Raw genomic sequence first — 144,179 nt, forward strand, 5'->3', positions numbered from 1 at the left:
CAAATGAGGATCTTAATGAGAGGCAGTGTTCGTGGGTCAAGGAACAGCCTAATCATGCTAAGTCAATTGCATCTCTTCTCTTTGTGTGTGTGTGCGCGTGTGTGTGTGTGTGTCTGTGTGAGGCAGTGAGCAGATGAACCAACATTTGTCTGACTGAAGAGGAGTGCCAGTCCTCATATTTCTTCATTTTCCTCTCTCACCCTGTACTCCAAATCTGGCTGGACAGTTAAGTACATTAGCCACACAATATGGAGTTGTCTTGTCTCAGCAGCAAAACAGATGTCAAACACGCGTCTTTGTTCATTTTTCCTTGCCTTTCCCTTGTTTGCATCCAGTTCTGAAAGCTTTCAATATGGATTCAAGATTCAGAATTGATTGTGCATAATGTCTCTGGCCTTATGACAGATCATTAAAAACATATAAAACAAGGAAAATATCAACAGGAGTAGGATATACTGTAAGTGTGTATATTAAAAGAGAAACAACATGTGTACATAAACTAAAATACAAAGATCAATTTTATATCTCAACATAATATCTCTTTACTGTCTTTCATGTGGCTTTTGAGCTTTGATATAACTACACAGATTTAAAGCCTTGTAAAACAGCACTTACAGACACAGGGGAACCTTCATTCTATGTATTCTGTGTGTGTGTGTGTGTGTGTGTGTGTGTGTGTCTGTATAATAGTTTTACAACACATCTCCCTACCATTGATATGTTGCCATTTTCTATGAATGTTACTGTCATTTTGTGATATTTCTTTGGTGATTTGTGTGACATTTTATTCTTTCACCTTTTATTTTCATTTACACGACTATTTTAAGCTCCATATAAAAAATGTGAAAAAATAGATGTAGTCGTACATAAGACCATGTCATATTTTTGAAAAGTACTGTGTGTTCTTGAAAACAGATCATTAAATATCAACTCTTATTAATGTGACAGCATTGTGTGGTTATATTCTGTCCTCTCTCTTCCAGTGTTTGTTACCCAGCACATGCAAAGCTTTTGAGGCTTAAATTTTATCGATAAAGTTATTAAAATGTTATTATCAACAGTTTTTGCATTTTATCACCCTTTGAAATACAGATGCAGCTTTTATTCCAATTAGATGAAAAACAATACATCAAAACCTCACAGTATTAATTTTTAAATGTGGTACAGAATAATAAACAAATACAATATTAACAATTTGCATTGATTATTTTGTTACATTATCTTTTTATGTAGATCTTAGCCAGTATTTACAGTAGAACTTGGAGAGGACTGATGCCTTTTTCTCTCAGTACTTACTGTAAGCCAGGAAAGAGTAACAGCGAGCCAACATGCACAATATCAGAACCCTGAAACTGAAGCAGCTAAATGTAAGCAGCTAAATCATTCATTTTATTATTTATACTTGTGCTTTTTCTACTGTAACATGTTGAAATGTTTTCTCTGAAAATTGCACATGATATCCAATTTTGCATACAATAGATGAATACTACTTTCTTTTTTCTGCTTTTTGTGTCCTCCCACTCTGCAAAAACAGTTCTGCTCATTGCATGCTAGAATAAGTCTGAATCTGATTAAGTGGGCAGAGAAAACAAATGAATAATCACACATACTGTAGAATATTACCCATCCATCACATTAGATGATTAGGAATTCTTTCACATTAAGTCATGTATAATTTAAACCAATAGAGTTGAACTATGGTGGTCTGGACGTGGTAGTCGTTGCTCAGAGTTGGTCTTGGTCTGAGTTCATAGTCAGCTAAAATGTGCTTTTGAAGAGAGCCCAGTGGGAGAGATGAGCTGATTCAAGAAGTCACCACCAGGGCAATTCAGCAGGGTTGCCAACTAATATGGATATAAGGTACAGCTTCAAGTCCTCTGGATCAGAGGCCTGAAATTGCAGGGATGCTGGAAATGAATGAATGAAGTGGTGTCTGAAAACAAATCATTCATGTGTGCATAAATTATTTTATTTGTCCGTGGTTCCTCAAGTCAAGTCAATTTTATCTGTATAGCCCAATATCAAAAATCACAAATTTGCCTCAGGGGGCTTTACAATCTGTACAGTAATACAACATCTTCTGTCCTTAGACCCTCGATTCGAATAAGGAAAAACTCCCTACAAGAAAACCTTTAACGGGGTAAAAAATGGAAGAAACCTCAGGAAGAGCAACAGAGGAGGGATCCCTCTTCCAGGACGGACAGAAGTGCAATAGAAAGACAAATTACAGAAATACATCATGGAACATAATAACAAAATTATAATGGATTTGTAATATATATTAATGAATATTATCAAAAAGATGCCAAGCAACTCCAGGTGCTGCCAAAACAGAATAGGACCTGTTCCTGTTGTGATAAACAAGTTCAACAGATCTTTTGTAGAAAAAAAAGGTGACCCTGACTATACTTTGTCAGGGTCTTAAAATACAGCCTAGTGTGGGGCATTTACTGTAGCCTATTCTTAATCATGGAAATATTACATTTACTGTGAGGTTTGATTAGTGGTCCCTAAACTTTTTAATTACAAGGACTCATAGATTATAACACACCACTCTTTTAAACAACTTTAAGGCTATACATGTGACCAACTGTAAACACGGTTTTATCAACTTATTGTGTAATAAAGTGAAAACAAATGGGGTGTGAATAGTTTTATCAAAGGTGTCACTCTTCTCCTTGATTATAGAAAACCTTATTTTGTTTAGGATTACTTGAAACGCCCATAAGGAGTCCTTGGAAAAAATTACATATATACTGTGAAACAAACAGGAGTCATGTAAGGAAATATGGGATATCTTAGTATGGTTTCTTTAAAGGGAAGAAACAGGTGTTACATCTGTAGAAATGGATCACTCTGATCCATAAGAAGGAAAATTAATGTATGGAGATGTAAGTAGCCCCCCTAACCCTTTGTCTTCTTGTCCTTTGTCCTTCTTTTCTTATCTTGTGTGTCTATGTTATTTGATTACTTTCTGGTATGAATTCTCAGTGTGAATTGTTAATATACTATGAATTCTTACGACATGTTATCGGTAGTTTATTGTTTTGCATTGTGTGGATAGGGTTAAGGGGATAATATGATATAGTTTGGGCTGTATGATATTTGTTTTACTTTTATAATTCTTTTTTTTCTTTGCCCTATGTCTATTTATGTTTACAAAATGATTAAAAGAAAAAAACAAAAAAGTAAAAGAAAGTAAAAGAAAGAAAAAAGAGTCCTTGTACCCAAATCCAGCTTTGAGAACCACTTCATCTTTGGATCATCATAATGCCGTAAGTCAACTGCAACCGTCGTGAAATGACTGGACGACTGTAACACGGCGGGCGGGAGCAACAGAAACCGGAAAACAGCGGGCTTGTTTGAAAGGAGGAAAGCGTCTCCGTAGTTACTGACAACCGTGTTATTCACTGAGAAAGGTTGTTTTGGTTGCACAGAAAAAGCTGTAATGCACACTTTTTCATGGGATAATTAAAAGCGCTGCCGTTAGAGCGTGTTGTGACGTTGCTCGGTGCACTGACTTCACGCGGAAGACGGTTGTCAACAGCAGAAAAGAAACATTATGACTGTTTGTTAGGCGGCTAAGTTAGCAACGGCAGCGCTATCTTAGTATTAACTCAGAGTTGTAAAGCTGCTGTTTAGTAAGTTGTCTAAACAGGTAAGAGACAAACTGTGTTCAGTTTTCCCGAAGAGCGTCTAGTGAGCTTGTTTGTCTTTTCCTGTGAGTTTTATATCTGTGCTAAAAGACATGCAGCTAACGTCAGATGAATGGAAACAAATCGAGCTTCTGTCAACTGTTCCGAAATTAGCAGTTAAACTGCTGATGAAATACGAACGGGCTTCAGTGCCAAATAGCCTACTGTATATATCCAAAGCATTTTACTACTAACGCTACAAGTGTCCTTTTATTTGATCAAACTTAGGGCAATTGTTTATATTTTGCTTTCTTTTCAGCCTCACAATGTCCTCCAAAGACAACTCTCGCATCCTTGTGTTGGAGGAGCAAGTGACGAGTTTATCAGAAGAGTTGATGCAATGCCAGGTATGGATTAATGTGTGCATCTAAGATGGATGTGCAGCACACGCTGCTGCATTGTGCTATCTGCTATCTGTGAAAATGATTGAAAATGATTATATTATAATACTGCAAGCAACACAAATGGCTAAGACTTAAACTGATGATTTTGGTTGCTTAAAAATAGTAAAGTCCACAGAAGGAAGAACCAGCAAATGCAGAGTCACGTGCTCATTAATTAGTGAATTGAACACTTGTCATGTTAACTTTTGTTCAGTTCACTATTTAAGGCTTTATGGTTTTTAAATTTTAAGATGTTCAAGTGTACCAGCATCATTATATTTCAGTGAGGTAAAATGTAAATATAAGACTGTGCACTAAGAATATGCAGCGCTAATGATGAATATTGTCATTTGTCTCTTATAAGTACAGTACATGGACTGTTGTTTTCATGTATTTATGCCTTTGGTCAGTTGTACCTTTTCATGAACCTGATGAAGCGCTCTTATCACCACCTATGTAAAAAAAAAAGAAAAAAAAAAGATCCTCAATCATTTATTATCAAGGACTGAATGTGTGGTCACTATCACAAATTTATTTTCTGACTACATGTTGTTTTTGCTGTTGCCAGCACCTCTTGCTCTGCAGTACATGCTGTGTGCAAAGTTTTTCCTCTTTTTTACTATTTGTCATTTCTGTCAGACAGTATATAATTACCCACTTTATTAAATTAACCATCTATTCCTTATGACCATTATTTTCATTTGTGATCAGACTAAGACCTATGACTTATAATATGTCTCCATCCTGCAATGTCATTGAAAATTTTCAATATAAAAGATTTCTAAAGGAGATAACAATGCATGCTGAAAGGTACTGTACATTAGTCAGCTTGTTCAGCTTTCAAAAGACATTCATTTGTGTTTACCGTCTCAATTTTTATGACTAGAAGTTGTCAGTTGAAGTTGAAATGCACAAGAATTTCCAGTGAGTTAGTTATGATTTAGTTAAGTTGATTGTACTGAACTGCACAAAGAGCATTTTAATTATCAGTACTGTTTTGCTGCTTAAATCTGTAAATAACCTTTCCACCCTTTATTTGAATGCTCAGCAAAGCCAGTGATTAGTCTGCAACAAATATCTGCCCCCACAGAACATTTGAATAAATTTAGCCCCCATTTTTCTACTTGTTCAAATAAATACAAACATACAGCCACAAAGTGCTCATAAGCACATTGGAGAACATTTCATCCTCACTTTGTGAGTCAGTGATTGAGGGAGGATGTCCTTGCATACTCACCACCAGGTGGTGCCTAATAACATGTGAACTGAACCCAGCATTTCTCACTTTGCATATCCACACAGTACCTTGATACACAGGTAGGTAGACAGCTGTGGGGCTCAGCAGATGATGTGTTACTTTTGGGTTTTTATTAGACTATTAGATACCATCTAACACATGGGGCAAGAACATTTGTTGTGGTGCTGTCGGTGGTAACCACATGTGTGCCTGTTACCTTATTTATCATGTGTATAAAGTTTAGTTTAACTTTTGATGTTAACTTTTTAGACTTTACTCAGGAAAAGAAGTTGTGCAACATCATTTCATAATTTGTAAAATCCACAAGGCATCTGTACAAACTTGTATAAGGAAGCAAAGCCATGTAAACACCTACAGTATGTAATTTAACAACCAAAAACCTAATTGATTTGACAGATAAAATTCACTAGACTTCATGAAACAACACATTTTTAAAATAGGCTGTAGATCACTGTTTTATTTCTATCTAATACTGTGATGTACGTTCTAATCAAGGCTATAAAAGTGGCCTGTATATGTTTTTACACTCCTTTTCAGCACTCCTTTATTACTTGCAGTTACGAAAACAAATGCTACAAACTATTTATAATAAAGAGAATGATTTGTTAAATCTTACCTAATTTGTTTCCAGCGTTTGGACAGTGTATGATTAGGGGGGGTTACCCAACTAAGAAAACAAAAAAGTGCAACTGCAGAGCGTCACTTTGTCACCCCTAAAATTTGCACATCACTCTAGATCTTGATGAAAATATTCCCAGAATACAGAAAATTCCCCCAAACATTACATTTTATGACAGTGCTATTTATTAATAGTATACCAGACATTTTGACATGAAAATAGGAGTACTTTACACTGTGAGACCCACATTTAAATGTCTCTTTCATTAATGCTTTACATTATACTGCTACTAGTTTGCCAGTGACACTTTGTTCACTTGAGACTATTCCTGCTGCCTTACATTCAACTAACATGGAAACCATCCTTGGTGGTCTTGTCTAGAGTAGAACATCAGAGATTCTGTCTATCTAATAGGGACCTTTAGTTGTGTAGTGTACCATTTAAATAGTGGCATTTGAATACTATTGATGTCTTAAGTCTCTGGCAAGATGTACTTCAGGACAGCCATTAACTACAAAGAGGCTCATCTGTCGGCCAGCAAATGTTCCTACTAGACCCTACTAATTTTATTAATACGTGGCTGAATTCCAGTGGCTCTCTTTGGTATGTTTAGCCCATGGTGTTTCAGTGTCTAGATTTAAAATGAATAATTCAGCAATCATCAAACACACATTCAGTGCATCTTTAAGTACATATACTGCAGAGGAGAGCTCTTGATGAGGGTCCTCACTGAACACTTGTCTGTATAACGGCTAATGGCAGCCAAAGGCCAGGCAGAGGGAGACCACCTGTTTCAAGTCAACCACGCTGCTTAATTTCGTCGTTAGCTGCATTGCAGGGCTGATTTGGTGAGATCTCTATCCCCCTTCACCCGGCTCCCACTCTGTATACACACACACTCTTACACACAGATGCATACAGAGACACAAATCTACAGTCCTTCCACTTTATATGTTCAGTTCATGGTCTTATCAAGGTCTGCTTCTGCCATTTTAGTAAATAATTGATTAGACACTTTTGAAAAGGGGGTTAAAATTCATGTACTAATTGGAGACCAGTAGATTCCAGGGGGAGGGATGACTTTTATCTTATGATGATGTGAACATAATTTATCAGATAATTTTATATTAAGTCGATTTGGTATAATTCTGTCTTTTAATGTCAGAAAATGTAGTTTTTAGATGTCCCTCATTAAATGTAATGTAGCTTAAAAATGTTTGAAAAACCAGCGAGACAATTTGAATTGGAAATGTGTCAGGGGCAGGCTGGGTTTTTCTACTTGAAGATGACTCTCTCTGTCATCAGTTTTGAGTTTCTTTGGGGCTAGTTACTTTGGAGCTGTAGTGGAAAACATATCTGGAGAGCAATTGATTAATAAAGAAAATGCAAGCTTGACTGCTGTGTTTTGATTTGGATCCCAGCTCTCCCCAGTCATAAATAGTGCATAATGACAAGTGTCAATGCTTGCTCCCCTTGAGTCGAAGGTCACATCTCAGTGATGGAGATTCCTGTTAAGAGAGGCTCATGATTGAGGCAGGCCAGATCAAAAACTATTTTGTACAAGATGTTTAAATTATTGATTGACTACCCCTTCTCTCGTATGCTAATGGAATCCTGCCTAATTTTTTGTTTTTGAGTGAGAAAAGCTGACATGTGTTGCCGCTGTCCTAGTAGGCCTCATTGCATATTGAGACACATTTATCAAAAACTATTTATCTCAATTAAGAATAACAGCTGTTGACTGAATCCTGTATTTTCACAGGCAGACAAGGAGTTTGTTTGGTCCCTATGGAAACGCCTGCAAGTGGCAAATCCAGACTTGACCCAGGCTGTCAGTTTGGTGGTTGAGCGGTGAGTAGATTCATCTTTCAAATTGCTACCTGAGAAGCTCAACAGCTGAAAATTCCTTTATCTCACAAGTGAAGAGAAATATGTGTGAAAGTCGTTCAAGGGGTGTTTAAGGCACCTTGGCCATTCTTCTGGGGTTACGACGGAATCTGGTGCAGATGCTGATTTAAGCCTTCTTATCCCCGGTTTAGCAGTTCAACCATGGAAACCCTTTTAATGAAAACACTCTCCCTCCACCGATCCCATTCTGGACAGTTGAAACACTCCTGCCAAATACTTGTCTTTATCGGATAAATTGTGAGATTGAATATGACCTCTTTTGCAGGGTGGCTAAGCTACACCAAAAACAGTGGCATGGGAAATTTCAGAAAAGAACAGAGGTTCAGATTTTTTCCTGACGACGCATAGTTGGATAAATTAAATACATTCCTCCTTAATAGGAAAAAAAATATTTGACTTTAAATTGTCTTTGATGCCAGCATCACTGCAGTTTGAACACAGATTGTCTTTTACTACTTGCATATGATTCAGCTGCTATTGTAATGCATGTAAAGCCTTATTCAATACTGTAGTTTTTTACACTACATTTATATTTTTTCTTAGGGGATACTGTACAGAATTATGTTCTGCCTACCAAGTGTGCATATCACATACTTTTTTATGTCTGTCAGTTGTTAGCAGACCCTTAATAGGGGTAAAATACAGTGCAGCAGCATGCAGAGTGTTCCTCAGTACCTGTGCCTCTCATTCCTTCTACATACCCTCTTCAGTTCCTTTATAGCCCCATAGGAAACCCATCAAAGTATGTTGGTCCGCTGAGACTGGTGGGGGAACATGCACCCAGAGAGTGTATGTGTATTGTATCACCTGATGCGCAGGAGGATATTGACATGGTAATTGTGTCGACTCCAGTCAAGCGCTGGTGCCCACTGGGAACTACCATTCACCCCACCCTCCCCTTCCTGTGAGGATCTTGTAGAGTGATTGGTTGGTTGCTCAGGACATGGTGAACACAGCCCAATATACAAGGAGATGTAGCTAGGCCAGCCTGCGTTCCAGCTCCTCCAGGGACACCAGATACTTATTTCAGTGTCTATCAGGGGATAGGGCTGATCAGAAGAGGCAAAGAGACGAGAGAAAAGGCCTTGAAGATGGGAGGTGTAGAAGGAGCAAGTGATGAGTAGAGGGAATGGGTGGCCCCTGGTGGCTTGAAGCAGTTGAAACAAACAGGTCCCCAATTGCTTTTGTTTTTGTCTCCCTAAAAGTTCATATGATAAAAGAGGTGCTAGTGGGCTGGAAAGAAAAAAAGAGTTTCGTCCTGCAGCAGATTAGTACAGCAGCTGTGCTTTCATAATAGAGTGTGCATTTTCTGTTTTCATTTATATATACTTTTTTGTCACATTATAGTCTTCATGATAATAATAATAATTATAATAATAATAATTAAAATAACTTTATTTATATAGCACATTTTTAAAAAAGAGTGCTTTGACAGACAAACAGAAGGAAATATACCAACAGAAAGCCAAACAGTGAGGCCAAACAAAAGAAAGACAAAATTAAGATAAAGTTAAGATAAAAAAAGAAGTTAAAACAAGAAGACAAAAGATGCAGAAACACAGCAGAGAGAAGACAGAAGGATGACGAAAGATAAAGACGGTAAAAGAGATAAAAGACAAAAAAAAACATTTAAAAAAGTAAATATAAATACAAATAAAAAGAATAAAAGCAATAAAAAGACAACATCACGTAAAAGCAAATCTGTAAAAATGTGTTTTAAGGAGTGTTTTAAAAGAAGTTACTGATTCTATGAGCCTTATCTCCTCAGGCAGGTTGTTCCAAAGCCAAGGGGCCCTGATGGCAAAAGCACAGTCACCTTTAGATTTAAGCCTCTACTTTGGAATGGCCAGAAGGGCCCCACCTGAGAATCTCAAGGTTGCGAACTGGCTCATAGCTACATAACATTTCTGTTATGTAGCTTGGGGCCAGACCCAGAAAAGTGATCAGTAAAATCTTAAAATCAATTCTAAATGAAACAGAGAGCCAATGGGGAGAAGCAAGGATTGGGGTGATGTGATGTTGTTTGTTAAAACCAGTAAGAAGCCGAGTTGCTGCATTCTGAACTAGATCGAGGCGAGAGAGTGACTTTTGGTTTATGCCAGAAAGGAGGGAGTTACAGTAGTCAAGTCTAGGGAAAATAAGTTGGACAACTTTTTTGATCTGTGGTTCAAAGCTTAAGTCTGAATCAAATAGTACCCCCAAATTTCTGGCAGCAGGCTTTACGTTTGCAGACTAGGGACCAAGGCCACTCTCAATGAGAACGATAGGGTTTGGAAGACTGAACAATATGTTTCTGATTTTGAGTTATTGAATTGAAGAAAATTTGGTGCCATCCGACAGATGACGTCACTGAGACAATCTACAGCAGCTAGGCTTTTTGGGTCACCAGGTCTCAGGGGAAGGTATATCTGTATATTATCTGCGTTTGGATGATTTGGCCAAGTGGAAGCATGTAGATAGAAAACAAAATTGGACCTAAAATTGAACCTTGTGGTACTCCACAGGTAATGTGAGTTGTAGAAAATGAGTAATTACCTAACTTGACTGAGTAGGTTCTTTCTGAAAGGTAAGAATAAAACCAACTGAGTGCAGTGTCCTTGATGCCATGACTGCGGTGTTCTATTTGACTTTTTGTCTTTGTAGGGGGTGACAGAGTCCAAGACAGTCTGACAGGTGTGATTAAAAAGGGAGACCAGCTCCTTTGTGTTAGAATGTGGATCAAAGGCAGTTAAAGAAGCAGCAGTAAAAAGCTCAGAAAAAACTTGCAAGCAGGCATAGAGTTAATAACACGGCAGCAGACAGGTGTATTGTGATTAATAGGTGGTTGGGATGAAACCACACTGAATAAAACTGCTTTGTGATCAGATACACAGATATCCTTAGTCTCAAAGTTGTCAGGGCTGAGACCACTGTACAGAACTAAATCAAAGGTGTGGCCCTTCGAATGTGTAGGTTCTTGTATTGCCGAAATGAGGTTAAAAGATTCCAAAGTATCCATAAAATTGGTGACAGAAGTCTGAGAAGGGCAGTAGATGTGTATGTTAAAATCACTCAAAATAAGAATTTTGTCATACTTTGATATGGGATAATGGGATAATAACTCAGAAAACTCTTGGATAAAAACATTGTTTGGCCTGGGCAGTTTAAAAACCAAGATGTTCAGATGATGTCAAACTACTATGTAAAAATAAAATTTTCTGTAAATAATAGCAACCATAGACATAGTATGAAAATGGTAAGAAGAACATTAATTGGCTGTATGTTAAGGGATCTCCTTTTGTATTTGTTATGAATTTTCCTTTTAAGATTTCTCTGTCAGCTGTCAGAATTACTGTTGCTTTTGTTTGTGAAGTACAGCAGGTGCACAAACAATTATAATTACTGCAGGTATAATTGATAATTATATGACATCACACTGCAATATTTTTGGAGCTACTGCCTAATGTCTCTTTATTTACTGTACATCCACTGTGATTCAAAAAATATTAAAGTCCAATGCAATGAGAGTACACTTTATAAACATGATATCTGCATTTTTAAGGATACATACGTTCTTTCTTACTTTCCTGTTCTTTACTCTTTCTTCTAGTGAGAAGCACAAAGCGGAGATTAAGGATAGGAAAGTGTTGGAGATCCTCCAGTCCAAAGATTACAAGATACAGGAGCTGGAACAGGTACAGTATGGTTTGGTCAAATATTCTAAAACATTCTGTGTTTAGCGAATGTCTGTTAGATCTCAGACACATTAATGGAGGAAGGCCATTCAGCCCAGTCTGGAAAATTTACTTGACAAAGGCTGCTACTTGTAAGCAGTAGAAAGTTTTAGAAAAGCAAGATGAAATTTATAATTAGATTGTTTTCATTAATAATTCTGCCCCTCAAATTGGTTATGTTTACAAATCTGACAAATCTACAAATCGTCTGATGTTGGCCAATGATCAGCTGCAGTGAAGCATCTGAGAGTTAAATGTCCTCCTCAACACTTTGATGATGGGTCCAGCAGGAGGTCATTTCTCATTCACTTTCCCCAACCACATTCACCACATTTCCAGGGTGAATTTTTTTAACTTCAAGGCAAAATTCTTGGATTATATTTTTGCAGTTTTATGTTATTTTTTCTCCCCCTGAAACCATTTGTGTTAAGGTATTTAAATTTGCAGTTCATACTTATAGATAAGCCTTTATTCTTGGTTTGCCTCCTTGATTTAAAAAAATAATTGCCAGCAAATTCTTTGTGTATTTTTAACTACAACCTCTTTCTCTGTGTTACCTGCTTTCTTTGCATCGCCCCCTGAGTAATATTTCTTGATGGTATGATGGCTAACGATAATGACATCACTAATGAAATTTACTCCAAATCATCATCCCTTCACTGGAGCATCTGTCAGTCTCCTTCATTAGCGTCCCTCATCCAGAATTGTGTTCATTCCTAATGAGACTGGCTGTAATGGAGTCATCAGCTTGGCAGTGTTTTTTTTTTATATATTTTTTTGCATCACTCTCCTCAGCCATCTTAACCATGATCTACACAACACAGTAGTTTTAGTGGTAGCTCATAGTTAGGATATACAGTATATGTGTGTACAAGTTAACCTTCACTTTATTTCAATGCAAGATTTGGGCCTTTAGTTTGAGATGCAGTTAAGTTTTTAGATCTACAGGTTTGATACAGATGCTTAGAAAATATCCCAAAAGGGATATATTCCATATCATAGCTGTGGGTGTGGGCCTCTTGATGTGGGTGTATATTACAATGAATATTTTTGCGTCAATCAGTGTTTAAATCTGACTGATGCATAGGCATCCATGACAGCATACTCACAAGCAAACTTAATTGGTTTAACCTTTGGATGGGGCTGCGTTGACAATGCAACAAAGGCTTGGAAAAAAGGCTGCTATACCATATGAGAGGAAAATACCAACAAGGTTTAATAGGACAAAAAAATAATTAAGTTTGAACCACTCAGTAGAAATTCATTACTGAATGTGTTATTATAGCAACATTTTTACTGTAACTACTGTGTTTTAGTTACATTGAGGTCACTGTAAATTTATAATACATGACCTTTTCAACCACCATAGCAATATTATGCTGGGCATAAATGTAAAAAGTATGTGTGGCCTTTATTTTGTTCTATAAAAAAGTTGATTCAGGCCTGCTGTTGCACTATTCACGTGGAAATGTGTTATACTCTATATTCCAAAAAGATTAAACACAATAAAAGAGATTGCTTGAAAATGTAGCAGAGGATTTTCCTTTTTATTTTGTTATCAGATCTAGATTTTCCAGATTGGGAAGTTCCACTCAAAAATGCTAAATGTGATTTAGTCTGAGTGAAGGCAGCCTGATTTCAATAAGGTTATTATGAATTAAAAATGTAATTAATCTGAAATATTAGTTGTTATTAGTAGCTTAAACCAATGGCTGGTAGACAGATAACATATCAGATAACATATCACAGCTAATAAGATAAGTAGCCACACATTTTTAACAACAACTTTGCCAATTGTGCTAGAGTGTCCTAGACTTGCGAACCAACCTTCTGAAATATTAATAAGCATTAAAGTGCTCTGCTGCCCGGCTAAAGGCCATAGTGTGCTTACAATGCAAGCTTAGCTAAGCCTCAGGATGAAGTAGAGTAAAGTAGTAGAAGTAAGGTCTTTCTTACTTAAAATACTCTATTTTTATGTGAATCAAAAGTGATCTCCTCTTTAAACTGTTGGTAATAAAACTGTTCGTTATTATCAGCACCATCTCAAGAAAACTATTTCTGGTCCACATAACAGCTCTGACATTCAACAGGCAACAGGTTGCCTTGTGAAAAAAAGGGGATACCCACTGTCTTCAGACTCATGAAACAGGCTGTTTGAGAATCTCCTTATTAGCACTGCTCTCTGTGCTGTGTCATCCTGGCCTTCTGACAGTCATCATCTCATCCAGTCTCGAGCCATATATACCCAAATAGTGATTAATTGGCTTTTCCTCTTTTTTTGGAGATGTGATGGTTCGCTGATTCCACACAGGATCTTACACTTCTCTTAATGTCTCAGCTCTCCAACTTTGATGTTTTTTTTTCCTCCTCGTCTTCTTTTTTTATCCTACCTCTTTAACTTTCCCTCACTACTCCTTTCCATTTTTGTAACATAATTAGCTTTCATTTTTGAACTGTACTGGGAATTTTCAAATGCTAATCTTTCTGTCCTAGACCTCTTAACTTGGCGGAACCCCCCTTTTTCTCTTCTATCAATTGAGCACTACTGGGGTTCAAATTGTTCTTGCCTACCTCATTATCAACGTTTGAATTTATTTTCTGCTCCCCAGTATAAATCTCTATTAAAGCCCCTCTGTTCTTAGCACGGCGAGCTAGGAGTAGCGAGGAACGCTAAATCCACTATCTGGATATATCTGAGCGATTTCCCCCAACATGGCAATTAATTGCATCCCAGAGCACAGTGTTATTTGAGAGGAGGGTGTACCCACAGAAGGTTGTGGATTACCAGCCAATGCCAAACCCCAGCTGATGTAGTGTTAAGAGGCCAGCCACAAAGGCTGCCAAAAAACATGAAGTGAACATATACCAGCATCAGAAGTGGGTGGTCATTAAATTCATTGTATCATTTCTGCTGGCCTTCAGTTTAGTGAACCTTGAAAATCATTAAATTGATCATCATGGAGCTTTAGGATGTTTTGTGACTCACTAGATTTAAAATGAGTACCAGTTAGATCTCAATAGTTGAGTGTGTGTGGTTGCTGTCTTTTGCTACATAATTGTGCCATGGGTAAAAAGATAATCACAGTTCTTTTTTACATTTAACACCTTTTCCATTTAGTATTTATGAATATAGTTGTTGGCAGTTAGATTTTAATGCCTGGTAAATTTAAACTTGTGGGTTTTATGTTATTCAGTCCCTATTCAGGACACAATCCAGACCCTGTTTTTGATTTTGATCAGTTTAAGAATTAGAATCTTCAGGATCAGAATCAGGTTTATTGCCAAGTAGGTTTGCACATACAAGGAATTTGCCTTTGTGTTATGGTGCATAACAGTCAAAAATATATACAAAATTAAGTAATCCTAAATAATATAAAATAGAAAGAATTTACATTAAAAAATATGTAAATTATATTCTAAGTGAGAAGAGCTGCTACAGGTTTAAATTTTAAATTGAAGAGAATGAAATGAATTGTATAAAATATTGACCAGGAGTCAACAGTTTATGCAGTGTATAAGTAATAATATAATAATAATAATAATAATAATAATAATAATACAAGTTGCGTTAATGTAACGCGCCATGTTAGATGAAAGATCACAGATGTGCAAATTTAAGATTATGGGGAGTTTATGTTAATATAATGTGTAATGCCCATAGCTGCTATAGAGTCCGTGTCAGTGGGGGTCCCGTGCCTTGTTGATGAGGCCGGCTGCAGACGGGAAGAAACTGTTCTTGTGGTGTGAGGTTTTGGTCTTGACAGACCTCAGCCTCTTGCCTGAGAGGAGCATTTCAAAAAGTTTATGTCTGGGTCCAGGGTGGGAGGGGTTAGCCATAATCTGTCCTGCTCGCCTCATAATGTGTGCATAATGTGACCTGTGGCCCTCTTTTTATGCATTTTTCTTTCTCTCTATCTGTGTGACTCTATTTTTTGCTGTCTCGATGTCTGCCACAGAAAGTGACAGGGCAGCAGCAGGAGATTAACAGCGTTGTACAGAGGAGGACAACAGTGGATGAGGAGAGTGCCTTAATGAAGAGGGAGCTGACAGCTCTGCGTGAACAACTGGTCAATAACAGTCAGGAACTTAAGGTTGGTGGCACAAATTTTCTGTGGCATTCTAGGCCTCAGATTCAAAAAGTCTCTTTTTTTGTGTGGCACCAAACATGACAAGTCCCCCGTGGCTATAGCCACAGGCCTTGAATCATTTAGAAGAGAAAGAAGATTGCTCTGCCTTCTTGAACACAATCTCTGTGTCTTTGTGTCTTTTCCTCTCGCTTTTCACCCTCGCTCTTTTGGCTTTTAGCTTTCTTTCTTGGTACTGACAACAGAGAATACTTAACAGCTGGAAAGAGAGAGTGTGTGTGTGTGTGTGAGAGAGAGAGAGAGAGAAAGGAAAGCAGGTTGTTAACTTGCAGATAAATACTTAATGACTGCTTCAGTGGGGGAAAGTGAAAAGTGTGCTTGTGATGGTGTGGCTTCCCCCTAATTATGCTTAGATGGGACCTGGCTATGATTAATTGATAAAGGAATGGTCCTTACACAGTCTTGGTGAGGTCTCATGGCGAGAAATCGTGGGGGACAGCATCAAAGGAGACCTAGGTTGAGTCTAATGGGTCTTGCAGCAAGCACCATTCTCATTAGGAGCTTGCCATTAAAGCTGACAGACTGGCCCCTTTACCTGCATGAGCCCAGCTCTTGCCACACGGCTCGGCCCACACCAGCAAACATCTGGCCGCACGGACCAGTCTTACAGCGCAGGTGACCTTGGCCAATCAGCGGCCCATGCAGGCACCTCCCGCAGCAAAGCCAGTCCACTGTTTACATATTCATTTCTGCCTCAACCCCATGGGTTGATTCTCTTTTTGTATCTCTGTGTCTTTCTTTTTTCATTTTCGCAGTTTGAATAGCTTCTTTTTCTTCTCTCCTTTCGTCACCGTTGTTTATTTGGCCCTCATGACCCCCTACTCTCCTCCTTACAACACACACCTCTCTTATCCAGGAAATGAAGACGGAGTGTAGGAGGAAAGAGGAGGAGGAGCGGCAGGTGGTGCGGGCTCTAGAGGAGGAGAAAGAGGGATTAACTTCCCGCTGCGTCGCCCTGCGAGCTGACCTGGAGGAGAAAGAGAGGCAGGCCAACAGCCAACGAGACCAGAGGGATGCTGCTCAGGCCAGAGTCAAGGTATGAACACGAGGACAATTCCATGCAGACACACACACACACACACACACACACCCACACACAAAGTCGTACAGGATGGGCCCTGTCCTCTAGCTTTTCCTTTTCTTCTGCACACCTTGAAATCTCTGATTCTCTTACCCTTTCCTCCACAGCATGTGAATATAAAAAAATCTCTGTGGCAAAGTGCAGTTTAAATATGCAGGGACTATATTCAAAGGAAAGAAAAAATACATTTTAACATAGGGGCGACAGATCTTCCTTGTTTGGAATAAAAAATGAATTGAGCTGATTGTCAAGAAGCCTCTTGCCCCCTTCAACCCAAATGAGGACTCAGAACTTTGTGTGAAGTCATTTGCATGTATGCATGCACAAGTGAGGGGTAGTTCTGTGTTTTCTTTATTTATTCCTCTCATATGCTTGTCGGGGCGGCTGTGGCTCAGGAGGTAGAGTGGGTCGTCTACTTATCGGAAGATCGGCAGTTCAATCTCCGGCTCCTCCAGTCTGCATGTCGAAGTGTTCTTGGCCAAGATACTGAACCCCAAATTGCTCCGGAAGGCTGTGCCATCGGTGTGTGAGTGTGTGTGCGAATGGGTGAATGTTGGCATGTAGTGTAAAGTGCTTTGAGTGGTCGGAAGACTAGAAAGGTGCTATTTACCATATGCAAGCATGTATTTTGAATAATCTGCACCTTGCTCCAGAATTTATCATTATAGATCCATTCTTCCCACATATGTGGACATGAGAAAACAGTTATTAGACAGTGACAGCAGTCAAACCACAATCACAGTACTTAAAGAGTTTTACCACCACCTGTTGCCATTCCCTTACAGAAATCAACTGCATGCCAATACTAGAGTCTGAGGACATAGGAGCAGCAGAAGAACCTCACATTCTTCTTTTCCCTTATGAACTAATCGTTATGAAACATATTGCTACCCTTGTCAAATGGAGACGGACAGAAAGTCTTGAATAAGTCAGGGCTGCAGAGTAATTATACTTGGACGGGATGGAGCCCAGCAACTACTCTATGCACATCCATCACAGCCTAAGACATTCCACATGTTCCTCATTTTCTGTATGATGATTTGAAAGATGGAGATGAAGAGTATGGGGTGTGTAGTGGATACATCATGCCAATTCGTTTGACATTGTTAAGATTTGCCCAGGAATTTTTCATTTAATCCAGTGCATAGTAGATAAGGTACGCTGCTGTATAGTTATTATATGTCCGTAAACTACACTGAGGGTGTGTGAAAGAAAAACTTGACAATTAATTCTGGTCCCGTGAAACACAGTTTTTAATTACGTTTGAACTGTATAGGTTTGGTCACCTTAGTGTGCTTGATGCCATGCAATCTACCCTGCTCTAATCGTTTGTTCTTATCAAAGAAAAGTTTTCATTAACACCTTGTCTACACCTGCTGCATAGCGAAACCAGCACAATAGCAGCAGCTGCAGTCCCCTGTCAGTGTCTTCACTGAATCTGTTCAGCTACAGTACTGCTGTGTATTCCGAAGTGCTAAGACAGTGCTCACAGCCCAAAACAATGTAGTTACATAGTAAGTTGAAAGAAAATGGCCCGTGTTGACTGCTGTATCGATTAAAACTGAATGTTTTATCATATGGATGTGAGACAGACAACTGAAAAACATGGCTGAAATGTGTCCGGTGTAGACACCCAGACTGCTAGGGGTTTATACGATGTCAACCTACACTTTGTCACATTGCCAAATGAAATATCTCTGATTCCACTGCAGATTATGTAAACTTAATCACAATAGTCTGCAGTGGATTGTGGACTAGTCCATGAAAATGCATTGCAAATAATAGTGGAGAAATTGACATAAAACAATCAAAAGGCTGAGGTAAAAAGGCTAATAAGAAATATTTCTTAATATAAGATTGAAGTGCACAAAGTGACCGAAAGTGCAAAACCACATGAAATTCACCTTCTTTGGTCATTATCAGAGTCATTACTTCTTTTTAATATTTTCTGTTGGAATGTATTGTGAAAATCCCCTTTACATGTTACATTATTCCTTTTAGATTTCTGAAAGCACTTCAAAATTGTTATTATTCTGCTGTACCAGGATCTGGAGGAAGAGTTGCACAATGCCTGGCAGGAGTTGTCCAGATTGCAGAGCCACAGTAGCAGTCTGGCAGCCCAGCTCTCCACCAAGGAAAAGGAGGTGGCATCAAAAGAGAGTCAACTCAGTCAACTTTGGTGAGCCCTACCAACTGAAATATTACCTGATAAATACACCTCAGTGTAACAACCAGAACTTAATATGTGATATTTTGGGTTAATCTTATTGTTTTAAGGAATTGTGTGTATGTCCTGTGTGGGCACATGCATACACATCACCTCACACAGGTTAGTGTGTGGAGCAGTAAGTATATTGCTCTCTATGCCGTGAGGCTTGGGGGTGACACAGATCTCTTCCACTCTGGCTCACCTAAAGCCACTTGATAAGCCCTGCATAGTGGATGTGCTTTAAAAGAGGGAGAAAAGGGAAACTGAGCAGGCTTTGCCTAAGCTTTAGTCGATATGATAAAAACTGTGAGAACCGTAGGAGCCTTAGTGGTAATCTCAACCTTTTTTAACTACTTTTCTGTTTTAATGCCAGAGGCACTCTGACATGTCAGTCACACCGGAGCTAGAGACCATTCTTAAGGTTTTAGCTAGGTGATTAAAGATGTCCTTATAAGTTAGAAGAGCACTTTGTGGTAATTCCATGGGACACAAATGATTGACTATAATATTGTCATATGTTACAAGTATTACAGTACTAGTCAAAAGTCTGGACACATGTTCCCATTCACTTGAATGAGAAAGTGTGTCCAAACTTTTGACTAGTACTGTATATATGTAATAGAAATGAAAAGTGCACTTTACTAAAATTTGGTATTATTAGTATAACAGGAATAATAGTATCGGCATTATTTATATAAATTACATTTTAAATTTGTTTACATATTTTTGCACCTTCAATTCATTGTTATAGAATTCAGAATAAATATAATAGATTACAGAAAAAAAAAGAATTAGTAACCTGAATTAATACAAGTTGTCTACCTTACACCCTCTTGATTTTAAATGATTTCTTTCTACATTATTACAGAGTCTTTGTATTTATATTCATTAAATCCGAAAACCTGAACATGTAACTTCAGTGTTTTAAATGAAAAGAAAAGCAGTGCTGCTCTATTGTGTATTGAACTATAATATTTTCTGGCTTTTATATAACATGTTGCATGTGTGTGTGTGTGTGTGTCTCTGCAGTCGTGAGTTTGCAGAAGTGCAGACCCTGTACAGACAGAGTACACAGCATGCAGCAGAGCAGAGTCATCTGATCAAGCAACTGGAAGGACTCAACCTAGACACACAGAAAGTCCTGAGGAACCAAGAAGAGGCACATACTGCTGACACCACCTCCTATCAGAGGGTACACACACGCATGCACACATGCCAAACCTCAAACTCATCATTACTATAACCACCTTGTTGCACTCCACTCAGGCCTCACCCGCTGTGGTAATTTATTTCCAAGCTTGCTGTAACCTACAATTATTTGACTTGCCAAAGAGAAGGACTCCTCTTCCCGTATCCTGTTACTGTGAATGAGTTCTGAACCCACCACCCCTCTGTCTGATGACTTTACTGCTGTGCCATACACATCACTGCACTGGGAGAGGGAGAAACTTTGGGCAAATATTTGTCATAAAACATAAACATTACGTAACATTTTTTGACCCACTTCATATTATCTTCTTCTTTGTCCTCTTTTTATTCTTTTATTTTTTTCTTTTCCTGCATATTGACGGCTTGATTGCACCGGGCGTGGCTGCGTTGCGTTCTAGCTGTGAAGTGGCCGCTGGAGCTGATTGCGGCCACTCTAGACAATGCTTGTGATCCCACCGGACGCGCTACAGTGCATTTCAGATGTGTCCCAGAAGTGGCCCTCTCCGCTCTGCTCTGCTAAAAATATGCACCTAGTCTATTTTTTATGGATACCGCGTCAAACTGCACAGATAGAGCCGGGTAGGAAGTCAGACACAGGAACGGCAGAGAGCATGCAGTCAGTTTTCAAAATAAAACACCCTGTGCAGACTCCCGATCGTATATCATATCATTACATCAACATTACTTCATAACCGGTTGATATGAAATAATTATGATGATGAATGTATTTTTAACAACTAAAACACAGCCACAAATCTTTGATCCATGTCATTCATGACTCAACTTTTAACTGTATTAACTTTGTCTGTAAGTTACAGCACGACAAAGTAATAACAACAATAAAGACAATTAAAACAGATAAAAAGGGAACTATTTAGCTAAGTAGCCTACTTACCCATGGTAGAAGCACAAAAATCAGGGAAAAATGACCAAATTAACAAAATCTGAGCAGGTCAACAAAATCTGGCAGGCAAAATGCTCCACTTATGAAACACTCCCGGTGGGATATGAAGTCGCGTGGAGGATGGAACAAAACTGCGTCGCACACGCAACGTCATAGAGCCGCGCTCAGTGGAATCCCGGCGTTAGACAATATTAGCATATATCTAACCTATTACTATGGAAAGAAGAAAATATCTCCACATGAAAACATATCAGTCTCCATGTCACCTAGTCTACTGAGTGATTTTGTCTCATCTTGACTTGACATGGCTTGACTTGACCCATTCCCTTGCCTCTTCACCTCCCCAGTTGTCCTTCTCCTGCTTTCCCAATCTTTCTGTCTTATTTGTGTTTGTTGACAGCTGTACAAGGAGTTGAGTCAGTGCTACCAGGCCCTCGTGTCAAGCGAGGCCAAGCTCCGTGAGAGTCACCAGGAGCTCAGCAGCCAGCTAGCTCAGAAAGACCAGCAAGTCCTGCAACTCCAGACCCAGCTACAACAGCAGCAGCAGGAGCAAATACAACTGCAGCAGCAGGCTCAGCACACAGTCCTGTACCCCTCACCCAACCGACAAACCAACTTTAAAGTAAGCACCCTTCTCATTGTTGACCCTCTCTCCCTCAAAGACCCTCTGTTATTCTGGTTTAATAAGTACACTGTAACTCCAGGTTTAGAAGTGGTTTGCTGTGATGTCTATTCTGCTGCAGAAGTTGTTGAACTTTGAAATGCATTTGTGTGGGTATGTACAACAAAATACGTATTTTTTTTGATGCTGTCTATATATATCTATAGGCATAATATATATATATTTTTTCTAAATAAATACATTACAGTATATTACTCTCCTGTCAATCACTTGCCTGAGGCTTGTGTCTAATTGTCCTGAGGTATAGAGACAGCAGTATGTAGATGGATTAGTAGGCACAGTAATAACTGACAAGCTCCAGCATGGCCTGTGGTGTTGGTCCTTAAATGAGAATCACTCTCTTGATTTCGTTCTAGTTCACCCTTGATCTGTCCATCTCTCTTAGCACCACTGTCTTTCATGTCAGCTATCTGATCTTCTCTCGTGCTCAGTCCTGGGCAAACACGTGCCCTTTGACTTACTTACTTTATCTTTCTGTCCTTCCACCCAAGTACCTGGAAGTCCTTTTTAAAACACCCCAGTCAGATAGCAAAGACAGATAAGAGGTGGAGAGACAAGTTTAATTGGAGCTCAGTAATGTCTTGAAGTCTTGGAAGATGATGTAGGAGTTACAGTTTTACATCTACTAGTCAGCAGGGGTTTGACTTAGCTCGCTACCTTTGAACTGTCTCCCCAAGGAGATAGAGGGCCTAGTGTAAAATGAACGGTACAGCCACATTTTAAGTGGCCTTTAACAACTCCTAATGATTTGGTGATAGGTGTTTTTTGGACCACACAGTGTCAAAGACTTTGTCGGGAATAGTAACAGGTATCTACAAGTTGTACTCTTGAGCCACATCAATCAATTCCATCAACGTTGTAGGGCTCTGCACTTGTTGTTACAGTCTCTTAATCTGCTGTAGACTTTCACTTCAGTTAAAACTACTTCCACTAGGCCTTTTGCAGATAAAACAACTCTGAAGCTGATGCTGGGGAAGATAATATTTTTGCAGCACTTGAGTAATTTTTTTGCCTCTGCAGACTGTAATTGTTTAATTTGATTGGTTGATATTTTCTGACAGTGCTGCCCCTAGACTGTGGAAGTTAAAAGATATCAGCTCAAATGTTAAGTGAGTTACAATCGCCCTGTCTCACTTAACCCTGTTAATTTAACCAGCGTTGAAGTATAAATGGATCATTTAGTCAGTAATTAAATACAGTACTGCAGTGTTCCCTCAGTAATTAATACTAAATTTAGAGGAGATGCAGTTAGTGGTGTGTGTGTGTGTGCGTGTGCGTGTGCGTGTGGTGTGGGCGTGCATGCATGCATGCATACTTGCATTTACTATATGTATGTGAGTATGTATGTATGTGTGTATAACATATAAATATATAAAAATAAATAAATGAAATATATATATACATACATACATACATACATATACACTCACCAGCTACTTTCTTAGGGAACACCTGTGAAATCTAATGCAATCCAATACAACAGCTCTGCCATAAATTCTAAATGTTCCTCATATGGTGTTCCTAATATTTTGTCCACTCCATTAACATACATGAGGATGGCAAAATATTAGGAGCATTTTTCAATATAATGCACTCCAGTACACCACCACCACCTACTATGACCTCAATAATAAACATAAAGTAGAATTATCACCTTTCTGACAATGTCAACAAAAGCTGAAAATGTATAAGCTTCATAAATGTAGAATTTATGGCAGAGCTGTTTTATTGGATTGCATTAGATTGCACGGGTATTCCTAATAAAGTGGCTGGTGAGTGTGTATATATAATATGTGTGTGTGTGTGTGTGTGTGTGTGTGTGTTGTTTGTATATATATGTATATATTATATGTGTATGTGTATATACATATATATAGTATAGTATAGTATATAGTGTGTATTTGTTTTATCACACTGATTATGCACTCAACCCCATGTCTCTTCCCCACCCAGGTCAGACAAATTGCACATTTTCAGGACTGAGATATAATTACAAAAATATTGTGTATATAACCTATGCAAAGAATTAATAATTACTTTTGTTTACTGAACACATGTAGCTGCTGCCTGGCTGATTTGTTTCTTTAACTGTCTTACCTACTGACATCAAAGTGAACAGATCAGGTATCCCAAGGTATAGCACTCAGTCAGGAGGGCTTTCTGTTTCCCACTCTGTAATTTCACTGACAGGTTGTGCATATGTGTGTGCGTGCGTATCTGCGTGAAGCGTGTTGGACTAAAGGTGTGTGTATTCGAGCACATAATCGCAAATTCTGTAACAACTTCCTCCCGAACACCTGTTAAATTCTAATGCTCAGGTTGTTAAGGCAGATTTGATTTTAATTTTAAATGTTTTGGTGGAAGTTACCATTGGAGGTGATCAAAGTGCTGATCGCAACGGGAGCACAGAGGGGAGACGCAGTGCTTATTTGAATATGGACCAGAGCTACGGCTTTGAACACCCCTCCCGCAGTGGTTTTGGGGGGGGAGTAGGGATAAAGGAGGAGGGTGAGTGAGAGGAATAACACCCATTGTGTGTTATACTTCCATGTTATGCACCAAGATTGACTGTCTGTTCTCTCCTGTCTTATGCCAAGTTAACTCTTTATAGGAAGCTTTACAGAGGTTTAAATATGAACAATGTCTAGTGTAACCAAACAGTTCTGCCTTGCTGTCAGTTAATGGCAATCATGCCCCGTTTCTTGTTACTTGATACTTGTCACCTACTATATCACTTTATTGACTAGGTCAGCATTAGATTAATGTTGCTTTTTGTCTTTTGTTTCAGCTCCACATAGAAAAAACAATATGTTCTTATGTAGGGTTGTAACTAACAATTATATTTATTATTTGTTATACTGTTTATTATTTTTACAATTATTTTTTAGTGTATAAAATGTCAGAAAATACAAACAGTCCAAAAGTATTACTTTTAGAATAATTTAAAATAGAGAAAAGACACTGGAAGTGAGTGTGTTAAGGGTTTGCTTCATAAATGACATAAGCAGTTAATTGCTCATCAATATTGTCAGTCAACAAATTGACAAGTTGTTTCAGCACTACTTGCTCTGTATTTTCATGAGTGTGCTGTATTTTGTGTGTGTGCCTCTCTGCACTGAAAACAGTGATATATCTACATAATGTCATGCTGGAGATGTCCTCATGCACTGATCTACTAGCTGTAAGGCCTGGCCGATCACCAGGCACCTAAGTGGCCCCCACACACATTGAGATATGTACAGTCAGAACAAACAGCCAGATTGAGGAGGATTGGGTTGCCAGGTTGGGTGGTCACCATCACAATCTAGAGGCAGGGAAGATCCCTCATTAGTGGCCAGAAAAGTAGCTAGAGTGAACATTTAATCATTTACAACCATCTCCCTAACTGCATCATTGTATTTATAGTAGTTTAGTGTTTGGCTACTGTCAGAGCTGTGCTGTGATTAAAGACCAACATTAGAATCCATAGCAGACCTCAGGCTTTCTGGAACCTTCACCACAGTAAATGAGTGGTAAGTTGTTAATTGTGTGGGCAGTCGTTCAAAGCAATGGTTATTCTCTCATCAGCATTGGAAAGGGGAGATTGGGCATGTTCATTCACTCCAGTAAAGTATCATCTAAATGTAAGAAGGAGCAGCCTTGTTGTCTTTAAAATGTTAACTGAACCTTTTTTTAATGTACACTATTCACACTGTTAAATAAACACATATTCAAATACACATTTATTACGGCCAAGTCACCCCATTCAGAAACCTGGGATTTCCTGTAAGAAGGGAAGAGTGCACCTGTGCATTCTTCCACTTCCAAAACAGTGCTACATTCACATTTGCATGCAGTTTTAGCACATGATACACAAAATATTGGTAGTCCCTGAACTTTGAAGCACGTAAGCAACATTTTCCCATGGTGACCAGGCTCTTTTTTTTCCTTTTTTTAAAAATAATTTGAAAGTAGCCCACATGGTGCTTCTCCCTCAGCTTGTTGAGAAGGTTTTTAACATCTGCTTCTGGCTTGTTATTTATGTTAGCCAATCTAAACGCTTTTAGATGTATAATTAAAGTGCTAGTTACACACACATGCGTGCACAAATACACCCACAGTTTTGCTGGATTATGTTTGACTTAGGTGAGGCACTTCTTTTGATCATCATCATCATTAATAGCAACCATCAAGTGAAAAATGCTGAAACCATAATGCTACAAAGAAACATGGAAATTAATTTTTCAACCAAGAGCTCAACAAACAGAATCGAATAAGCCAGAGGGTTCTCTTGTGTATTTTTATGTACTGTATAAAACTCGAGTTTTTAGTGCCTACGACCTTTCAGTTCACCTTAGAACAGTATACTGTAAATATAGAGGAAATTGCAGTAGTAAATAAGGAGCATGGGTTTCAGCTTATGTATGATTTTTACCTCAATTAAACATCAGAGTTCTTTTAGTTTTCTCTACTGAAGACCAGGATAATGTGATGAAAGGCTGCAAGTCTTGTCTTGTTTTGACTCCCTTCAGTTTTTTCCCATCAGGAGTACAACTCCTTCATCTCAAGTCAGAATCTCCCTAAGAATATTTTAAAATTTTTGTGCAATCTGCTGCTTTTATTTACAGATGCATCTTCTCTTCAGATACATCATTGTGTAAAAGTTATGAATTCAAAATAATTCCTGAAAATTATAGTCTGATAAATATATTATGACTTATGCTATTTTGTGTATGCTGTGCGTTATCAGTAAATACTGTTGTCAACATGAGTTTGTGTATGAGTGTGTGTTTGGAGCTGAGCCATGTCCACGGCCAGAGACATACTAATGACATGGACTCCAGTGGTGTGTTTTACCAGCTCAACTGCTCTCATTAGATGAGAACCTCTGTGTAGCACAGCTCGCCTCATTAATGAAGCACAGCCATGTGCTGCTGCAGATACATGCACTTGTTCAAGCACATACACACCCGGGTCAAACAGACTGTGTGGGAGGACTCAGGGCTGTGTACACACACACACACACACACACACACACACACACACAAAAACATACACACACCCTACATCCTACTCACTGTGCGCTGTCCTTCTATAAAGTCCCTCTCCACTGCGTTACCAGTTAATGCACACATTCATACATACATTATATGCACACACACATTCTTTGAAGATTCACCAACTTGAATACAAAGTGCACCTGGCCTAGTGGGGGGCATGCACCCTTACTTCTGAAGTCTATCCATTCACTTTTAAAAATCCTGTCGCTCCACAGATGTGTGTGAATGTGATTGTGTGAATATGTATTCGTGTATGCATGTAGCCGTTTGTGTATGTGTGGCGGGGGCCCCTCCTGATTATAGCTGTTCCATAATTAACAGTGATCAGATTTGTTTTGTGGCATAAATGGTGCATGTGTAGAACATTAGGCCTGGCAAGTCTCATTTCACATTCAGCTCAAGGGCTCGGCAGCAGACGGGTCACGAGCTTCAGGGAGCACAATCACAAGCCTCCCTCCATATGGTCCTGCCTGCCGCATCCTCACCAGCGAGGGCCGCCAGTGCCAGACAAGTTCCCCCAAGAACCTAATCGTGTTCAGTAATTACCAAGACCGGCTTTTTCTCTTTTTTTCCCCTCCCTCCCTCAGCCTCCCCTCAATCTCTTGCTCTCTTTTTCTCACTGCACCTGCATGCTCTCTTCTCCTCTTTAAGTCTCATGCTCTTTCCATCCATTGCTTTCACTAAGCTGCTCAGTACATGTTTATTTTTTCTCTTTCACATCTTTGCTCCTTTACCGTCTTACTGTTTCCCTGTTTTTCTGTTTTTTACTAGATGAAAATCAGTATGGGGATGCAAGAGATTGTGAGAGGAGAAAAAACTCAGACACTCCCACATCAGTTAATTTCTAAATTGCTTTATGTGGCTGATGCCGAAAAACCCAGTCCGTCCTCCTGACTGCCTGGAAATTATAAATAATTGTAACAGATGCGCCAATATGGCCGGCCTCCAATAAACGAGGCCCCAGATAATTTGACCAACCCCCTTTGACAGGCCAATTTAATAAAACATGAACAAAATCTTCCTCACTAATAATTTATCATCCCCTCTCCTCCCCTTTGGTTAAAGTTGATTACCCTGGCAGTTAACAAGGTCACGCCCAGATGCCAGGTTTCTGATAATGCAATCAGGACTCGTTGGAAAAAAGGTGATGACATCCTGTGCAGTTTTCTTCACTACCTAGCCTCCCAGTAAAACACAGTTGTGAAGGCCTCTGTTTGTCAGAAGGCTTGGATTTGATGTGTTAAAGGTATAGTATGCAGGATTTGTCAGTAGGTGTTTATAAACACAGCATTCAAAGTTGGCCCCTCCTCCCCGGCTTGACCAGAGCGGAAAGAGGGAGCGAAGCAGTGGTCGAGCGAGCTAGAGAGCGAATGAAGAGAGCGAGCAGCACTGGTGATAACAAAGTCGTCAACCAGATAAACAAAATGTTATTTTCTGTTTGTTTCACGGTAGTTATGTTCTAAAGCACAAATAAACATGCCCACACCTCCGCACAACCCTGCGGGAAGGTGCCGCATTGCCGGATTTTATGTGAATGCGGAGCTTCATCCTGTCCGCTGTGGCCTCTCTGCTCTGCGTGTGTGTAGCTCAGCCCCGCCCTCGGTCAAGCAGACACACAGACCTGCAGCTCTTTATACATCCATGACGGAAAGCAGAGTGGAGCAGAGGAGAGAGATGGAGACAGCGATGTAACCTGGTCACTATGCTACCAGTCCCGACCTCACACCCTGCCTGCTGTTATTGGCTGGGGGCTACACACCCACTGCCAAAGGTTGATGCCCAGAAACGTTCCGAACACAGCAAAATAATCAGAAAATAAGAAAATACAGGCAGCACACACAACCACACACTTCTAGCGGGTTATAAGTGATGATTGAGAGGGGTTATTTTTGTATGAGTACACATTGTTTTTTAGGAAAATCTTGCATAGTGTATCTTTAAGTAGAAGTGTTGTTGACAGCAGCAGGTGTGGCTGTTTTTTTTTCTCTTTGACACCTTTTTCATGAAGGATTTAAGAAAAGAAAGGTGTGAATATATGCAGTAAGGTTGTAGAGTCAAGTGGTATGTGGGTGATTGGTAATGTCAAGAGTAACGACCCGGACATCAATTAAGCTTATACAAAGTTTATATACATGCCCTTTAACTGTAGTTTCTGTGTGTGTATGTCTCAAACTCAGTGTGTCCTGTTCTTAAAGCCTTTCTTTACACACATACCACCACCAAGGCTCGCATAAGCTATTCATAACAGCAGTAGCAAAAGTGTGAAGATAGAATGGTGACATGGACATTATAAAATCAATACTTGCACAGTTGCATTATAGGAATGTAGATGTGTGAGTGCATGCATTTGTTGGTGTGTGTGTGTGTGCATCACAACCTGCTCCTCTGTGGGTGGGCCCTCTGCTTTATCCTTGTCCCCTTCAGTTTGTTTTGGTGGTCCCCGCTGTTTGTTTTGGTAGTGCTGAGGTGTGCAGATGCTGTTAGACACTTACTAGTAGACACTGATAAATAGATGGTCCCTGATAACACACGCCACAAAGCTGGAGCTTGAAGATGGCTGTCCCACTGCCACATAAGACATCCGGTTGTTGACTGCAGCTTATGAAAATGTAATGTTGACGTTCATAGTACAATTTTGTTCAACTCAGTGGGTACACTTACACTGTAGATTGTCAGTAACGGGCAAAATTGCTATTATTGTTGTGTTGCAGGAAAGCTGTCATTTGCCATCAGTATGCTTTATTTGAAACTTTTCAGAATGTGATTTCTTACGTTTCCCAGTGTTCGACAATTGTCAGTGATTCTGCTGGATTACCCACAAGTTTGTGAAAACTTGCGTATATATATGTGATCTTATGAAGAGCCCATTTCTTATGCAAAACACCACACGCTTATAGTAGCATTATAAGATGGTCCACTGAGATGACAGTCAGTGGGGAAATTATTCTCTCTGCTTTTCCCATGATTAAGACCAAAATAAAAAAGTATACAAAGAAGTTTCCTTGCTCTTCAGTACAATGGTTTGACACCACAACCTGATGTTTGTTGATGATATTTTAGATATCTTAAAAAATTCTAAAAGATTTTGACATCTTTGTTCTGGATCATATCCACATGTTGTATTAGAACTTGCTTTAACAGTCAGTTTATTTTGAAAGGTAGGTAATATTAATAATTACTTGATTTGCCGTTATAACATGTGTCACCCCCCAATTGCAACACTTATGAATGACTTAAAGGCTGTTTGGTATAATTTAAAATACTCTTGTTTGTTTTATGTCTTTGTTTTCTTAACAATGGCCAACAGCAATAGAGTGTTGTACAGTCAGTATTAGGAAGGAAACAGTCAGGGCAATATTAATTCCTTTGTTTATACGCAGTTTGTTTTGATAAGGCTCAGACTCAAGCTCAATTCTGCAAATTTGAAAAAGAATTTCAATATGTCATGACCTGTCAGAGATTATGGATTATGAAATACTTGTCCCTGCATACAAGAGAATAGCGTCCAGTTGAATCTGAAACATGTTGAACCCATTTATACTTTTCCAAGTGTCAAAATACAGTTTACAAACACATGCAAAGCTGGAGCATATAGGCAGCTGGACTAGTTTTCTCGTATGTGCATACGAGAAAATAACGGCTTCCAAGCAAACCAAGCCCATTTGATTTTTGATCCATAATTTTTCTTGTCTCCCTACGTACATGCCTGTCTCACATTTTCACACACATACACTGTCTCTCTTTCCTTACATGCGGTGGTGTCTGAGCAGGCGGATGCCCCAGCTCAGAGGTCTAGCTCTAACTCTGACCAGGCCTCAGATCCCAGGCCAGAGGAAATGTCCCCTCAACGCAGATCCACCAGTTCCGTCAGAAGACAGCAGGTAGGTTAGCATCCAAAACCTACAACCAACATTGTACTAATGCCAATTATGTCAAAGACGGCACATGGGTGAGGAGATAACTTGCCCACACTTATCCATCACTACTTTGCTCAGATTAGATCAAAGCCATAGAGAAGGGATATGAAGGAAATGGTCTGTTGAGAATCATGTGATTTATCAGACCCTGCCTCTGCCAACCTTTGTCCTGAATGCCCCAACACACACACACACACACACACACACACACACACACATACACACACACATACACACACACGCCCCTCCTACTGTGACCAGGCTGGCGTGTGCTGCTGGTTTCACGCATGCCTTGGGTTCAGGCACTGGCTAATTTACCGCTTCAGCAGTACATTATGAACAAGAAAAAAGCTTTTGATCTTCTCAGTATTCCACTCATAAGTTTGGCAGGACATGTTTCTAGATGGCCTCACTGCCTCTAAATCTGGCCTGAAGACACATTGTTTGATTTATACCGCTGTCCTCATTATAGCTTCAATAGTAGTGCCTCTGTTCTGGCAGTTTATACATGTAATGTCATTATTTTGTGCAAAATAGATAAATAGTATTGACATTATTTGATGTGCTTCCCTTTTCTGGAGGCTTTTCTGTGTTTGCCCGAGGACACACACACATAATCTGTCTGTTGTTAAGAAATGTACCAAATTTGATCCTGCTGCCTATACGTAAAATTAGAATGGGACTACAATGCATTTTTGACAATAAATTTTTGATCCCTTATTAAACTGAATAAAAACGTGAATCATAATTTGATTTATAAAAGTGTAAATAACTGTGTATTAACTGTGTCTTTTGCTTCTCTATAGAAGCCAAACTTGACTTAAATTAATCTCTCAAAAATGTCTGTAAATTAAGATCAGAAAAGGTTACTTTTTTTTTTTAGAATTCACCATTTTGAACCTTTTCACTTTTTTGTATTGGTTCGTGGTCATACAGTGAGTACTGATGGCAAGAATCTGGATTGATAAGATACTTAGCTATTCTCTCTTCTACTACTTAAGCTCATGAATGCGATGTGACACATGCTATTTCATAGATGACATAAAGATGACATAAGTAAGAGTGTCCCTGTCTCACCCTGACAGGCACAAACTTCACCTGACCACACACACATAGACATACACACACATACATACATTTGCAAATGAAATTCTCATGCTGGTGCATCATATAACAGCTGCTTGGCCAACATTGGCCACTGGAAAGAGATTAGAGTCCACAGAGATTGGATCAGAATTGCAAATTTGAATATGTCCTGGAACCATCAAACTAAAAAATGGATTTGATAAATATTTGTTGAAATCAATATATTTTTAAAATTGTATTCAGTAGTACAATCTGTGTGACATTGTTCCAAATAAAAAATGGAATAGGATTGACAATGGAATAGCTTGAAATTGAATGAGGTTATAATTGAATGTATGAAAGTTAAAGATATAATTTTAGATTCAGTTTTCACAATTCAGTTTCAAGTGCAGAAGTGCTGGGGCCATGCTGTAGAAAAGCAGTGGGAACAATATGCTGGTGGAATATAAATATGAGAGGATAGGAGGCACTTTGGACTTTTATTCCCTGGGTGAAGGCTGCAAGGACTGGACTAACATTCTGCAGTCAGCCATCCACCAGACATGTGGCACAGAGTCGTTAAACCTACTGTAAGGTCATTAGTTTTATGTAAGTATATATTATATCAACTTCATAAATCATGCTAAAATGAACTGTTTTTAAAAACACGTGAATATCTCTGGTAGTTCTGACTGCTTTATACCCATATGATGATGCTCCAAAGAAACCATAAAGCTGTTATGCTTCATTACACTCCATTTAAACAATAATATCTGACTACAAGGTCAAAACCTGATGAAATGAGCCTTCTGTGCAGCCCGCTGCTACCACCTAGGACACAATTTGCAGCTCTTTCAGTAAGTGCTTAAAGTGAAATGTGATTATTGGCTGAGGCGACGAGCAGTGTACAGTGCTACATGACTCACAGTTTGCAACATACAGTAAGTGTTAAACTGATGTTGGCCATTTTGGAGAAGACAGCTGCTTTGCCTTTTGTCTCCAAAGGAAATATAACCAAAGAGTGTGTCTCAGGATTTGAATGAAGCAAATGTACTTTGAATTTGGAAAACCTGATTTGAAAGAATGAATAAAAGTGAATTAACTTATCAATGATAAATAAAATGTAACTTATTAATATGTAATCAATTTGAAACTTGAAAGTTTTGAATTTAACAAATTGTAGAAGTATGAGCATTATAGTTCAATTTTAAATTGAACCTATGCTGTTTTCAGAAAGTTTACATAGTGTCACTTTCACTCAGGCCTTGTGTTTGTGAATTTACTCCCTTACAAAAGTTCCACCACACCTCGTTGTTAACCTGCATCTTTCAGTTTTCAGGTTATCGGCTCGTACATTAGTCAGTTGTTTGGCTGTGTCCCTTGGTCTTCAGTTTTTGTGCTCCTTGAATAGATTTTATTTTGTGATGGTGTACATTTCTGTTGTGTGTGTATATTATATTTGTAAACCCATGTGTTTACACGTCGATGTATGTCTATGTACTGTATGTGTCTTGTCCTGTGCCTGTGTGCATGTGTACAACATTCCTATTCATCCGGGAACCTGAACAAGTTCTGCTTTGAGAGCTCCAGACGCACACATGACACGCTGCTGCAATCATAAAGAAGCCCATTGATGACAGTGACCCCTCTCTCTGGGAGATGCAGAGAGAGAGGGTGGAGGCAGTCGATGAAATGTTTCTTCTTTGCCCCACAGCCAGTGACACTGACCCCTCAGTAAATAAGAGTTCTACTCTTGTTTGCGTACAGACTCTGTTTTGATATGGGCCTCTCTCCTCATTTCCCTCTTTCTATATGCCATTCTCCCCTCCATCTGTATTGCGCTCTCATGTTTACAGAGCCATTACAGGGTGCAATGCGCAGGTCAGGTCATGGCCGCCAACCAGCTGCCGAGCTGAGGTAGACAGTGGGCACATCTTTCTTTGCCTCGTGTTCTCTGCTTTTTATCTCTCAGGCCTGTCTTGTGGAACATTAACATCAATGTCACAACATAGAGCTTCCCACACAAACAGAAGGCATTCATGTGTCTTCTTGACCTGCGTCAGACAGGCGTCCAACTGGACCAGAGAGAACATCTGCAGCAAATCTCAGTCATTTGTCAGTGTCGCCATGACATCTTCCTCTGTACGCCTTCAGACAAAACACATTGCAATTTATCTCCTATCGTTCTTACATACAGAGGAACAATAATGATGGCATATTCAGCTCATTGTTAAATAAATCCTCATCAAAATGTATTTCTACCTAAAAATGTACAGAGGATTTATTCTCATTAAGTTTTACTTTATAGTTGGTCATCTTTACTTTTAATCTTAGGCCTTCTAGTTGATTTAAATTCCCCTTTTGGCCTCTCTGTTTCCCCCAAGTACATACAGGCTAAGCCAGTTGGCGTGCCACTCTTCGGGAATATGCAGATCAATCTGCTAATTAGTTGCATAGAGTCATTAAGGCTGAGTTAGAACACATGGTTGGCACCCATGCAGGCATGATAGCAGAACCGGGCACACCAGGTCACTGGAGTCAACTGTAGCCTTAGGGCACATTACCAAACACACTTACATACATAGAAATTTTTGTCACAGGCAAACCAATGTACACACTGCAGTGATAAAATTAGAAGAAAAAAAAAAACATGTCTCTAGACAAGTTACCTAAATGTGTAAAGGTATTATCCCTAAAGTTTTCATTATATCAAATCCCTTTTTTGACACTATGGACAGCCTTTTTGAGCAGTTGCCATTCATTGTACAATATTTGCATTCTGTAATTGACTCTTTATGTAGTGAAACCACAAAAGCTGTTGTATCCATGCCTTTTATGTAATGCGGAAGACAATATTCAACCATGAGTTCAGTATTATCATTTCAGACATTCATTATTAAAACAATGTGACGCAATGAATCCTTTCAGCCCATACTTTGTTTGGATAAGCTGTAAATCTTTAGTTTTATAACTTTAATAGACAACACAGCTTACAACAGCCATCAGAACACATTTTTGGAGGGTGGGGCATTATTGATCCACCATCCTATTATAAACCTCCTCCTCCTCCTCCTGCACTCCACATCCACTCCAGCCCAAGGACTGTTGTGCGTTTAGTCGCATTGCATATTTTAGCCTGCCATCTGGTCAGCCCTCCCTGGCACCACAGGGGACCTCCTATCCTCTCATATTCATATTCCACCAGCATATTGTTCCCACTGCTTTTCTACAGCATGGCCCCAGCACTTCTCCACTTCTTTATTTATTTCTACAGAAGAGGCTGGCTAGCAAACTACAACCCCCTCCTAATCGGCGGCTCTTCCAGTTGTCCTATCAAGTGTAACCTGGAGGCCCCTAGTAGAGCAATTAGAGCAGCCTCCCTGCCCACCTCTTGTAATGAAGCCCAGCACATTCTGGAATCTATAGCCCCTTTAGTCTCCCCTAATGGGACATCATTATTGTCAAAGAAACAATGTAAATTGAAATGAACATACTCATTAGCCAGTCGCAGAGAGAAACCTTTGCCGCTCTCAGCTTGCAACTCTCGCTTCCAAACACACACATACACACACACACACACACACACACACACAAAACTGAACCTCCTCCCTTCAGCTTCTGTGGACTGCTGCTCCAGCTTGCCTTTATTCCTCTGGTACCGTGTTTGTTTGTGTGTGCATATGTGTACACCAAAAGAAGACAATGTGCATGTTTTACTCAAGGTGAGAGGAGAATGAAATGAACATGGATAATTCCATTATTGGCATTCACTCAGTGTGTCTACAGATGTTAATTGTTGCATGGGTTTGTGCCTGGCGGTGTAAGTGAAGTGTGCTCAAGTTCTTACCCCAGTGCTTCTTTGCTTACCTGTCCCAGGGTACACCTGTGCACCGGTCCAGGTCTCTGTCCCCAGCCAGCAGTGTGGAGTTGGGTTGTGGGAGGAGAAAGGGAGCAGAACAGAGGATTCAAGACCTTGAGGAGCTGCTGCAATTGAAGGTAACTAGCTAGCATAGATGAATACACATGATATACTCTCATTGCCCTCTTCTCACATTAATCTATTCATCCCCTTCCCTTTTTTAGTATTTGTTCTCACTGTATGTCATGCAGCCCTTATCTTCTGTCTCAGTTTTCTCCCCACATGCCAGTGGCTATTGACTGTTGGTGACTTTGAACTACTTAAAGTTCAATGGCATAGAGATGTACAGCTGATGGTGTGGAGCACTAGACAGGCCTAATAGAGCTGCTTGTTGCTGTGGCCGCAATCTCACATATGATTGCTGCTATCAGCTGCTGGGCTGTAGGAAGGCCTGCAGCACTGTAACAGTCACAGTCTCCAAAGGGTTCAATTGCACTACTGCTGCCACTGCATCCTCCATGACCTTTCTTAACAATGTGTTGTACACACGTATACACATATGTATTTGTGTGCGCACACAAACAGAGCGTGCGTAGGCAGTGAAGCAGCAGGAGAGGAGCTGCTGTGGTGAAAGTGGATGCAGCAGGGTTTTCTCCCTTAAACGAATCAGCTTTATTGGTCTTTTAACCTTCACATGCTCTATGACGTCTTTCTCCCACTATTCTCCATTCCTCTTTTCTCTCTCTCTCACAAATTCTCTGCAAGAAAGAATATAGTTTTGTCTGTGTTTCTTTTGTCAAGGTATCCATGGATCCTTAAAAACTTTTAAAAGGTCTTAAATTAGATATTTAAAAATTTAAGGCCATAAAATGTCTTAAAAGATCTTATTTTTAATAATGAAAAAATTTTGAGATGATGCCCAGCTGCAGAAAACTAAATGAGTTTTACTTAATGGTCATGATGATCAACTTAATATTTTGCCATGATGTGCCCTTATTTTCTGACCTTGGTGTATAATGCGATGTTGGCAATTTAAGAGCAAATTTTCAAAGTCCTCTGTGTGCATGAGATACAGTTGGGTTGTTTGGATGTAATTTTTTGAGATCATGCTTTTTGTGTGTATGTGTTAGGTTAGCTAAGGTGATCAGTGAATCAGCAGAAGTGGTGGTATAATTAAACACTCTCTATTGCTTCAGTTTGATACATAATAAATAACATAACATGATATGTATATGTCATATATATCATATTCAGCTCTGAAATGACTGTATGAATGAATAGTAATTTTTTTTTGGCCTTGGTCATGACTCAGTCTCATGGTTATTTGGACTCTTGACTTGGACTTGTCTATGTTTGGGGTGGTTTGACAGTGCTTTTAGTATTTATGTGCATTAGGGCTGGGTAATAAAATTGTATTGCATGTTACTTTATTTTTTTTTACTTTTTGGTCTCCAAATTAAGGATTTCAAACAAGTTGTAATTAAAGTTTTTGTTATATGTAATACATAATATTGGAATATAGTTAAATTATTCACAGTAAGCATTTTTATTTTTATATTTCGGATATTTCATATGTGATTCTGCTTACATTTGTTATATGGAGATACATATCAATAATGAAAAAATATCCATATTAGGGATGTCAGTTTCAGTTAATTTTGCTTTTAACAGACAGACACCCATTAATTGATAACTAACCAACTAACTAAATTTTTAAGAAAAGTTGTGATATAGCTTTTGTTTGTGAGAGCTCTCCTGCAGTCGGTGGTCAGAGCTAGCTTGACTTTTAGCTCATCCTTCTTCTCAAAGTGTTTTTCAGTGCATTTAGTAACAGGTTCTCTCAAAGGCTTAATATACTCAGGCTCGAGGTACGAATATAAATAATAAAAATATAAGGCGACCCTGATTATAAAACGACCCCCCCCCACCCCTTTCCCAACAGCTGTTTTTAGAAAATTAACATTACTTTTGGAATATAATTTACATCATAGTATAGTTACATACTCACACACTCTCCTGCCACTCTCTTGGAAGCGGTCAAAAAATTATTTTCTCAGACAATTAGAATTTATAAGACTGCCTGTCTGTCTTTTTGAGTTCCTTATCATCTGTGACAGTGGTATCTGGCAGCTTGACATATTCCGTCTCTACGGTAGAGACTTTGGACTCGTTTTCACTCATTCCATTTCCGTGGCAGAAAAACATATTACATGAACCTTCATAAACTCCTGCAGGTTAAACTGGACTAACGAAACACTTTTAGTGCTGACTCCCACACACTCACTGACACTCACTATAAACAGACTTTTAGACACTCGCTAGCCTAGCAAGTAATTACAATTACAACAATTAATGCTACAAACAACTCACAATGCAACACTCCATATAGAAGTTGGTTTTACAGCGGTACTTCATCCACTCGAAAAGAATATCTGATGTTGTGAACACATAATTGTCTAGCCGTTAGCGGAGTGTTAACGCAAATGAATCTATTGTCTGACTTGTGTAACCAGTTAAAAATATTCTCAATGGATGACCGATTAACGGTTAACTGTTGACATCCCTAATCCATATTAATACTGTGATATCACCCAGCTGTAATGTGCATTCCTTCTGTTGTGGAAAAGGTCCATTTTCTTTGTTGAGGTAATAAAAAGCATTACATTTGATTTAAAGAAATGTGCTGATACTGTGTACAAGGTCTCAGATTTAGACTTTTTCAGTTTTATTTTGTATCAGCAGAGTGTATTTTCCACTGCCATCGTCTTTTTTATTTTATTTGGACTTTCCCCTAAAACTGTTCTCCTCGTTGCCTTTCTTTATCCTTTCCATTTTTCAGGCTGACCAGTGATTGAGTGATTATGCAGAAGTCATCTCCCTTTGAACACAATCCCAGAAACACATTAGGCATCATTTTCTTGTCAGATCTGAAGTGTCTGAATTACATCACTGGCAGACACCTAGTCAGACCGTAATGCTCAACATAGATTCAGACGACACGCATGACTGTCTTAGTTAATGGTGCCATTTACGTGTCTGCCAGTTGAGGAGCATTTAGCAAAGGAATGCACAGAAAAAAATATGACTGGCAACTCACGTCTGTGACCACATTTAGTGAGGGCATTAGTGCAAAGGCATGATTTAGTGGTTATGTCCTTTGCCTAGATCTTAAGCAATATGCCCTCCATCAGTCGCAGCTGAGACCTCACCTCCAGCATCTTACAGTACAGTTCTTCACTCTATTCGGTGGGTTGTTCTCCAGTTGATCCTATCCAGTTCTTTCCAATAGAATGCCTTTCAAATTGGGAACGGCAGCCTGTACCATTGACATGTTGACCTTAGCAGCTAACAGCAGCAGACAAACAAACAATTCTCATAATAATGGCCTCTTTTTTTTCTTCCACACACTTTCAAGTAAACAGTAGCTGTTGCTGTGTAATTATTTTTCAGCTTGAGAACGTCCACAGATGTGTATGCTGGCTGAGTAGGGGGGTGTATTGATCTGTGGGCAAGGGGTTGTGGCCTGATGACCACAGCTGGGCTGCCCAAGGGAAGCTCTATAAGAAGCCTGGGAAGCCATGATGTGGCTAATGCCCTGCCACTTGCTCCTTTCTGCCCCCCCCCCCTCCATCAGTCCGCCTCAACTCTTCTGTGTCCTCCCCTAGCTCCTACTTCCACCAGTTAACACTGCCCTGGTCTGGCCTCTTTCATTAGAGCCTTGTTTTTGAGAGGTTGGGGGCTGCTTGAAGGGGCCAAGGATGTCTTGCAGATGTCCTCTGTGAATAATCCTCACTAGGGAAAATCCATACTTGTCACATTGGCAGTGTGAACTTGTATCGTGTGTGTGTGTGTGTGTATGCGCGCACCCGATGTGTGTTCGGTGCATGTTTGTGTGCTCTCTCTGTTCTCTTTGTCCTTGTTAATAATAACAGGGCTGAGGGCTCGCATTTCCCTCTCTGCAGGGCAGCCGTGTCATATCAGCAGTAAACAAGCTCCTTCCCTTCAGAAAGCGCTCGACAACTCTCCCTAGCCCTGGCCACTCAAGCAGAAACCTGTCCTGCACTCTTCCTTTGACTTTCCCTTTCCCTTTTGCTTCGCTCTCTTTCTTCTCTTTCTAATTTCTCTGTTCGCTCTTTCTCTTTCCTCTATTTTCATCAGCTGCCTTTCTCTCTTCCTTTGCTCTCTTTCCACCTCTGTTTGTCCTGTCTGTTGAAAGTGTTTTCTCCATCGCCCTCACTGTTAAGGTCAATGTGATGGGGAGGAGGGGTGCTCCTGACAAGAAAAATCTATATGTTGTCTTCTCTTACTCCTTCTTTAAAGCAGGAGCCCAATCTTGCTGTGTTTTAATAGCTGTCAACAACAGTGTTAGCAACACACCACGGCTAAAGCCCCCACCAACACAACACGTGCTGGTCATCAGTTGGTAACTCCACTGAGTGAGTTTCTCTGCCAGTTAAAGGGTGTGTATGTACAGTATATCTGCTGGTGTTCTGTGGCCACATTGACTGGTCATGTTAATGTCATCTTTTAATGATGTCTCAGTGTGGAAGCACTTGTCAGGGAGAGAGGAGAAGAAAGAAAAGAATCTGAACCTGCTGGCTTCTGCCACACAAAGGTATTGCAGCTCTAGACCAGGTTTAGAATGTAGATGGCAAGGGGCCTTTTTCAGCTACCCTGCAACACTGCTGTGCCAGTGTACATGTAAGCCAACCCCCATCTTTAATTATCTTTAGATTATGTGTTTGATTGTGTTTGTCTGTGTGCTCATGTGTCTGTTTGCATGTATCTGGCCGGAGTTAATCTCGCATACTACTAGACCCATCAGTCTAATCATTTTTGTGAACATTTATGACTGCATGCTCAAGGACCTCTCATGGTTGCAGTGATTCACAATTGTTGAAAAACCTATTTTATAATGCGTTTTATACCGCTGCTGACTCCTCACTCCTCTTAACCGGCCAGTAGGGGCCACAAGTGATCAACAACTGCAGCAAAAGGCATTTCCATCAATCGGCTAGGTTAAAAACAAGTCTGTTGTAGGCCACATTTTGGCCTTTGTTGTGGCTCAAAAACTGGTATCAATAGAAAAGTTTGGTCCCATCTTGAACTGGAGCATCTGCAGATTAATTCCATACCAGATATGTTATGATCCACTAAAGTTAGGCACAATATGAGATGTATAAATCCACTTTTTGTTAGCTTTGCCACCATGTTGACTGTAAGGGAGCCCGGAGGGACAATTGAGTCAGATTCAACTCTTCTTTGTTTGGGAGGGGAGAGGGAGTTAGGGAGGGGTTTTATTTTGTGTGGTGTGTTACAAAAAATGTTGTAAATAAATAACAACATGTTCTAAATAAATAACAATGTTTAAATTGTTATTGGGAATTGAGACTTATCATCCCATTTATTGTTACCTTATTAAGTTTATACAGTTAGGCGAACCCAGGAGGACGTTTGGTTACAATGCCATTATACTATTCTATGCATCTTAAAGAAAACTGAGACTATACATGCTCCCAGATACACCTGGCGGAAATCTGCACGCTACTGAGTGCACTCTTCTAGTGAAGTTATGTTTCATTTAACTTGTACAAGTTAAATGTTACAAAAAAATGTGTCTCTGTTCCTTACAGATGGAGGAGAATGAAGAACTGAGGAAGGCTCATGATAAACGACGTGAACGCCTGTGTCTGATTCAGAACAACTACAAGACAATCAGAGACCAGCTGAAAGATATGGAAAAATCAAATGGCTTGTGAGTACACAGTTTGATGTTTAGTAATAAACTCTACTGTATTTAATGAATCTATCTCTAGATTCATTAAACACACATGACCTGTGAATACACAAAGCAACTTGGATAACTTCCAATTCCATCTAGCAGCAGTCAGTAAGAGACATTTCAAAACACATAACTCACCTTGCCTTATGTTAAAAGCCCTTGTGAAACACTACAACCCTCTGATACCACTCACAAATAGTCTTAGGATCTCCTTCCTCTCCACATGTTGTCTGACAAGACCTGAGTGCTGGATTTGGGAAAGTGGGAGAAATTCCTCCCTTTGCCTTTGAAAAGCTCAGAGGTTTTAAGCCGAGTCAATTTGGGCCGTTTTGTGCCAAGTGTGTGTGCTCTTCTGCGTCTCTTCTCCCTTAGCGTTCATTAGGATGTGAGAGCTAGAGGCTGGAGGTGTCTGGTCCTGGGGGGTGCAAGGTGTTTGAGAAGGCTTGTGGAGGGAGGAGGGGAGAGAGCCATTTCCTGCCTTGACCTGTTATCCTCACCAGAAACCGCAGGATTTTTACACAAAGTGGAAAGTGTACTAGAAAATGTCATTAATATGAGGGTCTTGTTCTCTCCGTTGTCTCCCCGAGTTTTTCCCACTTCTTCCGTCTCTGTTTCTTCTCTCCAGCAGCGTCATTGAGGCCATTTAAAAATGTAAGTAAAGGTGCATATGTTTGGTGGCCGCGCGGGAGCAAAGTGTTGACCCTGTCAGCTGTTTTCTCTCTGGGTTAATTAAAGAAAACAGCAGTGCAATGTGAGCCCGTGTGAAAGTGGAGCGAGTGAGAGAGCGTGTTCAGCGCTAGGCTCGACTCGGCTCATGTCAGCTCAGTGCGGCTCAACAGCATGTGTCTGAGACAGTGGGAACAAAGACCGAGAGATGTAGAGAGAGAAAACTCTCAGTCAACACCAGTTGTGCCGCACATTTTAGCAAGCTATCAAATCAAAGAAATGTTCTGTCTGTTGAAATAGTGTATTTTTGTCAAAAAATTTCATGAAAACCTTGATTTTGTGAGAAGAAAACATGCATGTTTCTATAACAAGACAAACAGGGCTGTGGTTATGAGAGAGCTAAGAGAACCTAGAGCTGAGAAGTAGTCGAGTTGTAGTCTCAATGTCAGCCTATCTGTATTTCATGACTGATTTGACATAAAATTGATGCAATAGGCAGCTTTGCCCTTTTCAGTCAGAGCACTCCATGGCACCAGCCAGTCACTCAATGTTATGATCCTGGCATTTATTTGGCATTAAGCCCCATCCTTAAATAGCTGTTAAACCCACTGGGGTAATGCCAGCCTGAATGAGAGACAATAGAAAATGACTTAAATACTCCCATTAGTGCTGGGAAATAAGGGCCCTAACAAGTCAGTGGGGATAGGCGTCGAGTCTCATTGCATTTCGAGCTTGTTAGGGATTTCCCAGTAGCCTCCATGCTGTGTTGTTGCCTTTTTGGAAAGATGTGTGCGGGGGGGGGGGTCGGTTTTGTTCCCTTTTTGTGTGCAGGACCAAAAGATAAGTCTGTATGTGTCTCCCTTCTTACCTGCTACACACATACGCATGCCTGTACTTGCAAATACTTATGTATATGCACACAGTATATGCCACATAAAAGGTTAGTGTTGAAACACTAACATCATCCTGATTTAACTTCCTGATTTTAGTTTCCTTCATATCAATCTTAATCTATCATCAAGCAAGGTGTTGATTTAGACAATTGGTTGCTGTATGGCCAGCTGCTGAGTGACGTCACCAGTGTGTGTGTTAACCAGTCCCGCCCAGGATAGAACTACCAGCCAATCACAAAGCAGACAATGGGTCCATTGGCTCATCAGCATGCAGTGCACAGTTGGCCAGTCTCAGTGAAACCACCCTGCCATTCACCATTACCACCATATTTTCCCAAAATGGCATGAAGGAGAGAGGGAAAAAAGCCAACTTCTTATTTATATTAGAGAAGGGAAAAAGTTTTTTAATCAGACTGGGGATGATGGGGGTGAGCAAATAAAATTAAAGGTTATTAAAGCATCCGTACTCTGATCAAAGTTGCGCCCATAAACAGATTCCCCCTGAATCAGAGCAATTAGCCGCAGCGGCATGGAAAAGTTCTCTCTATTTCCTTCTGCTTAATAATGGAAACAAGGATACCATAGGGGAGGAAGCACTGAGGCCTGAAGAAGATAGCTCTCTCATGGCTCCATGTTCAACAGCTTTTAGGCCCACTGTAAACAAATTAAAATGTATAAAGCTTTACTGTGACTTAATAAAGCTTCATACACCTTTCATAAGAAATGCAGCTGATACACTACATACCTAAATATCACACAGAGAATTAAAACAGATGTACTTATAATATGATGTACTTTTACAGCTCCAGGCATTGCTACATGTCAGACAGTTTTGGATGAATTCACTGTGAGCTTTCAGTAAAATAAGTAAAACTGTATCAATCTCTGTGACTATACAGTGAGATTATCCGTTAAGTAGCTTTGCACTCTGGGAAACTAACCCAAGCCCACAGATAGCACACATATACACTCACACACATACACTACGAAGAAGTTCAAGGGCTCCAAATTGCTCACAGGGGCATTAGCAGTATTAAATGAAAACATTTGCCGTTCCTCAGTAGCCCCTAACTCCCAGGCACCAGGGTTTAACTAGTATTAGCGTAGCGTGGCAGCGTCTACATAGCCAATAATGACCACGGGAAAAGGAGCCCTCCGCAATAGCAGTGACCCTCGCAATCCATTTCCACACCTCTACCTCATTGATTGAGTGAAAATGAGAAACTGTGGTATGTGTGTCCGTGAGAGAGAGATAGAGTGTGTGTGTGTGTGTGTGTGTGTGTGTGTGTGTGTGTGTGTGTGTGTGTGTGTGTGTGTGTGTGTGTGTGTGTGTGCGCGCGACAAAAATGGTATTCTCTTCTCATCTGCCACTTTTGCAATCTGTGGATTTCTCACTAAAAGCCGTTTTAGTTCGCAAATGAAAGGCTAATTGGAATTGAATGTGTAGGGCTAAGACTGATTGATGAGTTGGGTGTGTGTAGGGATGCGTTTGGGGCGCAGTAGCAAGTGTGTGTGTGTGTGTGTGTGTGTGTGTGTGAGTGAGTGAGTGTGTATGTGTGTGTGTGTGTGAGAGTGAGAGTTGAAGGGGAAGTTCAATGGAGGGGGCACCTCCTGAGCACAAAGTGTCATTAAGTATTCATAAGTGAGGTGTAGACATTTGAATGACCTCGTTTGTGAGTGTGTTTTTGCCATTATTTACATTTGCATGGCACACTGGGAATGCTCCACTGCCCTGCCACACGGGCAGTGCCCTGGGCTTTAACAAACATGCATACGTGTGTACATGATTTGCCACTGAAATGTCAAAGTCAAGGCTGCTCATTTGAATACTGCTAAAGATGGCTGAATAACAAAAACAGAGTGAGACTAAGGGGCCTCGTTACCCCATGTGAATTGGCCAGAGGCAGCAAGGTAATGTACAGTACCAACCATTTTCCTTTGTTAGTATGTTTGCCTTCCCTGTGTGTATTTGTATATGCCATGAGTGAAGCTGTTCATTTTATGTGTACCTTTGCTTGCCTCTACATTTGTACTTTTGTCTTCTTATATATTCTGTGTGTACGTGTGTGCACGTGTGTGTTCAGGCAAGGTGGAAGGATGCAGCGTGCAGAGCCGTGGCAGCTAAGACAAGAGAACAGTGATGCAGTGTGGAATGAGCTGGCCTACTTGAAAAACCTCACCAGGAAACTCTCTATCGAAAAGTAAGTCACCTGCTGTCAAAACCGCCTGCCTGATGCATAGATAATCCTAACAGTGGACATTTGCGTGTACATACACACATCCATTTGTCTTTCTCTCTCATACACGTGTACTACTACGCACATACTGACATGCACTCCCACTGTCCCTTCTTGTTTATGGGTGTTAAAATTTGAGTGTGCCCTTCCCAACTTCACAGCATCCACCTAGCCCTCCACATCATTACCAACCAGCAGGGGCCAAAGCAGGATCATTAGACTCTGTGCTCATTTGTAAAATTGGCTGCCCAAAAATTCACACATAAAAGTACAGGAAGTAAAATCACATTATCAGAATCCCTGGCTGTGTCTTTGTGAAATAATTGCATTTTTAATGGAACATTTATGCCAAACTATAGTCCTGTTGCTAGTTTAGTTAAGTGTCAATAAGACACTTTACATTATTTAAAATCTGGTAGCTGTGCTAGTGTTGTAGCTGTCAAATGTTGACCTAGAGATTGGTGACTGTTTTAGTCAGTGTGAAATTTTTGCAAGAGGTGCTTTGCGTGTAATTTCTTTCTTAGTTCCTTTTCTTTCTGTCTGTCTTTATTTGCTCCTGTCTTTGCCTTTTAGTCTGTCTCTTGGTGTAGTGTAGCCATTGTCTTGTTTGATCTAGAGAAGCCCCTGTAACCTTACCGCTACCACTGACCCTCTATGATGCTACACAAAGCTTGGCCCTAAGCCATAGTCTTCCTCTCTCCCATCTCCCCTAGCCTTCACCTCTCCTCACCTCTTCTCTCCTCTATCCTCTTTCTCTGTACCCTCCTCTTCCCCTCTTCCTACTTGTCTTCCCAGTTGCCTCCCTCCGGCCCTCTGTGATGCTGCAGTAGACTAAGGCCAGAATTCTGGTACTTGCCCCCCACCCCCACTACTGCTTTCCCCTCTGCTCAACCCCCTGCCCTGTCCTCCTAATCCCAGCTGAGCTCATTATGATATAGCCCGGCTGCCTCTCTCCAAGCCTGAGCTGTCCGAGCTAATTACAGGCTAGCAGCCCTAGTGCCGCCGACGCTGCCTGTTAAGGGATGTCCATCCGCCTGCCTGCCTGCCCGGCCACAACTAGAGCTGAGCAGAGAGGAGCACTGGATGGTCTGGGGGTTGGGGCGTGGGGCACAAACAGACTACTGTGAACACGTAGGGTCCTTGGAACTGACCTGCAAGGGAAACCACGAGGGATGGAGAGCGGCTGGCCTCTTTCCTAGCTGTGTAACTGGCCTGTCCTCCGGGGTTAGTGTTGATCCCCTTCATGTGCCCCTGACCAGCTCCACCTCATCTCCTCCATTCCCGCCCCCAGGGCCCCTCCTTACCCGGGTGGCTGGTGCAAAGTAAACTTGGCTGGGATCTTTAAACTTGTGCTTTAGAAAAACTTTCCGATCCAGGGCACGCATCTGCACGCACGCACAGCTCAGTGTGTTAAACTAAGCGAAAGCATACTGCCCATCTCTATTCCACTCCTTGCTTGCTTCCATACCTGTTGTGAGAAGGAGCAAAAGTGAACAGATAGTTGGGACTATGGACGAAGCCAGCTTAACCAAACAGCTTTCCTTCACTGCAATGCAAATTTCTGTTGAGAGGCAACAGAAAACGAAAGTTGGTCTATCATAGTGCAACAACAACAAGAGTTCCTGGGAGCGTAACTGCCAGGAAACTCTTGGGGCAAGCAGTTACAGCTTGCTGTTCGATTGACCGTATTATAATGATATTGCTTGTGAAGGTTATGTTAGATAAGTGCTAGCAATGATCCACTAATGGCTAATTAACTCCTTGCAGCTGAAGAATAAGGGGCCAAATAAAGGCTCCTTATAAAGCTTTAAATGCCTAGTGGCAGGCTTTAGAGGAGAGTCTCTGTTTAAACTCTCCATTTGTCTCTCATTTTTCTCTTTCTCATTGTCATGAGATTGTGCACAGATGCTCCCTATCACCTCCTCCAAAAACAGCACTTGTAAAACACTGTCTTGAGGCCCAAATGACCATTTCCCAAAATGAATATTGCTAGGATAACTCCTGCACAGTGGGTCCCCACAGTGTTAAGAGAAGGTTATCAAGCCCAGGCCCCCCTGTAATCTCAGCACTTGAATAAAAGGTTGAGCAAGAAGGTGAAACAGGTCTGTTTATCTGCTGTTTAGCTGATATACTAGCGTCCTGTGGCTCAATTTAATGACTTATGGATGCAGTAAACAACAAATTGCTTATTCTTTGACAACTTTTTTCTTGAAAATTATAGAACCTACAGAATGAATTACTATCAGGATGGCTTTTCATTTGACATTATTGATTGATGATTGTTTGATTGTTCTTATGAGTGTTGGAATGTTTTTGAATGAGTGCTGGAGTGCTTTGCAAGTTGGTGTTTCTGTAGGTTATTACAGTTTACAAATTGGTTAGCTTTGCATATTTGCTATGTGGACAACTGAACATACATATGTGATTACATATATACAAGCCATATGTGCTTGTTGAGTATCTCATCTTAAAACCATGGGCATTATTATGGATCTTTGCTGATTTAGTCTTTACTGTTTTGACAGCTTCCACTGGGAAAGCTTTCCACAGTGTTTTGGAACCAGCTTGAAGAGATTTGCTCCCATTCAGCCACAAGAGAATTGATCATTATTATCTTTTTAGACATGGAATATGTAACATTGCTGGCTTCATCAAGCTGTTTAAATTATGGCTTTTTGATGGGTCTCTGCATGTTTTACTTTGTTATGCTGCAGCCTTCGTGTTAATCTGATGGTATTCAATTCAGACTAGTGCTGGATTGAATGTTATAATGAAATATTACCAGGTCCAACCTAGTAGGATAACGTTAAGGGATGCATATCTGTAAAGGGCTTAAAATATCAGTGTATAGTGAAGCATTAAGAGTTCCCTTAATTGGAACTAACCCAAAACAGTGGAAAACAGCCCCAGACAATTATTCTTTTACTTTACAATTGTGCATTATGCATGGTCATTATGTGCCACTGTTTCACCATGGAAACCATTCTTTCTGTATGAAGTTGACTGTGGCAAATTTAGCAGGGCAGAAATTTCACAAACTGAGTTTTTGAGATGGTCCTATGACAGTGTAATGTACCTTTTTGCAGATACAATAGACCACAGTGGTCAATTCTGAGCTGTCTGTCAGGTTGGTTACTTACCAGAAAGACATTAATACCCGTTTTGGACTTAGTAGTAAAACCAAAACTAATGAAAAGGTTCACTTGCCACTGTTTTTGACAGTAAAATATCAAAAAAAAAAAAATCAGCTTACTGGAGGAGTTTAAACCACTGTCTGTCCTTTCACTTTAAAAGCGTCTTCTGGGTCTTGGTGGAGATGTCAACAGGACTTCAATTTGTCTCTGGCAAACTCAGAAATTCTCTTGGATTAGAAAGGACTAACCAGTTAGAATTTTCCCCTTGTACGTCATGTATTTATGCTAGCCAAGTCATGATTTCAACTTTACATGATTGTATGGGACTGCCCCATTGCTTTCATTATTCAGTCAGCAAACAAGCTAAACAAAAAAACACCTCCGCTTTATGTAATAATGTAGTTATGCATTTTTGAAATTGTAGATTGGCATAAAGACACATCTACAATTACAACATTTCTCCAGTTTAGAACATATCCCAGAAGCAAAAGGCACAGGCAACTAAACTAGTTGACACCAAGCATGATATTTGATTGAGATTTCCTCTTGATTGTAGTAGATGGCTGGCAAGCAACTACGGGCAGGGTGGGCTAGAAAATTCGCAGTGGGATCATTTTATCTGCCTCATTATGCATCTCTCTCCACTCCATGTCCGTGCTTGTTAATTGTTGTTAAAGGTCTGTTGGTAAAAAGAGGCAGGGATTATTTAGGCCCCATAAACAGAATAAACACATGCAGTGCACCCTCAGACTTAAGATGCTATACTCAGATGACATCAAAGCATAAATTATCTAGCGATTACTGGGGAAAAAGCCTTTGAGATCATTTGCACTGTAGCAGCAGTGAAAGCTCCTCTACAGAGAGTGACCATTATGGACATGAACCTCCCCAGTAAGCGACGTTGACTCTAATTAAGTTTAATAAAGTTTACCCTGATGTTCCTCATATCCTCTATTTCTTTTCGTTTCATCTTGATTTGCTAAAAGGTATTAGAAGTAATGAGAGTCTTTTGCCCCCCGGACCAGGGCTTAGTTGGAGGAGGGACACATTTGCTCACACAAACACACACACACACACAAACAGAATGTTTTATGCATGTTTTTAAATCAGACAACTAAGGTTTTTCCTTCATTAATTATTTGGTAAATTAATTATTTTGGAGAGAGAAAAAAAAACTTGCTTTACACTTAGTTAGTAATTATGATGCAAGCTTCAGTGCGCCATCAAGTCTTAGTTGATAAAATTAGAGCATAAAGAATTCACTTATTTCTAAGAATCAAACCTCAAATTCAATTCACACAGAGAGTAGGTAATGCACTGTGGCCATTTCCTCTAATATTCAAATACTCATCGACTGCGGAAGTAGTATTTAATAAATACAACATTATGATATTGTTTTATTTTATATTAGGATACCTAGCGGCATCAACAAGCCTCTTAAATAGGGAATATTGTGGACATTCTAGGTTGTATCCACCAGTGGTTACTACATGAATCCCCATTTACCTCTCATATCAGTAGCCTGTGGCTAGAGAACCTAACTCTTGAAGTCTCACTGTTGCTGCTGCCGCTGCATCACCCACAGCTAAAATACAGCACCGAGCCATGTAAACTCTACCAGTCACCATTTCTGCTGACAGCAGTGGCTTATTCACCCAAACTCCCTCCATGAATAACAGCCCTCTAGCCCAAGTTCAACCATGGGGGAATCCCCCCACACCCCCCAAAAACAAGATTCTTTCCCCAGCGATGAAAATGCCAGAGGTGTTTTCGCTCTCTCGCCTTATTCTCTGCTCTTCCCGTGTATCTTTATGTGCCAAGCAAGAAACCAAGAGGAGGCTGGCTTGTGAAAGCACAATGGCTGCAGATGATGTTGTGTTGTACACCCTTGTGGATGGAGGCTGGCAGTTTATGCTCTAAGCTGTGTTGGGTGCAACACAGGTAGAGACGAGATCAAATGACATGGAGTGGATAGCTCTGGGCTCAAGTTCTAGCACTGCACGAGAGAGAAAATGTTTTTAAAAACGGGGCCAGAAGAGCGGCGTGAGACACAGACTTACATTGCAGACCACATCATTATCAAACATAACACCTGTCTGCTGCCTTTAGTTTGGTTTCTGCCAAGAAACTTATTTTGCTTGTATGACTGCTGATTGTTATTTTACCTTAGGTGAAGCAGCAAGTTGAGAGGGAATTGAAAATTGTCCAGCCAGCTTCATTTGATGTATCATCCAGATTAAAAAAAACAAGTCTTGAAGTATTCTATAGTAGGTAGCCTTGTGGAGAACTTTTCTGCACTGTAATAGCTAGAGTATAACAGAAAAACATGGTTTCATTTCAAATAAGTTGCAGGTTAGTGGATGTAGTCTGACATAGAGAAAAGGCCTGGAATTTGTCTCAGGTGGAAGTGGCTATAATGTGATGCAGATCTAAAACATACAGTAGCTTCTACACATTGGGATTTAGCTCAATGCTACCACAGCCTTACAGTTTTCTCAGTAGTGCTCTTTTCCCACCATCAGGACCCTGATAGGTTGAAAATAGGAAGCATCTGTTTATCAAATGATGTACTCACACAAGGAGGCAATGTGTGAGGAGTGAGATTGTAGGGGAAGAAAGGAGCAAACACCATCCAAGATAACAGTTTTGTGCATTCGACAATTAAATCATAGTTTCAAAATCTGTTTTTAAACACCGTGTGTTGTCGAGAAGAAGAGAAAAGCCTGTATATAATGTATAAAGATGTAGTTTTATTCAGTAAGAGTTTTCTGTCATTGACCAAATTGACCAATAGCATTGTCAGATTCTATTTGCACAGTAACATTGTGGTTCACATAATATAACAAAATTAAAGAAAATCAAACAAAATAGCATAATGGTCAGTACAAAGAGTCCAACACACCAAAGGGGCCAAATGGGTGTGCAAACCAAAGACACTTATTAAATGTATTAATTATTTTAATTTGGCATTTATTTTTACGTTTACCAAATGATCTCTGCGAATTTGTGTCCAGCTCTGTAAATTCCCTTTCTATGGCCAATAGGGGCATACACAGCAACAACTGAGTGTTGCTGAATAAGGATGCTGTAGTCTTCCATCTCCAGAATGTTGTGATGTGAAACAGGAGGCCCTTGGCCAATAAACTCCATCTGCAATGTAATACCTTCTTCATCCAAGAAACCATGCTTATCCTTCAACAAAATTGAATGTTTTGCATATGAACTTTGGTTTAGCGTCAATACCATCAGCATCCGAAAAGGCATAAAAGAGAAACATGAGATGGAACAGGCTTCTTCCACATACTGCATACTGTATTTCAGCTCATTTGTCCCATTAACAGCCTGGACACATAAGGCAGTGCCGGTGCCTCATCGACTTGAGTTCATTTATGGAGGAAAATCTATAGAGGAGCGACACATATCCATCTGCTTCCTCACCCCTCCTCAGGGAGAGTCATTTGTGTACTTATTTAAGCTGCGGTCAGGCATTAGACTAGGCCTCTACTGGACTGTGTGTGCTACAAACTAATTAGTTCCCTTCCCTGTGCTATGGCAATAACTTTTCCAAAGTCATTTTCTTGCCATATGTATAAAAAAAAACACATCATTTGGTTGATCCAGCAAAATTAGATTTGAGGTTGAAACAAGTGCCTAGTTTGAGTTAATTTCCATTATGCCTGTTACTCCTCAAACATTACAGACTGTATTACGCACGCTGTACTGCATGCCTTAAGAAGTCATTCAGGAAGGCCTACTGTTGTAATGAGGTTAACTGAGGGAAGAATGCCACTATGGTAGCAGGAGCTTGTTTCTAGTGTTTCTCTCAGACTCTGTGGAGCAGAGGGGAGGGAAATTAGGTGTGTGTTTCAGGTGTGGTTGTCTCAGTGGGCTTGTGTGTATCCTCTGAAGACTTCAGTTGGGGTCCTAATAATAACTTGAAAGTGCAAAGTCTCGAGCATGGCTCCACATAATTAGCCTTTAGCAGGAATCAAGCTAATTGCAGAGAGGTAATTGGGCACACTTTCCAGTCTGTTTGTCTGTTATGATACACACACTTGCCTGCACACATACACACACACACACACACACACACACACACACACACACTGTACTTTCCTACCTTGGCGTTTCATGTTGCTTGTCACTTTGATTTCCAGATGAATTAAAAAGCATTTTAATTAGTTGATTTCTCCACCATGTCGTTTTTTCTGTTAGGAAGGGAACCCAGTGCACAAGATTCAAGTTAAAATGTGTAATAAAAGTTTCTACAATAGTGGAGTCCACAGTGGAATTCAAAGTGATATTTGAGGAGATTTTAGAAGATACTCATTATACAGTGCTTGTGTTGGTAGTGGTTTCACATGCCTTTTTTGTTATTCCATTCATATTTGAAGGAGAATAGATTTGATCTATTTGCTGTGTGAAGAAAAGTTTATAATGTGTGTGACTGCAGAGCCAGCTTGGAGGAGGAGCTGGACATGCTGCGAGTCCAGGCTGCCATGGACCGGGCCACAGTGAAGGAGCTCCACCTGTGTCTCGCTAATGAACACCAAGGTGAACATGTTTTTCTTTATATTCAGGAAGTTCTGGGGGGACTTAAAAGTAGGATTGGCAACCAATGTGAACATGATTCGTCAAAATGACCTTTTCTCTTTTCCATTTATTTTTCCTTTTTTTCCTGTCTGTTGGTTAGAAAATACTTTGCCAGAATTGAATTTTACACAATTATTCTCTTGTTAATGTCTATATTGCTTTCTACAGTGCTACCTAACAATGTCGCCACAAGTTTTAAAAACACAAAGTAAAAAAGCCCTTGAAGAATTACCTCTAATGGTCGAAAAGCATACATGTTTAACATGACAGCACCTTTAAGCTGTGCTTTTACCTCTGGGCCACGTGTATTTGTGAGCAGAATTAATAAGTCAACTCCCAGTGGAATTAATAGGACAACTCAATTAAGACTTGATCAACTCCCTGAAAATTGATTGGGAGATCAAGTAGTGTTCATCTTGTCTGCATATATCATCCCCAGTGTTAAAAAGCACATCGCTTTTAATCCAATCCACAACCTTTTGTCAGACACTGACCACCGCAACCACCATGGCCTTAATTAACTAGTTCAATAACAAATCTGTCCTAGATCACTTTAATTTTCTTCACAACCAATGATGGTGTCTGTTGGAGATGCAAGCGTGTGATTTAAAGGATGGCACTAATTAAAATAGTGCATCCTCTCCAATTGACAGTCTAGTCAGGAATACAAGGAAATGAGCTCCTTGGAAAGGACATACTTCGTTTTACATCTTGTCAGACAAATAATCACTCAATCTAAATGTTACACAGTGTTTCCCCTAGGTTGACTGCTTTGGGGTGGTGGTGGCGCCAGTGGCCTCAGGGGGAGGTGGGTGCACCGAGCAAAACTCGGCAGAATCTCAGCAGCCACACATTTCTCTGATCTATGTTTCTCTGTTTAGCGTCGTCAGGTTAGGCTAACCTATTTGGGGTAACAACAGATGTGCCTTTTCTTTGTCTAGAGAAGCTGCAGCATTTATGAAATGACACAATGTAGCCTTTACTGTACATTTACTGTCAGATTGATAACTTACTGCTAACCTTTTCCTCTGCTCCGCTCGCACTCGCTACACACACACATTATGAACTGCCCTATTCCTTAAAAGGAGCTATGCTACCAAGAGTTTCCTAGACAACAACAAAGAGGTTGACTCATGTTTCGGAACAGCACTGCACAGAGGCTCCTCCAAATGCTATTGATTTCTGAATGAATGGATATTTTGTGTTATTTTTGGGATTAAAAAAGATTTTTTTGGCCTGGCGGGGGTTCTCGTTGGCCTGGCGGCCTGCCAGGCCCGTACAATTATAGGGGAAACACTGTTACACAAGAGCATGTGTCTGCTTTTTTGTCTTTTGTGTTATGATGTAAAAATAATTTTCCAGTTTCTATCCGATGCAACCCCACTAGTTTAATAGGTAGGGTAGTACTGTATATGCCTAGCCAAATCTTGTATGCCGGATTTTCGCCAGTAAATTGTTTTACTATTTATGTTACAGTTGTATTCTCCCTGTATTTAAAAATGCACTTTTGATACCATAAGAAGCTTTAAAAACAAATTATCTGTCATGTGAAGTCACTGTGTACAGGTGCTGATTGATATAGTTGACATAGCTATATCTAGATGAATGATATCATTTGTTATCATATCGTTACAGGTTTATGTTATCATAGTATTCATCTTTATCACAATTTGTACATCACATAAGGTCCTATCAATTTAGCAAATTTTGTAATGTTTATAGCTGGACTGAAACCAATATGCGTGGCGGCAATAGGAAGTAAACTCAACAATATTAAGAAAAAAAGTTATGAATGGCCACAACATTTACTCCTGAAGAACCTCTTGTGACCCGATCAAAGGGAAGAAGGGTTGAAGTACTCACACCAGGATTACACTAACAAAAGGCAGCAGATGAAAGGAACAAGGCCTTTGTGCTGCAGCCCATGAGGAGACGTGGGAGGGACGTTAATGTATGCCGCAGTGCCAGGACCTCCTCCAACAGTGGGTGACTAGGGAGCCACCACGTCTTCTTATCAAGGTAGTGCTGAGGTGCCAACTCCCAAGCCACCAGCACTGGAGCTGGATAATTGTCTCCCAACCTGGTTATGTACCCAGCGAACACGGCAGCCCTCCTGTCCTATTTGGTGCTGTGTCTGATTGAATGTGACATGCTGGGAAGACAAAAGAGCAGGCTAATTCAAAGTAACAAACTTCCCTGGGCAAAGTGTCAAATGCAAAGCAAGGGAGCAGCGGCTCCTCACAACCTAGCCCTCTCTCTTTTTACTTTCTCCTTCTATGGCCTCTTTTTCAGACACCAAAAATCCAAAAGATCAACCTGAAAAGTCCTGACCTGAAGAGTCAAGGTCATGAATATTTAATTTTTCCAGCCTCATTGAACAAATTATTTTGGTCGTACTGTCATGAATGCTTAACAGAAGAGAATGAAAGGCAGAATTTTGGGCTACCCTTTGCATCTAGGTGAGCAGCCACTTTATGTCAAACAGTGACACAGAGGCTTGTTGGATTTTGTATACACACATGACTATATGTACATCAGATCCTCCAGCACTTGGACTTCTGCATGCATTCTGTTGTTATCATAAAGCCTAAATCATATCTTCGCCAAGGCCACTATTGAAGTTCTCAGAATAAAGCAGCACGTTAGTCTGCGGAGATTAGTTGTCCATTGGGGAAACATAGTGGACTACAAAGCAGTGCAGCCTGGGGCTGTGTGTTCACAAGGGATTCAAGCACTTCTCTTCGTTTGTTTAAGATCCCTAGAGAGAGGTTGCACATTGCATGTACCAGTGTGAGCTTTTGAACACTGTTTCCTCATGGACTTTTACATAAAACACCTTTCTGTTAATCAGGATGAAAAAGGCTATTTGATTTAGAAACAGCAGGTGGGTTTTACCAGTGAAATTTTCAAGTCTCTATGAAAACAGCATTAGTAATTCCACATTCCTTCTGATTTGATTGACAAAAGAAGAAAAAAGAAACTGGACCTTGGGAAGGAAATTAGACCTTAGTAATGCTAATTGATTTAATTTAGCCTCTTTATTATCATTCTATTGATTGAGCAGCCTGGGTTTGACACATCATGTCACAATAACAAGCTTTGTTCCCTTGTGCAGAATTGCTTCACAAAGTGGTAGAGGAGCGCCAGGTCAAAAGCAGCACTCCGAAAAAGCCTTCTGTTTCTTCTGAGCGAATGGAACAGTCATTTAAAAAGGTACAGCACTATGCCATCACTAAGTGTTCTTTGTCATTGCCAATAAAAGAAACCCGACAGAGCCATAACTACAGCACAATGCCTCTCAGAAAATTTGGTTTTGCTCTATCAAGAATGATTTTAAAGTGTTCTCATTCTTGGGAGACTTTCCATTGGTCAGAGTGTAGTCTGTGTGTCATCATTTCAAAGTCAAGTGTCAGCAAGAAAATGAGTTTTTCTCACATTTAAAAAAAAATGCTGCAAATAACCACAAATATTAAGTGTAGGAGTGGAGTAGGGGAAATTGTGAAAGTTACATGAAACAGTAGATAATTCAACTGGATCGAAGCTGTTAGTAGGAAGCACATGTTTGTGCACGCATGCTTTTAAAACCCCTGCATGCGTGAGTTTATATGTTGCTCCCCTTCTGCTTTCACGGCACTGAATCATCAAGAGTGAGGAATAGCCATCTAATTTTGTTTGAAAGGTACCAGGCTTCACCAGCGGGCAGAGTGAGAACCAAATAAAAGGGAAAAATTGCCTGAAGGCACAAACCCAGCAGGCATCCACTGTTCTCTTAAACAGTCTCCACCAAAGATCTAACAAATAGACTAAGTGTTCCTGGTTGATGTCTAGTTAGTGGTGATCAGGGTAAAGGAGTGCCAGTCATGTGTCCATAGAGCCTTGCCAGGCTGTGGGGTTGCCCCCCTCACTTGTTCAGCCATCTACACAGCATATATGCACTGGCTTATATACCCTTGAGAAAATGTCAGTAGTTAGGGAAACCACTGTGTGTACTTACTCCACACAGGTCAAATCAGATACTGGCCTTTCTCCTAGAAATTTTCATTGATAACATATACTCAGTAAAACTAGGTAAACTCAGATTGGCACATTGTTGTTTTCACTAGCAATGCAAGAGCAGTATGTTTTAGTATTAATGGTAAAAATGGTACATATGCAAGGAGAAAAAACCTGAATATGTTGTACCAATGAGGCCCCATATCTCTGATTCCTTCAGATAGAGCAGCTGGAGCGGAGGATGATGTCCCTGGAGGAGGAGACGGAGAGGCTGAGAGAAGAGAAAGAGCAGCTACTTGAGGCTAACGAAGACTTGGCCCACAACTGCCGTAGACTCCAGGCTTCCCTGGATCATCTACGAACCCAGGAAGTTGTCCGTGAAGAGGCAGCACAGGCACAGGCCCTGGCCCAGGGGGAGCGGCATCGCAGCGAGACCATGGCTCTGGAAGCCCGGCTGTCTGCCTCTCAAAAAGAGGCTACCAAGCTTCATCATCAGTTGCTGAAGCTGAGACAGGAGCTGGGGATTCTCAGAGCAGCCAGGGACTTCTATAGGAACCGTGCAGCAGGACCAGCGCGGGCAGGTGGGATCGCCAGCAACATTAACAGCAAGGTCAAATTCAAAACAACAAGGCTCAGAGGTGCATCACGCCAGCGCAGCCACCCAACAGTCAGCCCCAATCAAGCCATCAGCTGGCAAGGCCGCAGCCTCAGTCCCACTAAGGACGAGTGGGAGGACATGAGTGTAGATAGGTAATGATACACACACACATACGCACTTATTCTCACTGCCTCTCGCCTCATTATTTTTAGGTGGTTGGAGTGGAGAGGGTGGGCTGGCTGAATTGTGGGGGGCCACGCAGCATCGAGGGGACAACGTGCATATGCAAAGCGTAAGCAAATGGGTGATTGAATTTCATTGTCTGTCTAGTTGGTATTCAGGAGCCAAAAGAAGAATGCGAGCAAGAATGATAGAGAGAAGGAGAGAGGAGGGGGAAACTACTGTCAGATCCTTTGAAATATCCTGGGACGCCTTGCTTGGAGCTTATTGACTGAAATTTGCATGCAAAATTAGCCACCTATCCACACAAAGTTGAACCAATGCCAGAAAAGCCCAGGGATAAGGGGGCCGCCAAAGCCTTGATACCTTCCAGTGATGCCATTTTCATGCACTAGTCACGCTACCTCGAAATTGACAGTTTGGCAGTTTGATTTAATTTACCGGTCCTTTGCATATTCACTAACCCCCCCTTGACAGCACTAAGGATCCCCCTGCAAGTACCAAACCCCCCACCCACCTCCTCCACCAGTACACACACAACCAAACATGTATGAAACCCCACCCTGTGTCTAGTCATGTTGGTTATCTTGTGGCATGTCAATTCACAAATGTGTGTGTGCTACTCGTATTTCCTCCAGCCACCCCATAACCCCCTCACAGCACAAACACACATACACACACACACACACACACACGCTTCTCTCTCCTCTCCTCGCCTTAATTTAGTTAGATAAATTTTGAATGACCCTACTCGGCTCAGTACCAGATGTCTAGAAGCTGTTTAACACCCTCTAAATTAAGAACCATCGACAGTAATTATTTCATGTATGTTTTATGCAAAAAAGCCACTGAGCCAACATTTATTGAGTGATGGTCGGAATGATTTGATTTCAAACACTCAGAGCTATCGCTGATATTTATTTCCCTTCACTTTCTCTCCCCGTATGCCTCTTTCTATCTGCTCTCTCTTATGCTCAGCCCTACTAACTCACCATCTCTTCACCAACTAATTCATCAGACTGTAATCCACCCCAGCTCTATCCACATGAGGCCGTTTAACAGGGACTGGGTGCAGCTATGCCCTGCTTTCCTAATGCCTCTCCATGTGGCTAATAAGCAGCAGTCTAATATACGCTTTACCTGAGAGGAAGATCTAAGTGGATTTGTGAAGAAGGGGTCTAAACTGAGATGTTGTCTTATTTAAGGCACCTGTCAACTGATTTGTTACTGTAAAGCCTTCTGCGTCTCTTATCTCACAGGGGTCTTCTTCAGCAATATGTCTGGTAGGCGCTCCTGGAAATACTGTATTTCTACCTAAGGAGGTTTGGCCTAAATAGTGCCAGATAAAGATGTCAGACTCGTTAAGGATACTGACAAGTCTTTGTTTTTCCCCTTTTCTTTCTCGCTGCCTCTGGCTCCCTCTCTCAAGTTTTGAGCTGCTGGAGGCAGATGACTATTTTGAGCATATCAGCAGTTTTGGTAGAGGGCAGGACGAAATGAGAACAGGAAGGCATGGAGAATATCATATTGAATAGTTCTGTTAGAAGGAATAAATAATATGTGTTTATATATTTCATATTTTTGATCACTGACGGAAGACTCTTCTTTACAGAATGGTGAAAAATTATGGGTATGTGAAAAATGTGACAAGGAAAAAACAACATTAAGTTTCTTAGTTAAACGTTGGCCCACCGCAAGCTGCCAGAACAGCTTCAATGTTCTTTGGCAGATTCTCCAAGTGTCTGGTACTGTACTGGAGCGATTCAACATCAGTTCCAGAAGAAAAGATTTTCCAAAACATTGACGGGCTGTGCCTCAGGAGTTTGAGTGGGTTGTTCATTCATTGCAGGCTTGGTGGTCCAATCCTTGGCTCCCCCTGTTCACACATTGAAGTGACCTAATGCCTTGAAGGCAGCTCTGCTGTGTGATGGGTGAATGAGAGGCCAATTGTAACACACTTTGTTCTCTAAGGTAGAAAAGTGCTATATGAGTGCAGTTCATAGGTTTATAATTTATCATGGTGATGGACGGTGTCTGTCCATAGTCTCCTATAGTTATTCAGCTGGGTTTAGATCTGTTTACTACGAAGGCCATAGTTTATGATTCAGATGATTTTCTCGTCCTATATATATATATATATATATATAGCATCTTTCATTTTTCCTTTATTCAGGTTTTTCCTTCAAGTTGTCATTATCTATATTTGACTTGCTTAATTTTGGATCCAGTCTGTAAATGCACAGACATTTGTTTATGTACAGTATGGGTACACTTCACAAAAAGACAAATACATATCCCATGAAGTGTTCCTAACACATCCAGGAGACAATGTTGACGGCCTTTGGATGCAGTTACGAGCACTCTTGTTGACTGATTGGTCTCATGTTGACAGTACACAGGAGGTGACAGGATTCAATGTATCATGCTAATTATAATATTATGTTCAAATTGATAGTAGGTTTAGGTTCATAATTGTATTCACAAAGCAAAATTTTAGTCAGACTGATTTTGCTGTCTCACACTGTAGCACTAGTGGACAGCATTTTTCATGAAATGCATGTAACCCTGGTCTTAGTGGTGGTGATTAGTGATCCTCAGCAAGTCCCTGTGCTCCTTCCAGACCAGGTTTAACCCTAACTAGCCCCCAGCCTTGTCATGTTCCAGTTAGATCCTCTCTCTGTGGTCTTTACCTCTGCTGCTTCTCTCAGGCCCCACCTTAATAAACCCGCCAGCGTAAATGTCACTGGCTTCCACCTTCACGTCAAAGGTCGCTGTCAATAAACCTGTGTGTGTCTGTGAGCGTGTGTGTGTATGTGTATGTGTGTGTCTCAGGAAGCCCTTACCGTGTGTCCGTCAGATGCAACTTTGCTTGGCTCCGCTCAGCCGTGCCTCTCACACACGTCTGTCACACACAGAGGGCTAATGAAGGCCACAGCCGCTCTCATACATGTTGATGCATTCACCATTAGCAACAGACACTGCAGCTTTTCACTTAATTTACACCCACATTTACACTTCCAGCTCAGAAATTGGATGGGACATTGATTTTCTGTTGGAAGGAAGGGGGGTTGAAATGCACATATTTTTGCTTGATGTCAACTAAATCAACCATAAAAGGTAAATTGGATTTTTGTCCGTGGGTGGTACTTTTAGAACCAGGGTTGTGGGTTCAACTCCTGGCCTGTAACAAAACCTCCTCACCTTTCTCTACAGTGACAGTGGTGAAGAGTACTCGGACAGTCTCAACAGTGTGCACTTAGGGACAACGGCTTACAGAAAACACACTAACAGAAAGGTTGGTTTTCCCTCATCTTTTAATTATTTTTGGATTAAAAAAGGAATAAACTTCTACAGTCAGACTTTAACACTTGAGTAATGTGTATATTCCCTTGCAGACTACTTCTGCAACGTTTCATATTTTATGTGAATAGCCAGCGTTTGGATAGTTTGAGAGTGCCTACAGGTTTTGTTTAAGTTGGTTCATGCTTGTTTTAATAATGCCATGATTCCAGTGCTGTACGACCTTCATAAAGACTATTCCTGAATCCTCAAAAAGTTATTCCAAACTATCACTCAGTTATTGAAACATAAGCCTTATCAGTACAGTATAAAAAACGTACGTCCTATCCTTCATTTCTAATTAAATTTTTAAAAATGGGTTACAATGTGATATTCAGCATAGTAGATTGTATCTAATGTATTAAGAAAGAGTCAAAGTTGCAAGCTTAACTTGTGACAATTTAAGTCATATTCCTATGTGCACAGTTATATACAGCTACATTACCATAGCCATAGAAACAAGATGGATTAATGACCACTCTAGTGACATTGAAAACTAAGACCATGTTATATTTTATTTCACCTTAAACAGTAATTTAAGGAATTTACTTCAGATTCTGCAGATTTATTCTGGCAGGATGATTATCAGAGTTGTAGGGAAGGAACTGTTTTTTGTGGCAGATTTTGTTGAAGTTTTTGAGAGGGGATAAGTCTTTTGTTGATGGTGCAGAGAGTATCTTTTTATACTATTGTAACTTTACAGTTGCAGTTAGCTTATATATGCTGCCAATTCTTTACCATAAAGGCACAAAAATAAACAATCAATAGGTAGCATTTTATTAAGGTTTATGTGATTGGTAAGCATATGGATAGTTAAGAGTGTTTCAGTAACTATTTGTTGCATGGTTTAGTCCATGCCGCATTACAATGTTTTTTTAGACTGGCCACTCCCTTTGCTCCTACATTCACAAAGGCTTTCCCATGTGCAGTAGACGGTGTTCCTTCTTTTCCATCTCTTCTCACCACCATGAAATCGATAGGCTCGAGCCCTTGCTCTTGTCCACATCAAACCACTTCACAGCAGGACATGGCAGCTCCAAACCCCAGAGAGATATGTCCGTCAAGGAGAGAGATGAGGAGAGGAAAGAGGGGGACCTATAAACATATTCTGTCTTTTTCTTTCCAGGAGGAGGGGAGAAAGGTAGAAGGTGGGGAGGGAGAGAGGCTTGTTGTTGTACATGAAGCCAGGGAGCTGTCAGGGCCCTTACTCTCAGATCCCCTTTAGCTTCCCCACTCCAGCTTTGCTAAATGTGCCCATCAGCTCCTCCTGGGCTCATCGCCATGACAGCCCCGGCCCCTCACGATGTGCTATGTCACAAAGCAAAGGGTTCATCTCCTCTCTCCTCTCTGCAAGGCACCGTGTGATCAAACCTGGCACTGATCAAATCCTACCTGACCCCCATACAAAGGAAACAGGCAGAGAGGAAGGAGGGGTGCGTTGGGGGGGGGGGGGGGGGGGGGGCCTTCTTTGATGTCACTACAAACGATGGTGCAGTAGGGAGGTGTCACACATACACACACACACGCATACACACTTATGAGTAAAATTGACTATACACTCACACACACGCGTCATACTGTAGGAGTGAATCAGGGCTTTCAGACAGTGATTGAACAAAGACGGCATTTGCAAGCATCTGTCAAAAGTAATATCCGTGCTGAGAAGCGTTCAAGTTGAAGTTGGTTGAACATGCTCAGGTGAATTATTAAAGCACAGGGTGATTTGTCTTGTCGCGTTAAACTGTGCACACCCTGTGATCATGGTGTCATTATGAGCCGCGTTTCAGGAAGCACAACATGTCAACCGGTTGTGTTACATTAAACAGCTGCTTTTCATCACTGTCTCTGACTTTTCTGTTCCTTTAGTCCTACAGGTATGTACTGATTCCAGGTACAGAAGTGCCGGCAGCAGAATCTAACAGAAAACAACCTGATGTTCTGGCCCAAGGTAGCGTAAGTTCTCCTTTTTCACACCCATGCAAAACTACAAAAATCTAATCGACTATTAATTGAAGCAGGAAGAACACTCAATGTATGCACATGCTGTCGATCGGAAACAAGTATTTCAGAAGTTAACAAGCTTTTTTTTTTTTCTTACAACTTATAAATGGAGAACGTTAATCATTCAAATTGTTAAAAATATCACAGTTTTCACTCGCGCATACACAAAGACACTTTCACATATGCCTGTTAACTCCCAGCAGTAGCTTCTAAATAGGGATTTGGAGTTTTTCTGTGCACTTGTCAACTCTGAGGCGCCTGCGTGTACTTCCTCCTGTTAGACGATAAACAGCATGAGCCCTGGGAACGAGGGACGAGAGAAGAAAAAAGGGGGCGGAGGAGGAAGAGGATGCTGATAAAGGCCCAGCACTGCTCCTCCTCTTCTCTGCAGCAGCGCATAGAGTCCCTACAGCGTCACATTGACATACTGCGAAGTGCCAGGAAAGATGCTGTGCTTTCAGCCAAAGAGCTGCGGAGGGCCAATGAGAAGATCACGGCACAGCTCAACTCCCTTACTGAGAAACTCTGCAGCAGCAAGCAGCTCACACAGGTAACTTGGGAAAAACAGGGAGATGGGTAAACAGGAGAGCCATCTGTGAGTGTATGGAACTTTCTTATTTTTCTGTCTTTGTCTTTCTTTTTGTGGTTCTTTTGTATTTGCTGGGGGCTGAGAGTGCAGCTGTAACAGGTCCTTTGCCCTTATCATGCTTAATAAGTGTGGTTGACAGGCTTACCCTCATCTGTGGAGGTCAGGGCCTCGGAGCAGAAGAGAGGCGGAGAATCTCTCTCTCTCGTTCTCTCTCTCTGACTTTGCTGTTGTCTCATCCTGCTGAATGTTTCAACAAGCCAGTTCTCCACAACGATCTGTCACAAGCAGTTACATTTCTCCAAATATGTGCATCCATGTGCACAGACACACACAAGGTGACTGTTTTTCATAGAGTCCATTGCCACACATCCATTTAGTTATTTAGTACCCGCTTCCAGGTAGGAAACTCTCAGACTTGGTATAGACTATAAATAAAACACTAAACACTTTGGCCCCTAGACAGTATCTTTCTTGTCAGGGCCTCCTTGTACACACTAACATGAACACACAAATACACACACACCAACACCAAGACAGACACAATCGTTAATCCTACAGGCAGGAGACTTGTTTTGGTGAACTCAGACATAGCAGCAGCTACCAAAGACCAAATGTACGCCTGATTAGGTGCCTTTGTCTGTATATTTACTGTGTAGAATAGTGCAGATACAGTATAGTGAATACACACAGGTACAGCCCTCATAGTGTTGTTAGCTGGGAAGTGGCCCTTGTGCTACCACCCAGACATCTGATTGCCAAGGCCCAACGAGACCTTAGACTCAGACACAGCAGTAAAGGCGAGTGTATACTGTTTGTTTCCTCCTTTCTCCTGCAGTATTAATGCCACTCCACCAGAGAAAGTTGGAGCTGACTGACTGGCCAAAGCCAGGTCTTGTTGTCCTCTCTGGACAGGGCAAGAGGTGATGGACTTCGGGCTTGTTCCAGCCGGTCCTGGCCAGCTCTCCAACTAAAGCTCTCTGCTTGTAATTGGCTTAGGACAGCCTCCACAGGGGCCATCATGTGAGAAGTAGCATGGCAGTTTCACAGAAACTTGTTTGTGTTGCTCTGTCTCCTGATCCTTTGGCCACTCTGTCCTTCCCTTGTTGCCTCCTCCCTTGCCTCCTTCCATCATTAAGTCATATTTCCTTATTCCTTCCATTCTTCTTTGCTTTTCCCTCTGCTCTTTTTATTCCTTTTACTGTAATTTTTATGAGTTGTCAATGTCTTAAAAAATTAATCTAATAACTTATACTTTGTGGCCCTTAAATCTGTAACATGAGGGTAGAATAAAGCAGAAGAGGTGTGATGTGCTTTAGTGGAACATGCGTTCAACACCGTGGTGACACTTTCATTATTCATTCACCACTACGAGCATCACCATGTCCTCACATATGTCTCTGTTAGTACCAGAATGTACAATGACTCTCAAACCCAAACTACAAAAGTTTGTTGATGCAGGCTTTTTTCCCCTTTCCCAAAGGATGATTTAGATGTATTACCTACCATTATTTGTAGTTTTGACCATTATTGCTTTTGATTATGGCAACATTGTTCTCACCAAAGTAATTGTTAACAAGCAGTCAGCCAGCCAGCCAGATAATCTAAACCACTTTATTGGAGGTAAAACCAATGTTAAATCTGATCTTAACTGTTTTCTCTCCAGTGTTTATGACTTAAAAACAGGTGGGAAAAAAAGTTTTGCCAGGATCATTTTTCTCAGTTACTTTTTTTCATCTGTGGAAACAGGTGAAGAAAAAAGTTTTGGCTGGTGTTTTTTTTTTTTTGTTTTGTTTTGTTTTTTTGGCTGGATCATTTTTCTAAGCGTTTAGTGTTATAATACTCATTTTGGCCACAACAGGCTGAAGTGCACCACTACCCCATGTTCTAAATAGGACTAAAAGCATTCATGTTTTCTTCCAGATGAGTTTTTAATTTCTCCATGTACTCTAAACACATGGCACATATATTGTGTGCTAGCAAGTTATGTAACATTACTGTCATGTCTTTCTTTTGGCTAGAAATGTATTTTAATAGGTGCTAATCTGCTCTTAGCTTTAGCTGTACTGACATTAGCCCACCAGCTAGTGAGTGAAATACCAATTGTTCATGGTGACCCCACAGCTACAACCTAGGTTAAGTCGACTGCATAGCTAACTTTAGTTTACTGTAACATTAGTCACCCCTTTTGAGTGGGATGTTTTACCAATAGAGATTTAAAAAAAAAAAACAAAAAAAAAAAACCTTATGAGTGGGACATTTGGACACTTTCTAAGGGAATAGGATAATTTTGTACTTTTAAAGAGTGCAGGACTTTTGTCTCCCCCCTCTGGCAATGAGAGTAATTATAAAAACACTATCAACAAGTGCTTACGTTATAGGCTCCACCATAGCCTAGTCCATTGCTATTGTTGTGGCTGTAAAATAGTGGATAAATTGTTTTGAGTGTCACACAACCCCCGTGAAATGACTCATTTCAGTATCAGAGTTTGATCCATTCGGTCTGATAACATTTGGAAAGTCTAGAAGAGCTGCATGATTAAATGATTTTATCCCCATTCAAGTTAGCAGAGTGCTAACTGGAAATTAGCCAGCCCTGCTGGCAGAGGGCTGTAATGTGCATGCTCTGCCCATAGGGCACGTGCAGTATGCATTCATCCGGCCATCCTGGGAATGTCTAACCTGACACTAGATTAAAAACATCAGTATACTGTGAAATACAGAGAAATGTATCTGTACAGAGAAATTTATCTGGCTGTGATAGGCTTGATTAGCATTGTGTGGACAATGGAACCTTCAGGTGTGCTTGGACCCTTGAGTTGTGCACAATGTATTTTTCCTATAGATTTTATCAAGAGAAAGAGTGATTCATTTAAATGAAATGACTCTACTCCATTCAGCAATAATCTGATAAACAGGTTGGCATCTTGCATGGTAGCCTCAGTGTATGAACGTGCGTGTGAATGGGTGAATGTTGGCATGTAGTGTAATCTGCTTTGAGGGGTCGGAAGACTAGAAAGGTGCTTTATAAATGCAGCCCATTTAGCTAAAATTGGGTCTTTTTAATGCACTGCACATCGTACAATCATCACTGTGTTTCGCATAAAAGTATTCATGAGGTAAGACTAACAACACATTCTTATTTACTCTCTGAGTACTTTCATCTGCCAACAAAATCAAGATTAGCTCACTGCTCCAATATGCTTGGATAGCTTGGGTCATACTTTATAACACCTTACCTACTCAGAGGTGATCAGGTTTCAATTTCTCCCCAACATTGTGTAGGTCTCATTCTGCCCTCTGTGAAACAAGACAGCATCATTCAAAGTCACAGTTGCTGATACTTAAGTATTTTATTCATTAAATAAACAAAGCTTATTAATCTTACATGGCCGCCTCCTTCACCGACGTGGCTTACATCTCTATAGGATGGAATTGTTGGACCCATAAGTCAAATGTTGGACTTCCCACTGGAATATTAAACAAACAAAAATGAGCTGACTGGCCTCAAGGGTGATTTAGATTGGTCTAACTCATTGGTTCTCAAAGTGGGGTTCAATTTTACTAATATTCTATTCACTAGGAGTTAGCACAATGTATAAGAATGACTATTGTGATCAGAGGTCTCACTCTCTCCACAGTTATCTCCCCACCTATAGTATAGACAGTAGGCTTGGGTGGTATCTGTTTTTTCATACCTTCCTGACATTTCACCAGGGTATATGGTATATGATAAAAAAAACAAAAAACGTAAAAGCTGACATTGTCTAACCTACAATGCTGTGTGTCTAATATGCAATTAGCCTACTTAGACTCAGACAAATCTTGCTGTGTTTAAATACTTATGACCCATAGAATAATGAATAGATACTAAATATACGCCCTTCTTCCATGGTTTCTTGCTGGTGGACCCAATGACACTTGTTGCTGTGGCAAACACCAACACATTAGTGGGCTGAACGGAGATGATGTGTGGATGGTGGTGGCAGACTAACAGTTGAATAAAATCAAGTAGTATAATCATGTAAACTGCTTTTGTAGTTGGAAGGAGTCATCTCAAGATAAAGTTATATGTGGCAATATTTTCATGATTCCTCATAGGGCTGTTGCAGAGAAGAAATTTCCCCTGAGGTGATTTAGGATGGCTCAACAGTGCGTTATGCAGTATTATTTTTTTCTCCTTTTTTAGTGAAAATCGAGGTATGTTAGTCTGATTATGCGTCGGCCGAATTGAGCGGCAGTACCTTACGAACGTGGAAAACACTTTAAATCGTGTCGTGGCAGGAAAAAATGTTGGCCGACAGTCGAGTCGACACTGGACAGGAGGAGCCGCCAAACATTCAATACACACACATTGAAGTGTAAAACAAGAGGGGCCCAGCCTCATGAAAAAAAAGAAAAAACATGAGCATAGCGGTTGTGGTGGTTGCTTGCGCAGTATTGCAATTTTGCAGTTATCGCAACAGCCCTAGTCGCCATCATTCTCAGTTGCTTGTTCCACCAGTAGAGACAGACTTCTGGTGATGTGTGCTGTGCACCACAATACATCACCTCAATACAGCATCTCCTTATTAGTTTAATAGAAAGAGGAGTGTCTATATTTTTGACGGTAGTTAACATCACACCTTCAGGATTTCTAAATACTCTTGTATACCGTAATACCTTGATATTGCCCAAGCCTAATATCCAGTTATTGAATTCTCTACTAAATCATATCTAGCAACTATCTTCTCAGATAGGGATTCATGGGACAAAAATCTTATCAAATGGGCGTCGACGGCTTGTTACATATCAATTTGGGGGTCCTTGATATGAAAAGGTTTAAGAACCTATTGTCTAAGTACGAAAGGTTCAACTGTCAACTGAAGGACTGATTAAGAATAAACATCACACTATAATTGCAATATTCAATAAACAGCATCCAATTCTATATCATAAATATGAATAATTAATTAAGATTAATTTAATCTTTATTGGTAAAACATCCAACTCATAAGTGGTGAAGTGTTTCTGTTACCATGACTAACGTTACACTAAACTAATGTTAGCTATGCAGTTGACTTAATCTAGGCTGTAGCTGTTGGTTGACCATGAACAATATGTTTTTCACTCGCTAGCTAGCGGGCTAACGCATAACATTAGATTAGCACTGCTAATTAGCCAAAAGAAAGACATGACAGTATGTTACATAACTTGCTAACAATATATGAACCTTGTGTTTAGAGTGCATGGAGAAATTAAACTTTATTTGGAAGAAAGCATGAATCCTTTTAGTCCTATTTAGAACATGTGTTAGTGATGCACTTCAGCCTCTTGTGGTCAAAATGAGTATTACAACAACAAACAGAAAAATGATCCTAACAAAAAAAAAAATTCCTTCAACTGGCAAAACTTTTTTTTCGCACCTGTTCTTAAGTCTTAAACACAGGAGGGAAAACAATTTAGATCAAACTTAGAAAAAGGATCACCAGATTTTGTTTCTCACTTGCCTCTCAGGACTTCCGTGAAAAAGTGAGTACACTGAAAATGTTGGTTAAGATCCCTCATTGCACAGGGAAACTGTGTGAACCCACAACTACAGTAGAGTCTGTAAACTCTGATGAATGTTGACAACAAAGTTTGGAAATCATTTTACTATCCACTTTTGTTTTGTCTGGCTAACATGAAGGTTTGATTATCTGACTGCCTGTTTTTCTTGCACTGTTAGACTTCTTTTTAGTAATGTTGCTACATTCCTAGATCTCAGCAATTTTATACAATCTGAGTACAATGTTATTATTACTGATAGGAATGATGTCTAGAATCACAAAAAATAAGATCCAAGCTGTAATAAACCGGAATTATTTCTTAAGGTGCCATAAGAAGCTTAAAAAACTCAGGTGACAGGTGAAGCATCCCCTTTCTATACCTACAAAGCCTAGCTCCTGACGAAATGTGCTAGTCATGCGTATCATCCAAATACAGGATCATTTGGTTGCTTGGATTACCTCACTCAGTTCTTGCCTCCTCGTTTACTTGACTTCGCAGTGTACTGTGACATCGCCCACGTTTCACCAGCCTTATCTCTTTAAGTGTGGAGTGTCCTTCCCTCCTCTTTCATGTAAGGGGCTGGGATTATCATAGGATTAGGGGGTGCAGCGTACATAACTGACTGAAAAAAAGCTCCAGACATAATTTAAATTTTAATGATAGTTGCACCACATATCACATAAAAAGTTTGGCCAACAGGATGAATGCAAAGTGATTGAGGAGCTGGTTCAGTAAGACGTTACACTAGTCTGTTCCCAAGTTGATTCATCTAAAAAGATTCATTGGTTTTTGCATGCATGTGTGACATTCATACATGCTCTTGGGCGTGTAGCTATTTCAGCAGCCTCTGTTTCCTTATTTATCCTGCTAATGATTGAGTATCACTTGGAACAACATCAGTGAGACCACTGCTCAGAGGGGAGCGAGAGAGGTGTCCTCTCTTCCAGCCTAATGGACCACCAGTATATCAGTCTATGTCAGTGTCATCTCTCACCAGGGCTGAAAATGGCCTGTGAAATCAAAGCCTGTCTTACAGGAAGTGTCATCAATGCCACTCTTAATTCGTGCAGCACCGCCACCGCATCCATAGCCCTACTTCATTCATTCTCTACTCCTCCCTCTCTCTCCATCACTCCTATTTCTCCCTCCCTCCTTCCCTCCCTGGGGAAATGGCTTGCGCGTCTTCAACACAGCAGAGGAAACCTAAAACAAGAGGGATTCTATTAAAAGGTGTCAGCCAGCAACCAGATATCAATAACCTCCATGTATGCAGAGCAGAGAGCAACCCACTGGGAATCTGTGGTTTCACTTGTTTATGTGTGTGTGTGATCCAGCATTTACCCCATGTGTGCAGCATACATCTTCATGTATCATGTCTCCTATTTGTGCCATTAAGCATTCTTGATTTTTATGACACCAGATCAGTTAATTGTGGCAGTATTGAACCAAACCTACATAGACATGTTTTTGCCCTTTATATTTTCTTAATAAACAGACAAAGAGCTTTTTTGAGCTTCATCACACACATGTGGTTAAAAGCGCTCACCTCAGATGCTTTTGTTTAGAATCACTGATACACTGTACATTGTACATGATCAGCTAGTACCATTATCGTTCATCACTCTAAACCCAACCGCTCACCAAATGCTGAACTCCCTCTGTCCCAAAGTGCTCTCTGATTCTGCAGGATGGCTTTATTATGCATGCCAATCACAGTGAGAATTAGGCCCTATTTACCGGGCAACAGCATCATCTGTCTCCTAATTAGCATAAAAAAAGAGTTTTATCACAGACGAGATATTAAAGCGGAGCCCACAGCTCTCCAGTGGATAAGGCATACAGTATTTCAACCATACTGTGCTTACTCTGCATCTGCCTTTATCATATTCATGTAATGTGAATTTAGAGTAAAGACTTGTGTGTTAGTTAGAGGATTTATTTTCTTACAACCTAAGGCAGAGAAAGCTGGGTTTTGGTTTGATTGAAACGTCTCTAAGTGAACATCGATTCACATGGCAATATATCATATCTCTCATTACTTTTTAACTCTCACCATTCCATAACACAAATATAGGTTTCCTTGGTTTAATAACCAGTAGACACAACTTTTGTTTTTAGTTGTGGTATCAGCAGTAATCTAGCCCACCAATTCTGTCTGTCGGTCAATCTGCAGAAGCTGACCTCTGACCTGGCTGGTGTGGAGCAGCAGAAAAAGGTTCTGGAAATGGAGCTGGAGCAGTGGAGGCAGATAAAGTTCCCCCAGCAAACTGCACCACCACCAGCAGCACCAACAGCACCCGTACATGCAGAGTGCTCCTGCCAGGGCAAGGCCATGCCCGCCCCGGCTAACCCTGCCCTCCAAGCCCTGGAGGCTGAGGTCAAACAACTTCAAGCCAAACTTAAGGTTAGTGGTTGTAAGTTACGTGTAGAGCTCCCGGGTTAATGAATTGCCCTCATGCTTTGTCTTATTGTGCACGCTTTATGAGATAAATCTCTTAATAGGATGATGGTATTAAGGATTGTGTTCATTTCCAATTTTGTGCACTATGAAGCTTAAGTGGGTAATACCATAAATAACAAGGGCACTTTTGAGAGCATTAATGCAGTATAGTCATACAGCACAGTGGTTACCAGAATATGCACAAAAGTAAGAAAATATGATTTATTAATGTTGCACATTTCAGTTTAAATTCCCTTTTTGATACTCATGCTGTACCAAACAGTGTTTTTGAATTCACACGCATCTAAGTTTTTTGGTTAGAAAAAACATTTCCCTGGTGTTTTATCAAACATCAATATTTCTGAGTCACTTTAACATCTCACTGGTTTGAACAGCCCTCAGTCCTTGAGGAGCTTAGAAACTCTGAAAGAAACTCTGTCAAGGTTTTACTCTCAAATCATGTAGCGTAAAAAAAAACAAATTCTTGAGCCTTTCAATTTACACTTAACATCACCTGAAATTGCATGTGATTTCGACATGAATTAGCATTTCTTATCATTTGATCTTATTACGGGGTACCTGTCAGAAAGATGAGAAATGGGGAATAACAGTAGAGACGTGCCCTACATCATAGGGAATGAGGCGTGAGTGGTACCACAGTATTATCACCCTCTCCGCAGCCAGCTCATCAGTGTCACCGAGCAGATTGCTGCTGTCGTTACACACAGCCGAGGAAGTCATGTCAGGTGACAGCAAAAGGGAGAGGCGAGGGATGCGCTGTGGGGGTGCATGCACTGAGTGAGCGCATTGTCAAAAGCTTGTACTGGTACAGTTCCCACAAGAGACACGGGACCCTTTAAACCAAAGTGAACATGTACATTCATATATCCATCAATCTCATGATCAGAAGCCAAGCTGTCGTCATGAGCCATATGTATCTTTTACTGCTGAAGAAAAGAGTAAAGCACAAAAGTGGTGCAGTTTACAAAAATCTCACCAGTATCTCTAGTTTAAATGCAATAAAAGCATCATCAGTTGCTAACAAATGTCCAAATATTCTAGTGTACGGAATATTTCTGGTTAAACAGCAGTTAAATTGTGAAACTTCTTTTTTTCTTGTCATAATGCAGAAATATAAGAGGTTAAAAAATATATCAATATTTTATAAAGATATAAAATGCAGTCATTTTATTAATAATAACAAAATGTGTACAGCTGGATTTTTTAAATTGGTTGGTAAATATATTCAAATATTTTATACACAATCTAAATATACAAATATTTTATACACAAAATATATTAAGTAGTAAAGGTCTAGAAATTATTATTCCTAATTACTCCCCTTATCTCATCCACTTTGAAAAATACTGTTTTCCTCTTAACCTCTTTTAGCACCTTCCACCCTCCCGCTGTAACTATAATGAGGAGGCATGCTGTGCCTGACCTGTCATCAGCTGTGTCGTGAAAACTCTCCCCACCCCCTATCGCACACGCTCAAACACATTAACAAACACACACACCGTGTGCCCTCCCCCCAGAGTGCAAGTGCGGAGGTCACAAGGCAGGTGGCAGCTAACAAAGCCCTGCGAGGCCAACTCCAGGAGAAGGAGGACAAGCTCCGCCAGCTGCAGGACAAGTTAGTCTCACACCTCTTCTCTTCATTAGTATTAGTTCTTTCTCTTTGTGTTTCTTTCTTCCTCTGCAGTACAGCTCTTACTTTGCCTTTCTTCTTCCTGCATCCCTTTCTCTGTCTTTGTCTCTCCGTCACTCTGTCTCTCTGTCTGCATGTTTGCACATTCGCTGCAGCTCTAATCTGTAGTGTTTGATTCCACCATGTGGCAGCACTCTGTCTGCTGCACTCCACTTATGTATGCTTCTCTTCTGCGTGAATCATTTGTGAAATTATGCATGTTCTCATGAGCGGGTGAATAAAAACGACTGAAGGAATTAGTTTGTATGCACATGTGTGTGTGTGTGTGTGTGTGTGTGTGTGTGTGGGTGTCTTGTGTGTCATGTAGTGTGGTGTTGCTTATGTGGGTAGCTGATGTGGAGTGCTGATCAAAGCAGTGTATTGATTGTTTGTGTGCCGCAGGAGGGACCATTTTGGCCCATGACACTGAAACCCACACAGCATCGCTCTGGCCTGTGGGCCACAAGCCCTAATGAGTTACATGGTACACCTACTTTAGCACCCGGTGCATTACACAGTCAGAATGTAAAGCTATAAACAATTCACTCAGGGAAACTATCAAGATTTGAACAGTGTTGTGAAAGTCATATATCATCATTCCGCATTAGGATTTCATCTTTGAACTGAGAGAAAGGTACAAAGAACAACTTGGCTTTCCTCCCCCTCGTTCTCTTTGTCTAGTATGCTGTGTCCTCTGCCTGCCGTTCTCAATAATGCATCCAGGGCATGTGTACAATCACAGTGGGTATGTGTTTGTGTGTGACCAAAACACAGCGGATCACAGCCAGACAGAGTGAACATCCCTCAGCTGAGTTTCCACGACAGCCTCAGCCTCTCCTCAGGCTCTTGTCACACACTCACTCATTCAAGCATACACACACACACACACACATATGTAACTTGCCATCTCTTCTAGCCTACCACTCCATTTGCCTCCATGGAGGGACCCCTTCTCAGAATGAAAGACATGTCTAGACGTCTCTGAAATATACATCTCAGCACACACACAGGGAGCAAGGCTGCTTCGCCTTAAAGAAGAGAAGGGGGGAAAAAAAGAAATGAATTTCAAAGTACACCGGCATGTCCTCAGTCAATATCCGGCACTATGGCCCTGCCTTATTTATGAAGCTGCTTCTTTCATCTTTAGCCCTGTTGTCTATCAGCCACATGAAACATCCACCCGCACTTCATTCTTAACAACATACACAGAAATGTACGCTCTCGCTTGCACATACACTCTTCAGACCACTGACTGTTATCATTACAATACACGCATGTTTGATGAACAATATTGCCAACAAGCGCAGAACAAAGGGAACAAACGTGTGAGTGATCGGGATATAGTTAGAGGCTCTCTTTCTCTCTTTCCACTAACACTCATAAATAGAGATCACACACTCCAGCAGAAGCTCCATATATCCTTCATTCTTTTTTATCCTCTATTCTTTTTGGGGTGCAGAAGAAGAGAACATCTAAAATAAATGTTGTCCATCTAATTGCCATTAGCATTGGGGCAGAGGGAGCTGCTGGGGCTCTTATTGCTGCTCTCCATCTTTAAGTCAACACCAGACAGTCATCTGAAAGGTTCAATATGGGTTTTCTCATTAATGGCCAAATCCATGGGGTAACCAGCCAACCCTACTCCCCCCCCCATCCCCCCACCCCCCCAAAGTCCCCAGGCTAGACTCCTCTCTCATTTAATTTAATGTCACTCCAATAGGACAAGCTCACATTTATTTAGCCAGTCTGCCCTCAGGCATTCATCCACCTAGGGAGACAGGGACATTTACTTACACGAAAGCATTTGCTCTGGCGTTGCTTCATCTGTTTATTTAAAACACACAAACTATGATGCATGTGGGAGCTAAAAAATCCACCACATCTTTGAAATTTAAAAAAAAAAGAAGACAAAATCGTTTTAATTAACTGCATCCTTATGATCTTTATTCCATTTGTTCCGATTCCCTAAGGTATAGACAACCATGAAAAATGCCTGATATTTGCCTTTTATGAAAACAGAATAAAACATGCTAACATACTGAGCCCATTTAAAACAAGGCCTCACTATAATAGGGCTCTGTAGAATGCTGGAATATTAAACATGTCAATACAGCAGGTTATTGAAATAGGAAGTGACACAAGGTGCATTTTGCAACAGTTAAGACATGATGAACAGCTTACAATACAAAGGCCGTGCCTCTCTGTAGGGAAGTATTGTCAGCGTAGTACAGCACACAAACAACCTTTCCGCAACCAAGTCCCCCTGCTGATGTGTTTTTATATATGACTGGTGTAATGCTGAGCTGAAAATAATAAACATTTAAATACTTGATTACAGTCTCTCAAGTAGTGTCACTGCTGATTCGAAATGCCGTTTGTCAAAAAGGACTCCCCAGTCACACTTAGTGCGCCATTCCCCGCCAGAGCACTTGTTCTAATATATGCCAGTTAGAATTATATATGCATCCTTATTTCACCCCCACCACTTACCCAAACAGCATGCCAGTGTATTTAGTTGTCATAATGAGCTGTCATGCCTGATGCACTGCATGGGGACCCTGTGCCTGCCAGCTTCGTGTGTTTGTTTGTGTGTGTGTGTGTGTGTGTTTGTACCTCTGCTATATGTGAATGTTCTTTTGAATAAATGTGAATATCTGTGTAGATACCCATTTATGCTTTATGCCGCGTGTGTGCACGCTCACCTGTATATATGTTTTTAAGGGCGAGCCACACGGAGCGAGATGTAAACATGAAAAGGCAGCTGGTAGAGGATTTGAAGACAAGGCTGAAGTTCCTGCAGGAGATGGAGAAAAGTTACCATGGACAGGTGGAGGAGCTAGAGAAGAAGGTATACATGACACATCACAGCTGCTACAATCATCATAGTATCCAATTAGTTTGATGGTCTTTGTTAGAATCACAGAGGAAATTGGGTATTTTGGTGCTCTGCATTTGTCATAGCCTGAATATTATTGGCCCAATTTTAATCGCACAAGAGGAACGCCAACTGCAAACTGGTAGATCTTTAAGTAAGGACTGTGTGGGCATCTCCAAGCGTGCTTGCTATTTTGGTTCATGTATGTGTAGCAACACAAAGTGCAAAAGGGCACGGTGAAGTGGATAGGTAGTAGGATGTGGTGATTAATAAATACACTCTGTCAGTCACATCACTGGTTTCATAGCTCTGAAACAGCTTTCAATCACAGTAAAGCATCACAGTTGTTCAACAAATGCTAGGACACTTCTTCAGGAAATCATACTGTATTGTGGTCTGGAAGGTGCAGAGTGTTGCGGCATGAATACAAACACACAACAGAGACAACGCTGAAAATCTGCTGCCAAAGCCAGATGGTGTGGGTTTTTTAACAGTTAATTGTTGTACAGTACAATGTTGATGGAAATACATTATTTAAAATGTTGTTGAAGCTGTTTTATATGATTGCATCAATCAGTTCAGTTTGTATTTCACATTGTAAATGATTACATCATATTGTAATTGATGTGTCAGCAGTGTTTGTATAGTGATGCATTTAAGGAATAAAACATGAGATGACAGTTTTGCAAAAAATAAAGCTGGGAAGGAGGCTATGGATTGATGAGCCTCAGTAATGTGATGTATCCCACATTAAAAGAATCTAGAGTTTTATAACCGACCAGTCTGACGCGTGTCGAGGTGTGTATGGTTATTTTGTGTCAGCCTGGTGTCATTCGCTTATAATTTGTGCAGCACTTCTCAAATCAGAGGCTGCAGATTTATCAACATATCTGTCCTGCTGCCTTCAGATGGCTGAAGGCAAATAATGAACTGAAGGAGAAAGTTTTCAGATATTAGAAAGCAGCTGTGGACAACAGATACTTGTAAGAATCACCCATATTGATTTATAGATAAATGCAGACTGCTTTACTAACATTCCTGTTTTAACATTAAATGTACACTACTTTGTCCAGCTTTGTTTTTTACCTTCCTGTTTCCCCTTTGCTCTACTTCGGTACAGGTGAAGACTTTATCAGAGGAGGCCACCAACAGGAAGGCCTTCATTGAATCTCTAAAGAGAAGACTGAGCGTGGCAACTACAGAGAAAAGCCAGTATGAGGCCTCATGTACAAAACTGAAGGAGGACCTGGAAAAAAAGGTTGGAAACGGCCACACTGCCAATTGTCACTGGGATTGAACGATATGGAACATTTGAAATGTTACATCAGCATATCATTTTGGAAAACATTTTTTATGTTTGTTTTGAATCATTTTGTGCCACAGCCTTTGAACAGTAAGAGGCAAGTTCAATACAGTAACTGACCAGTGTAATTAACTCCTCTGTGCACATGCATGGTCAGATGTAAACAGCTTATCTCTCATCATATCAGATCATAGTTTCCATCTATGAAACACTCCAGTTGTAAATTTTCAGCTTTCTTCTTACATACAGTTAATTTAGACAGTTTCATCTTTTTGGACTTTTTCATTTTTTATTGTACAACTTTGAGTCATGGTGGTTTAATAAAACATTTTAAAAAGTGAAAAAATATATACAAATCCAATTAAAGTTATAAAACTGTGAAATTAAATTTAAAAAACATTTAAGACCATGTTTGGGAAAATACTTTCCGTTGACACTTGTATGTTAAGAACTTAAAGCCTACAGTATGTGTAGAATTTTGTGATAATAGCATCTTTAAAATTAATCTGATGACATTAGAATAAAGAGTAAATCCTGGTGAAATTTGGTGCAGTCTATCTGATGCCTTCAGGCCATTCTGGACCCTACCATTAGGTGTCGTCAGAAATTTCCAAATCCTATAATTACTTCAAAACTGGTCTTTAATGTAATTGCCACTAATGTTTCACAGACAGATGCAGATGTTCTACTTTTTGTAGGAAAAAAAAGATCATTTGCTTTCAGCTGACCAGTTCTGCTTGCTATTTTTCTTTACAGGAGCAGCGCATTCATGCCCTACAGGCTCGTGTGGGAGCCAGTGAGCAGGCTTTGGCTGCACTGGAACAGACAGCCACTGAGCAAATGGAGGGATTGACCCAGCAGAGCTCCCATGCCTTGGACAGGCTTCAGAGACAGCTAGGCCAGGCCTACTCCCAGCTGGAGCAGCTTCATTCTTTCATCAAGGTACTGTACTAAAGGGGTAAAGGGATCAAAGGCCATGAGTCCAGACTTTGTACAGTCAAATCATCTAACTCATTTTAAATCGGTATCATATGCCAGCACATCCTTCGCCTTCCAATTATAATGATATCATGTGCGTCCACCACCTGCAAGGTTAGATGTAGGGGTCTCGGTGCATTGCGAAAGGTAAATGAAAACTGGCTTCTGGGACACATAATGTCACCGCCCTCGTGGATCTGTGCCAACTAGATACTGTAGAGTAGGGCTCACCTCTGAGCATAACACCTTCTCTAGGGGCTGGACTGTCTTTTACCAGAGTTGCCCAGGCAGTTGTGGGAATACTCAAGAGCCCCAGTGAAGCGCCAGTGTCTTGCCATTTTCCCCAAAGAACAAGGAGGTTGCCTATATGTTACTATGTCATGGAGATGAAGGCTTGGACTGTTGCTTGTACTTATGTGAAGAACAGCAGTTCAAACTATCCCACCTTCTTTAAGTCTCTGGTTGGGGAGTTCAAGTATCTCAGGGTGTTGTTCATTCTGGAAGGATAAAATGGCAGGAAATAGCAACTGAAATTTGTTACCTTCACAGTTTTCTTTAAGATGAGAAGTTTGGATATCCAGTAGGGGTTCTGAGTAGAGCCATTGTTTTTTTTTTTTGCATTGAAAAAAGCCAGATGAGATGGTTCAGCTATCTGATCAGGATGTCTCCCTGTTGATGTATTTTTGGCATGTCTACTTGGGAGGAGACCCCGGACCCATAACACAGGGTTTACCCTTTACTCATCCCACCTGGCCTGGGGACGCCTCAGGATCACCCAGGAGCAGTATGTGGATGTGGCTAAGACTGCCTTACTTGGCCTGCATCCACCAAAACCACATCAAAAGATGAAGACATGGAATTGCAATGAAATGTGTTATTACGCATGTGCACTTTCTTCTAATGTATAAGGAGATAGAGGCCACCACCGTTAGAGTACAATGTGCCCAGCGGGAATGGGTACTATTGTCTTTGTCTAGGCCTAATCCATCACCCTGAGGTGTGTTTGTGTGTCTTTGTCAGTCTATGTGTGTGTCTGGCAGAGACTGATAAAGACTGTCCATCAACTCTGTTCAGCTGACACCTGTCTATCAAAGGAGGAAAGGGCTTGGCAGAGATGGATAGTGGTGACAGTGTTTTTGCACACACACATAAATCAAGTGGCATATTATAGACACAGTTTAGTGGCAATTTTCCATAGTTTTCCTAAAGCAAGCATTTTCCTTGTACTGCTGAGGAGAATTCTAGGTGGATACGATTATTTTCAGCTTCATTTTCTAACCTCTGATTTCTTTCACACAACTAAACCTCTAACCTTTGTTCTTTTTTGCAAATTTGCAGCCTACACGCACATATACATATGCATACAATCTACATGTAACCTAAATATAGAAGCTGCATTACTTGCGAAAGCACAAACATATAGACACGCGTAGAAATACAGTTCACGTTCATATTACTCCTCTCCTCCATTCCCATAACCTTAGGCTGGTGGGGCCATTGTGTTGTTGTTGAGGATTCACATCATTGTTTGTCTCCCCCTGGCTCCTGTGATCCCCTATAAGAACACCAAGCCCTTTGATTGGACTGCCTGACGTCCGGAGGAGATTTACTCTTGTCATGTATTGATCAGGACCGGAGGGCTGCGCATGTGTGTGTGTGAGTGTGTGTGTGTCTTTATGAGCTTGTTTTTTTGTTCTTTGTGCCTGTATGTGCTGTGTGTGTGTATGTGTGTGTGTATATATTTGTGTGTGGAGATTTTTTTTATTGTGTGCCAGCAAACCCTTTGGCCCATGCACACGCCTCAGGCTGTAAGCACTGCTGTTGAACTGCTAAACAGTGGCCCTGCATGTAGTGACTACTCCACAACACACACACACACACATACACACACACACACACACACACACTGAAGGTAGTTTTCTAGCACAGAATATTTAGGCTGGTCATCCCTGCTGAAAAGTACAAGATTTTGCACAGTTTGTTTAGTATCTTTTTTTCTGAATAGGAATGTATCAGTATTTTTTAATTACTTGAAAATGCTGTAGGTGTGGGAAATGCAGTACCCTACAACTATGATGTAACAACACATTTACCTGTGATTACCTGATATATGTTTCATATACACAACCCATTCTGTGAAAGGCGCCTACACGATTAAACATCCCACTCAAAATTGTAGGCTATCCAAACAATAAACAGCAGTTTTTATAAATCAGTGCCTGAGTAATCTGACAAAATTAAAGCATTTTCTCCTTCCATAATGCTTCTTATGTTTTTGAATGGCCCTTTGTGTCCTCGTGTGTGAAGAGGTTCAGAGGTAGCTAGTTATTAAAGAGGATATCTTTTTAGCTGCTCATTTGATCCCCATCTCCATTCCCTAATCCTCGTCCTGTCTAAATTGGCCCTCTGGCTATAGTGATTGTGGTACTAGCCAGGCTAAGAGCTTTTAGCAAACACACACAGACACATACACATGTACACACACAACACTTTCCATGTATGTATTTGAATAACTCGTGCATGTGTGTGCATGTGTGCACGCTCGCATCCGCACTCCTCCTCCCTCCCTCCCTTTGTCCCTCCCAGGGCTGAGAATGAGTGATAAATTCACCCCTTAATCTCTTTCTGGATTATTCCACATGCAGGGTTTAGGTCAATTAAATGTAACCCTTGACTAGTGACAGTGAATACCTATTAGGCTGTAAATAAAAGAATAGGACCTCCGACTGTTAGTTAATGAGCTGTGTATTCCTTAAGGGTAAACATAGCTCTCACATCACCAAAAAGAGCTAAAGCTGCCTTCCTTTATCAGGAAATGGACAACGGTTATGATTTATGTGCTACTCAGTGCTACGCTGGTTATTTTACATCTACATGGAAGTAGTAGGCCACCTATGAAAATGGTTCTGCAGTGCTGACGATTTGAAATTTAATTGAATTAATCTGGTCACACTTCTGTTATCTAGAGGGCGTTTAAAGGGAATACTAGTCAATTTATGCATACCATTGTTTTCTATTATTTTAATCTATGTGCTTTTTGTATAATGTGCTCGTGTTGGTTTTCTTACATGTCTCCTTTGAATTTCTACATGTCTGACCTCTGCATGTTCGTACAGTATACATTCAAACTTGCAAACAGACAAATAACACTCTACATATCGTCAGCTGCAAGCCTCCAACTACTCATCCAGGACTCTCTGTGAGAACCACCGCCGGCTTTGTAAACTGCACCTGGAATTAAGAGAGAGGAGTGGAGATGTTTGCCGCTATTCAACATTGTTCATGTGTGATTACCTGTGTTACTGTAATACACTTGAGTGTTTTCATATGTATGTATATGTGTGTGTGTGTGTACACATTGTACTTCTAACTTGCATGGTTACATTGTGTACTATCCAAGAGCAAGTTGTACTTTGTTTAGTTTTTTTTTGTTTTTTTTGTTTTTGTGTAATGTGAGTTCTCCTGTCTCTAGCTTTCCCTCATCTGACCATCTATTCCAAGGTCAGCTTTTCAGCAGGCTTACAAGGGAATGATACAGAAGATTATTGCCTCGATCAATAAGCTCAAAATGAAGCAAAGGGGAGTTTACTTTATTGACTTCCTCGTGTACAGTGGCAGTTTTAACATTTAATTGTCTCTCTGTATTTAGAGCAAACTCCCATTTAGTGCCCGACAACTGTGCCATCCCAGGCCTTCCTCGTCTCGCTTGCCATTCACTCGGGCACCATTTGAAACAGCCCCTCATAGCTTAATTATTAACAGTGTTATGCTGCCCTGTTGTACTGTGAGACATTCTGAAAGCAAATAAATAAATGAATGGCTGTATTTTCAGTAGCTCCCTGTCTTTCTCTCTCTGATGCACGATTCTGTGTCTGTGGAGATTTTAGCAAAACTTGGGGTGCGTTTGATATCAAAGCTGTGTTCCCTCAGCTTTCAATCGACAGGGCAACAAACCCTCAGGTCCACATTCCTACAAGGGAGCGTGAGGCGAAACCGAAGAGAATCTGAGTGTGTCAAACTCAATATTCCTCCATAATGTACTAGGCCTCTCTGGCGCATGCTTGATCAATTTCATTTATTCATCTGCCAGGCAGAGCTATCCCTCTTGTTTTTCTATATCCATTTCATCATCCTCCTCTTTTTTATTCCGTCTTCTCCTCCCCCTTCAGGCCCTGGCCAGTGAAATACTTTTAGACGTTCAAGAGGTCAAGCAGCAGTTGATGAAGAGGAGGAGGTTGAGGCAGGCCAATGCTGTGGCAGCAAAGGGCGGCCTCTCAGCCAAGTCTATGATCAAAGCCAAGTCCATCGCAGCTTCCATCCTCAATATGTCAGAGAATGATCTTGCAGACATAATGGACACTGACCAGGTAAGGCAAACGGACTGTGGGGTCAGCATTACAAACACTAACTTGATGATCCATATCAAGTCTAAATTATGCCCAGAGCACTCAGCATACCTATGAAAGATTTTCTGTACTGTAAAATTTATAAACATCCTAAAAGTTTTCATTGATTGCAATAGAGAAATCAGAAAGAAGTGGTCTCAGACTTTTGGACCCCACTGTATGTGTGTATATATATATACACACATACACACACACACACACAAGTGACAAATTAAAGGAAAACCCAACATAAAGTGTCTTGGTATTGGGTCACCACATGCCGCCAGAACAGCTTCAGTGCGCCTTGGCATTGATTCTACAAGTCTCTGAAACTCTACTGTAGGGATGAACACCATTATTCTAAAAGAAATTCCCTCATTTGGTGTTTTGATGATGGTGGTGGAGAGCGCTGCCTAACACATCGGTCCAACATCTCCCATCAGGTGTTCAATTGGCTTGAGATTTGGTGACTGTGAAGGTCATAGCATATGATTCACATCATTTTCATACTCATCAAACCATTCAGTGACCCCTCGTACCCTATGGACGGGGCCATTGTCATCCTGGAAGAGACTACTCCCATCAGGATAGAAATGTCATCATAGGATGAAGGTGATCACTCAGAACAAGTTTGTATTGATTTGCAGTGACTGTTCTCTCCAAGGGGACACGTGGACCCAAAAAATACCAGCAAAATGCCCCCCACAGCATAACAGAGCTACCAGATCCCCTCACTACAGGGATCAAGCATTCAGACCTGGACCAGTTTTCCCTTTAATTTGTCACCTATCTGTATGTAGAAATCTGAAAAGTAGATCTTAGTTTTTTTTTCACCTATATCTAACAATATTTAGCCTTGCCGGAAATCACTGCATCTGTCTGACCTTCTCTTATTGATAGGTAGATAGATGTAGTCAAGTACTGTAAGCAAGGCTGAACACCAAGTAATGTATTAAAGGTGAACCACACACCAGGGCATGTCGGTAATCAGTCGGAAAGTTACAGTACAGCAGAGAAGAATGTGGTTCCATGTTTAGAGCCAGTGTTCTTGCTCTAGACAAGATCAAAAACACCTGCAACACCTGTCAACTTGATCATAGATTTAATATGACATAAGCTGAAGAAGTTCAACTCTTTTCTCTCACCAGTCGTTGAACTGAAAATCCTTGCTATTGCCTGTTGTCTGCTTGCAGAAGTCTGAGTTTCGCACTCTTTTCCAAGTTGGTGGGCCCTTTCTCCACCATAGATCATACCCAGCCGTGTCATCAATTAGCAACCCCATGTTACAATCAACCTCCCATCCCCGGGGACTTCCTCCCATCTATCACAAGATGAGAGAGGGTGCATCAGGCACTTACTCACACTTGAAACCAATTTTAGCCCTTTGCAGCCCAGCTCCACCCAGGAGATGACAGGGAACAGTTTCTCACTTGACAAAAAGTCCCCCTCATCAGAGCTGAATCCTCTGTGGGTAAAATCACTCTCTCTTCAACACTTGTTTCCTCCACCGTATTAATGGCTGTTAATGGCGGGCTGCTTGGTGCCTTAACATGGTTGGTGTGTTTTTCCAGTTGTGTTATTGAACATTTGTAGATCACAGCACTGCTGAGAATGCAGGGACCCACCAGAGAATTACAATGTTGTGTCACAGAGTTGGTTTACGGTTTAGGTGCGTGCATGTGTTACCGAGTGAGAGTTTGAATGTAAATGTCAGAAATAGATCCCAAGGGAAATGGCTTGTGTGTGTAAGTGGATGTAATGGAGAAACAAAGGCCATTTCATACTTGGGACTCTAGCTGGACATATTTAAAGACCTGAATGGTAGTTTGTGTCTATACGTAGATGTAACGAGATCAAAATCGACTCAAAATCAAGTGCACCTCACCTAAACCAGGTTGAACTGAAACTAGCTGTGAACATTAAAGTGAAATGGAACTACAGTATACGATACACTATATTCAGATTATCCGCAGTTCAAAATAAGGTCAGTTTGTGACACAATATTGTTGAATTTCTGTTAAATTTCTCTTTGTCTTACCCCTTCACTAAAAAATTGTAAGGAACGTTCTAACTATCTTTGCAGATTGTGTGTTTTTCTTTGGACTTGAGGACGTGACATGAGGTTATCAGGATGTCCTGGTAGTCTTCAACAAGTCCAACACACAGCAAGTGTATTCATTTATTCACTTGGTTGTGTGATACAAGTGTGCTGAATGAGAGCTTGGGGCTCAGTGGGACTTCTTTTACTTTTTGGTTTTACTTTCAAATGAGAATACTCAGTTGCCAACATAGCTATTTTCTTTAGTTTGGCAGATTTCTCTGTCAGCAATATTTGTTTTCAACATTTTAGGGCACAGGTACTTGCTTTTGAAATCAATGTATTTTTGAATTTCAGGCTTATTATAATTTTTAAATGAATTATTCTTGGTAGTGGTTATATTTTGGGAGAATTTTGGGAACAGATGGCCTTCATGTAATGCCCACCATCTTTTTCAAGGGCTACATATTTTCTTTCCTCCTGAGCATTAGTCTTGGTCGGTTGAAATGTACCTGCAAAAAATCTGATCTTTTCCTGGAGGTGTTTTACTGAACTGAAATTTGGTTGTGACTTGAGTGTTTGTGCAGTTTGTCATAGACAGTATAGCACCAAAAGAGAAAATACCCATGTTTTCAGAGATTTTATGGGAATGGGGATTTGTTCACCTATTGTTTTTTTTTTTTTTATTACATTGCTTTTCATAGCTATTAAAATTATACAGAAACTTAAAGCTGCCCCATTACACACAAGCACATACACACAAAATAAATGGGATGTACATTGATGCCGAGAAGTCTCGTAAGTGTTCTTAAACAGCAGCACCTACAGCACATATGTTCATACACATGTATCATACTGCACACTGTTATTTGCTTCTATCCACTCCATAGCGTGCAACAGAGGACCAGAGAGGGCCGACCAGCTCCAGGCTCCCTGGGCAACTTGTTGTGGAGTTAATGATCCAGATGTAATAAGGCTGTAATTGCCAGGCCAGTTTGTTTTGCACCTAATGTTAGATGGAGGGTCAGTGCTTTGTTATATATCTGCCAAGGGTAGACAATCACACTCACTCTCACGCACATACACTCTTTCACACAGCACGTTCATCTCTGAGGGAGCAGTCACAAGGAGGCCCCCTCCTCTCACCCTGCTTCTCTCTCTCACTAATATACCCCCTCCCCCTTGCTCTCTACCTACTTCTCAGTTACTCTAAGCACCAGTCACTAATTAGGCATACACTGGAATTAGCCTAGCCCCAGTGCTATCGCAAAGGATCACACCTAGGGTACCAGAAAGCAGGGGAAGCCCAAGGGGGAAACACATGCTTTTTTTTGTTTTAAAGATTATTTTTTCTGGCAGTTTGCCTTTATTTGTGAGTTAGTATAACAAGACAGGAAACAAGGGAAGAGAGAGGGGTGTGACATGCAACAAATATCAACCCTCTAGAACCGAGTGATTGGGCCCTTGTAGACTTTGTTCATACATACTGTGACACATACATACTGCAGCGACTCTGAAGTGTTCACTGTTATCAGATCAAAGTTGCATGAGTACTGGGCTGCAAGGGGATAAAATGTGCAATGAGACAGGACTTCAGACCTTATATTTATGGATATGAATGCAGAAATCTTAACTGTCCAAGCCTTCTCACTTAGTATCTTTCTGAATGATCCACTAGAAAAAGTATGCAATGTTTAGCACCTTTTATTACTGTGGATACATGATTAAAAACAAGACCAATGTAACTTGTTCTCTGGTCTCTCTTGAATGATAATATCAACTGCATACTGGTTTTCCTCAATAATCACACACACTGAAAATGAAATACTACAAGCTCAATTTGCACAGCCACATCCAGCTCCCTTGTTTAACCTTAACAACTCAATGAATGAACATTGCCACAGATGGTAGTCATAAAAACATATACACAGAGAGTTTTTTTCCTTTTATGTTTCTGATCTAGTCACATGTCATGCAACATGTGTGCAGACAGATCCTTTAGATAAAAACATAGAGATAGACATTTAATACGCACAGTTATACTCCCCATTACTTTGAACAGCGAAGTGTTTATATTGCTAATATTATTCTCAGCTGAAGATCCTTAAGACATAAGTGGTCAGATATTTTTCTTAGTAGGACAAATAAACCAACATTTGTCTGTCCAACTCACATCATTATTGCCATGAATACTGGATGATCTTCAGAGCACACTCTATGAAAGTTCACATAAAGTCTGCATGAGCCCCCTTGTGGACATGTCACTGGACAGACATTGCCACCCCAGACTACACAGGATTTTGCCTGTTAGGTCCACCAGTCTGCAAGCGCAGCTACACACATACATACACACACACACACACACACACTTCCCCCTCCTGCCCTCCGTGTCCCTGTGAGGCAGTACAAGGCTCGTCACATCATTTCGAGCAGTAACACCTGGGGTTCGAAGTGAAGAGGTAGCACATTAGTGCTGAGGTGTACATGGCCACGCAATCGCTCTTCACCCTGTTCATTAGCAGTAACAAGGCTACCACTCTGTTAGGTCTTTATACATGAGTAGCATGCAAACGTATACTGGCATACCCAGCCACTGAGTCTCCAGAGAGCCTCCTCAAGGTCCTGGCTGGTGTGATGCTACAATTTTGCCCTCAAGCAGGAGGCTCACAGAAGCCAATGTTAAGATACAGTGGCAGATTCTCTCTAGAAACATCAAGTATCAAGCATATCTTTTAGTCTGACTCACTTGAAATTTTGCACAATTTATCCATCTACAAAACACTAATATTCCTAGAATTTAGTGTGGGTATTCTCTCTAAACCATGTGTATTTTTAGTCTCCATCCTGTCATCGAAATATATGTATTTGCTGTTGTGTTTTCAGGGAACAGAGGCCCGTTCAGAGAGTCCCAGAGACCAGGAGTGGCTGGACCACCTAAACCACATCCTCCAGCAGAAGGTCAGGCTCATCCGTCTGCATAATGATCACATAAGTTACTCGTTCCTACACACTCAGGAATGAGAACTTTAGTGATTATGTTTTTAACTTTTTTAGTTGTTGAGTTGGTCTTAGGTAAGGTATAGATTTGTCTGTCATGTCAAAAGGTAGAAATTTGGCTGAAGGTGAGAAAGTTTTTCTTTTTGAAGTTGATGGCAACAAAATAAAGTGGAGAGTGGTTCTTTCTCACAAAAAAGTATAACTCAAAAATGTGGGGAAAAAAACGTGCAGTGAATTAATTTCAAGTGGGATTATAATCTTTGTTGCTTTATACAAGTATAAAGGAGAATTGGTTACCACTCCACCACTGTTTCATATTATTAAAACAACCGGCTCTGTGTGGCCATGAGACAGAGCATCTCATTCTCTGCTACTCTCCTCTCTCTCTGTATTGTTGACATAAGAAAAGCTGCAATGGGAGAAGCGCAAATTGAAACATAAGACACAATACCACTTGACTGATTCCATCGCAAAGAAAATAATACATAGTTCCAACTGGGAGAAACATGGTTTTCTTCAACTGCACATTATTTAGTTCAAATTTTTTTTTGTTTCTTTTAGGCAGATGTTTACATTTATGTCACCAGGAGCTGAATGCTATTTTGTTAAAAGTAATTGTTGCTAATATGTTTTTTTACAGAACTTAAAAAGAAATGTTTTTTGATATATTAATTTTAGTTAGTTAGTTGTTAATGTATATTATAATAATAATAATCATTTTATGTTTCAATTCCATTTTAGAATTGAATGATAATTTTACTCAATGTATCTAAATACAAATAATTAAAATGCCAAGAAGTTTTAGGCACTTTTTTAGTACAATTGAATGTAGCCTTGATTTTTTTTCATGCTGGTGTTTGAATTTCCATAATGGTTTGGCATTTTTGTCTAGATGCCTGTCACACCAGTTATTTTAGTCTAACATTTTAGATTGTCAGTCCTCAGTGTAGAGAGATTTGGGTACCAGTTGCGCCCAAATACAGTAATTGGATGAATTTTAGTTTCCACTCCAACATGTTCTTCCCCAGTGTCTGACAATTACAACGATGCAAAAGATAAAACAAAGAAAAGTGACTCCATCCTCACTGTGTGTTTGAGTCTTTGTGTGCACAGCCACTCATCTGTGAGTGCTCTGCTGGAGCTTTACTCAAGTGCTGTCAACGTCTGCTTGCTGTGATATGTGTATGATTGAGAGTGTCGAGTGTGTGTGTATGTGTGTCTTGTCTGTGTTCTTGTCAGCGGCTGCCGCAGGCACTCATGCGTCGCCTCCGCACCACGACACACACCAGACACTGTTCTCTTGTTCCCCAGATCTTCTTCTGACCTTTCCACCTTCCTCTCCCCCTCCTACACTAACACACACACACACACACACAACACTCTATTGAATCCATGTTTTTCCCTTCTAGCTGGACAGCTCTCAGTCCCTGTTCTCTGTCTCTCTCTGCCATCCTCCACTGTCCCGCATTCCTCTCTCTCTCTCTCTCTCTCTCTCTCTCTCTCTCTCTCTCTCTCTCTCTCTCTCTCTCTCTCTCTCTCTCTCTCTCTCTCTCTCTCTCTCTGGCTCAGACCCCGAGGCAGCTTGTTAGTGGGGAACTAAATATTGATTTGGCGGGCCTGTCGATGCCGGGAGAATGAGCTAGTGTCCACCAGAGACCTCGGCACCGGCAGCCTGCTATCGACGTTTTCCGTGGGCAGAACAGGGGTGGTGGAAGGGGGGTGGGTGGGCTGGAGCTGGTGTGGGGAGTGGAGGAGGAGGAGGAGAAAAGCGGAGTATGACAAGGCTGAGACTTGCCCCCAGGTCCCTGTGGGGACCACTGGGACCATCCCAGTCATCCCCCCCTCACTGCAACAGACTTTTTCTATCCCCTTTCAAGTCCATCTTGTTCTCTTTTTTATTTATTTATTTATTTCAAATTTTTCCTCTTCTCTCTATCTTGCAATTTCCTCGTTGTCTGTTTTTTAAAAGCGTAGTGTCGTATCAAGGGGACTGGCATTAGGCTTTATCTCTGCCTGTGTCCCTTGTACATATTTGTCTCATTTTTCTGAGGGGCTAGAGTGACATCTCACCTGCTACGAGGCCCCTATGAAGACAATATTTGAGACTGCGCTCGGGTTAGGTGGCTCTCCTAATGCGATGGTTTTAAAACCACAAAGATAAGGTGCTTATACAACACATGTCCACTGATGCTGAGAAGTGAGTGTTTCTTTAGTGAGAGAATACACTTCAAGAACTCTCATACTGTACCCCTATGGCTTCACTACTCTCTGTCATAGCTTCACCAAGCAGAACATCTGTGAAGTGGAATGGCCTGGCCTGTCACCCTGCCCGTGACACTAATAACACACTCCCCTAATAGTGATATGGTCTTACCTCCGAGCTACACTCACACACACTTCTTCGGATAAAAAGACACAGAGACAGAAATAGACCCAGTGAAAGGAAAAGATGAGAGAGAGATCCATGTCCTTAACTGGCTGGCTGTCACTGAAAGAGGATGAGGATGTGTCCATCTTTGCGTGTGCGCATGTATGTGTGTGTGTGTGTAACTCTGAGTATGTGTACATATTCGTGTGTGTGCATGTACACTCTTACAACAGTCTCATCTTGTCACTGTCAGTGCCTAATGGAGCTGCCAGGGGGACAGCACTTTATTATCTCAGTGGCCCTGTCAATAGCAAACCCATCACTCACTCAGTGTGTGTGTGTGTGTGTGTGTGTGTGTGTGTGTGTGTGTTTGTGAAAGTGATACGTATGTGTGTATCTGTGTCTCTGTGTGTGGGCCATTGTTCGCCATCACTGTCATGTACTACGACATGTCAACATAACGAGAAAGAGAGACATCCACAACACATCGGCAAATAGTGAGTTGTTGAGATATGTGACTGCGTATGTGTTGAGTTACGGCTCCCTTCATACCAAAGAAGTGGCATAGATTTCCGGAGCCGCCTCACCGCTGCCCCACATGTCCACTCAAAACCAAATGAAACATTGCATTCATTTCCTAGTTCCTCACCTCCACTGGTGAGTTAATGAAATCAAACCCTACTCCTGTCAGTAGAGAGCCACCATAAGCAGCGCTCGGTTGCCAGGATTGAGGGACGGTGCTATCTAATAATCATGAGCAGGCCAGGGGGTGTACTGTATGGCTCCACCGCAACCCACCATGAATAAGGCCAGCAGTGAAGATGGAGTGTCCATGTGGGCCATGGGGTCCAGGCACCGGCCCGGGGAAGCATTGATTTAATTGCCTTTGGTTTATTTGTGGAGTCCTAATTATTGACTGGAGGTAGAATTTAATGGGCCAAGTCTTTATGAAGACAGGGAAATGACTGGCTTCTGCTGCTGGCCAATAATGAACAGGAGGAGCGTGTGCATGCAAGCGTGTGCACATGCACGCAAACACTCACGTTCCCTCCAGATCATTTTTCAGACTCATTTTGTACACACACATACCCATCTCAAGCCTCATGACAGCATAATAACATTTAAAAAGTCATTGACTCTGTTGATTTCTTTATGAGAGGACAGCGGTTTGGTTTACTGGTATGGGGTGGCGCTGAGGGCCTGCTAATATTTACCTCACAATCACACCCCGGGGAGACGTACAAGCATCACTTCTTATCAGCCTCCAAACTATAACAAGCTGGTGAACATTAAGACAGTGGTAGAGACAGGCCAGACCAATCTGGACTAGACTTGATATAAAACATCAAAGGCGTTTATGGATGGACTACAAGGCTCAAATAATTCCTATAATTTCAAAACCTTATTGAACTTTGGGGAGAGTCTGCTGTAGCTCATTCCTACAGCGCTAAATGGCATCATTTATCTAATGTTAACAGACTTCATTCATGTCACTTTTTGTCAAGGTGTCTCACCCTATTGGTACTTCCCTAGAGCATTACATCATTAACCCTCTGTATTAAACATATCAAAGACTTAGTGCCTCACAGTGCTAATGTACTGAGAAACTTTTCTATTGTTGTCTGCGCTGGCAGGGTGAGTGGTAGTGTGTTGTGTTGTGTGGCTCATTATGCCTCTGTAATGACAAGGAACAGCTCTGAGTCCCACACTTCTCTCTGAAGGAAAGTGACTCTAATTAAGCCTCATTTAATGATTGAGCTAATTAAATCAGCCACTCTTTTTTCGTCTCTGTGAGCGTGTTTGTATGTGTGTGGAGGGGACCCGAGCCGAGCCTTTGTACTGTAAATATGTCACTGGAACAGTGGCGGGGTCTAGGAGGGGGATTCCCAAGAGGAGGCTGGTGTTAGAGTTGTTGTTAATACCAGAGCTCACTGTGACTTATTCTTATGTTCAATTGGTATTTCATATAAATAGAAATGGCAAATAAAGCTTGTTGGTGCTGTTTCTTTGTCATTAAACTGGGTGGTTACTTAACACAGCAGCTACAGTATAGAAAACATTTCAGCACATTTCAGGAGGTTAGAGTCGCTGGAATAAGCCAGGTGAAGAATCTTATTATTATTCTTTGACACATGAGGCTATTTTGGAGTTTTAAGGTTACTGCCAGTCTGATTGCACCCAAGGGTAGACCTCTGGAGCACAGAGGGCTTCCCCTCTTTGAGTCACTGTAGCACAGAAAGAGAATTAATGATGAAAGTGGACATTTCCTTACTGAATACATGGCTGCTGCTTTATTTTTATTGAATCCCCTCATGTCACTAATAAAAAATGGGGGGTGGCAATAATTTTTAACATTTTCTTGTATTGTGTGTGACAGTTTGCTGCATGCACAGCCACTTTTGTTGATCGTAACTGCTTCCCAGTACATTACCCTGGCCAATGAGCTGTGCTGTTAATCGCGGGTATGTTCTTGATTGCTGAATTCTACCTAAAGGTTGCATCTCTTTTGTATGGATATCACCTTTCTATATTTAAACCCCAGTGGTGCCTGAATCACCTCCTTTTCACACCTAATGAGTAGGAACCTGAAACAAAGACCCGGTGCTTTCCTGTGTTTAATCTAGGGTGTATTTAGGTCAGATCCCTAACAAATGCATGTTGCGCACTGAAATGATGTTTCCAAACAACGTATCAAGAAAAGGAGAGATTTTTAATTACAGTATTTGTGGCCCCAAGTGTCCAATTCCCTTTCATATCAGTCTCTAGTGGCCTAAAGGGGAGAAAAGAGAGGGATCTGCTCCGCTGCAGGGGTAGGTAATTACGAAGGAGAGAGAGAGAGAATAGGCTTGTCGGTGCTTTAGTGGTATTCTTACCTGAGCCCCTCTTTGCAAATGTGACATATTCATTATCGGAGATAATCAAATGCAAGACTTTTTAGTTTGGTGCCTTTGTGCTTTGGCTTTTTTTATCTATTTATCATGTTGTTGTTGTTGTTATTCCCCCGTTTGATAAATTTGATTTTCAAACAAAAGTGAGAAGATCAAAGATCAAAGAGCTGTTTTTTCCCCTCTGTGATAAAACTACTGTAACTACTTCTCCCTTACCTTGAATAGTGGCCTAGATTGGAGACTACTCATGAACCAGGGACAGAGATTTATATCAGGAATCCTTCACCATACTGAAAAAGCTCCTGTCATACCAGCCAGATCAGAAACCTCACTTTGCTCGTTATTATGAAATTTAAGACGTAGTATACATCCTTGTTTAACACAGCAAAGATATACAACAAGTTACAATGTAGTTACAAGTATACAGGTACACACTTCTTCTGACATCCAAATGTCGTTTTTATAGGAGAAGATTGTAGTTAAATTAAGTAAGAGCATCTGATTGTGACAGTTATATGTAACTATTGATACTGTTGGATGTTTAACTAGTGAATAACTTGGTGAGAGTATGCAGAAATTTGGATGATGTGTACCCCCTTATGTCTCTTTTAGGCTCTCTGATTCCTCCTCCCTCCTCATTCTTACTCATTTAGATATCCAGCATCCTGACACAATCTCTACAACTACTCACAAATTGGGCCCTTGGAAATAATTGCACTAACCCGTTCCGAGGGAGAAGACAAAAGAGCAGGAATGATCGATCTGTTAAGAAAAAAAAAAAGTCAGTGTGTGTAATGCCACTACCAGACAATGGTCACTGGAGTGCTGCAACTTTGAGCTGCTCCTTGCCTTGAGGTGTGCCCCAGGCTATCGAATAGCAATGTCATTTAATTGGCTCATAAAAACACCTTTTGCTTGCAGCCCCTGTCCTTGTCTTCACAGACACACACACATATACACACACACACACACATGTCAGTGTCAGTGGCTTTACATGTCAGTTCACTTCTAAAACATGTTCATGAAATCATACCTAGACAAAAGGTCTGCTCTGCAGGGCCTGTTGAATAGTAATAGGTGTGAGTTAGCATTGCTTAATGCTACAGTAGCTATTTTAGTGTTGCCAAGGGGGACAGGGTCTCTTGCAAAACAGTGGTTGTGTTGCTTAGCGCTGGTGTTGGTGCTGGCCAGCTCTGCCAAAGGGGACAGGGGGCCAGCTAAATCAACTGTAGCATAACATTAGTGCCAGTTCCTAACACTGCCTTAAGCAGCCCAGGGGATCCAGCGGAGCAGCTGCATCACAGCTTACCTCCAACCAGCCTGCAGGGTATCGGTCCCCAGCAAATGTGGCAGTTAGATGAAAGGGAATGAAAGCCCTGCTTGTCCCGTTTGTGAGCCTGTGCGTGAGTGTTTCCTTTTGCTTGCTGGTGCCAGAATCTTCCGATGTGAGTCACACACCAGTGGGAGACGAATCAGAACGAGAGGTATTTTATCAAACGTCATTTATCTACCAAGAGACCAAAAAAGTCTTCTTACTCTCATAAACATGGCCTTATAAAGATGTTTATCCTGTCATGCCTCTGCAGATACACTTTGCACATTGTTTTTGATTTCTCATGAAGGAATTGAAAGCAGATTGGGCTTCTGTCTTTCTTACTTTTAGCATCTTAAACCTTAGTGATAAAGCATCTTAGTGATAAGGTTTATCTAGATCATGTTTACCTGCTAGTGTTGTTTACTCTTATTCCCATATCGGTTCTTTTAATGATCCAGTCTCCCTCATTGCTGTCCCATTGAGCCCTGTGTTGTGGCTGTGTCTCTATTTTAGTGGGTTTGTTTGCATAGTTAGTGGCTCTAAGTGCAATTAGCTGATTAGGAAATTGTGTGTATGTGTGTGCCTATGTGAGTGTGTGTGTGTGTGTGTCTGTGAGACAGAGAGAGTGAATTCTCCCAGGAGGACAGATGCAGAGGGAGATGTCTCAGCAGTTACTTTAGTGTAGTGGTTCTCTGAGGAATAGCGCTGTGTGTTTGATGCATCTAGTGCTGCTGGAACTGACTCCCACTGCACACATGCTCAAGCGGGCACACACACACACTTCCCAGCAAACAGGGCCTTGTATTCCCTGCTCCTGTTACCTTTAATGAAGAAGAGAGAGGTTTCAAGGGGCAGGGGGACTGTCCGTGCATTTGTGTGTGAGTGAATGTGTGTGTGTGTGTGTGTGTGTGTGTGTGTGTGTGTGTGTGTGTGTGTGTGTGTGTGTGTGTGCGTGCGCGCATGTGTTGAAAGCACTGTATGAAGTTCTCACTCACCAGACATATTGGAAATTGATAAGATGATGGTTTCAAATCACATCACAGTCTTTTGCTGTGTCCTTAAAACATGTCAGCTGTGGACCTAATTCCAATATGTTGTGTGAGTTTGTGTTATTCACTTCAAAGCAACATGATACCTCGTATTCCTCTGGTGCAGATGTTATACAGCTGAGTTCATTGCAGCACTTCAGACTTGTGTCAGCCTGTTTTTCTGTGTATGGTTCAATACCTTATATTTTCACATTCTCTTTTAAGAGATAAAAAGTGAAAGATTTTATGATATTGAAGTCACTATTTTCAGCTTGGCCTGTCCACTTCTCATCTCTTGCCATGTAACTTGGGAAGTTGCTCAGGGAATGAATTTGTTTCCCTCGCTTTAAAAAGGCGCTTGTAAAAAGCTGCACATACTTGAAGTGAATATTTATGGGTGATACAGTATGAATGCTTGCCTTTGATCAGGCGCCCTAATGACCATAAAATCCTTGTGTCGATTCAGAGGAAAAACAAAATTAGCCAGAGTTCTGAGGAAAAGCCTGCCCACCTCTTTATTTTTACCTTTCCATCGTTTCCATGACAACAACTAAGCAAACACCTATAGAAAGTTCCTTCATACACAACCTTTTATAATCCTTTATGATTAAGTGGACATCAGTTCTCGTTACTTTCCCAGCATAGATGCAGTCCAGTAAAAACACAATACTGTAAATGTCCTTAGTGATGCCCAAACTGTTTTAATAATGGCTCGAGGAATGTCTGCTGAAAAATGATCAACTGAGGCTTCTGGGCAAAGCACAGTGTCTCCTCAGGTACTCCAAAAAAGGCAATGGTCCTGCACTTGATACTTAGGAATCATAAATTACCACTGATTGAGAATAGATACTTACAAAAAATAAGGTGTGGAATAAGCTTTTGAAACTACTGCTGTATAGCCTGTTTTGTGAAGTGCTTTGTCAAAACACTCAACATGGACGGTCCCTCAAAAGTTTCACAAGTCCTCAGGCCACATCTGAGGTTCTCTTGTTTCACTCACAAAACCGCAAATAGGCTCTCTGAAAAGCTGCCAGGTGTCAAAAATCAGACTTTTTTTAAACAGTGGTGCGTTTGTGTGTTTTCCTCATTTTCTCTAACCCTTTCTACCACCGCCCCCACACCCCTTTTCTATCCTTCCCCTCCCCTGCAGATCCCCTCTGCCGGCCAGCTAATGGAGGCTGTGCGCGTGAAGATGAAGGAGAGGAAAGTGCTGACAGAAGAGCTGGCCACGCTCGCAACACCAGTCAGCGAAAAAGCCTGACTCCCTGGGCTGAGGCTGGGAAAACTGTCATCCTCTTCTTTCCCCACCCCACCCCCCTCTTCTCTCTCTCTCTCTGGTTCCTACTCAGTGGGAGCCGGGCTGAGCCAAGCTGAGCCGGGGCAGCAGAACCAATATTTGTGAGAAAATCGCTGTCGACTCACTCTGGGCCACTGTCTCAACACAGCAGCCCGGCTTTTGTAAATGAGCCCTCGACATCTGTGTTAGTGCTCAGTGCGCTATGTCTATCAGACAGGGCCCTTTAGCGCCAAGCTAATTTACAGTGCAGCCACTCTCCCCCACTCTCAACGCAGACCTGGGGTGATAAGGCAAATGCTTACGTTAATGTTTAAGTTAGGCTTTTTTTCTGTTTTTTTACCTCACCCCCTAATTTATTTGGCACCTCAAGGACCTTAGGGTGCAGGGACTTGACCTAGCATTGCCAAGTCGACACTTTGAGAAAGTCAAGAGTGCAGCACAGAGCAGAATATTCACTGTAAGGGGCTAGATCCATTTATCAGACCTGATACTACAGTACTCTCAGACCCTGTGCAATGACTGAAGCCAATGATTTTTATTCATCAAATGCACTACAAGTATTTATCTCTGAAGGAAGATGCTTAAAATACTTGTTATAACTTCTACTCTGTAAATATTTGTTCCGTTGATAATTTAACAGGCAATTATGTTAAATGTGAATGATTTTCTTATAAAAACTTCCTCTTAATAAAAACCAGTTTCACCTATTTTTGTCTGTATTTTGTTCTTCAGAGACTGTATTATTGTTGGGAATTTCCTGGTCCTGTTAAATGTCTAAATGTTCTCTTGTTCCAGCAGTTCAAAGGACTGTCAGTCAGTCTGTGTTGGCGACTGAGGATGTTCTGGCGGACAGCAGGGTTCTCACACCTCTCTCCTGATTGACAGCTGACTGTTGGCATGGTTCCTGTCTGTAACAAGTGACCCCCGCTGTTGACATCATTAACAAGGGTCCACATGAGCATACGCACACGCACAGAGCACAGCGCAGCACAGGGGTGTATTGGAGGAGTGGTTGCATCCTTGACATAGCTACCTCCAACCCCTTTTATCTGTTTCTCTGTTCCTCCATCTCTTATTATTCATTTTGAATATTAAACCATGATCCTGGTCTCCACTGTCCTTGAGTTGGCATCCTACACAAGAGACCACACACTCCTCCCATCCATTTTCTTAGTCCTTTTTTTTTTTTCTACCTCTCCTAGCTTTTGTTTTCCTCTTCACTACTTTCCTCCTTTCTTTTTATTATGTATAATTAACAATGGTGTGAAGAATCCTCTGTTCAGGAATTAAAAAGAAATAATTTCACTTTTTAATCCCCCTCCCTTCTCAAATATATGCTAATGATGTCGTTTTCCTTTATCTTTTTATAATAAAGGATTAGGCCAGGACTGTCTCTAGCTGCAACTCGGGGACCAATTTAGCTGGGATCCAGGAGAGACAAACCCTGGTGGTTAATTACCATTCATTAACATAGTTTGCATCTTTTCTTCTTCTCCAATACCCAGGAGCCAGCTATTGTCAATATTTGTCCCATATAAATTTCTGCAGTTTTTTTTCCAGTCACTGTCCTCCAGCGTAATGCAGCTAATGACAAACATTAATAACTCAGAGAAATCCGGTGGCGCAGTGGGTATAGAAAAGCAAAGCATCGGTGCCACGCAAATTATCTCTCAGCCCCCACCCCTTTGCCGTCTGACTGTCTCTATTTCTCTCTCTTCCTTTTAGTGTGTAATGCATAGTCAACATGTTTGCTTGCTGAGCCCCACCATCCGGCCTCGGCTGACACACTCATGCTATTTCTGTGACATATTCAAATGCGGGCCCCCTTAGCTGGTACTCCCTTGGGTTTAATTAACCTGGCCTTGCCTCTGACGCTCCCTCAGTGAAGACGTTAAAACGATCTTGAAAACACCCTTCAAACAGCGCCCCCCTCACCCCCCCCCCCCCCCCCCCCCCCCCAACACACACACACACCAATGTCTTGCACTAGGCGCTGTATATGATTTATCTCTTTTTTTTCTGTGTAGGAATGGCGTGCCATACTCCTTTTTCTTCTCTTTCACTCTCTCCTTGTCTTCCATCCTTCTTTTCTTGTACAGCTCTCATTAAGAGAGGTTTCCTGTGGGAATTACTTTGATCAGTACTTCCAAATGCAAAGTTTTCCTCCCTTCCCCTTTTATTCATTCCAACACAGTCAACTCTCTGTCATTTTTTTCCTCTGTCTCTGTCTCTTTCTCTCACCCCGACTTCTTTTTAAATCCAACTTTCCTATGTTTCTTTCTTTCCACAGATTCCTTCAGGAGCTTGTTCCTGGAGGGGTAGTGGAGGTCAGGGTCATGGGTTGACTTTTGGGTCGATCGATGATTTGTGTATGTGTGTTTGAGTTGTGTGTCCCAAGGCTTCTCTGTTGTACTTTTAAGTTCCCCCGGTCTGGTGTGAGTGCGTGCCACTTGGGTGGGAAGGCGGGTAGCCCACAGTACACAAAACAGTCAGAGCACAAGCAGAGAATTTCTGCAGCCTCTAAACTGATGCACAATTAGTCCTTGCAGATCTCGTCAGCCAGCTGTGTAGTGGATAGAAAACAGCCTCTGGTGATTTCCTTTACTTCACTGACACAGTTTCACACCCTGGCTATCGCTGCCAATATACCAGTCTGCTTTGATATCGCATACACAGACACTTGGCACTGTCTTAAAAAACAAGGTACTTGTGACATACAGCCAAATGTGTTTTTGACAAATGTATAATGCAACATGTTTACAGTTTTCATTGTGTCTATCCTCCATGTTTGAACCACAGGGAGAAGGTTCAGTATCAAAAGGTAGAGGTTGTTTACAATTTGTACGACAGAAATTTCTCCAAGCTGTTGTGTTTCAACTTGCTGTAGTGTGTAATTTTAGTAAAGAGCCTAATGGCAATTATTTCCAAAAATTTTAAAATTTAGACATGGCTTCTCAATACGTCCATGTGTAATTTTCTTTTTCATTAGATCAGATGCCACCTTAAAAAGAAAAAAGGAATCACACTCTCCTGATGCACATATGCTATGTATACAACCTCATTGATCTTGACTTGAACAAGTCCCTTATCCTCCTCTACAGCGCTCCAGACATGAAACGGCAGCAGATTATGGGTGGATGCGGCCCGCCGTGGGAAGCGAGGGAGCAGATAAAAAGGCCAGCCACTCAGGGGACTAAAGCTATGTTTTGATGCTGTGTGATAAAGCAGAGGCATAGGGCAAGAGGAAGGGGAAAGTTAAAGGATCTATCTATATATATATATCCTCTGGCTTCTCTTTTTGGGTTTTTTTCCTCCCCTCCTTCACTTCTTTGTCTTGTCCATCGTAACCAAGCTTTTCCTGCACTTTTATTGTTCTCTGACACTCACTTTCTCTGTCCCCATGGACTGTCCTAAGCCTTGCTCATGGCAGCTGTCTCTCTAAAGCCATGGCCTGAGCTCCTGGGGAGAAAAAAAGAGAGAAGGAGAGACCGAGAGAGGGGTTGATCTGGTCTCTAATCCACCTTCTCTCACAGTGTAGGAGGGAAGCTGCAGTCCTCAACATCACCTCAGAGAGAAGCGACTCTTTGGTATGTGACTAACTGAACCCTCTGGTGTCCATGTGACTAATCTGGGATGTTGTCAAACGGTGTAGAAACATTCAAACTTATACTTGGGTGCAGTGTATTTTCACAGATGTTGCTTTCATGTATGCCAAGCTTTAAGCAGGGGATTTTTCTGCTTTGAGGTCGTCAATTGGCACCCATAGTACCATTTTGTTATGTGCATTCAGAATCCAAACAAACATCTGAAACAGAGTATCAGTCTTCATCTGTCTTATCTGCTGTGAAATAGGCAGACATCCTTTGTTTTCTGCTCCAGCATATAATAACACCTTAGTCTGGGGTGTATAGCTCCTCAAAGCACCTCTCCACCTTGGCTAACTTTTCCAAGCGCTCATTAGCGGACTGGCTGAAGTTTGGAGGGTATGAAGCGGGCTGGCAGATTACCCCCTGTAAAGTAGCACACCTCAGGTAATCACACTAATGAATTCAAGCACCCCCACCCACCCACCCCTTATTCCTTTCTCTTTTTCCCTTTACTTACTTTCTCCCTTCCTTCCACAGTGGCGGGTCGGTGCAAGAAGTGCCAAACAACAAAGAAGTGTTTGTTTGCATAATATTAGCACTGCACACTCGCACACAGTGGCGGGGGCCTGACTGCAGGACTGACTGGAGGCTTCCCATGAACACAGGTGGAGCAGGGCGAGCATCACTGGGACCAATTAGAGCAGAGCACAGGTACATTAGCATGTTTGAGTGGAGTGTGATGGCGTGGGGATTGGTAAGCCTTTCGAAACACAAACACCTGACCACCGCCTGGTATGTTTTAGTTGTTTGTCTCTCATGACATGATAGGCATATGGGTGACAAATGTCCCCTGATCTGCTGTCACAGCTAATCATGTCTGCACTTACACACACATTTTACTCAAAGATACAACAGCTTTCTTACTGTAAATGAAAGTAAGTCAGAGCTTTATTTATGATTCAATATAAAAATGACCATTTGTTTTAAAGATTAATATAAAAAAGTTAAGTCAGTTTCAAGTGGGTTGTTGCTTTAAAGGATAATAGAAACAAGCAGCAAAATGTGATTCACAACGTGTTTCGTCTTTCGGTAACTTATTGAATGTGGAGCAGGTTGATCCTCACCAGTAAAAGACACCATTGTTCTTAGCAAAACTCCACTGATTGAATTTAGGTTAAAATTAAAACGAATAGTTCATTACACTGAAAATGATGGTCCCATAGCATTCCCAGGCCTAATATTCTAGGTTTGTCATGCGGTATCCACTCAGCTGGACGTGCCCAGTAAAACCTCGACAGGGAGGCGTACTGATCAGATGCCTGAACCACCTCAATTAGTACCTTTCAATGTGAAGGAGCAGCAGATCTACTCCAAGCTCTGTGTAGATGTCTGAGCCCCTGACCTCACTCTATCCCTAGGGGATAGCATAGACACCTTGCAAAGGCCACTTGAACCTGTGATCTTATTCTTTTGGTCGCTCCTCAGAGCTCATGATCATAGGTGAGGGTTTGAACTTACAACTTTTGTTTGGCCCTGAAGAGGTTTTGGCAAACCATCAGACGAGGGGAGGCTAGACCTTTCTCAGACTGCCGACACACCCTCTGTGGAGGAGGCAGAGTTGGGAGACTCAGGCAAAACCTTGCCCGTTTCTCTGGCATAGGTCAAGTCAATAATGTAGTCAAACCCTCTGCAGTGGCAAGGTGCCAGGCGTGCATGAGATTTCACCTTGAGATGTTGAAAGCTGTGGATATTGTTGGGCTGTCTTGGTTGCCTTACTAATGTCGCTTAAAGGTTAGGAGAAGGGTGTATGGATTAGCTGACGGGGGATGTGGTCACTTTTTTTTAAATGGGAGTGGACGGTGTGGTCCAATCATCAGGATATCATACTGCTCAGCCTCCCCAGGAAAGATTATAACAGGGTGCTGGAAGGATGATCTGGCCAATTGCAATACAGATTGAGCTATAGTCATTGGAAAAGTGGACTAAGTCTTTTAGTTTGTACAGAGATAAAAGAGGGGAGTTTACCCATCCAGTCTATAAATGTTTTGTAAAGTTAGAGAAGACCTATGACTGTGTCCCTGGGATAGTTGTACTGTGGGAAAATAGGGTGCCAGGACCATCGCTACAAGTCATCCTGTCCTTGAATAATTTGAGTAAGAGCTACGTCTGTATTCATTGCAAACATTTAAGAATGTTCTTGATGGTGTTGGCCTTCCATGAAATTGTTCCTTGTCACAAATTGTTTGGGATTTAAATCAACACAGAGGAGAAAAAAGTATCCAGTTTGGTGACCTCCAAGTTTAATTGAGACTCAGCAACTTTCAGTCTGAGGTGGAAAACAGTGCCCCTATGGTTAGGAGTGAGTGACTGTCCCAAATAGCAGAGTTCAGGTATCTCTGGGGCTTGTTCCCATTTGAGGGGAAATAAAAAATCATATTGAAAGATATTTTCATGATGTTCATTAATGAGCTGAGGAATATCTGTCTATCTCAGTTGAACACTAAACACATTAAACAGAAAAACTTTTGAATTATTGATTTTAAAAGGTATCCATAACTAAAAACAATTGTAGAGTGTAGAGAAGAACCTGCAGAGGCCATTTACAAAAAAACAATCTGCTCTGTACAAAAACATAAACAAGTTTCTAATGTGTGAACCAAAAACTTCTGCTATTCCAGCTTTCAGTCTGCTGATGACAAAAATGAGACCAGTGGTCAGTGTAATAAAGTTAATGGCAACAATTTCATATTTCACTTCAGCTCAGCCTCCATCTGTCTGTTCAGCCCAGGTGAGATTTATTGTCTCATGAGCTAAGACAAATGGACACTTTCCTCAGGCCACACACGCACATACCGATCACTGAGCCGTGGAACCAAGCACTTTATCAGAGCCGCCCGCGGAGGCCAGTGAGCAGGAAAACTGAGCGAAGAACTGTACTCAGGTCACTGACAGCCACTTTGATGTATCACTCTTACTTTCTGTGTTTGCCAATAAGAGACACTCAGACAAAATAACTGTTTGGTGTTCAAGGTCTTGTTACATATCTGTTCAACCTTTTTATGTATTTTGCCTTCACTGTGTAGCTGGTCTAATCTGATGGAGTAATACAGCTTACTTTAGTTATATTTGTTGCATACAGTAGCATTTTCACTCTATTTCACACATGCATTATCATTGCTGTATCATTTTTTACCACTAGGTGGAAGCAAATCATCATAGTTTGTAATAAATGAACTCAGCTTTGGACAAATCACTCAGTGTGTAGACCTGAATGACGCACAACAACAGATAATCGTTCTCAACATATACTGCAACACTTTTAAAATGCTTTGTTCTTGTGATAGAAACATCCAGTGTGGTATGCCTTCAGGGTGAGCTGATGATGTGAATTTGTAAATTTAAAAGGTCCTAATTTTATTTCCATAGATTATACAGATTGTCTAAGCCAGTGGTTCTCAAAGTGAGGTCTTAGAGGGGACTCCAGGGTGTCCCCAGCAAAAAGGGGAATAATTTATTTTCACAATAATTTCATCCATAAGTAACACAATGACAGAATGTGTGACTGTTTTGGTCATGGGTTTCATACAGTTTTTGTAGTAAAGCATCTAAAAGCGAAAATCTTATCATATGGGGGACCCTGTGACAAAATCTCAAAAAATGGGGGTCCGTGGTCTACTTTGTGTTAGTTTAGGGGTCCTTAATGTGAAAACGTTTGAGAACCACTGGTCTAAGCTCTCTTCCGCCTTCCTTGTTTTTGGATGTATGTTCAGATATTTTCCACATGATGGCGCCACTAACATAACAAATGTTTCTCCTCATTTTCAAACAGCACTGCCGTAAACGATCTGCTGTGATGGAATTTGGTCATTACGAGGGAAGAGAATAAGAAATAACACGCACATAAAAATAGAATAAAAGCATAATAACATGCATCAATCAAATCGTAGTGATGACAGTGATGGAGTTTGTATTTTAAACAGGAACGAATTAACAGCATGCATTCAAGATGTCCATCGTTTAATAGATGAATAGTAGTACAAAGATGATGTGCATGTGTGTGAAGTATGTTAGCTGTTTCTAATGGATATGCAGATGCAGGGACACACACAGTGATGCAGAATTACTTAGTTATTTACATTTTCGGGTTTACATGAAGAAATGTCAACAGATATAGTTACATTTGTGTATTGTTAGCTGGTTTGAGGTACATTATTTCTTTGGAGTGAAGTTTATTTATGTTATTTTATTGATGCATTTGATAAGTGCGCATTTGTATTCCTTACACTCAGTCTGTAGTCTGATGGTCAGATATGCACCTCCTACAACAGACAACTGTACACTTTATTGCACACAATATTCACATTATGATCACTCACTGTTTGCATTTCATCACCCAGTACTCACTTCTCGAGACCAAAAGAAATTGGCTTTATTATTTAGATATGAATAATATATTTGGAAAAACAGTTTTTTAAAAAAAGGAATTTTAATGCGCTTTAGTCGTAAGTACAGAGTTCATTTCCTACATGGAGGCTTCCTGGAAAATACAGCGTTAATTTGTTTCGTTTGGACAATCACAGACGCCGTTATGGGCACATATAGGGTTTGATAGCCTATGTGGTGATCTTCACTCCGAGTCTTATTCCAGTCCTGTAATAATGGCCATATGGGACGAGTCTCTGTCTGTCCAAGTAGTCCTGCCACAGTCGACCCCAGCCATCTGGCGTCGAGGGGCTGCCGCTGAGCTGACAAATGTGTGCAGGTGACTTATTAGCTACAGATTCAGTGATATAACTCGCAGTACTCCTGCAGATTCGTGCAGTCGTTTTAATCTTCTCAGCCAAAAAATGTCGTGATGTCCGCATTGAGCAGGTGTCAGAGCAAGAATAACAGTGTGTGTGTGCACAAGGGAAAAAAACTGCACATTTTGCAATATTTACAGAACCCCGTCTATACAGTGTGTTGTTACAGGAAACATCTCTATTATGATCAATATATGGCCATTTTAAAGTCCTTTATGTATCAGTGATGTCACTCCTGTGTAATTTTGTGTGGACATAAACTAAGAGTCTTGACACAGCGTCCGATCAAGGTGCCATGGAAGCTTTTTGAGTCATCATTACGCACATCCATCACGCGCAGTAGGCTCCTTGAAATGACTGATGACACCAGTAGGTCAAGTTCATGAGTTGACGTGTGGAAAGTTGACAATTCCTGACAAGTTAACACGATTTTAAAATGCAGCTATTAGCGATTAGTCAATTAATCGATTAGTTGGTCGAAAGAAAATTGTTTGGCAACTATTTTGATTATTAACAATTGTTTAAGTTATTTTTTCAGCAAAAATGCGAACATTTGATGGTTCTAGGTTCTCAAATGATATAATTTTGCTGCCTTTCTTGGTCTTAAACTATAGTTAATTGAGTATTTGGGGGGGTTGGACTGCATGTCTGACAAAATAAGACATTTGAACACGTCACCTTGTCCTCTAGGATATTGTGATGGACATAGACTGCGTTCTGATGTTTTATAGAACAAATAATTGATCGACTAATTGAGAAAATAACCTGCAGATTAATCGATTGTGAAATTAATGGTTAGTTGCAGCCCTAGATATTGGCCACAGTGTAATTATGCGTGTATAGATGTTATTATTATTCACTTTGAGGGGATGTTATACTCGTCTTTGCCAACTGCTAGTCTGTCACGCTCAGCTCTCCAGTATTGGTTTCTGGCGGTGGATGCACATTTTCATGGCACCGGTTTCTGTGTGATCTTTTTCATCGTGTAAATCAACATTTTTGCATCTGATCCGCGGTGTGTTCGTCTAGTGATGAATCTGTCATTTCTATTATGCTGTTACACTGAATAGAGAAGAATAGGAGTTGAATCGTGATTGTCTCTGCTCATGGGCGCTGTCCAGGGTGCTGGAGGTGTAGCGGCGCTGCTGAAACTTTGCAGTTTGTCTTTACAAGTCACGAGTCTCATTAAGGGGGCAAGCATCGACATGTATGTGTACTCTAGTGTGTCTTTTTCTCTGTCTTTCTCTCTAATGTAATAGAAAAGTGTAGCCCCTAGATATAATCTAGGGTTAAGGCAACTATTACCACCATCACTCTAAAGGACAACTAGCATTTAAGTCTCTACCCACAAACTTGATCTACTTAGGGTTACGAAATGTTTTACTTCTTCTCGGTATCACTCCATCTTAATGTCAGATTAAAGCTCACTTTAATTGAAGAGTAATTATGTGTCAGTTTGTTATCCTCGCACGTCCTCATCCTTCCACTAAACGATCTTAAATTAGAAATTTCCTCCGCCTGCTTTAGAGATTGGAGTCCATTCCCGGTGAGGAGCCGGCCGCTTTAAATGGAGCTAGCTCTGACGTCAGCGCCGTTTTAGACATGCGGGTTTGACATCCAATAACCCGATCGAGGCTTTCGTCAGCCCCTTTCTCACAGGAGATCCCTCTGGTGAAGACCAGCGTAGACGGGGGTTAGCCGCTGCTGCAAGCTCACCAAATACAATTAGGAACGAGATTTTTCCCTACACGCAACTGCAGCATCAGTTTATATTCCCAGCTAGAACCACCGTGTAGCAACCATGTCTGTAGCGGGGCTGAAGAAGCAATTCCACAAAGCCACTCAGGTAAGAGGACCGCGACGTCTTGTACACCAGATATTCACACTGAGGTGTCACTTCATTGGAGAGGAGTGGGGATGCGTTTGGACTGTAGAGATTCGCCTTTAGTCGTTTTGGTGCTTAATGGACCTTTCATGCTGCACTCATGTGTAGTAGTGAGCTACTGTAGTTGTGCTCCATCCATACATCAGTTACCCATCGCTGTCCTGGTGCTGAAATGCACTCCAGTGAATAGACTGGCGTGGTGCAGCATTGCACCAAAGGAGTAATTTATTACTCATGTTTTACCCTGAATCCTCCGTTTAGATTTATTATGGGTTATTTGACGCATGACGGGAAAAGACACGATGATTATTCAATGTCATTTCTCTGTGTGGCCGTCTTGGAGGCAGATGGCACGACAATGTGATGATAGTGATGTCGGGCACGTCAGTTCCTCTCGGTACCCTTCAGATGACATTCCGCACCGTCAACACGCACAGAAAACCATCAGAGCTGCAGCTCATGGCAGCCGCTCACACATGTAATGCGCAAGTTGTAGCCTTAAACGAAAGACGGTTTTAAATCTGTGTTTCTTTCAGCCAACCACGGTGGGAACTCCGACGGGCACTGTGTTATGCAATCGTTAAGTGCGCCTTGGCGGAAATCCGTTCCTATCAGCAGCGGCACGCCATGACCCCGGCGCCCTCTAAACGCACTTAAAGGCTGTTGTGGAATACCAGTGATGCTTTTAATTACACCATCCCCATCTACTGCCAAATTATCTGTTATTATTAGATGCCGGTCCAGTGCTGTTCAAGGTTACCCAGAGGCTCATACTATACCACCCATTTTAGTATCCAGAAGCTCAGATTGAGATTTTAACCATCATTAACTTTGCAGCCCATCAGATTGGTGGCTATTGGTCACCAGTGCTCCAGAATGGGACTTTGATGGAAAAAGCCATGGACCGATCTGTCCCTGCAGCCTGCCACTAACTCCAGGGCCTTTGAGTAGCTTTATTTCCGGTGTTATCTTAAGAGCTCCTGGGGGGTGGGGGGGTTGAGGGTCTTAGGGGTGAGTCACAGTGACACTGACAGCCAGCTTGAGGCCCCTCACAGTAGGAAACCTGGAGCGTGGCTGACTCACACACACACACACACACACACACACACACACACACCACTCTCCTCCTTGTTCTCCAGTTCACCCAGCCTCCATATGGGCTTTGTTACAGCTCCCAGTTCGCACCATTCCTCATCCTTATGAGCAATTATCAGTGAGGTGGGAGAGAATAATTAAAATGACTTAATTGTGACACTAATAATGGCATGTCTGTTGAAGGTCAATGTTCAAACTCTTAATTGCATGTTGGATCCGAATAACTGTGAATAAGGTAGCAGTTTCTGATGGCAGGAGTTAATTTACACAATTAACAGCTGGGTTTCAATATGGTGCTACAGTGCAGAGGCAGTATTGTATTTTTAGGTCATTTAAAGCAGTTATTAGTCATTTGTATAGATGTTAATGTCACACTGACATTCAAGAGGCTTACGTAGACGATTTGAGCCAGACTCGGGAATGTTGCGTAATCTTTAAGAGCAGCACTTAGGGATCAAAAATAAAACCGTAAATAAAAACTGTAAAACATACCTGGAAGAGTTGATTTAATAAAAAGAAAAAATAATAATTGTTAAAGCTCATGGTTTGCTGTTAACACACTTCTCAGTTTTAATCAGGAGCTCGTTTTGTCAGATTGGAAGAGCTGTAGACAGCAGCCCACATGGGGCATTTAGACGGCCGCACAGATTGTCTTAATTCTGTGTGATGAGTCTATTGTCACCCATTAGCAGAGCCCTCTCTCACCCTGCAGATGTTTCTTTACAGCCTCAAATGTATCTGTGTGTGTGTGTGTGTGAGGTGGGGGCGCATATGAGCATTTATATCTGTAAAGAGGTGTGGTTGAGTGTGTACATAGTGAATACATCTGAATTAGTAGATCTCACACTACACCATTTTCAATACACAGTTTTATTCCCTGTGAGATTCCATCAGCTCTAGGCTCAAAGTTAGCTGTCTCTGTGGTCTCCTGCCGTCTGTTCCTCAGCTTCACCCCCCCCACCCGCTCCTCAACACACACACACACACACATATACAGACCCTGTCTTCTTCCCCAGACTCCCAGTGGCAGAAGGCTCCCCTCAACCCTCTGTTCCTGTGCCACATCCCTGTAATCCAGGCCCAGACTCACATAGGCAGCAACCCAGCAATCTGTCTACTCACACACACACACACACACACATCCTCCGACCAGACATTAGCAGGACCCCCACTCCAACACAAGGAGAGGGGGGTCAAGAGATTAAGAGATAGCATGAGAGATTTAAAAGAATCAGATAGGAATTTGGCAGAATAGATGTCTGCATTGTTGGTGTTAATTTTACACAAGATGTATAATAGTCATTGGCTCTCTTCTTATTGTCATGTCTAAGGGCGCCATCATAGGAGTGAGTGATATGGACAAAACCTCCAACAAGGTAGCCTATATGTAATTTTATATAGTGATATCAATATATATCACAATATTGTAGATTTTCTGGAAAAAGATAGGAAGTTAATGGATCGAATAACCAGAGATTAATGTTTTTTAAGCTAATCAAGCAAATTAAATACACAGAAGATTTAGGTACTTAATCACATTGATGCAAAAATCATATCAAACCATTGTTGTCAGTAGTCTAATATAAACACAGATATAAAAGGAATAGCTAGGTATAAAACACATAGCAAATCCTCTGAAGGTTGACAAGTTTATATTATCTTTTATCTGTTATATTTTGTCATATTGTCCACACATAATAAGGAAAACAGAGAACAGGGCTTCTTAGTCTACATATCTATGATGTCATAAAATCTCAAGATAAAACATTTCCATGAATAAATGATGGCATGATAACATCAAACTGGTTTATATGTAGATTGGAACAGATTGCATATCCTGAAATGTTGCATTGACCTTATAGCCCCGTGCGTCACTAATTGCTAATTAGCTGTGCAGCTTTGTCTGAAGTAAGTGTACAGCTTGCAAGAGATAAAAATCCTCATTCTTCTGCATGGAGTCTTGCAGCATTTCTTCATTATAGACTTTATGGAGTGTGCTGAGAGAAGCGGCTCATAAAAGGCAGAATGCCATGGAGTGAGGGAGGGATTTAATGGGATGCAAACACACACACACACACACACATACACACATCCTCAAACAGCCTCAGTTTTACCTTCTCACATCCATCACTGAGTAATTTATTTCACACCACCACAATCACACTTTCTCTCTGACAGAGGACAGCTCTCTTTCTCTCTCTCTCTCTCTCTCTCTCTCTCTCTCTCTCTCTCTCTCTCTCACCCAAGGACATCGGGGCTCAGAGTGGTGCATTAATAACGGGGCCCATTTTAAAAAGAAGGGAAGCACAGAGCATGAAGGGTAAACTCAGCAGGTCCACCAGAAACAGCTTTTTAAAATTTTATATATTTATTTACTTGGAAATCCTTCACTATGTCATAAAGTGATATATAGTTGTTCTACATTCACTGTATTTAAGAAAAACATCATATATATTGCTATAAAAAAAAACACGTTATATTCCTCCTCATTACTTTAAGCTAACAAACTGTCTCTCTGTCTGTAATATTTTTGAAGGTGAGGATTGCTTTTATGACGTCACAAGTCATCTTCACCTCAGAGTCAAATGAGTCATGCTTTGAGCAGATGCTACATTCATGATGGCTCTGTTCCCATGGAGAGAGTCATGTATGTGTGTCCTGGTTTTCAGTTGATTTTGTGAGCATGCATGTGAATCTGCTAATGTTCTTCTTTTAAAACTAATGTTTTGGGAAAAAGACTCAACTGCAGTTCTGCTTGTCGTTATATTTGAATCAAACCCTTGTTAAAATACCAGTTTTTTATATTTATCTTAAGGCTGCGGAGAGCATACTTTATCTCAATGGAATGAGCTTGTGCTGCCAGGAGGGAGACAAAAATGTGATCATTAAATAGTACTGCAGGAGAGAGAGATAAGTTGAAGCCAGAGAAAGTGTGCCAGATGCCAGAGTGAGTACGAGAAGAAAACAAAAAAAGAAGAGTTGTTGGGGGGTTTTAGTCTGGCAGCTTTTCCAGATAAAATGGTTGTTTTGCCTCTTGTCAATGTCAGGAGGAGGCTGACGAATTTCCTCACAAGTTTGGCTTCCTCTCTGCATGTCATGGATGAATCTACTGACTAAAGCCTCTGACTTTTCCTTTTTATGTCATGTTTGTAAATTTAGCACCTTTACATGATAAAATCATAGATATGACAGATTCTAGATCCTTTTTTCTGTAAGATTTATGGTACATCTCAAGTCCCACAGCTGCATCTCTGAACAGGATCATATTAGTCCATTTTTGTTGGTACTATACCATACAAGATTTTCATAAGATAAGATGCTATTTTTTAAGTAAATATTGTGTGCTAAACACACTATTATAGAGCTGCAACAATTATATTTTTGGGGAATGGACTGTTGGTTGGGACAAAAGAAGACATTTGAGGATGTCACCTTGGGTGTAGGAAAACAGTAGTCCATATTTCTCACCATTTTTGGACATTTTATTGACCAAACGACTAATTGATTAATTGAGAAAATCACTGACAGATTCATCTATAATGAAAATAATCGTTAGTTGCAGCCCTACACTATTGAGTGACCAATAATCTTGTCTGCAGATCGACACCATATGGATATAAACAGTGAATTAACTTTAATATTGAAATAATATTAAGATATTAATTATGACATCTAATCACAGTGATAGATTTAGGATGGCAGCACAATTGATTCAGTATATCTTCAGTAGCAACAGATTTGTGTAAACACCATGTAATGAGTTTATTTATAAGACACTCACTGTTTGAGTTTTTAAAAAAGATGCTAATTTACAGACAGCACAACTTGTAAACAAGCGGTGCTACTTTTTAAATACTAGCAGCTGAGACTGAAAACGTGATCGCTGTTATTAGTCTTTGGAGCCATTTCTAAACAAACATCTGTAACTATTGTCTTCATAGTGAAGGAACATGTTACAGCAGCATTGTGGATCGTTGACGTGTTTTTAATAGTTTTTGAACAACAATGGAGGTCTACGTCACAGAGGAATAAGATATATCAGGCTTTGGATAGACATACAATACTTTTGAGTAGGATGAGTTCATTGTTTGTTTGCCTCTGCACATGAAATTTGTTGACAGTAAGAAAAATGAAGAAAATCACCAGCTTTACCCTTTAAGTTTGTGACAGCTGTGGAGATTGGAAAGAAATATCACAGGGTGAACTTGGGTACTGTGACAATGTCAGCCATTATCTTTTTGAAATTTCTCTTCAGGTGTAACACATCACTGAGAAAAGCTGTAAAACACAGCCAGTACACCTTTGAAGAGCAGCTGTGCAAGCAGCACGAAGTGTTATATCACCTGTGTTCTATATGGGAACAAAATGATCTGTGTAGATAGCTACACATGTGTACCCATGTGACTGCTGGATTGCACATCTGTCCTTTTTGGTATTTTAAAATCAGCAAGCAGCTATCAAATTTGAACAGGGTATATTTCTTACAGAGAGTGATGAAGCAGTAATCCTTTATTATGTATTCAGTCTTGGTCTGACCAGAGGTTTCCCAGTGTGTGTTGTGAATACTAATATCAGTACTTTGCTTGTTTTAACCATCGTTGTATTGTGTGTAGCATTTTGATTTGTCAGTCGGAAACCATCTCATTTTAGTTTGTAGCTTAAAGGAAAATGATTAAGTATTGTGGAGGTCTTTTCTTGGTCCATTAACTTTAATGCATGTGCACATACATTAAAAGGCATCTCCAGCATTTGTGCTTTCCTTAGAAAAGAGAATGAAATGTGCAAGTGTGCATAGATGTACATCCGTGCGTGCCTGTGCACAGCAGTGGGGTCCTTGGATGTGGCTGATGCCTGCAGGGCTTTAGGGCAGCAGATTGTGAGTGGGTGACTCATCCAGCCTGGATCCTCGCTAGGCCTACTGCAGTGCAGCGTAAAACAGATCCAGCTGGGAGATAACAGATGGGGCGGGAGGGACAAAAAGAGTGAAGCAAGGAAAGAGAGATAAGAGAAGACAAGAAAGAGGAAAGAGAGGGAGATAAAGTAGAAAGCACCCTTGAGCAGGTAGGGAGTGGCAGAGAGAGAGAAGGAGAATTCAGCCAAGATATACTGAACAGAGCGAGAGAAGGAGGAGGGAGTCTGCCAAGTCAAACAGGAGAGAGTGTGGAGAACAGCAGATCTGCAGGGATTCTTGCAGGAGAAATTTGAATTTTGTCACTACAGTTTGCCAATTTTTACTTAGCAGTTCTGAGAAATGAGCGCCATCTTGTTTAATAAAATATTATTGGATGATTTCTATGAAGAGTCTCAGTCATCTCAGTCACACGATACAAGCAGTAGTAGCGAGAGTATGTAACTGTGGTTGTCGTATCACAAGTCAAGAGCATCAATACTGGACGATTCAGCAAATGTTCAATGACAACCTTTTATTTAAACTGCAGTAACTTAAGTGTGATTGAGGTTATGAAAGGAGGTTGTTGTGGCAAATAAACAAGCTGGATTACTAACTGGTCAGAGCGGGCAGCTGCTCTGCAGTCCAAACGCTCCAGGTTTACTGTGTGTTAATTAGTTTGTGTTCATTTACATATTATTGATCATCTGTTTTTTCATATGTACTATTAAAGCAGAATATAAACTGACAAAATAAGGGCCTTAAAGTGGGTTCTTCTTTATTTTTCTAATACTGAGACACTCATGAAGAGGGCCGCTGTCAAAATAGAGTTTCAAGACATTCATTATTTTGGTTTTCTGGTTCCATGTTTAATCAAATGAACCCATTGCAAACCTTGGGCCAGGTAGTATTAAACATTGTTGACATTGATGGTGGAAGAACCCAGGGCTTACTGGGGGCCCATCAACTAATTTCGGCCCCTATAAATACGGCCATGCAAATGGTTCAGGTTAGGGAAAAATTGTGGTTACATTTATTATTAAAAAAGGAAAACTTTTACTGCAAATCTGTGATGGGACTTAAGTCTCTTGCACAAAAGTCACATGTGTTACATACCGATCCATCTCCCTGACCATCTCATTTTCTCTCTTACTTACTCTTCTTTCCGCCTACTTCCTGCATTGGCACTGAATGTTGGCGTTGGCTGTAAATTGCAAAGTGCAGAGACATCCAATATGGACGTAATTCTGCAGGACACTGGGCTGAGTATCAGCTGTAGATGTGTTGTTTTCATGTCTGTCATTGGCTCATGAGTCAGAGGACAAAATCTCCTTGTTGTAACAGTCTCCTAAGAGTTGAACGCATTTGTCCCATCCCATTTAGTACATCCAGTTTTTGCCAAGTGCGGTTCAGCATTGCAGCAAAAGTGGTGCTGCACTGGATCGAGTCCAGCAGTACAGTACCCGCAGCAATCTACCTCCCATCTTTTTATCTTGATCTCTTTCCTTTCCTTACAACATGCACTTGTCATTTGCCTTCCAGCTTTAAAACAAAGTTTTTATTTACCAGGAGACCTTTTCCCTGGGCTTGCTAAACAGACATAAATTCTGGTCTGCTGTCTGACGGGTGCAAACAGTTTATCTTTCAAACAATAAAATCTTTCACTGGTTCTCAGACAGGTTTTGCTATATATTAAAGCAGCAGTGACAGTTTTTTGACTAGTGTACGTGCGAAATGTCACCTCTATCATTTCTCCTCCAGCAAATGTTCTCATTCACTCCCCTGACATCACATTAATCCTTTAGAGACCATTACAACAGTGACTTTTTGTCTATTGACACTTGAGCATGTGATAAACAGAAGCTCCAGAGCTGCTACTACCCTACCTGTAAATACCAATATATCTCACTAAGTCCCATAGATTTACTAAAATTATTAAGTAGAGGGAGGGGAACAAAGCAGAAACTTTGAATAAACTGTCAGCGATACCACTTTTGACATGAATGTGCATGCAGTAGCCGGAGGGTTGAAAAGTGGACTGTGGAGTTGTTCAGTGTTCTGACATCAGCTTTGTTCTAGAGGTTAATGACAGACGAACTCTACCTGTACCAGATCTATTTTTAGCTCGTCCTGTGGTTAGATGCTGTCGGCACATTTTAAATAAGAGCACTGGTGAGATAAACTCATTAAACATCCTCATCCAAAAGAAATGTGAATGAATATGTGGAGAAAAAAAAGAAGCCAGTTTCAAAATCTGTCAAAAAAGAAGGATGTGCTGGGTGAAGAAAACACTGGTGGGTGATATTCTGCAGATTCGCGCCTTCTTATTTTGACAGTGACGCTCACTTGAGGTTTTTGGTTTGTCTGTAGAAAGCGAGCTGCTGTTCATCACTGTCCGCAGTTTCTCCTCCTCCTTTCCCTTGTTTTTTTCCTCTCCCCCCTTTCCCATCCTCCCAGCATCAGTATTCAGGCCATGGTTGATGTTTTATTCACGACTGGTATATTACATATTCTGGGCATCAACCACTGCAGGAGAGACAACCGATAGCATGGAGCTTGAAAAGGGAATTTCTCAGGACCTGTTATTAAGCATTAGGTAAAGGTTTGCCTAATTAAAAAGTGAAAATTAGCATTGGTCCTTTTGTTTTCCAAAACATATGCGTTTAAAGATATTGGCCATTAACATGACTCGCAATAGAGTTCAATTATATTACCCAACAAAACAATACCATTGGGTTTTTCATTGTATGTTGATTCCACTGTTAATGTGTTGCCATTCTTATGGAGTGTAAAGCAATTTACTTTTATACACGGAAACATTGATAAGAATAAATTAAACCACATTCATAAACACACATATACCTCTACTTCAGGGACATTTGGGTCACATCATTATTACGTAAATCTATTACCCAGAGCCTGCAGTTCACTTTCCCCAAAACCCATTCAGCATGTTGGTTATTGGCTTTTGTTATAGCTGCCAACACAGTGTGAATATAATGAAGGGCAATGCAACATCATTTACAGTTATGGATGTGTTTAGAGCCCCAGAGACCTTGCCAAAGGTATTATCTGTGATGTGTGGAGCAGTTTCTCAGAGTTAAAGGTCATTGTCCGAGCAGACATCATGAATCATGAGGTCATATAAGCCACTTGTGTTTTTCATCAATGTTTGAGACAGAAATGTAACATTTTGATATATTCTATAATTTAATTATAGAATATAGCACTAAAAAAGTCTACAGCCACGCTAGCAGCGCAAACCAAACTGTTAGATACAAATAGAGGTCCAAAATTTGTTTCTGGCAGCAGTAATAATGTAATAATTAGCCAGAGGGTGGTGTCAGCCTCCTGCTGTGTGTTGAGAACATGAAAGTGTTATGAGAGTTTGCGGCAATATTACGTAGTTTATTTATGTGAGGATGGTGTCAGCAGAGATGTCGTCATGTTAAGTAATTTGTGAGATTTTCATGATATTACAGTTTGTGTTGGCTAGAAAGATGTAAGGAATCCAATCTTTATTTTTTCTGACTATTTAATAATAATAACAACATTATTTATAGAGTACTTTTCTAAGCAGAGTTACAAAGTGCTTAACAGTAAAACCAACAGATTAAACAGTAAAAATGCTAAAATAATTACATTACAAGAACACAGGAAAAAACAGTGAGGAGCAGAGAAAAATAAGACCAAATAAGACAATTTAGACATGTATGTATAATTTTTGTACACAGTTTAAACATCATCAGTGTTTGCCAAGTAGCACTAAACACAAAGTACAGTTGGAGCTGATTGGAATGATATTAATTGTGGGAGTATTTTGTTGTAAAAAAAAAAAAAAAAAGTAGTGCATAAATTGAATTTTTGACCTGATGATGGTGCTATGTGAAAAGTCAGGGAATCACCAAATTTTGTAGCCTTCACCCTCTGGGGAACATGAATATCTGTACAAAATATAATGGCAATCTATCCTGTACTTGTTGGACTAACCGACAACAACACACAAAATACTGTATAATGAAATAGCATAACATGTATATTATAGCAGATTAATTTTATTCCTTTATTGAAAATTAAGGCAAGAAGATATCTGGACAGGAAAAGCATAGAACCGAAAGGAGGATGGCAGGAGAAAAGATGATAGAGAGAAGCTGTAAAGTCTAACAGAGAGCAGGAAGCGATGGGAAGAGGAAGTGATGGAGTAAGTGGAGAGAAGAGGAGGATGTTAGGAACAAAAGAGGAGTGGGGGGGGGGGCTGTGCTTTCAGACAGCTGTATAGCATCATGTCCTCAATCTAATGCCTAATTTGGCTCATGAAGGAGCAGTAATGAGGGTTGGGAGGGAACAGTCTGTGCTTTTACTGTATTTACATGTCTGCTGGTAGAGTGAGTCCAGCAGAGTTTTGGGCGGACAGTATGTGAGACATTTCCCCAGTATTTAAAAAAAAAAAAGCAATGTTATGTGACACACAGTTAACTCACTCGCCATGTGCGCACACAGCTTCCTCCCACCAACTGCAGAGCTGAGACTGGATGGCTTGTCAGGGATTATACTCAGATTAATCAGAGCACAGTGACTTTGCATCATATTGGAGCTGTGTGTGACTCAGAATCAGAGCACTGCAGCTGTAATCTGTGAAACGTGCTGCATGTGCTGGACCAGACCGCCAAATGTACCATGTGACAGGTCAGAGAGTCATGACTCTTCTGTCCTCTTAATATCAAAGTTGATTTCTTGTGGGGATTTTAATGCTGATAAACCATTTTCACATTCATCCACAGCTTAAGAGTCACCACTGCCCTTTCCTTTATATTGCTTTACACTAAAAAAATACTCAAAAATGTGCAGGGATGATCATGTGAGGAGGCAGATACAGTATATTAAACCTGTTTTAGTTTATATAATTAACTAAATATACTAGACTCTTATATAAATATGAATTATGACTAAACTCTTCTTATAATTGCCCTAATGTTGTTGTTCACCGTGCAGTTGACTAATGAGTATTTAAATACGTTGGTGCTTTGTGTAAACAAGCCTCTTCATTACCTTCATGACTTGTAGAAAGTGCCAGAGGCTTGTTGGTAAACAAAGTTATTTTTCTACAGTACAGACTTAATATGACGTCAATAACTCACAGACTGAGCAGTGGATTAGACATCTTGAATGAAATGCAAATGACAAATATCTTTTTTAATTAGGAGATGGCGGTGGACCATTCATGTAGGTGTGTGTCATTGCAGCCGTGTGTGTGTTTGCAGATGATTGTGTGATTTTTGCAAGAAAACAGATAAAGAAGAGAGTTGAAGACAATCCAGGAAAAGGTTGATTCAGTTGATAAGATGTGTGATTTTTTTTTGTCTTTGTCCCCATCTTAAAATTTTGGGTGTCTAGTCTACATAAAACTCACCTAAATGAGCTTTTTCAGATTCTTCATGTCTAATAATATTGTCAAGGACAGACAGAACATTCTTTTCATTTTTCTTTCTTGGGTGTTTTTCCTTAAAAAAAATCTCTTAATGTAGGTTTATGGATAAGCTTTTTCTTATCCAAGCTTGTTAGCAAAATTCAAGGTGGTGCTGACAGTTTTTGGAAGCGTTAATCACAGCTGAGCTTTTGTACAGCATACTGTATATATGGAGTGGCTGATAAATAGATTAAAGCCTCCATAAATGTTCTTACAGCGTGTGCAGGTCTGAGCTCGAATCCATAAATTATTGATTCTCAACCTACTTTGTTAGTGTGAGTACAAACACTGTTGACCAGCTCTCGTTAAACACCTTTTGAAAGGCTGACTGGACACATTTCCTGCTTTTAGCACATCAGCGTAAATTCAGTCTTTGTTAAGTTTTTAAACTATGAACACCTTTATTATGTGAAGAGATTAAAGAGATAAAAGTTGCCTTTTATTCTCAATTTTTAAGCAAACATGGACAAGAAGTCAGTAAGATACACTGATCTAAACGCTTTAGTAAAGGACAAAGTCACAAGTGTGCTATTTACTGAATTCCCTCAGATAAAGTACTGCAAAATTATCTGCTCTTTGTTTTTGAGTCTACTGGCTTTTTAATCGTTTTGTATTTAACCCTCTATCTATTTAGGGTGTTTTCACTGCAGATTTTTAATGTATCATTTAATATTTTTAGAGCTGCAAGTAACAATTATTTGATTAATCTGCCAATTATTTCATTGATTAATGGTTTTGTCTCTCAAGTGTCATAAAACAGTTTTTAAAAAAGGTGTAAAGGCATATTCACATTGCCTGTTTTGTCCAACTAACTTACTGTCATATATGACAAAGAAAAGCATCAAATCCTCACGTTTTAGAAGCTGGAGCCAGCAAATGTTTGGTATTTTTGCTTGTTTCAGCTCCAAATATTGTATTATTTTAATATTTATTATCATATATTGTATATGTTGAAATATACACGTCTTTTTGCATGTACAGGTTCAGCAACAGCCATCAATATTCTGGGTATCATTACGTTTCTGGTTCGCCTCTCCCTCTCCAATCTTGACCTTCTTTATGGACAGGAAATCTAATCAAACCAGACTGGTGTTGAATAGCAGATAGTCAATATCAAATATACAGGATGTTTTTCTACTGAGGCTTTTCAATTTTCTCGTCTTTTAATAGGTCGTGCCAGCGGCTGGATGTATTTATATTATTGTTTATTATTTATAGCTTCGGGAGGGACTAGTGCAGTGTGATTGAGAGTCTGCAGTAGTGTTTGGAAGGTGAAGAATCTGTTTTTTGCTGGTTTATTGATTTTAGTGTAAATGTACCACTGCTTGTTTCTTCCAGGATCCATTTTCTGTTGTTGTAGCTGAACTCTTTAGCCTGAAGTTAGAAGTAAAAGACATTTATCTTCATCAACAACAATAATGAATCTTCTTTCAAGCTAGCCAGCATTTTTGTGGCTTCAGTCAGGTGTTGTGTTAAAAGTGTGTTGTGTTCAGGGACCAGTGATGAGGTGTTTTGGGAATGTTTGTGTCTCCTCCGTTCTCACAATCAGGTATTGTCTGCACACTCCTTGTAGATTATGATATTGTTTTCCCTAATGGTGCAAATACTGTTTCTCCGCAGGCATGCTGCTGTCACAGCACATACTCTGACATACTGTCCTCTCTCTTTATCTTATTTGTTATCCTGCTGTTTCTCCAGATCCATTTTCACTCACATCTTCTCTTGTCATCTCTTTTTTTTAATTATGAACTTCTGACATGTACTTTATTGTACCCACACATGGCCTTGCACTTGAATAAAATGTGAAGTTACATATAAAATCCAATGGTTTTGCATGTATGATTGTAAGCAACAGTTTATCTTTATTGTTTATTTATAGATTATATTATAACAATGCATTATGTACAGTGTACAAAGCTGGTAATTATAATATTATAGATACACAGAAAAAAATTGATACATACTACACAATAGGGCTGCAACTAATGATTATTTTCATTATCAATTAATCTTTTTTTCTCTCTTTAATTGTTTGATCTACAAAAATGTCAGATAGTACTGAAAAATGCCCATCACAATTTCCTAAAGCCAAAAATAACACATTTAAATTGTTTGTGTTGTACAAGTCTCAAACCAAAAGATATTCAGTTTGCTATCACATGAGAGAGATAAAAGCAAAAGCAAATCCTTACAAATATGAAGATGGAGATGGAACATTTTTGGTGTTTTTTTTTTCTTGAAAAATTACCTGAATGATTAATTGATTATCAAAGTAGTTGCTGTTAAATTTTCTGTTGATCAACTAATTCTTTCATCTTTACTATTCAATACACAGGATCTATTACTTTTAGTAGAATTTCATTTCACTTTATATTCTTTGCTTTCCATATATATTCATTTTTCTGTTACACTTGACTCCTCTTGCTTTCATTTTTTATACCCATGCATGTTACTCTTCTGTAAGTCTTCTACCATCTTTAAAAGTCTTTCTCTCGGTTACATTAATTTTACTTGAAAACTTCCTTTGATTTTTAGATATCAATTTAAAGCTTCAGCATCTTTACTATCTCCTGAAGCTGTACAGTTGTACATCTTTTATGAAACATGGTGTTCAGTGTATGATTTGCACCACTGGTTTCCTCCCATAAAACAAGTTAAACCACATCAAAGAAGTGGCAGAGGCATATCTTAAAGTGGTTAACATGTACAGTTATTTGAGTGTCACTGAACTGACATTTAGTTTTAAGTGTAAAAGTTCATTCTTGACTTTAGGAACAGTTTGATAAAATAATCAAACTCTAGGTCCATTTTAAACGCTTTTTTCACAGCTTTCAACCACATTTCACAGCCTCCATGAGCGCTGATGATCATACGCTAATTAAGGCCATTAGATACTATTGAAAGCTCCAGAATTACTTACTGTAGTTTTGCTTCTTTAGTAAAAGATTTAAGGGTTGTAATTCCATCAGTCAGTGTGGATTTCAGTTAGTTTTTACATGTTTTCATTTGGCTTCATTATTGATTAATGGTCATGTGCTCTGGAGGAGGGGGAGGAGTCTTGGTTGAGGGAGCGCCGCTACGCTCAATGTCTGCACTGAATTTTTTTATATATAGTTTTTATAATCAGTACCCACACAAGACAACAAGTCCAGCTTTACTTTTCTTGGCTGTGTGTGTGTGTGTGTGTGTGAGTGTATGACAGAGAGAGAGAGAGAGCACTTTGTGTAAAAGTTCACACACCTCATGAAGAGGACAAACCAGCGAGGTTCCTCCTGCTACTGTAGCAGCAGCTGTCCTTCCTCGAGGTTTCCACCAGAGACTGAAAAGATAGAAAACCAGTAACTTCCTGTAACAAGTCAAGAAAGCATCACATTTATAAAATGTCTGCTTTGTCACTTTCCCCATAATTTTACCACTGAATGTCATACTCTCTTATTTCTGGATTCCTCTTGTTTATAAAAATTTAAAGATTATATTTTATGCACAGACAGTTCAACTGCCTTCTAATAGCAATAACACATCTTCAGACAATATGAGAACGTCTTTAATATCCAAAATCAGTGAAAGTGTTTTAATTTTTTTTTTTTTTTACTTCTGCAAGAAAGCGAACTGTAACACTGACTGAGGCTGACGTTGGTTTAATGTTGGTTCCTGATGACTGGACATGACTATGATCTTACAGATAAAAGATGTGCTCATGAATCTGTGGATTATAGACATACACACACACACACACACACACACACACACACACACACACAGTGCGGGCAGCCATCTGAAACCGAGCTTTAATAACTGTCATCAATACTGATTTTCAGTGATCGTTATCCCAGACAACACCATCATTACACCCACACAGATTTGACTTGCGACATTACTGGGTAAACATTAAAATAATATTACTGTGAGTGTGAACCTGCTGTATAAATATAACTTGTATAACGTGCTGGAAGAAGTCAACAGACCTCAGAGCACCGTCATTATCTCTTCTGAGAGACACACTCGCGTTTGAAATGTGACTTGCAGAGTGGCAATTATGTGTAGAGGAAGCGAGAAAGCAAGTGTGTTGATGTAACTGAAGGTGCTTCTACATTCGTTTGTGTGTGTGTGTGTGTGTGTGTGTGTGTGTGTGTGTGTGTGTGTGTCGTTTCTTGAGGGAATGGTGAGTCACTCAATGTGGGGATGAAGTGTCATTTATAGACTCATTGTTTCAGGGTTATCTTCCTCTCTTGGCTTTGGCTTTAAACAATAATGACACACATTTATGTATCATTTTGAGCTGAATTCAATAAAAGCTGGTGAGGGTTTTTTTTTTTTCCATTTTGATGCCAAAACATGTCAAATCTTCTGGCCCTCACTCAAGGCTTTTTCAAGTAAAACAAAGAGCTTTTCTTTTACTTTATTTTTAAAGATTCCCTTCAGACATGTTTTAAGATAAATAAAAATATTTCATTTGTGTCTAATATGGTTTGTCTACCAAAAAAAAGTTAAATCATCTCATTAAACTATTTAAAATGACATCTTCTGTTTCTCCCTCATTGAAAAATCTAAAATCTATGAATATGGAAATATTTTTCATTTCAAAAGTTTTGCTGGACACAAGATGTTTCCTACTTCACCTGAAAGTCTATTCTCAGTAGGGCTTGGTATTGTTTAAAAAGTTACCATACCAGTGCCCTTAAAGTGATACCGATACTCCGATAGAGTACTTCATTCGATACCTTCTTTTCTACTTAATTCAATACCCATCATGTGAATGGAAGCATTCAGTTAAAATGCCACCACTCCTCCCCTTCCTAATGATTTTTACACAAATACATTTTGAAAGTGTTTAAATTATTGACATATTTATTAAATCACTGTACAAAACTGAACAATGAAGTATTATCAGCTCAGACTGTATGGTTTGTAGCTGCTGCAGTAGTGGGCCAATCACACGTCGCTTTAAATTGAAGAAGGCTTGCGGTGATTGGCTGCCAGCAAAACCATACAAAAAGTCATTTTTTTCCAGATCTGGGTACAAAAAGGATCAGATGCAGGTATCATTTGACTGGAGACGTTTCAATACTACTTGGTACTGTTATTTCGGTCGATACCATAAAGATATCGAGTACCAATATCCAGCCCTAATTCTCAGTGTTTGTGCACTGGAGGCTTCAAGTTTCCACATCACACTTGTGTAAGTTGCATACTGGACCACGATTGGCTCCAAACTAGTTGTGATGTCACAAATGAAGCTCACACACCCTTTAAACTCAGATTTAAGGTGAACAGAGAAAAACCATCCCCCTTTCAGATGATGAATGTGAAACTCTGCATGTACATTATTCTGCACAATGAAGCTCAAACATCCAAATAAAGTAGCAATAAACAAAACACATTTTTGAGTGGAGGTTGACTTGAAGTTTTTTCAAGATTCAATGAGCATTAATGCTCTCTTTCAGTTGTATATTACAATCTGGATTAGTTTTTGCTGAAATACTTTGCTCAAGAGCATCTTAGTGGTGCGTAATGAAGAAGCAGTGCATGCACTCATTAGTTCTCTGCCAATCCAGAGATCAAATCCTGGCAGACCTTAGACTATACACTAAATCTCAAACACGTAAATACAGCAGCTGTTAAACACTCCTCAATGACAGATAATCTCAGGTAAATATTATTACCTTTAAGTGAAGACTGAATTCACCAAAAAATGTTATTCAGCAATTCAATAAATTCATTAAAATATACAAAGAAATAAACATTTTATGGCACATTTATAATGTTTTTTTACATAGTTGTGATCAGGGAGAAAGCTCAATTATATAAGCAGTGAATAAATACTATTATTTGCTGATATCTGGTGTTTAATAAAAGGTAATCCAAGGCTAAACAGGATGAATGTCAAGAGAGAAAGGAGGGAGACAAAAACACAAAAACTAATGGATGACGACAAACCATTGACTCAACTGACAGGATGATGAGACTGGATCTGACGTGATGAGATTTAGAGCATATGTGTGGTTATAGCTTTCAAATAAGGTGCAGCAACTAACGTTTTGACATAAATCATGCTAGTGTATTGCTAAGACTGTGCGCTCTAGACCTCCAGATCAGGATAAAAAACAAATTCTAGTAGCAGGTGAGATTAACTAATGAGTGAGGACAGGATCACTTCTTATGGGTGTGAAAATTATTGCAAGAGGGAATTCAAAGAAAGGACTGAGCACATTGAGTCTTTCACACTTTCTCATGGTTCCTGTGCAGAGCTTTAGGTGGTCTGGCAGGCGAACACTGTAACCGAGAGGAGCACCGAGACTGTCAGTAATACTGAGAATAGAAGCTCACTTATTTACTTCTAAAGGACGGAGGATTCTTGTCTTTACTGATAGTACTATTAAAATGTCTACTTCTGTTACTCTACTGATTTCCTCTGTATGCTGATCAGTTTAACTGTCTTTCCGTTAATTGTAAAAACAATAGTGAGAGTGCTAATATAAAAAATAAGGCAAGTTTACTTGTATAGCACCTTTCAACAAGACGATTCAAAGTGCTTTACATTAAACATAAAAGGTATTAAGACAAGTTTTTAAAAAAGACACGTTTATATAGGATTTAAAAGAGAAAAAATAAAATAGAAAAAGATTAAGAAAAATTACAGTGCAGTTCAAGATATGAGTAAAGAGATCAATGTGCATATGTGTGGAGAGGAAAACGGCCTAGTGCACTCATTACCTAAATAATAAACATACATAAATATAAAAAGTCAGTGTTAAAAAAATTTGATCACAAAACCAAAATGAAAGCCTTTTTCAAATATGCTCTAAAGGACTTTAAGGGCAAAGGAATTTTAACCCAATGAGAATAGAATAAATTTGAATTCCTGTATCCACTTGGAAAATGGACCTCTGGTTGTGATGGATGACTGTCTGGTTGAGTGAGAGTTAATCTGTGAGTTTGTTTCAAAATGAAATGATCTGCAATGAATAAATAGTCCCAAATTTAATTTCATAAAAGGCAGCGGCAAACAGAAACAGTACCAGTACCAGCCCTTGAAATAACATGAAAACACACCAGTAATAACATATATGTCTTGTCATGGTGCCATAAAGCAATGCTCTCACAATCCCATCATATCATTCAGCAAAAGCTCCCATCAGTCATGTCGTGCGTGCAGTTATTCATCCTCCATCTTTGTCTCATCATCATCACCATCATGTATCCCAATGCTCTCAAACTCTGGCACGCTTTCCTCACACGCACGGTGCCAGCTGGCCAACCCCTCCCCTCCTCACTCCCTCCTTTCCTCCCCCGTTTACTGAGTGGTACATGGATGGATCGGAGTGTGCACACATCTCCCCAGCTTCAGACTCATCCCTGTTGTTACATAAGAGCCATGCAAAGGCTTACAAATCAGATTATAATAGCCACGAGCCACACACTCAGAGAGGATAGAGGTCAGTGAAGCAACATGGCCAACCAGTGGAATGATGCTGGCAGGAGTCTGGACAGAGGAAACGCTGGCACCCTGTCCCGTCTGGGTGCTCGTCCAATCAGCCTGAGCTTGACATCTACCTGTCGTACAGGATGAAGCTCAGCAGCAAGTTTAGGGTTCCACTTTTAGGCTGTGTAGACTATTGTCATTGGTTGTTTCTCAGTGGTTTTGTACCTTTGAATCTTGTCCCTACTAATTCTGCCCCAGGCCTTGATGCTCTGCAGGATTACTGTCATCCTGAAACAGCTGCAGTTGGAGCAAGAACCAACCACCCCCACGTTCAATCTGAATGCCAGGATTTAAAAATAACAAATGGATTTTTCCTTGATTCCACGAGAGCATGGGTCGATACTTAGGACAGCTAGTACATTTAAAGGTTTGCTCCTAAATAAGTTTTTAATATCCATACACATTTGGGTCCTTGTGGTGATACAGTGTGTCCTTAGAAATCCTGGTCAGCTGAGTGTCGAGGTTTAACCGTTGCAGCTAATGTAGTCAGGCGTATTGTTGAGTCACAGTCCAGCAGTGAATGCACTTGGCGCAGTGTTGCATGAGAAATGCGACAATGAGAACAGCAAGGCCCTGAGAGTATTTGGAGGTGAGAAGAGGAAACGAAAAAAGGGAGTCTTAAAGACAAAAGTGGAAGGGAAAGGCAGAAAACAAGCTGAAAAAGAAGACTATACAAAGATCTTCTGGGCATTGTCATATTCCCAACTGAGCCATGCTTTTCTCCATACCTCTGTCCTCTTTTATCATCCTTTTTTCACAACATACTAGGTGAAAATGAGAGTTAAAAGGGGGAAAATATACCAGTGAAACCTGAGCACAGAATAAACGAGGGAGAACATATTTCCTCCTAGATCCTTCCCCACAGAGAGGGAAAAGGGCAGTTAGGGAGCAGATAGGTAAAGAAGGAGGGGAGGGGTGTTTTAATGCCACCAGGAAGAGTCAGATCCTCCTGTTATTGTCCAGCAGCAGGGGCTGTCCTACTAATAGCCTCACTAATCACTCTTGTCATTTTTAATCTCCCTCTTCCACCCTGGGCGTATTTTAAGCAGGGGCCTCCGTGTGCCCGGCCGGGATTAGACTAGTGAGCAGGAAAGGAGGGAGGAGGTGTGGGAGGCATGGGGGAGGGAGGAGAGCAGAGGCAGCACGCTCACATTGGGCGCCATGTGACCAATGCTAATACTAACAGTACAGCTGTGAATGCTAACAGTACTGGATAGTACAAAGATACACCAACCGATGATGTCTTTTGGGGTTTTTTTAACTGAAGAGGTGCGAACAAGCTGAGAAATGTCTCTCAGCAGTAAAGGAAAAGGTTTTGCATTATTACAGTGTGAACAATGTGGGTGGTGTGTGGATGGACTTTGTATTCATTTATATATCCATATCCATCCAACATATAAACCCATATTAAATTTGTAAATGAAAGCCATCCTGTTATTATGCTTTTTTAAATCCCATATGGCTTTGTCTTGATGTATGACAGAAATACATTTTAACCATTGTATTCTGGTACAAAATTCAATTTATAAACTACTAATTTGCAGCGGAAAACACATTTTTGAGAGAAATGTAATGCTTGCTGATTTACATTTTTATCAGCACACTGAGAAAATGTCAGACATTCACTGACAACATATCTCATTTGTTTTCCCTACAGCATAAACTCACAGCAACTAAAGCATGATTTAACATCTGCATGGCTGCGTTTAGGCAACTACAGTATTTGGCTAATGTCCATCCACCCAAACTGCCTGACTACGAGATTCAACAAAACATTAAATTGAAAAAAAGTTGCCAGCGATACGATCATACATTTCCTTCAAAAATGTAATTAACAAAACAAATTAGTAGGCTAGTATATAAACATAGTTTCTAGGAGACAGGGTTGTTATATTCTGTAAGTAACATTCTTAAAAATTCACAAAAAGGCAACTAAATACATTTTTAAAAAAGACAAACTGAATAAAGAAATGAGGAAATTATTGATGGTGCCCAGTCTATCCATATATTATTTAAGTCATTGCTTTGTACTTCTTGTGTTGGGGAATAAGCCGGATAGTCTTTTTAATCACTGCGTTTTTAAAACACACAGCAAATTTTCATATACGTCTGCATATTTTTCCCTTTTCTTCCCTCTGTCCTTCAGCAAAACATAGCAGGGAATATACCAATTAAAGCAAAAAGAAATATTATATTACAAGTGTTAAAACTGCTACTTGTTTTACTATTGTTTTACTTTTGGAAGTTCTTTTTTGTAGGATTTGATTTAAGCAATCCAGATGTTCAGAGAAACACATGAACAGATGTATAAACATGAAAACAGATAGGCTAACATCCTGTGTGTGCATGTGTGGATACGATGCTGTGCAGTAGTATTGATCACACCGTGTTCTGCAGCGAGTAGCGAAATCTAATCCCCAACTTCCGTTTAAAAGCAGTAGCAGCAGATACTTTATGTGTCACAGTGTGTCTCCGGCCGGTTTCCTCGTCAGCCATTTAATAGTATTAGTAGCTCAGGGTGTCGTACACAGGTGTAAAACCCTGCTGTTTAAACTCTGCTGTGCTGTTTGCCAAGAGTGTTTTCATTAATCTGTTTGGACAGCTCTCCTTATAGAAAAGAAATACCCTTGGCTTGCAGCTGAATTGTCACTCCTGATTAAATATAGCAGAGAAGGATCCAATACCTGGTAATGGTTTGTTATTTTTGGGACAGTAGGAGAAATTACAACATCTATCAGTGTCGGATAAAACCACAGAAGTTTGGAACAAGTCATTCCTCAAATCATCAGGCCAAATACAAATGCTTTCCATTAAAATCTATATTATTAGAGTATTTTTGACCTTTTTTAATTTTAGATTAAGTGGTGTCTGATATGAGTAAATACTTGGTTGAGGAATTTCAGTCAGATCCGTTTGGGCTTGCAGAAATCTTGCGTAAGTTTTTTTCTTCATAACAGCAAAATGCATGTGAGCAAAATCCCTCTCAGCTGTAAATCCACTGCAAGTTGACCTGTTATGTCATGCTGGTTTTCAGCTTTACTACACCTCACTTTTGTCACCTGGGGCCCTGCGAACACTGATGCACTCTCAAAATCTCTGCTGTGAGATCACGCCAGGACACGTCGTGCTGTCTGACCCCTTGTGATGATGCAAGAGATTTTGGGACGATAGAGGGAGGAAGGACACCCTGTCTGGAGCTTTTGGCAAGATTTATGAGCTATTTTCCTCTCCCCGTGTAGCATATTTAATCTGGTCAGATGTGCCTGACGTGGGTGCAGGTTGGAGAGAAATGGCGTGTGAGGAGAGAGACCTAAAGCTATGAACTACACCCGAAGGTTTATAGTTAGTAGCCTATTATAGTTGAATGTTCCCTTTTTTAATTTTACCTGATCTTGTTATTCATTAAGGATTTTAGTGATAGCAATGTCGGTCCACCACTTCACTTCGGTCCAGACAGAAATATCTCAACAGCTATTAAATGGGTTGTCATGAAATTTTATAGAGACGTTTATTGTCTCCAGAGGATGAATCCTACTCTGGTGATCCCCTGACTTTTCCTCTCGCACCACCATGTGGATAACATTTGTGGTTTTGAGTGAAATGTCTTAACAACTATTGGATGGATTGTCATGAAATTTTGTTTATACATTCATCTTTTCCTCAAGATGAGCTGCAATTATTTTGATGTTCCCTTAACTTCATATAGCGCGACCAATGGGTCAAAATGTCAACAACATTCCCATCAGCCTCAGCTGTTCTTTGTGTTTAAACCAGGAGTTTTCAAAGTCTGAGACTGGGCCTCCCCTCAGACAAAGCTTGGAAAAAGACGGCCCCTCACCCCCTCTTAGTTTACTTGCTTAGTTTCATTCAATTCCTTGATGCCTATGGGATCATGATTATGTTATTTGATCCTATAGACACTCAACAGTTGAGCCAAGATAGCCGGATATTGCTATTTGACATAACTTCAGACTACACCAAATACATAAAAAAGGTCTGTTTGAAGGCATTTATTTGTTTCTGACTCTGGGAAAGTGGGAAAAACAGTAAAATTCCCCAAAACTACTGTATCTCTAAACTCTAAACTCTCTAACCATATGACACACATTTAGGCTATTCTATGTGTTCTCCCTTTGATAACTAATGTAATTTTTTTTCACCTCCATTGACTGAGCTTCCCCTGAAACTGTTTGGAGCCCCTCTGGGGAGGCTGAACATGGTAAACATTATACCTGCTAACCATGTTAGCTTGTTGACAAAAGGATTTAGCTCAAAGCACTACTGTGACTATTGGATTTCTTCAAATATTGCAACTGAATATTTTCTAACATGTTCTACTAATGTGTGCCTTCTCATTGTGAAAGTGTGAATGAAACTCACACATTCACATTGTCATTGTGAGCATGTTAATATGCTGATGTTAGCATTTAGTTCAAAGCCTCACTTACACTTCTTTTACCTGGTCTTGTTATTCTTGTTTGTTTTATTTTGTCCACCTTATGTTAATGATTACACTTGATTGAATTGACGAAGTTTGGGGGGTTTTGTACTGGAGAAACCGTTTGACTTCTTTCCTCCAATGCACATATCCATTTAGTTTTAGTGTTGTTTGTCTTTTACAATGATTTAGAGCTGCAACTATTAGTTGATTAATCGTTGCCAAGTATTAAAATAATCCCCAACTATTTTCATGATCGATTAATCATTTTGAGTCATTTTTTAAGAAGAAAGATTTCAAATTCTCTGGTTCTAGCCTTTCAAATGTGAATATTTTCTGGTTTCTTTAGTCCTCTATGATAGTAAACTGAATATCTTTGGGTTGTGGGCTGTTGGTCGGGACAAAACTAGACATTTGAGGGCGTCACCTCAGTCTTTGGGAAACAGTGATCAAGATTTTTCACCTATTTCCAACCAACACGGAATCGAGCAATTGAGAAAAGAATTGACAGAATAAACCACAATGAAATTAATCATTAGTTGCAGCCCTACAATAATATGTTAAATGAAATGATGTCAAAGTAGCCCTAGAATACAAAGGTGGCAGTGTTTTAGAAATAACCCAGCCAGAGCTCTGCAGTGAAACCTTATCCCTGCATTGCCTCTTTGTCCAGAGGCGTCACGACTCAGAAACATTTGCATGTATCAGCACCGTGCACGACAGCCTTCACTACCACTACGAGTGCGTGTGCTCTCTGTGTGACGTCACAGGTTACATATCATCTACGCCACTGCTGTTGTTTCCCAGAAGCCAACTGCGCATTTTACTCAGCCCTGTAAGGTTCACTTCACATTGCTGCCGTTACTGCTGCTCAGTTCACCTTGTCGTGTCCTTTCCCTGCAGGAAGAACAAGGAAGTGGAGTGCGAGGGCTGAGTGGGTGATGGGTGATGAAAGAAAAGGATGAGGTTGGTTGTTGAGAGAGGGAAAGATTAAGGGGACAAAGAGATCAGTTATGTGTGAAAACACAGTGACATTGCTGGTTCCCCAAGGGGGTTTTAGTTCGCTGGTTCCCTGGCCACTAGGTGAGATTGGTGGCTCAGGTCACATTTACATAGTATGCTGTAAGTCACCGGGAGTTAAGGATCAATCATCAGTCAGTTGGTTATTGTCTGTGACATGCCATATAGTCCTTTAGTGATTCCCAGCATGTTTATGTGTGCCTGTGTTCATGCGTGTGAGGGCTTTCTGGCATGCATCGCCCCTTCATCGCTGCATTAAGTTGCTGTCTCCTCAGCTTGCAGCCATTAAAGTACAACGTTGTCTCTGTCTTTGCTCTCCACTTTGCAAATGTCTGGGGGTTGAACATGCGTTGACAGCCGCACCGCTCCACTTATTCAAAACAGCCACCAACAGTTGTTTTATTCATTCAGTTGCTCTTCCCCTGCCAAGCTATACGCAGGTCCCCACAGGCACCCTTGACTGAGTTGTTTTTCATCCATTTAGCCCAAGAAATAACTAACTTCTATAGACTCCCTCTCTCCATAACAACTAAGCCTAAAAACAAACACAGATATGGTTGAATTTAGAGCTCTGCATGTAGTGGTAGGTGAGTGTCCGCATCATCCAAACCCACCTTCAACGTCCTTAATACAGTGGCTTTCAAACTTGGTCCTCAAAACTCAAAATACTGCTGGTCAGGGATCAGATGTATAAACCAAGAACTCACTGGTATGAAGTACCAATACATTGCATTTCTGTTCAGCTGAGTACTATTACTTATTACTCACTACTGCCACTTTCTAATGCATGTAAGTATTCATTGTGTAGCTATTGTTCATGTTTCCTGCTCAAACAAGCCATAAGTGGAGTGAAAATGTGCAGCTGTGTGAGCCACGATATGTGGTCTAGTTTAGTCGGAAACCTGCTGGAGAAGATTTCTGATGGCTCCTCCTAAATTATCTGTCCATAAATGGCCTGTACACAGCCTGGCAGGTATCAAGGGTTATGTTTTTTTGTTTTTTTTTCTTTTGTGCACATTTCTTTTAGTATTTTTAGATTTTTTTAACTCACCTAATTTGTCACCTAAAGTACATCTGATGTGTGGAAAATAACTCTATAGATACAATATTTTTAGTTATTTCTACCCTGAAATTAATTATTGTTATGCAGTTAATAACTCTAAATGCTGCATGTGCATGTTAAACAGGCTGCTTGTTTACAATGGTGGCACCTTTTCTATTCCAATGCAAGCACATGTGTAAAATTCTTTGTACATTCAAGGCGATTATGGACTCAGAACTAAGAAAACATCTTCTCTTCCCTTTATAAAACCCTCCATACAAGGAATTGCTCTGTTTATCTTAAAGCTGTTACACCTGAGTCTGTTAAACCTGGTTTAGACATGAACACTAATCACCATCATGGATCAGAATATCAGACTAATTGACTATGTAGAGAAAGAATAATTGTCAGTATTCAGTATAACGGCAGAAAAACAGTGACTGCATCATTAAACTCAGTCGTTACAAACTACTATACGTTATGAGCCTTCGCTTTGAAAAGATTAAAGCTCCAAAACAACATTTGTGTCAAATTCCCTCTTTGATGTTATCCTTCTCTTTGTCAATTCAGAATACATGATGATGTTCAGATGACTCATTAAAGCTTGTGTGTGCTTGGTAGCTTCATTTTTTACAAATATAAATTCCACTTTCTGAAACCAGGTAAGAGTCACATGTAACTGCCTTCTTACAGCAGCCCAGGTTTAAAATTGTACAGTATGTGATTAGATGGCCAGGATCAACACCAGAAGTGTTGCTACCTACATCGCTTGTGTTGGCACAGCTGTGGCTAACAAGCACACACCAACACATAGATTAACCTTAACACACACACACACACACACACACACATATATATATATATATATATATATATATAAACATATGTGACATGCACACACTTCCATCTTAGAAGCTTGGTTCATCATCCTCTCCCAAGTGATGATGATTCATGAAGCATGAAGCAGGCATCCCCATTAGTCTTTGATCAGAGGAAAAGTAGTGAGAAGTAACAGGAAGTTATAGATATACATACATACACACACACACACATACACCATACCTGATAAGCCTGGTGCAGGCAGGTACCTGTTTCCATGGCAACCGACCGAAGGAGGATTTAAAGACATTGTAGTGATGTGTAGGTAAAAGTAATGACAGGAAATGTGGCTCACTGCTAGGCTTTCCACTATGTGTGTGTGTGTTTAGTATTTCTGTCAGAATACTGAGCTGTTTCACAAGTGGGATCAGAAGAGACTTTGCAAAGATGACTCATAGAACACCAATCCTCAGAAAGTCTTACATTGCATAAACTGTTGTCACAGGCTTAGTGCTGTAACACCCACCCACCCATCCCCTTTGCTCTGTCTGTCACAGATCACCCCTCTGTGTTTTACCCCAGGAAATATGCATCTTTACTTTTATTGTCTTTGTTCCATCTTCTGGGGCAGGGCTTGAAAGATACATACGTCATTTCCCTCAAAAAAGTTGGGATGTATAAAAACAAACTTGATGGGAGAATGTGCGCACCTGTACGGAAACTCTGACCCATGCATACGAGCATTTTGGAGACAGGAGAAACTAGCGAGATGGTGAGGTGGTGATTGTATAATGATTGCTCTCACACATTTAATGTCACTTCATATCAAGTTAATTATAGATCCACTTTAACATTAGCACCTTTCAATTTTAAAAGATATCAACAAACTCAAATGTTAACCAATTACATCTGTGATTTATTAATGAAACTATCAGTGATCCCCAGAGTGCAGAGGAGAGGTCCAGACTGTATGGTGTTCACAATGAAATGCCAGGATGTGGCAGGAAAGTCTGGCTCGCCTTTCTCCGATATTAAACCTAAATATACAGATCTTCACCTCAACTACGTTGTAGAAATCCAAGATGACATCAAAGAACTGCAGAACAGAGCACTAATAGAATTTTAATAATATTTTCTAATACTGTGCATATATCACCAAGTACGATTTTAGTTTTCATATAGTTTTTGTGTTTAAAATCGCTGCAGTAAACACACGACTGTGCTGTCAGGCGTACAGAGCACACTGGAGACACCGCAGTGGCTGCCACACGCACTCTCTGCCTTCCCCAGTCACCTCACTGGCACATCTTCACCACCTGCACTTATACATGGATTTTGTAAATTAGAGAAACATCTGTATGCTGGTTTTGGAGTATATATAATTGAATAGTGTTTTTTGTTTGTTTTTTAGATATTGAGTGTGTGGTCTCATCATGTGTGTGTCTATATACAGTAGATGCTTAACAAATACCAAGCCCCTGTGCCTCCACTAGTCTATACACTCACAGTGTGCAGCAGTGCACTTCTTGGTACCTCCACGTCTGACCAGCTGCTGCAGCCATCAGCCTCTCAAACGTTCTTCTGTTACTGTCGCCGTTCTCCACAGGAACAACATGTATATCGATACTCATGAAGGCGTTCGCATTGACTTTTTATAGTTAATTGTGGGAGTGTGTGTGTGGGGGAGGGGGGTTCAAGTTGATTGTGATTTATTAAGGGAGAAATTCATGCATTTGCGCGTGTGCACAGTTTGATGAATCTGATTATTTTTTGGTGCACGCCATTCCAGCTTTTGTGTGCAGGTACACTCGGTACAGATCCTACGCACTGTTTTATGAATGAGACCCCTGCTCTCTTTCAGGATCCTCACGTTCTGTCTTTGAAGAAACTGCAAATCTCACAGCCCATCTCCTATGACATTGTGAACATTTAAAAAACAGAAAATGTACAATTCACTAATTCTGTCAAAGAACTACATACAGCACACAGTGAGATTTTTCTTTTCTTTTACCGGAGGAAAGTGTTCATCCACTGACCTTAGCTTTCATGCTTTTCTTTACTTTAGTCACGCAATGTGTCGTTCCCTGAAAGCCTTTTTTCCTCCCTCCATCCATCCTGTGAGGGTCCATGTCTGGCCTCGTTGTGTCAGATTTCTGCCCCCTCAAGGTGTCTGGTGCCCGGTTACATCACAGACAGGAGCTGGATGGTGGCAGAGCTGGAAATATTATCAGCAGACAAACACAGAGGGGGAGAGGAAGGGCGTCCATAGGAGTTATTTCTGTGTTTATGTCTGTGCACGTGGATCTGTGCCATGCCTGAAGCTATAAGGTCCAACGCCTGCAGCTTATTGCTGGATCTTTCTCCAGCAGTGATGGAGAGTCTCTGCTTTTCTAATCAGTGACTTTGACATTGTCATGCAGGGGCTAACCCACTGCCTTTTGTTTGACTGAATTAAGAGGGTTGTGTTTTTTAAAATATGTTGGTACAAATATGTACAGTATGTTTGCTGTAAACTGTACATAAGTGTGTAGATGGCTCCCAATCTATGGGTTGCTGCCTCCATGGGTTTTCCAAAATAAATCTGAGAGGTTCAGAAATGATGAACAGGATATGAAAGAAGTAGCAACATATTTCTGCTACACATGTTATTTTTTGCTATTCTTCTACTTCTTGTGAAATACTACATATTTTTACTCTTTTATGCCTCTAAAATCTTCTAAATGAAACAACCTGAGAAGGAAAAATCACTCTGAATTTGCTCAGAACTCAGACATATGCAATCTGTAACAAAAGGTCACAAGTATTCCTTCATTTTAAAGGGTCACGTGCCAGTTAAAGATACTATTGCTCTAGAAAGTGTTAAACTATTTTATTAATAACACATTAATATCAGTATTATTCGATTAAAGATGACCGACACTGAGGTGAAGAGCACTATTTTCACAGCTGACTTTGTTATCTGTGAACACTGGCGTCATTACAGTGTACGGTGATGTTCTTCATGCTGTGTAATACTGACTAATGAAATGGCTTTCTCTTATGTAAAGCACAAGGTCACGCTGATATGTTGTTACTTGTTGTTTGACATTATCCTAATTGGAATGGAGAGGTTGTGGCCCAAAGATGATAAAGCAGAAAGAGGCTGCACATGGTGAGAGGGCAAACAACTCTCTCATTACAACATGTACATTAAGATACCATTTTAATGAACATGCCACTTCATGAATAATTTACTATAGAACAGCATAATCTGTCCTTTCTTTAAGTCTTGTTGGTTAAGATTTGGCAGCAAGGATGTAGTTTTGAATGAATAAATACAAATATAACATGAAAAACAAATCTTACATACCTGAATTTGTTAAAAACATATTTGAGTTTTCATGTGTAACACTTAAAAAGACAAAACATTTTAAGGTTGTTCCTTTGACAGATTCTTCTTTTTTCCTCATGTCACTTAAACGATGACTTTCATCATACTACATGGAATTTGTAGTATTTCATGTTTTCTCACTGCAGCATAATTTACTGCATGAAACTTATAAAACACTAAAGTCTAACATGTTTGTTTGTTTGTTTTGTAGAGAGTGAGCGAGAAAGTCGGAGGTGCAGAAGGAACAAAGCTTGATGATGACTTCACCGAAATGGAAAAGGCAAGACTGAACTCTTTTCATTGTCCCATTATTAGCTTGTTGGGAACTATACTGGAGATTATTACTAGATTTCTAGAAGATAAACAAACCCTGCAGGATCCACACAGATCTGTGCCGAAGCATCTTTGATCATTACGCTAACCGCTTCTGCTGTCACATCAAAAAACCACCATCATGTTATCATACAACCAACAGCTGATGGTTATAGAGGTCCACCAGTGTTCTCCTGCGTTATTAAACACATCCAACATGCTTGTGTCTCCCTACAGTTTTAGGGAAACACACTTTTGTCAGCAGTGTAAACTTTTGTCATTTAAGTCAGAAAGAATTGTCTGGTGAATGCGAGTCAAGTACTTGTCTTGAGAAAGACCAAGTGTGGTCAAAACATCAGTCATATAATAAAATCATTGAAACATGTTAGCATGTGGTCATCTTCACTTTGACACAACTTTTCTCATTAACCCATGGCTTCACCTTAAAGACATTTATATTCTTTCCAAAAACTGTTAAGCCATATTTTACTTATAAATTCCCACCTGAAATATGTTGCACAAGTCTTCACATTGAAATTGAATTTAAACTCAAATGTTGCAAGTTGGTTGAAAAAGTCAAATTGCCTGTTTACCTTGAACACTTTGAGAGTGTTGCATGAATGACTTTACAAGGCGAAACTTTTACAGTATACCTGCATAATACTGAAAGCTTCACAAGCTGGAGGGCACTGCTCAGACCACGAATGTACCCATGTTAATACATCAGTAAACTCATTTTTGAAAATCATTCAAATGATTTCTTTTCTAGAAATTCCTCTTTCACACTCAAACAAGTCAAATCTGGACAATTTCAGTAGAAATTTCCTTTTAACTCACAACATGGCAGCTGGACTTTTGTAGGAACAATATTTATCACAAAAAATGAATTACTCTTGTTTCTTTGTGAATGTAATTGTTTGCTCACAGACATCAGTCCCTGAATAACATATTGTATGTCTTTCAGTATAAATACAGTGCTTACATGTTTTAGCATCACTGTGTATTTGTCTATGTACTACTAGTATGTACTTTTGTATGTGTTTATATGTAAGTGGTGTAAAAATAGTGTGAAGCTGAGGGATGCAGGGCTGCAGGAGCTGGCGAGTCTCATCACACAGAAACAAGAACAAAAACAAGATCCCGGCCAGCTCTCAGCTCTGCACGTCTCCCTCTTACCACCACACTGCACAACAAAGCAACACTTCCTTCTATCTTTTTTTTCTCTTTGCTAGATAAAAAAATGTTTCAGTGCTGTATTATTTCTCTCATCCTCTCCCACAATATGCCAGCCATTAGAAATTTATGTTACTAGCCACATCCTCATCTTAACAGTTATTTCTGTACCTTCTTTTATTCTCTCCTTTCACATGTTGGTTTATGTTGTGTTACAGAGGATGGACACCACCTCTCGGGCCGTGATGGACATCATGACCAAGACCACTGAGTATCTGCAGCCAAACCCAGGTGACATAAACCAACTGGACAAGATGATACTATGTGCATGTGATGTTTTCAAGAATTTATTATTACACACGGATATACAAAGTCATCTACAAGAACATTCATCTTTTCATTTATTCCTGTACTAGTACACACATACTGTACAAAGAAGACAATAATGCATGTTGACAGTCACATTAAAATTTATAAACAACAGTACAACTGATGTATTATTAATTGTGAAAGTGCATTATTATTACAGTTCCATAATTTAATTATCCTGCAAATTGGGGTGCACCTTCCAGTCTCATTATTACATACTTTTTAGCCATGCTAGCAGCGGGGCGTAGTCCATCACTAGTGCTGGGCGATATGGTCAAAATCTAATATCACAATATTTTTAACCAAATACCTCAATATCGATATTGTGACAATATTGTAGGGATGCTTTCACAAAATATTTTACACAATGAGATTTTTGATAAATAATCATCAGTAATGTGGATATAATGACTAAGTGGGTAAAGGCAAATAATAGAACAGCTAGAACAGTCTGGTAAGTTCAGAAAATTACATCACTGTACTGTAATGCAGCCTTTAAAACCAGGAAAAGAAACACGTATTCCATATCACGATATTACGACATCCAAAATCTAAGACAATATCTAGTCCTATATCACGATATCGATATAATATCAATATATTTCCCAGCCCCATCCACCACTTTTGTCTTTGGTCCAGACTAAAATATCTCAACAACTGTTGGATGGATTGCCATGAAACTTTGTAGACATTCATGATCCCCAGTGGATGAATTCTGCTGACTTTGGTCATCCTCTGACTTTTTATCTAGCGCCATCATCAGGTCCAAATTTTTATTTGTCCAATGCTGTTATTTATGGTCATAAATCATAAATTGGTTTATGACCAATTACCTGCAAAACTAATGACATTCCCATCAACATCAACTTTACTTTGTGTTTAGTGCTAAGTAGCAAATGTTAGCATGCTAACATGCTAAATAAGCATGTTAGCATTGTCATTGTTAGTATGTTACTTTGTTTACGATAGCATTTAGCTCAAAGCACTGCTGTGCTAAAGTACATCCTCAAAGAGATGCTAGCATGTCTGTAGACTTTATTCTTTATACTGACTCAATGTTTATGTCTCACTACAGTATCATGGATGCTACTTGACCTTAATATTGCAACTAAATATTTTCTCACTTGTTCTACTACTGACTTAAAAAGAATGAAACTCACAATGACTTGACAAGTTCTGGCACCTCAAGCTTTCTGTTTTCCTGACAACAGAGTTAAAACTTCATTAAGCATTTAGCTCAGAGGTGTTTCATTTTATGTATGCCTTGTGTTTACAGCCACTAGAGCCAAGATGAGCATGATGAACTCCATGTCACGTATGCGAGGCCAGGAGAAGGGACCGGGCTACACACAGACTGAGACTATCCTGGGAGAGTCCATGCAGCGGTTTGGCAGGGAGCTCGGAGAGGAGTCTAATTTTGGTGAAGATCCTTGCATAAAAAGTCTTGCCTCAGAACGACTGAGAAGCACACTTTTTTTATAGAAAAATAAGAACAAGAACAAAGTGGCATAATTTTATTCCCTCAAGGACTCAGTAAAAATTTATGAAAAATATATGAGCCTGTTTTCCAGACAAGATGCCTACAGTTTGCTTTATTTAGTTCACAAGTGAAGGCATTAAAATGTCTTTTAAAGAGAAATACCCATCTTCAAAATCTACTGTAGAATGAGATAGTGATGGTGAAAAGGAAAACCTTATTATCAAATTTGATAATTTCTGCACTTTATGCTGACATTGAACTGTGTTATTGATGTGTCTCTGTGCTAAAATGTCTCTTTTTTTTCAGGCCTTGCTCTGATTGATGCTGGGGAAGCCATGCGTGAGCTGGGAGAGGTTAAGGACGCTCTGGACATGGAGGTCAAACAGAACTTCATTGATCCACTGCAGAACTTCCACGAAAAAGACCTCAAGGAGATTCAGGTACGACTACAGAGCCTGCAGGTGGAGCCAGCTGGTTCTCAGCAGCACTAATTCATCTGGGAACACCGATACACTACAGAAAATAATAAATAAATGCTTCTTTTGGTCATGGATTCAGATTTATTGTGTGGTCTTTTGCAGCATCACCTGAAGAAAATGGAGGGCCGTCGTCTGGACTTTGATTATAAGAAGAAGCGTCAGGGCAAGCTGACAGACGACGAGCTCAAACAAGCACTAGACAAATTCGACGAATCCAAGGACACTGCTGAGCAGAGCATGTTCAACTTGTTGGAGAGTGATGTAAGGATTATTTCCCCCTTAACTCTTGTCTGCTCGCTTTGTTAATAGCACTCACCATTGACACAGCCAGTCTCCAAATGAATGCTTACGTTGCACCGCGTCTGCTGGATGTGTAAATATACAATTGTTTGTAAACACCTTCACTATAGTCATTATATAAAGTGATAATTCTATATGTTGGAGTCAGTAGAAGCATTTCCATCCACCAGTTTTTATTTCACATTTTCAATTTGCACATAAAAAAACTTGAGTGGAAACAGCGAAAATTCGGAAAAATCTTGAAATGTTGCAAAAAGGTTTTACGCTTGACTGAGTTGGAAAAGCTAAATGTAAAAAAGTGAAGTGGAAACAGATTTAGCAATCGAATCATGATGTACATGAAGCATGAGACTTAAATGTCCACTTATGTTTCCGCTCTACAGACGAGATGCTCCTCAAATTAATACATGAAATGGTTTAATGTCCCCGAATGGGAAAAATAGCGCCACCAGCTGTTTGTCTTTATGAACTAACTCCAAATATTTGCAATCAGCAGTGGATGGAAATGCACATTAATCCAAATTGTCCTCTGCAGATATTCTGAAAATTCGGTTCAGATTTATGCTACATTTGGATGGAAACATAGCTAGTCTTTTTCAGGTTGTTGTTTCGTTCTTCTTTCTAATCACTAAAAAACAACAACACAAAAATGAACACAGCTAAAAATGTCAATTATGTTTGTCCTACCAGCCATCCATATGTACTATTGTGTATATGTAATCCTAAATCATCTAAAAACACTCCCTCAATTACATCTGAGGTCGTAGTATAAGTGACTTTGACTCCAAGTTCCAGTAACAATCCTCGTTATGTTGTTAGACGCACTTCTGTAATGTCTGCCGGGCAGCCATGTTGTTGAAATGTAGCGGTCAACTCTGTGCATCAACAGATTGAACAGGTGAGCCAGGTCGCCGCACTGGTCCACGCTCAGATGGAGTATCACAGACGGGCTGCGGAGATCCTCACACAGCTCACCAGTAAGATTGATGAACGGTCAGTATTGACACTTTTCTGTCCCACCAGGACTTCAGCTTTCTCATTTTACTGTAGGTTACTGGATGTAATTACAATAACATAGAATTTCAGTGGCGTTCAAAGACAAATAATAGATTTTTGGACTACCTACTAGTGCAACAAAATGCTAGCATTCGTACGTTTCTGCAGCGAAGCTTTGATGAATTCTGTTTTCCACTTCCACTGCAGGATAAGGGATTGTTCTAACAAACCAAGGAAAGAGTACATGCCTAAACCACGTACATCTCTGGACTTCTCCATCAGTGAGAACCACAATGGAGGCATCCACAGTGCTCGCTCTCCAGGTGAGTCCAGTAACAGTAACCTCATCGTTCAGAAATATATCCAGAAACCAGCCTGGGTGGACACACTTTAGTCTGTCATTGGGGAATCTCACAAGTTTGTGTCTAATGTAGATTAGAATTCAACTGTACAGGTTCTGGGCTAGTTTCTATTTATCAATGATTTTCTTTGCTTTAACCCTCTCTATGTTTTTATTTCTACTGTAAATTCTCAAATAAAAGCCTGTAAAGATGTGATAGTCAAGTCTCAAACCATTACAGACCATTAAAAAAAAGGAAATCCAATATCCAATAGATGTTCAAAAATGCTTTCAGGGGTAAATTTAATTTAGTCTCAATCATTTCTACAACATATGTAATTAGTAAAACTGCACACCCATACCATATTTACCACTCGCTTGCTTTAATTATGGCCATTTTTATTTTGATTTGTTGAAAGTCCCATTTCTGCAGATATTTTGAAATAAAAGCCTTTCAGGGGGTTTAAGATAATTAAAGGTACCATGTGGGGTTTTCTTGTAAACAAACAAAATTACAGTATGTTTACATTCAATGTTTCCTCCCAAAATGCATTTAGTGTATGTTTAAGGCCTAACAAACAGATTTAATGCTTATCTTTTCACATAAAATATTTCCAAAGCTGATTTTAAATCCTGGATTACATCTTCTTTTTTCCTCCCTGCCTTTATTACAGCAAAGGAAGTAGATAAGAAAACAGGGAGGCTTTTAAATTAAAGTATGGGTTCTCTCCTCAGTTGAGATAAAGGCTGCAATTTGAGAATTTATGGTACATTTGTTGTGTTTGCTAATTTTATCTTTCTTTTTCCCAACATTTCAGTTTTTACCTGTACAGAATGTCCTTCGGTCCAGAATAAATAGATTCAACTCTGCACTCTTCTCTTTCCCCTCTTTTATGATTTTTTTTTGTTCTTCTAGGGGCGAGGTCTCCAGGTGAGCCTAGGTCACACTTGTCAATATGTTTCTCCATCTGTGCGCTCATAAATTAATTTCTTCAACTACATCCTTTTCATTTACACTGCAATCTTTTGCAAAAAACTCAAAACTACCTCCATTGCTCCCCCCCCCCCTCCCCTCGTGTCTTTTCCTCTTTGCAGCGAGGTCTCCAGGTGAGACAAAAGTGAATCCTGGATACAACAATATCTCTTTAATCACTTCATCATTCTTGTTTTGTTTTTTGTCCATCTCTTTTTTCTGTTTGTCTCTTTGGTATGAAAAATTGTTGCATTCAATTGATACCAACGAACAGCAGAAAAAACAATTGCAGCCCGCTCACAGTATAAAAGAATAGCAGATCTACAATAACAATGAAAAGACTGGCAGCGGACAAGCATTTGCTATTTCTGTTTTGTTCTCTTGTCAATCCTCTGATCGGTCTTATCCTCCTGTTTCTTTGTCTGTCTGTCTCCCTGCCTCTCTTTCAATTTGTTGTCCTACTTGTTTCTTCTTGCCTTGTTGTTTATTGACCTCTTTGTTGCTGCGCCTACAATACTTATTAATTCAATTTAATATTAATTCATCATTTATCCATCCTCCAATTTATCCATTTAAAATAATACTATTGCTAAAGTACTCTTGTTTCACCTGTGTTTTCTCCTTTCCCCTTTGCAGCAAGATCTCCAGGTGAGCAAGAGTGACTTGGGAAGAGATGTGAAATCTCTTTATCACTCTTTATTTATTTATCTTTTTTTTTAAATAGACTGTATTTTTTTGTCTGCATTTTTGTCTGCAGTGCAGCTCGTCTGCAGTGCTGTTTCTGTCTAACCCCTGGTTTCTCTTTTGTTCCTGTATTTTATGAAATTGCTCATGTTTCTTTTACTGTTAAAGGTGTAGTTTGACGTTTTTGGAAATACGCTTATTCGCTTTCTGGCGGAGAGTTAGAAGAGAAGTTTGATACTACGCTCATGTTTGTCCAGCAGCTGGTTTGGTTAGCACAAAGATCCTCCCATCAGCACCTCTAAAGCTTACTAATTAACACACGATTTAGTTTGTTTTTATTTTTATTTAAAAAATTAAG

At 40.3% G+C, this 144,179-nt stretch overlaps 2 protein-coding genes across 4 annotated transcripts in view; both read left to right on the top strand.

The window, feature by feature from the left end:
• The first annotated feature begins 3,156 nt into the window (after nucleotides 1-3,156).
• cntln (centlein, centrosomal protein) lies at nucleotides 3,157-97,526 on the top strand. Of its 2 annotated transcripts, none has more exons than XM_067584872.1 (27): nucleotides 3,157-3,658; nucleotides 3,955-4,042; nucleotides 7,718-7,806; nucleotides 11,453-11,537; nucleotides 15,533-15,667; nucleotides 16,578-16,757; nucleotides 18,848-18,981; nucleotides 20,041-20,203; nucleotides 21,525-21,746; nucleotides 30,616-30,726; nucleotides 35,704-35,823; nucleotides 41,320-41,441; nucleotides 45,112-45,228; nucleotides 52,852-52,952; nucleotides 56,107-56,204; nucleotides 57,205-57,734; nucleotides 60,976-61,057; nucleotides 62,968-63,049; nucleotides 63,384-63,652; nucleotides 71,391-71,621; nucleotides 73,196-73,293; nucleotides 76,069-76,195; nucleotides 77,343-77,480; nucleotides 78,282-78,467; nucleotides 82,673-82,870; nucleotides 87,810-87,884; nucleotides 96,673-97,526. In XM_067584872.1, the coding sequence occupies exons 2-27, from the start codon at nucleotides 3,962-3,964 to the stop codon at nucleotides 96,781-96,783; spliced, it is 3,885 nt and encodes a 1,294-aa protein (XP_067440973.1). In that variant the 5' UTR covers nucleotides 3,157-3,658; nucleotides 3,955-3,961; the 3' UTR covers nucleotides 96,784-97,526. The 2 variants fall into 2 exon arrangements, with proteins under 2 accessions (XP_067440973.1, XP_067440974.1); XM_067584873.1 differs by having other exon boundaries at nucleotides 3,157-3,419.
• A 9,312-nt stretch (nucleotides 97,527-106,838) lies between these two features.
• The window catches only part of sh3gl2a (SH3 domain containing GRB2 like 2a, endophilin A1), a 40,701-nt gene continuing 3,360 nt past the window's right edge, over nucleotides 106,839-144,179 (top strand). The window contains exons 1-9 of one of the 2 annotated variants that reach the window (XM_067584875.1): nucleotides 106,839-107,054; nucleotides 136,927-136,995; nucleotides 138,419-138,491; nucleotides 139,846-139,989; nucleotides 140,356-140,489; nucleotides 140,631-140,789; nucleotides 141,718-141,821; nucleotides 142,032-142,147; nucleotides 143,081-144,179. The exon at nucleotides 143,081-144,179 is cut by the window's right edge and continues 506 nt beyond it. In XM_067584875.1, coding sequence (XP_067440976.1) covers nucleotides 107,010-107,054; nucleotides 136,927-136,995; nucleotides 138,419-138,491; nucleotides 139,846-139,989; nucleotides 140,356-140,489; nucleotides 140,631-140,789; nucleotides 141,718-141,821; nucleotides 142,032-142,147; nucleotides 143,081-143,151 — 915 coding nt within the window. In that variant the 5' untranslated portion in view covers nucleotides 106,839-107,009 and the 3' untranslated portion in view covers nucleotides 143,152-144,179. The remainder of the gene's footprint in view (nucleotides 107,055-136,926; nucleotides 136,996-138,418; nucleotides 138,492-139,845; nucleotides 139,990-140,355; nucleotides 140,490-140,630; nucleotides 140,790-141,717; nucleotides 141,822-142,031; nucleotides 142,148-143,080) is intronic. The other variant, XM_067584874.1, reaches the window with a different exon arrangement.

Source organism: Thunnus thynnus, chromosome 3, assembly GCF_963924715.1.
Source record: "Thunnus thynnus chromosome 3, fThuThy2.1, whole genome shotgun sequence".
In the NCBI taxonomy this organism is placed as follows: domain Eukaryota; kingdom Metazoa; phylum Chordata; class Actinopteri; order Scombriformes; family Scombridae; genus Thunnus; species Thunnus thynnus.

What these genes read in the sequence shown, in the direction of transcription:
- cntln (XM_067584872.1), top strand. Translation starts at nt 3,962, where the DNA reads ATGTCCTCCAAAGACAACTCTCGCATCCTTGTGTTGGAGGAGCAAGTG. An exon ending in ATAACAGTCAGGAACTTAAG is followed by an intron (nt 15,668 to 16,577) that starts GTTGGTGGCACA and finishes TCTCTTATCCAG; the next exon opens with GAAATGAAGACGGAGTGTAG. An exon ending in CTGCTCAGGCCAGAGTCAAG is followed by an intron (nt 16,758 to 18,847) that starts GTATGAACACGA and finishes CTGCTGTACCAG; the next exon opens with GATCTGGAGGAAGAGTTGCA.